The 144,179-nt window shown below is 44.5% G+C and overlaps 1 protein-coding gene across 1 annotated transcript; it reads left to right on the top strand.

The window, feature by feature from the left end:
* Window positions 1-134,534: 134,534 nt before the first annotated feature.
* LOC137361656 (probable G-protein coupled receptor 139) lies at window positions 134,535-137,224 on the top strand. The gene is made up of 2 exons (XM_068026365.1): window positions 134,535-134,601; window positions 136,329-137,224. The coding sequence occupies exons 1-2, from the start codon at window positions 134,535-134,537 to the stop codon at window positions 137,222-137,224; spliced, it is 963 nt and encodes a 320-aa protein (XP_067882466.1).
* Window positions 137,225-144,179: the final 6,955 nt, after the last annotated feature.

The following is a 144,179-nucleotide window of genomic DNA, read 5'->3' as shown; positions in this document are numbered from 1 at the left end:
CGCTTCCCGTAATATCCTTGGGTATATCCCGTCTGGCCCCGGGGACTTATCTATCCTCATGTCTTTCAAAATTTCCAGCACATCCTCCTTCTTACCATCAACCTGTTCGAGCATATCAGCCTGTTTCACGCTGTCCTCACAAACGACCAGGTCCCTCTCACGAGTGAACACTGAAGCAAATTATTCATTTAGGACCTTCCCTATCTCCTCTGTCTCCAGGCACAAGTTCCCTCCACTATCCCTGATCGGCCCTACCATCACTCTGGCCATCGTCATGTTCCTGACATAAGTGCAGAACGCCTTGGGACTTCCCTTAATCCTACCCGCCAAGACTTTACATGTCCCCTTCTAGCTGTCCTAAGTCCATTCTGCAGTTCCTTCCTGGCTTCCTTGTAACCCTCTAGAGCACTGTCTGATCCTTGCATCCTCAACCTTGAGTAAGCATTCTTCTTCCTCTTGACTAGCTGGTCCACATCTCTTGTCATCCCTTCCTTGCCTCATCGGGACAAATCTATCCAGCAGTCGCAGCAAGTGCTCCCTAAACAACCTCCACATTTCTGTCGTGCATTTCCCTGAGAACATCTGTCCCCAATTTAAGCTCCCCAGTTCCTGCCGAATAGCATTGCAATTCCCCCACCCCCAATTAAATATTTTCCCATCCCGTCTGCTCCTATCCCTCTCCATGACGATAGTAAAGGTCAGGTAGTTGTGATCACTGTCACCGAAATGCTCACACACCGAGAGATCTGCCACCTGGCCTGGTTCGTTGCCAAGCATCAAATCCAACATAACCTCCGCTCTAGTCGGCCTGTCTACATATTGAGTCAGGAAACCTTCCTGGACACACCTGACAAAATCTGCGGCATCCAAACTATTTGCACCAAGGAGGTTGCAATCAATATTAGGGAAGTTGAAGTCACCCATGACAACAACCATGTTAATTCTGCACCTTTCCAAAATCTGCATCCCAATCTGTTCCTCCGTGTCTCTGTTGCTATTGGGGGGTCTTTCGAAAACTCCCAACAGAATGACTGCTCCTTTCCTGTTTCTGACTTCCAGCCATAATGACTCAGTAGATAAACCCTCCTCGACGACCTCCCTTTCTGCAGCTGTGAAACTATCCTTGATTAGCAATGCCACTCCCCCACCTCTTTTACCTCCCTCCCTATTCCTTTTGAAACATCTAAACCCCGGAACATCCAACATCCATTCGTGCCCCTGTGATATCCAAGTCTCCGTAATTGCCACAACATCGTGACCTTGTTGATTCTTGGCGTTTCGATTGTAAATGTAACTGATCTGTTTGCAGTGGACACTGAATCCGGGGACAAAGCAATCCCCTTTCACTCTGTTCCTGCCTTTTCCCATTTAATATGTGAATTTTGAGGATCTGATTTGGGACCATGTTCAGGGTTACAGCCTCGAAACTACTGTGGGTCAAATTGGGGGACATGCACTGTTCACGGCCATTAGGGAGGCAGACACACAGTGATAATATCACTGGCTAAGTAACTAGAGACCCAATCTAATGCTCCGGCGACAAGGGTTCAAATCCCACCATGACAGCTGTATAAAATAGAATGAGCTACCTCTCTATGTATAAAGTGGAGGGAGCTCACCCTCGATGTATAAAGGGGAGGGAGCGCCCTCTCTATGTATAATGTGGAGGGAGCTCCATCTCTAGACATAAAGTGGAGGGATCTCCCTCTCTATGTATAAAGTGGTGTGAGCTCCCTCTCTGTGTATAAAGTGGAGGGAGCTCCCTCTCTGTGCATAAAGTGGAGTGAGCTCCCTCTCTGTGTCTTAAGTGGAGGGAGCACCCTCTCTCTGTATAAAGTGGAGGGCGCTCTCCCTCTCTGTATAAAGTGAAGGAAAGAGTAGAGAGGGTAATGAAAACAAATGGGGATATGTGGAGAGGGCCAAAGTGGAAGACAGTGAGATACAGAAGAGATAGCGAAATGAGACCTTGACAGAACCCCAGTAGCAACCCCCATTGTCTACCCAGTCAGGTATTAGGGGTTTCGTGTCAGTGTTTTAGCAATGAGTGTTGGATATTTTCAAACTGCATTGACATAGAGGAAGAGAGAGAGAAGGAGAGAGAGAGAGAGAGGGAGAGAGAGAGACAGAGGTAGAAGGAGAGATAGAAGGAGAGAGAGCGATAGAGGGACAGGGATATAGAAGGAGAGATAGAAGGAGAGAGGGAGAGAGGGAGAGAGATTGAGGGAGAGAGAGATAGAGGGAGAGAGAGAGAAAGAGGTAGAAGGAGAGATAGTGGGAGAGGGAGAGATAGAGGGAGAGGGAGATAGAGGGAGAGAGAGATAGAAGGAGAGAGAGAGATAGAAGGAGAGAGAGATAGAGGTAGAAGGAGAGATAGAGGGTGAGAGAGAGAGAGATAGAGGGAGAGGGAGATAGAGGGAGAGAGAGAGATGGGAGGAGAGAGAGAGATAGAGGGTGAGAGAGAGATAGAGGAAGAGAGAGACAGAGAGAGAGGGAGAGACAGAGTGATAGAGGGAGAGGCAGTGGCACAGAAAGAGAGGCTCAGAGAGAGAGAGACAGACAGAAACAGAGAGGCAGAGAGAGAGAGAGACAGGCAGAGAGAAAGGGAGAGATGGTGAAAGAGAGACACAAACCGTCATGACAGAGGCAGCGAAAGTGAGAGGGAGAGAAAGAGATAGAGACAGAGAGAGAGGGGGGAGAGGGAGACACAGTGAAAGAGAGATAGAGGGAGAGAGACGGAAAGTCAGAGAGGAAGGAAAAGACAGAGAGAGAGAGGGAGACTCAGTGGCCGAGAGAAGAGACGCAGTGAGAGAGCGAGAGAGTAAACACAGCCACACTTCCCAGTCTCTGGCTCTGTGTCAGGGGATGTGTTTTGAAGACGGGGAGTCACTGAGAGATTGTTTCATGTCAGTGAGTGAGAGAAAGATCCCTGGTTTCTTGCAGTGTTTTATTTCTGTTCAAAAATGCTTTACTTTGTTTGAATCAATTTTATTTCTCTTATTGCCAAGGAGAATCTTTTCGGAAGCTGCAGCTGTGATGATGCAGAGGTAGAATCTTTTGGCCACGCAGAATTCTCAGGTAAGAGCTTTAACCAGAGAGGAAAATAATAATAAATATGTATGCGTCATTGTCAAATTCATTTCTAGATACAGAAGGAGATACAGTTTTCGGGGCCGAGAGAAAAACAAAGTGCTGGAAATGCTCAGTATTTCCAACACGGTTTTCATTTCAGATTTCCAGCAGCCACGGTATTTTGATTTTGTGCTTTCGGGGGTCTGTGGATTTTTTACCACAAGGGAAGGTGCTCAGAAGGGAATAGTTTGGGAAGCGCTGCTCCTGAACAGTCAATGTAACCCCCTAGATCTCCATCTCTTGCTGCAACATGTTCCCTGCACCTTACTCCTTGTTCCGAGCTCTGTTTCTTCACATCTTTACATCCATACCCCTGTATCACTGATCATCCTTTCTTTCTCTGCCTCTCTCTAGACTTTCACAAGTTTCCATTTTCACTCTAATTTCTGCAACTCTCTGCATCGTTATCTGTCTCTCTGAGTCCATTTTGTCTCTCACTCACTTCCAAATCCCTGAATATTTCCATCTGTGCTCCTCCTTTCCTGCAAGATTATCTCTGCATTCACCCACATCCTCCCAACCCCCATCCCCCGTCCTGGGACACCCCTCTCTATTCTATAAACACATCTTACTTTGAATCTCTGCCCCTCCCCATCTTTCTGTCGCTGCATCTCTCTCTCTGTCTGGGATTTTTCTCAATATCGACATATCTTTGTGTATGTCTCCATTTCTCTCTCTCTCTCTCTCTCTGCCCTGATCGGTATTTCTGCCCTGTGTTCTCAGTTTCTCTCTCAGTGCTTTCGGACTCCCTGCATGTAATTCTCCATCTCCCTTTCCATTTATTTCTCTCTCTCTCTTTGTTCTGTCCTAATCCCGGGATCTGTTTTCTGTGTCTCTGTCCCTCTGTCTGGAGGTGGATTTGAACTCGCTGTCTTGGTGTTGTACAGGGTGATTGTTAACCGGGATCCTGTTTTCCATCTCTGCCCAGTTTAGCTACCATTGAGGTAAAAACAGGGGAGAGATGCTGAACGGGCAGCCGATTCACAATCACCCTCCTCCCCTCCATCCTGGTTTGCACCATTGGCACCAAGTCCGAGTTCAGCCCAGTGTTTCTTTGCCTCTCTGTGTATCTGTTCTGCGACTGTCTCCGCCTGTCTCCTTGTGGCTCAATGCGGGAAGGGACTGATCAGCCATGATCTAACATGGGTGGGACAGGACAAAGGGCTGAATAGCCTCCTCCCGTCCCTGTGCCAGTCAGAGTGTGCGTATTTGTGGTGTGTCTCCCTCTTTGATTTCCTGAAGCTGATGGGGAGAACATGTGAAACACCTTTCTACAGAGAGCGATGTGTCTGGGGCTGGGATCTTCCTGTGCGTTAAAGGCTCAGAATGCCAGTTAGCCTCTGGAGGTCCTTGCTCCATGTCCGGCCCTGTGTTTGGCCGCACATTAGTTAAAGGTGCCGAGGGTCTGGGAGCCAGTTGATGGAATTCCAGTGGCTTATCCAGTCCAGGAATTAAAGTGAATTAAAGATTGTGGGGAGACGGAGCCAAACCCAGGAAAGTGATGGAGGTTGGAATAACATAATAATAATGAGAGGTAGGTGCAGAGACAGAGATTGATACGACAGAGAGAGAGAGAGAGAGAGAGAGTAACAGAAAGAGACAGAGGAGATTGGATTAGAGTCAATGTTCCCACAAATCTGTGTGCAGCAACGTTGAAGGTATGACACAGTTAGAGATTGGGATTGCGAGGGTCCAGAGGGAGATAGAAATATAGAGAGAAGAGGAGAGAGATAAACAGAGAGAGAGTAATAGAGAGGGAAACTAGTGATTGAGCAAGAGAGAGGCGAAGACGGAAATGGAAAGAGGTTACCAATAAGATTAGCTCTCCACTTCTCTCTCCACGCCTATATCTCCCTTTATCACTGTTGCCCTCTCTCGATCTATAGTTCTCCCTATTTCCTGATGTTTCACACTCTATGTCTATTTCTTCTACGTCTGTTTACACAGGATTACATAAAATTATGATTGAATTTGACATTTGACATTTCGATCTAACCTAACAACTGACTGCCTCCATAATTATCTCTGCGTGTGTGAACGACGGGATCTTGGAGTGAATGTTCACTGATTCCTGAGGCTGACAGGACAAAAGTTGTCAGGTGGATAAGATGGTTAGGGAGGGATAAGGGAGAATTTCCTTTATTGGCTGATGTACAGTGTACAATCACGGGGTGGGGTGTGGGGGTGGGGGGGGGGAGGGGGTTATGCTAGAAACACTGGCAATACTCAGCCAGTCTGGCAATATCTGTGCACAGAGAAATAGAGTTAATGAATAAGATTGAAGGCCCGGGAAGGGAAGGGAGGGTGAGAGGGAGGGACAGAGAGAGACGGAGAGAGCAATTGGGGGAGACAGAGAGAGAGGGAGAGTCACACAGAGAGAGGGAGAGACAATGGGAGAGGAAGCGGGAGAGACAGAGGGAAGACACAAGAACACAAGAAATAGGAGCAGAAATAGGCCATATGGCCCAGCCAGCCTGCTTCGCCTTTCAATACGATCATGGCTGATCTTGGGCTTCAATTCCACTTTCTCGCCCGCTCCCCATATCTGTTGATTCCCTGAGAAACCAAAAATCAGTCCATCGCAGGCTTAAATGAATTCACTGATGGAGCATACACAACCCTCTGGGGTCGAGAATTTCAAAGATTCACAATCCTTGACGTGAACTAATTTCTCCTCCTCTCAGTCCTGAGTGATTTATGCCTTATCCCGAGACTGTGATGTTTTGCACTCCATGCGTCTCTCCCGTATGTCTGTGTTTACTGCAGTGAAGGATAACATCAAATTATTATGTTTTACATTTGCTCTTTCAATCTAACCAAACAATCTCTCTGTCTAGGCACAGAGGTGTTTGGAGTGAATGTTCACTGATTCTTTGTTTATTCATTCGTGGGATGTGGGCATCACTGGCTATGCCAACATTTATTGCCCATCCTTAATTGCCCTTGAGAAGGTGGTGGTAAGCTGCATTCTTGAACCGCTGCAGTCCATGTGAGGTAGGTACACCCAAAAGTGCTGTTTGGAAGGGAATTCCAGGATTTTGACCCAGCGACAGAGAAGGAACGGCGATATCGTTCCAAGTCAGGATGGTGTGTAATTTGTACTGGAACTTGCATGTGCTGATGTTCCCATGCATCTGCTGCTCTTGTCCTTCGAGGTGGTAGAATTCGCGTGTTTGGAATGTGCTGCCGAAGGAGCCTTGTTGCGTTGCTGCAGTGCATCTTGTAGATGGTACACACTGTTGCTACTGTGCGTCAGTGGTGGAGGGAGTGAATGTTGTGGATGGTGTGCTAATCAAGTGGGCTGCTATGTTGTGGATAGTGTCGAGCTTCTTGAGTGTTGTTGGAGCTGCACCCATCCAGGCAAGTGGAGAGTATTCCATCACACTCCAGACTTGTGACTTGTAGATGGTGGGCAGGTTTTGGGGGAGTCAGGAGGTGTGTTACTCGCCACAGGATTCCGACCCTCTGACCTGCTCTTACAGCCACTGTATCTATGTCACTGCTCCAGTTCAGTTTTTGGTCAATGGTAGCACCTAGCATGTGGATAGTGGGGGATTCAACGATCGAAATGCCATTGAATTTCGAGGGGAGATGGTTAGATTCTCTCGTGTTGGAGATGGTCATTGCCTGGCACTTGTGTGCTGCAAATGTTACTTGACCCTTATCAGCCCAAGCATGGATATTTTCCAGGATGTGCTGCATTTCTACACAGACTGCTTCTATATTTGAGGAGTTGTGAATGGTGCAGAACATTGTGCAATCATCAGCGAACATCCCCACTTCTGACCTTATGATTGAAGGAAGGTCATTGATGAAGCAGCTGAAGATGGTTCGGCCGAGGACACTGCCCTGAGGAACTCCTGCAGTGCTGTCCTGGAGCTCAGATGTTTGACCTTCAACAACCACAGCCATCTTCCTTTGTGCTAGGTATGACTCCAACCAGCAGAAACTTTTCCCCCTCATTCCCATTTACTCCAGTTTTGCTAGAGCTCCTTGAAGCCGTACTCAGTCAAATGCTGCCTTGATGTCAAGGGCAGTCACTCTCACCTCACCTCTTGAGTTCAGTCTTTTGTCCATGTTTGAACCAAGGCTGTAATGAGGTCAGGAGCTGACTGACCCTGGCAGAAGGAAACTGAGCATCACTGAGCAGGTTCTTGTTCAGCAAGAGCCACTTGATGGCACTGTTGATGACACCTTCCATCACTTTACTGATGATTGAGAGTAGACTGATGGATTGGCAATTGGCCGGGTTGGACTTGTCCTGATTTTTGTGCACAGGACATACCAAGGCAATTTTCCACATTGCTGGGTAGATGCCAGTGTTGCAGCTATACTGGAACAGTTTGGCTTGGGGTGCGGCACGTTCTGAGCACAGGTCTTCAGTTCTGTTGCTGGAAAATTGTCAGCGCCCTTGGCATTTGCAGCATCCAGTGCCTTCAGTCGTTTCTTGATATCACGCATAGTGAATCGAATTGGATGAAGTCTGGCATCTGTAATGCTGCGAACTTCAGGAGGGGGCCGAGTAGGATCATCAACTCAGCACTTCTGGCTGAAGATTGTTGTAAATGCTTCTGCCTTATCTTTCGCACTGATGTGCTGGGCTCCCGCATCATTGAGGATGGGGATGTTTGTGGAGCCACCTCCTCCAGTTAGTTGTTTAATTATCCACCGCCATTCACGACTGGATGTGGCAGAAGTGCAAAGCTTTGATCTGATCCGTTGGTTATGGGATCACTTAGCTCTGTTTATTGCATGCTGCTTATGCAGTTTGCCATGCAAGTAGTCCTGGGTTGTAGCTTCACCAGGTTGACAACTCATTTTGAGGTATGCCTGGTGCTGCTTCTGGCATGCCCTCCTGCACTCTTCATTGAACCAGGGTTGGTCTCCTGGCTTGATGGTAATGGTAGAGTTGGGAATATGCCTGGCCATGATGTTACAGATTGTGGTTGAGGACAATTGTGCTGCTGCTGATGGCCTACATCGCCTCATGGATGCCCAGTTTTGCATCGCTGGATCTGTTCAAAATCTATCCCATTTAGCACGGTGATAGTGCCACACAACACGATGGACGGTATCCTCAATGTGAAGGCGGGACTTCGTCTCCACAAGTACTGTGTGGTGGTCACTCCTACCAATACTGTCATGGACAGAAGCACCTGCTGCGGGCAGATTGGTACGAACGAGGTCAAGTATGTTTTTCCCTCGTGTTGGTTCCGCCATCACCTGCCACAGACCCTGTCTAGAAGCTAGGTCCTTTAGGATTCGGCCAGCTCGGCCAGTAGTGGTGCTACTGAGCCACTCTTGATGATGGACATTGAAGTCCCCCACCCGGAGTACATTTTGCGCCCTTGCCATCCTCAGTGGTTCCTCAAATGGTGTTCAACATGGTGGAGTACTGAGTCATCAGCTGATTGAGGGCGGTAGCAAGCAATCAGTAGGAGGTCATAGCGTCCGGAGTCGATATTGAGGATTCCCAGCGCAACTTCCTCCCTACTGTAGAGCACTGTCCTGCCACCTCCGCCTGTTCTGTCCTGCCGTTGGGGCAGGGCATACCCAGGGATAGTGATTGCTGTGTCTGGGACATTGTCTGTAATGTATGATACTGTGAGTATAACTATGTCAGGCTGTTGCCTAACTTATCCGAGGGACAGTTCTCCCAACTTTGGCACAAGCCCCCAGATGTTAGTACGGAGGACTCTGCTGGGTCGACAGGGCTGGCTTTGCCGTTGTCATTTCCGGTGCCGAGTTCGATGCCCGGTGGCCCGTCCAGTTTCATTCCTTTTCATTGACTTCATAGCGGTTAGGTACAACTGAGTGGCTTGCGAGGCCATTTCAGAGGGCATGTAAGAGTTAACCACATTGTGGTGGGTTTGAGTGCAACAGGAAAGATGGATAAGGTGGTTAAGAAGGCTTACGGAATACTTTTCGTTACTGGCCGATGTATCGAATATAAGGTCAGGGAGGTTATGCTTGAACTGTAAAAAAAACACTGTTTAGACCACAGCTATAATTCTAAGTACAGTTCTGGTCAGTACATTACAGGAAGGATGTGATCACACTAGACAGAGTACAGAGGAGATTTACCGAGGATGTTGTCAGGAATGGAGCATTTTAGCGATGAGGAACGATTTGATAGGCTGGAATTGTATTCTTTGGAACAGAGGAGGCTGCGAGGAGATTTAATTAAGGTGTATAAAATGATGATGGGCCGAGATAGAGTGGATAGGAATGACCCATTTCCCTTAGCAGAGGGGTCAATAACCAAGGGCATAGATTCCAAGATTTCCGCACCAATATCATGAGGGTGTGATGGCTCCCACAGTGGAATAGCTTGCTGACTGCTTACAATTGAGCTTTTTACTTCTGCATCATCAGAACCGGTCGCCTGGGCTCCAATCTCATCCATATTTCTCCCTCTCTACAAATATTTCACTCTACGAACCTATCTTTCTCTGTTTGTGCACATAGGCGAGAAGGATTATGTCAAATTAATATGTGTTACATTATCCCTTTCAATCCAGACCAACAATCTATCTCCCTCCATCGTTGTCCCTCTCTACAGCCCTCGCTCTCTCAGCCTGCATAGCTAACCTTCTCTCCATATGTCTCTGATATGTCTCGTGTCAGAGATAGCAGGAGGGAGAGATAGAGAGTGGAGGACGGAGAAAGACACAAAGAACAACCCCAGCTTCTTCAATCTATCCATGCAACTGAAGTCTCTCATCCCTGATCCTTTCTTGTGAATCTTTTCTGCACCATTTCTAATTCCCTCTCATCCTTCCTAAAGTGTGATGTGCATAATTGTGAAATACTCCAGTTGAGGTGTAACCAATGATTCACAAAGGACCATCATATATCCCTTGCTTTTGTATTCGATGTCTCTATTTAAAAATTCCCAGGGCTGACCCCTTATGCCTTTTCACCATTTTCTCAACCTGACTTGAGACCTTCAGTGATTGGTGCACAGACAACCCAGATCTGTCTGTTTCTGCAACCCCTGTTAGTATTGTATTCTTTTGTTTTTTTATTTGCCTCACCTCCTTCTTCCTGTCTGTGGAAGTGGAAGATGTGGGCATTGTTCAGAATGAATATATTGCATCTGTCGTCACAACCGAGGGGACGACACAGACATTGTAGTCAAGGAGGAGGAGTTTGAAATATTGGATGGGATAAACATATTGAGAGGAAATATTAAGGGGTTTAGCATCTTTGAAAGCTGATAATTCCCCAGGCTCAGATTGTTAAGAAGAGCAAGGGAGGAAATAGCAGAGGCTCTGACCATCATTGTCCAATCCTCTCTGGTTACAGACGTGGTGCCACAGGACTGGAGGACTGCTAACGTTGCACCATTGATTAAAAGGGAAGAACGGGATAGACTACGTAATTACAGGCCACACAGTCTGAGCTCAGGGGTGGGAAATTATCAGGAAATATTCTGATAAACAGTAGTATTGGTCATTTAGAAAGGTGCAGATTAATCAAGCACAGTCAGAGACAGAGAGGGAGGCAGACAGACAGTTAGAGATAGACAGAGGGGGAGAGAGATGGTGGGAAAGAGAAAGATAGGGAGGTCGGGAGAGAAAGAGGGAGGAAGGTGGGGAGAGAGAGGGAGCGAGGGAGGGAGAGAGAGAGAGGGAGAGGGCAGGAGCGAGGGAGAGAGAGGGAGAGGGATGGAGGGCGGTGGGGAGAGAGAAGGATGGAGGGAGGCAGAGATAGTGAGAGAGGGAGCGAGAAAGGGGGAGGGTGGAAGAAAGAGGGAGGGAGGAGAGAGATGGAAGGTGGGTGAGATAGGGCAGGAGGAAAAGAGAGGGTGGGAGGGAGAGCGGGGCAATGATAGAAATTCAGAGGGAGAAGAGAGGGAGAAAGAGAGAGAGAGAGAGAGAGAGAGAGAGAGAGAGAGAGAGAGAGAGAGAGAGAGAGAGAGAGAGAGGAAGGAAGGGAGAGAGAGGACGCGCAGAGAGAGAGAGATGGAGGGAGAGAGGGAGACAAAGAGGGAGGGAGAGAGACAGTGGGAAAGAGGTAGAGAGTCAGAGAAGGTGAGGGAGAAAGTGAAGGTGAGAGGGAGGGAGAAAGAGAGACTGAGAGAGGAAGTGAGGGAGAGCCAGAGAGTGGGAGAGAGGAAGGGAGGGAGAGAGAGATATGGAGAGGGAGGCGAGAGAGAAAGAGAGAGAGGGGGAAGAAGGAAAACAGAGAAGAAGGGAGTTAAATAGAGTTAGCGAGAGATGGAGGGAGAGAATGAGAGACAGGGAAAGAATGAGTGAGAGAGGAAGAAAGAAAGAGGGGATGGAGAGGCATAGAGGGAGAAACACAGACGGGAGATATATGGAGAGAGGAAGAGAGAATGGGAGGGAGAGAGACACAGAGGGGTGATGGAGAGAGAGGGTGGGGGAAAGAGAAGGAGGGAGCTCCATCTCCATATCTAAATTCGGGGGAGATACCCTTCGAAGTGTACAATTGGGGGAGATCCCTGTCTATGTAACAATTGGAGGGAGATGCCCCTTTATATATAAAATGCAGGGAGTTCCACCTGGACGTATAAAATTGAGTGGGATCCCAGCGACACATCACACAGTTTAAAACACTTTTTAACCATTTTTATACCAGAGTCATTGCTAAGTATAATACAAACAGAGGGGTTTCAACATGAAATCCTAACTGGTACAGTGGAGTGTGCGGGAGAGAGAGAGAAAGAGACGGGGCGAAAGAGAGAGATACACATTTAGGTGGGGCAGTATGCTGTGAGGAGGGCACAAAGAGGCTGCAATGGGAGATGGACGGCTTAGGTGAGTGGGCTAGAAAGTGGCAGCTGGAATATAGTGGAGAAATATGAGGTTCTTCACTTTGGCAGGCAGAATAGAAACACAGAACATTTTTCACATGGTAAGAAAATATTTAATGCTGGTGTTCAGAGGGATTTGGGAGTCCCTGTACACAAATCACAGAAAGTTAACACGCAGCTACAAACATCAATTAGTAAGGCAAATGGAATGTAGGCGTTTATTTCAAGTGGGTTAGGGTACAGGAGTGAGGAGTCTTGCTGTAATGGTACAGGGTTTGGTGAGACCACACCTGGAGTACTGTGTACAGTCCTGGCCTCAGTACTGAAGGAATAATTATAGCAGAGCAGACTTGAGGGGCCGAATGGCCTAGTCCTGTTATTTCTTATGTTTTTATGACAGGAACGGAGAAAAGAACAAAGTGGTGTTGAAAGAGGGAAAGACACAGCGAGTGAGGGGGAGAGGCAGAGGGTGAGGTGGAGAGGTAGTGAGATGGATCACACAGCTGAATAGCTCACTTGATGTTACACAGAATTCAGAGGCAGATCTCCAGTTTGCAGTCACTGGGATGGCGTGGAGATGGATTTAAACCCTTTATCCACTGATTCGCAACTGAAAATGTTACCACTGTGCAGAAGCATCCTTCCAGGCCATTGGTGCCAATAGACTGATGGCTTTCTGTTTGAAAAAAGGTTGACCAGGCCGGGGTTCTCTCTGGACCCCCCTAAACCCTCCTGCCAGCCTTGTAACAACTCATCGATTCATGTCTCATTTAACTGGTCAATCGTTCTGGTAGAATTTCTCTCTTTGCTGACGGGTTAATAAAGCAGATGGTATCCTGGGCTTTATAAACAGGTACAGAGTATAAAAGTCAGGATGTGATTCTGAACCATTATAAAATAATAGTTTGTCTTCAGCTGGAGTATTATGTCCAATTCTGGGACCACACTTTAGGAGAGACATGGAGGCTTTGGTGAATGTACAGAAGAGATTGACTGGAACGGTTCCAGGGATGAGATTATTACAGTTAAGCTGATAGACTGGAGAAGCTGGGCTTGTTCTCCTTCGAGCAGAGAAGATTACAAGGAGATTTGATCGAGGTGATTACACCATGAAAGATGGAGTGAAATAGAGTGAAACAGTTTCCAATGGCTGAAGCATCACTACACAGAGGGCACAGATTTAATGTGATTGGTTAAAGAACCAGAGGCGATATGAGGAAAAACATTTTTTTTTCAAATGTGACGAGTGTTTAGTGTTTGTCAAGCACTGTCTGAAAGGGCGGTGGATACAGATTCAATAGTAGCTTTTAAAAGGGAATTGAAGAAATAATTGAATGGGGAAAAATTACAGAGATGGGGGTAGGAGTGGGATGAACTGGATTGCTCTTCAAAAGAGGCAGTCGAGTCTCCATGGGCGAAATAGTCTCCTACTGCGCTGCATTATTCTATAATTTTATGGTCCTCTTCTGTTCACTGTTATTTACACCAACACTCACTTGCTCCGGTACAGTTTGAGATAAAAAAAACTAATTCCCCGCAAATCCTCCCAGCCTTTTCGCTCTGCCCTCTCCAGATGGAGTTGGCTGTAAGACAGCAAGAAACAAACTTGAAACATGGATTTCAGGAGAGAAAGATTTCACCTGATGTTCATGTCGGTGGATTCTCTGTCACGGGAGAGGTCGTCGTAGATCCTACGGAAAGAAACAACTCATTAATATCAGTCAAAGAATTCGAGTAAAAAAGAGACAAGACAGATGAAAGCGATTGAACTACAGGACTATATCCATGCAAGAAGCTGTCGCATTGCAAGTCTATGCTGCACTGAAATGGCTATTGTGCGACAAGTAAATTTTGGTTTGAAATAGCCTATTGCACTGGACGTGCTATTGCATAGCTTGTGAATTGACATTGTAAATGGCAATTGCACTGATAGAAGCTGTTCCTATGCATGTGGTGATTGCATTGCAAGGGATTACTGCATTCAGACAATCGACTAAGCTGCAAAAAGCTAGTGTAGAGTCAGGCTTCAGTATGCTTAAGTGGCTGCTTTATTGCAAAGTGCTATTGGATTGAAAGACACCATTGCATTGCTGTGGTGTATCTTGCTGAAAGGAATATTGCAGTTCAAGACACCATCGTTTTGCAAATAGCTAGAACATTGCAAGCAGATGTTGCAATCCATGTTGTTATTGCATTCTGAGGAGATATTGCATGACAACAAGCTATCGAACAGAGAATGGAAATCGAAATTGAGAGAGTAAGAGAGAGGGGAACAGAGAGACAAAGATGGAGAGAGATTCCCAGGGAAGTGTGGATGTGTTTACTCTCTCTTTCTCTCTCTCTCCCAGGTTTAGGCCCATCCTGCTGAGCCATCCCTCATAAGACAACCCCTTCATCCCAGGAATCAGCCGAGTGAATATCTCCCCTCCAATTTTTCTACACATCCCTTTAAGTCTGTAAACCCGCATCACTGGCCTCTCTGCTCACGTGAATAGACCCTTCACTTTCACTCGATCCTAGTCCCTCACGTTCCAATCAGATCTCTCCTCAGTCTTCTCTGTTCCAAGTAGAACAACCCCAGCCTATCCAATCTTTCCCCACAGCTGCATTTTTCCAGTCCTGGCAACATCCTCGTAAATCTACCGTGCACCCTCTCTCATGTGCAATTACATCCTTTCTGTAATGAGGTGACCAGAACTGCACACGGCTCTCAAGTTGTGGTCTAATCAATGGGTTATACAATTCCAGCATAATCTCCCTGCTCTTATATTCTGCACCTGCCTTGTTGGGAAGGTCACTGCAGTTTGAAAATATCAAACACTAATCCAACACTCACCCGTAAAACAGTCACTCTAAACTCCCAATACAGGACTGTGCAGATAATGAGGATTGTTAGTGATTGTTTCGTCTTGTCTCAACCTCTATCTGTCTCTCCCTCTCATGTCTGTCTGTTTCCATCTCTCTCTCTCTCCCTCTATCTCCTTCTCCATCTTTCTCCACCTCAGTCCATGACTGTGACTGTGCCTCTCTCACACCATGTTGCCCTCTCTGTTTCCTTGGACAGAATTGTTTTAATCCATTTCTTGGTTAATTTTGAACCTGCAATTCTTGCCCTTGCTGTGAACGTCACCGCAGTTTAAAAATATCGAACACTGATTAACACTCGCCCCTAAACTCTCACACTAAACACCCAAAAACGGACTGGACAGATAATGGAGATTGTTACTGAGGTTCTGTTAAGGTCCCCTCACGCGCTGTCTACCCTTTCCCCTAATTCTGAAATTTTTCAGCGTTTTATAATATTTTTAAATAATATTAAATGTCACTGCAGATTGAAAATAACAATCACTGATCCAATACTTGCCCGCAAAACACTCAGACTAAACCCCGAATGTTTCTTTTCAAATGTAGTTCTTGCACACAGCCAGATTCACTTTCTAATTTTACCTTTTTATTCAATATTATTCGATGTAACGTTTCTCCTATAGTCTCGCCCAGTCTCTCTCTCTGTCTGTCTGTTTCCCCCTCTGTCTCTCTCTCTCCCTCTCGCGCACTCTCTCCCTCTGTGTCTCTGTGCCTTTCTCCCTCTGCATCAGTCTCTCTCCCTCTACATCTGTCTCTCTCCCTCTGTATCTGTCTCCCTCGCTTTCTCCCTGTCTCTTTCCCTCTGCATGTGCCTGCCTCCCGCTCTGTCCACTCCCTCTGTCTCTGTTTCTCTCCTTTTCTCTCTCACTTTCGCTCTGACTCTTCCTCTGTCTCTGTCCCAATTTTTCTGTGTCTATCTCAGTCTGTGTCTCTCTCCCTCCACCTCTCCCTCCCTCTGGACAGAAATGCTTTGAGCCATTTTTTGGTTAATTTTGAACTTGTAGCTCTTGCCCATGCAGCTTGGAAGTATCAAACACTCATCCAACATTTATGCCTAAAACCCTCACAATAAACCCCCAATAACGGACTGGGTAGACAATGGGGGTTGTTACTGGACTGGGGTTCTGTCAAGGTCTCATTTGCTATCTCTTCTGTCTATCATTTTCTTCCACTTTTCCATCTCTCCATTTCCCCATTTGTTTCCATTTCCCTCTCTCCTCTTTCCTTCATCGCCCTCCATTTATAAATAGAGAGGGTGCACCCTCCACTTTATACATAGAGAGGGCGCTCCCTCCACGTTATACATAGAGGGGGCGCTCCCTCCAATTTATACATCGTGAGAGTGCTCCCTCCACTTTATACGCAGATGGGAGCTGCCTGTACTTTATACATAGATAGGTAGCTCACTCTACTTTGTACAGCTGTCATGGTGGGATTTGAACCCCTGTCGCCAGAGCATTAGATTGGACCTCTGGATTACTTGAACAGTGATATTATCACTGTGTGACTGCCGCCCCAATGGACATGAATAGTGTCTGGCCCCCATTTTTACCCACAGTAGTTTCTGGGCTGTAACGCTGAACATGGTCCCAAATCAGATCCTCAAAATTCACATTTTATCTGTGAAAAGGCAGGAACAGAGTGAAAAGGGATTGCTTTGGTCCCCGGATTCAGGGTCCACTGCAGACAGATCAGTTACATTTTCAACAGAAACGCAGGAGTGAAAAAGGTCAATACAATAATATGGAAAATGTAAATGACTCCACTCATAATTGCAGCATCCATCCAGTATGAGTACAGATTTCAGATTCCCGAGAGAGGTCTTACTCAGAAAATGTCATTGACAGCTAAATGATTGTGTTTTATTCACCACATTATCTACATCAGAGTCAAAGCTGATGATGTAATGTATTTGTTCAGGTGAGTGTAACTAATAACAATGATCAGGGGTAGAACAGTGTTAGTGGAGAGTTATCCCCTGTATAAATCAGGACCCATTGGAATGGATCCCCTCAGAGTGCCTGGTGGAGCTGTGGATTCCAGGCCAACAGAAGACTCTGCTTCTCACAGAAATGGGATATCCAGTAATGTATCAGATTGAAGACATTTACTATCCTGTACTTGCAGCAATTGGAGTTCCTTGTAAGCCAGTATCTCATCTGTTAATGGTGTAAATCGATGTTAACTGTGCTGCTGTACTCAGAATTAATTCTCACTGTGTGTGTTACACAGCCACCTGTTCTTTTCCAGCAATTTACTGATGGAATAACCTCATGGTCTACTCTTTCACTCTTGCAGAAGTTGTATTATGTCTTTAATGTTCACTAACCGTTGCATTGATACTGGATTATTATCATTTGAGTGAGATGTTTCAGTTAGGATCAACAATCAGGCCATCAGGAGTTTTAACAGTTTCATGATGTGGATCTAATTGGTCCTGGAATAATTTTTATGAATTTTTTTCAGTGATTGATAATGAGACATCTCACGGTCTCAATGTAACAATATCTTCCCTCCCCAATAAGATGGCTCAGGAGAACGGCGATTTCAATGTATTTATTGGTTATCACTGTTATCAAGTATTATTTTATTGTGTGTATGTCTGACACTGCTTCAGAGGTCTGCCTACTGAACTGAGTTTGCTGCTGACTCTTTCACATCTCCTTCTCTGCTTTACTGCGGAGCCTTCACTGTCACTGGACTACATTGTAAAATAGAAAGTATTGATGTGATGTTTTATTGGTTTACACTCTATCAGTTGGAATTAGCAGTATTTCCATTTATCTGTAGATTATCAGCTCCAGCGCTGATGTTGGTATTGTATGAATTAAACAATCCCACATTCTAATGGATTACTTTATAATTCCAGGAGAAAGAATTGCAATGATTGTGTGGGAGAAGCTTTCGAACCTGTTTATTCCATGCATTGTCGATGAAATGAAGAGAGTAGGTGACCAGGTGGAGATTTGAGTGTTCTTAAGATCGAGTAAATTGTGCACAGAGGTTTCACCATTGATCAAACTGACTCTGAGAATAGAATCCTTGAACCTGGGGCAGGTGAACAGAGCACAGGCGCAGAATTTTAGGAATATATCATATGTGAAAAGTAGCATCGAGGAACATTTTGCAAGGTATGAGTGCTCAAGAGAGATAATGAAGGAGAAAAGGAGCAGGGAGAACGAAACTGAGGGAAAGAGATAGGCAGCAGTAATGAGAAAGAGAAAGAAGCAGCAGTGTGAATAATTCACTATCATTGTTCGTGGGAATGAATCTGAAAGTATCACTCGAGATTCCGGTCTGCTCCAAACGTAAAACTGCTTATTGGTTTACACCGGCGGGGAGCAGGTCAATAGGCAATCCAGATTCCTCTCCACAGAACAAAGGAAAATCATCAATATTTATACAGTTTCAAACAGTTATTCAGCCCATTCTGGCTGGACACGGACCAATCATAGTGATTAGAGATTACATACATTGATTACTGGAACCAATGAAATTGGTTACTCGCCATTGGGGGACTGCGTGACCAGCACATGGACAGCTAGGGGGTTACTCATGAACTCATGATGTCTTCCAAACCCCCTTATCCACCTTCCTCGGGTCTTTTGTATACATAACATCTTATCTTAACCTTGTTACAGGCTGGTATCTTTGTCAGCATTCCATAAGGGTATCTGCTGGAGGCTGTTTGATTAGAGATATTCCGCTGAATGTGTCATTTTCTTTCTGAATCTGTGTGAATAAGCCCATACAAGGAATGTAGTCAAGTTAGTAAGCTAAGTCCCATGGTGCCTTGCAAACATTTCATTGCTAGCTAGAATTGTATGTCACTGGTTATTCGTATAATACTTATTGCAGATGCCTCTTCCCTGAGAATACACTTCAGCAATCATAAAGTGCGGGAATGTCCAGAACAATTAGTGAGAGAAACTGGGAGTTGAAGTTGTCTGTTGTCAGATTATGTTCATTTTCCTGTTGGACTTGATCCTCTGTGTTGATTTCTGTCAGCTCCTCATTTTTTTTGTAGAAAGTTTATGTTCCTTACTTAGTGACTGAATAAACAGAATAAAATCAGTTCTTCACTGATGGGAATTCATTATTTAATGCTGAATTCAATAAGGAGCGAGTTTGAGAACAGAAATATATTTAAATTTATATTTAATTTCCTGTGCAAACTAAATATATTGACTAAATTGTATAAACTGTTTTCCAATACCAATAACCACATGGATTATTGTTTGAATGTATTAATTCAGTTGTATTACTGGGATCTATAGATTAGATTTCATCTAACACTCTGCTGAAGTCTCTCCCTGTGAATCTCAGACTCTATCACTGTATAGAATCCTGAGTCTCCTCATCCATTGCTTCAGTTTATCCACTTTCCCAAACCATCTGCTCCTGTTTCCCCTCTTGCTCCAACATGTCCTTTTCCTTCTCTCCCTCCCAATCTCACTCACTGTCTCCACCTCCAGCTGCCTCGTCCAACCTGATAGGAATACAGGAACATAGGAGCAGAAAGAGGCCATTCAGTCCTTCGAGTCTGCTCCACCATTCTAGATCATGGCTAATACTCAAACACAGCGCTGCAGCTTTCAGTATTTTGCCATTTGGTAATAGTCTCTTTCAGTTCCCTGCCCTCAGAGAAACAAACCAGATACACATCCCGCTTTCCCCAAAACTTCACAATCAACAGTCTGGAGACAAATTCCCAATCAACCCATTGGATTTCATCTCTGTAAAACCCCTTGTCATTTCCCCACTGCATTGCATCCTCACTCAGTACTTCCAGTAGATCCGTTGCTGACTTTGATTCACTTTCTGTATCAATTTCCCAATTCATTCTTAATAATTGTGTTTTCAAACATTTCAATGTGGCAAAGCACTGCCCAGGTCAATGAATCAGTTTGCACTTTTCGATGCAGCGCCAAACCTGGAACTTTCAGCCCAGATCCTGTCAAACTTCTGCTTTGCTCCAGGTCTGATCAGTAATTTCTCTGCTTCCTTTTCTCTCTCTTCCAGTTAACTTGGTGGCGATTGTGATCCTGTGCCGAGGAAAGTGCGGTCTCTCCAAATGTATCACTGTCTACCTGGTGGGAATGGCAGTGTCTGATCTCCTGGTCGTTATCAGTGAACCCATATTGACTTGGATAGTTTCAATTTATTTCTCATATTCATTCCTGAGAATTACCACTGTATGTTCCCTCATTGGCGTTCTGATTTCTGCAGCCACAGTTGTTTCTGTCTGGCTCACAGTCACGTTCACCTTTGATCGATTTGTGACCATTTGTTGTGAGAAGCTGAAAACAAAATATTGCAGCGAGAAAATAACGGCTGTGGTTGTAGGAACAGTGAGTGTGCTGGGCTGTTTCGAGTCTCTCCCCTGGTACTTTACACAAGAACAATATTACATTATTGATAATGTTCCCATGGATTGTGTTTATAAACCGAGCTTCTATACTTCCCCCATATGGGTGACATTTGAATTGTTTGACCTCATTTTAACCCCTTGTGTCCCGGTATTTCTGATGTTGCTGCTCAATGTTCTGACTGTCAGACGGATTTTATTCTCCAGTAAAGTCCGCAGAGGATTCCGGCGCCACAGCAATGGAGAGAATCTCAAGGACCCAGAGATGGCGAATCGCAGGAAATCAATAATTTTACTCTTCGGTATATCTGGCAGTTTTGTACTGTTATGGGTGACCGGGGTTGTGTATAACATTTATAGGCGAATTGCAGATATTCAGTATCATTCCTCTGACACTGACCCTCTCTATATCACAGATCAAACATCACAGATGCTACAGGTTCTCAGTTCCTGCACCAACACATGTATTTACATTGTGACCCAGACTAAATTCAGACGGGAGCTGAAGAAGGCGATGAAATACCCTCTCCATCTCATTGTTAAATTAGTGAAATCTGAGAAAGAGCAGAAGGGTTTGAAACACTGGAACTAAATCTCATTCCGCCCTTCCGCAACCCTCCCCCACCCGACTTTGTGATAATTTGACCGGCGACATCTTTAGTCTTGGCAGCTGCCTGAACGTGGCAGACTATGACGTTTTCGTGGAACAGGCTGCATTTGCGCATGTGCCAGTACAGCGCCACCTATTGGTTGCGTTGTCAACAAAAGCAGCCCAAGGACAAAGCTGCAAATCACAGTGATTGTGAGGAGGTGAGAGGGGACAGTTACTGCAGTGAGACAGGGAAACCAGCAGATGGTGATAGTGAGCGGGATGCCAGTAACTACAGTGAGACACGGACACCAGCAGATAGTGGTAGTGAGACGGGGCAAGTAACTGTAGTGTGACATAGACACCAGTAGATAGAGATTGTGCGACGGACAAAAATTGTAGTGAGACATGGGCACCAGCAGATGGAGATGGTGAGAGGTGCAGTAACTGCAGTGAGACAGGGAAACCATTGTATAGATCTGGTGAGAGGGGGTCAGTAATTGCAGTGAGACAGGGACACCAGCAGATGGCGATAGTGAGCGGGAAGACATAACTGCGGTGAGACAGGGAGTCCAGCAGATGGAGATGGTGAGAGGCGGAACAGTAACTGCAGTGAGACAGGGACACCAGCAGATGGAGATGGTGAGAGAGGACTGTAACTGCAGTGAGACAGGGACACCAGCAGATAGATCTGGTGAGAGGGGGTCAGTAATTGCAGTGAGACAGATACACCAGCAGATGGCGATGGTGCGACGGGCAGAAACTTTAGTGAGACAGGGACACCAGCAGATGGAGATGGTGAGAGGGGCAGTAACTACAGTGAGCGAGGGACACCAACAGATGGAGATGGTGAGAGGGAGACAGTAACTGCAGTGAGACAGGGACACCAGCAGATGGAGATAGTGAGCGGGAAGACAGTAACTGCAGTGAGACAGGTACACCAGCAGACGGAGATGGTGAGAGGCGGGACAGTAACTGCAGTGAGACAGGGACACCAGCAGATGGAGATCGTGAGAGAGGACAATAACAGCAGTGAGGCAGGGACACCATCAGATGGAGATGGTGAGAGGGGGACAGAAACTGCAGTGTGACAGGGAAACCAGCAGATGGTGTTGATGAGAGGGGGACAGTAACAGCAGTGAGGCAGGGTGCCAGCAGATGGCGATGGTGAGAGGGGGCCAGTAACTGCAGTGAGACATGGACACCAGCAGATGGAGATGGTGAGAGGGGGACAGTAACTGCAGTTGGACAGGGACACCAGCAGAAGGAGATGGTGGGAGGGGGACAGTAACAGCAGTGAGACAGGGACACCGACAGTTGGAGATGGCGAGGGGGGGACAGTAACTGCATTGAGCCAGGGACACCAGCAGATAGAGATGGTGAGAGGGGGCAGAAACTGCAGTGAGATGGGGACACGAGCAGATGGAGATGGTGGGAAGGGCGGAAGGTGCAGTGAGGGAGGGAAACCAGCAGATGGAGATGGTGCGAGGGGCAGAAGCTGCAGTGAGACAGGAACACCAGCAAATGGAGATGGTGAGAGGGGCAGTAATTCCAGTGAGACAGGGACACCAGATGATGGAGAAGGTGAGAGGGGGACAGTAACTGCAGTGAGGCAGGGACACCAGCAGATGGAGATGGTGAGAGGGGGACAGTAACTGCAGTGAGACAGGAACAGCAGCAGATGGAGATTGTGAGAGGGGGCAATAACTGCAGTAGGGCAGGGTCACCAGCAGATGGCGATGGTGAGAGGGGACAGTAACTGCAGTGTGACTATGACACCAGCTGATGGAGCTGGTGAGCCATTGCTGATGGGAGATTCCATGTTGCTGAGAGGTTGAAAGTTTCCACAAGTTTGAGGAATTTGTTTTATGTAAACTTGAGAAGCTGATTAAAATAATTTCAGTGCCACTTATGTTGAATGGCTACTTTCCTATTATGTGAACACTTGTAACGTTAAACTCATTCCTGTATGGAAAATTATATTGTGTGATTAATGGAAATGCATAAATAAAACAACAGGATCAAATAAAACTCAAACAATCATTTATAAACAAAAGCACTCTGGATATGTGGTGTTGAGTTCTTCATCACAAACGTTATGACATCTCTTTGTCTCACTTCTCTTTCTATGCTGATATCTTCTTTATTATAACTCAGATTAATTGAAGTTTTGATCCAATTTTCTTTTGAACGTTAATATTGAATCCACTTTCAGAAACCTGTCAGACAGTGAAATTTCGATCAGACCTTTCCTCTCTCATGTCTCTCTTCATGTCTCGAAACTGAGGGAGCGATTTTGAATACAATTCATTTCTCCAGGACAGCAGCGGCAGTGGAGCTGAAACCTCGTGAATTTGGACAAGTGATGAACAGAAATCCCTCCGAACCCCCCAGGAGAGCAGAAGAATGGAACAGTCAGGAAGCAAATGGAAACAAGTGACACTTTATTTCAACAGCAAAAACTCTTTGTCAGAATGTGGAGGTCTTTATCGCTGAGCTTTATATAAACTGAAGCTGAAAGGGAGAAGATCCTTAATACAATGTGTGTTAAATGGCCGCTTTCCTGTTTGTTAAACTCTTGTTATAGTAAATGATAAATGTTAAGAAGGTTTTATCGAATAATTACAGGCTAGTACATAAATATAGCAGCATCAAATAAAGTACAAACAATCATTGACATATATGACTGTAAATATGGGTCAGAATCGTTGTGTGAAATGTTACCAGTTGTAAATGTTCGCTTGGCTGCATCCTTCACCGACAGGAGCTGAATTTGAAATTCTAGCATGCTATGATCACTTTTCCCTGGAGCATGATAGAATTTCAAATTCATTTTGATGGCGAGAAGCTGGAGTCCCACAAGAGCGTTCTTGGGTTAAAAAAAAGGTAATTGCACCGGCATGAGGACAAATTTGACCCTAGTGGATTGGGCAGGAAGACTACAAGGTTGGACAGTTGACAAACAGTGACAGAAGTTTCAGGAGATATGCAGTTTATCCCAATTAAAATATATTAAAGAGAGGAAGAAAGATTCAAGGAGGTGGAAAAAAACATCCAAATCATGGCACGGAAGTTAAGGATAACATAAAGACAAAAGCTAAAGCAAACCATATTGCAAAGGCTAGTGGCAGGTTGGAAGATTGGGAAACTTTTAAAGATCAACAAAGGGTCCCTAAAAAGGTAATACAAATTGCTCAGGTAAATTATGAAAGAAAACTAGCGCAAAATATAAAATAGATAGCAAAAGCTTCTAAATGCATATAAAAGTGAAAAGTAGCTAAAGTGAATGGTGGTCCGTTGGAGGATGAGACTGGGAGCTAATAGAAGGGAACAATGAAATGGCAGAGACATTAAATCAGTAGTTTGCTTCAGTTTTCACGGTGGAGGACACGAGTACCATCTCAGTTGTATCAGGTAATGCGGTGGTTATAGAACAAAGAACAGTACAGCACAGGAACAGGCCATTAGGCCCTCCCAGCCTGCAGCAATCTTGATGACTGTCTTAACTAAAACTTTCAGCACTTCCGTGGACCTCTGTTCCCATCCTATGCATGTCTTTGTCAAGATTTATCTTAAACGTCGCTATTGTACCTGCTTCCAACACCAGCCCGGCCGCAGGTTCCAGGCACTCACCACCCTCTGTGTAAAGAACTTGCCACGCAGATACCTTCTAAACTTTTCCCCTCTCACCTTAAACCTATGTCCCTAGTAACTGACTCTTCCACCCTGGGAAAAAGCGTCTGACCACCCACTCTGTCCATGCCACTCATAACTTTGTAAACCTCTATCATATCGCCCCTCCACTTCCGTCGTTCCAGTAAAAACTGAGGGAGGCAAGGGAAGAAATTGCTGGTTCCGAGTTTATCCCATCTTTCCTCATAGCTAATACCCTCCAGACCTGGCAACATCCTGGTAAACCTCCTCTGTACCCTCTCCAAAGCCTCCACATCATTCTGTATGTGTGGCGACCAGAATTGCACGTAATATTCTAAGTGTGGCAGAACCATGCTTCCATACAGCTGCAGCATGACTTGCCAATTTTTATACTCTATGCCCCGACCGATCAAGGCAAGTATGCCATATGCCTTCTTGACTAACTTATCCACCTGCGTTGCCACTTTCAGTGACCTGTGGACCTGTACGCCCAGATCTCGCTGCCTGTTAATAATCCAAAGGGTTCTGCCATTTACTGTATACTTCCCACCTGCATTAGACCTTCCAAAATGCATTACCTCACATTTGTCCGGATTAAACACCATCTGCCATTTCTCCACCCAAGTCTCCAACCGATCTGTATCCTGCGGTATCTTCTGACAATCCTGATCATTATCCGCAACTCCACCAACCTTTGGGTCGTCCGCAAACTTACTAATCAGACCAGCTACATTTTCCTCCAAATTATTTATATATACTACAAACAGCAAAGGTCCCAACACTGATCCCTGCGGAACACCACTAGTCACATCCCTCCATTCAGAAAAGCACCCTTCCACTGCTACCCTCTGACGTCTATGACCGAGCCAGTGCTGTATCCATCTTTCTTGCTCCCCTCTGATCCCATGTAACTTCACCTTTTGTATCAGTCTGCCATGAGGGACCTTGTTTCCAAATGGGAGTAAATCCTGTCCCGAAAATTCCACTCTTAATAATTTCCCTACCACTGACATAAGACTGACCGGCCTATAATTTCCTGGATTGCCCTTGCTACCCTTCTTAAACAAAGGAACAACATTGGCTATTCTCCAGTCCTCTGGGACAACATCGGTAATCAATGAGGATGCAAAGATTTCTGTCAAGGCCCCAGCAATTTCTTCCCTTGCCTCCCTCAGTATTCTGGGGTAGATCCCATCAGGCCCTGGGGACTTATCTACCTTAATGCTTTGCAAGACACCCAACACCTCCTCCTTTTTGATAATGAGATGACTGAGACTATCTACATTCCCTTCCCTTGGCTCATCCTCCACCAAGTCCTTCTCCTTGGTGAATACTGATACAAAGTACTCATTCAGTACCTCGCCCATTTCCTCTGGCTCCACACATAGATTCCCTTCTCTGTCCCTCCGTCTGTTCCCTTAGCTCCTGGTTGGAACTGTAATGACAACAGATCAGTCAAATGCTTTCGTTGATTCTTGCATAAGTATCTGAATTCATTGAGGAATAGATTTCCCCGTGTGGAAAAGGCATAGCAACTGTTAAAGACATTCCATTGGTTTAAACATTACTCTGTTGCACAAGAAACCTGGTTCTTTTCTCCCTTCTCCATTTATTGTTACCCCACGTACGTCATTAGCCATCCGTTTATCCCAGACCAGCCACAATTAAATATTTTACGACTGAGGTGGGAGGAGTGCACTGTTAAGTCAGTCCCACTTCTCCAAATGACACAAAATACTTTATAATGTGAAACAGTCAATCAGATAGACTAAATTCCCCAGAATAGAACACACTAACACGATTTCTTTGCTGAACAGCTAAATTAGCTACATTATAAAAAAAGTCTGAATTAATAATGAAATAAAGCAACATTAGAATTATAATTTTGACAAAGAATCCGACTGTAATATTAAAAGTCCCTTTTCTTCCATAACCAATAGTTAAAGTCGTTCCTTTTTATCTGAGAACCTTCACAATCATAAAGACACACACATGCACATGCCGTTTCACTATATATATATATATCAATCAATCTTTGGCCTCCTTCTCTCGAGAGACAAAGGGTAAGCGCCTGGAGGTGGTCAGTGGTGTGTGGAGCAGCGCTTGGATTGCCAATTCTAGAGCGACAGGCTCTCCCACAAGTGTTGCAGAAAAATCTGTTTGTCGGGGCTGTTACACAGTTGGCTCTCCCCTTGCGCCTCCGTCTTTTTTCCTACCAACTGCTAAGTCTCTTCGACTCGCCAAACTTTAACCCGCCTTTATGTATGTATATATATATATATACATATAATAATAAGGGATTTTTGGACCAGAACAATATTACATACAACAAAACACCGGGCAGATCAGTTGTCCACCGCTGAAGAAAAATATGAGATGACACACGCTGCATGAAACTGGCACACAGCCCAACCTCTGAGTACACGCAGACAGTTCACGAGAATCTTCCAGAAACAGTTCTTTTTAGGGGATGTTGATAATTATTTTAGCAGGCTTTCTTCAAATGCAGGAAACAAGATAAATCGACACAGTGGACTTCCCAGGGTCTTCTCTTGTGATTTTCCAAAAAGCGAGCTGGGTTGTATTCTTCTGTTCTTTTTCTGAAAGTTCACCAGCACGTGACTTTATCTCCTTCACGAAAGTGAAATATAAACACATTGAATGATAAGCAAAAAACGTGCCAGTTATTTTCCTCTGCTACTACTGGACTTGTCCAATTAAAGGAGCACTTTTCACTTCTCTGCCTTTGTTACCAGGTTTCCACTCCATCCCCAACCCAAGCCATGTGATAACCAGCAACACTGTTGCCAATCCGGCTCCCTCATTATCCTCTAATGGCTTCATAAAAAAAGTGCTTGCCCCAACGTTGAATCAGTTCAACCATACATTCCATTGAAAATATACTTTATTAAAAAAGAAAACAGAATCACTTTCATGACAGTTGTTTTGTTGTTTCCTAATGTGATGGTTGGGGCAGGAATTTCATCATCCAGGTTGACGGTTCCCTGATGTACTGGAACGCTGGCAAAGAGGCCTGGAGGCAACGCCCAGAGAATGTACCAAGACAGTAAGGAGTAGAAGGCATGCCCATTACGGTTAGCTTGCAGCTCATCATCAGGTGAGAATTGCTTCCTGAGCTTTTTAACTAAAATCTTTTACAAACGTGTCAGAACTTTTGAAGCGTTGAAATAATACTATAACCTTCCGAAGGCAGATAGGAAATAGTCTAAAAACCTTTTTTAAAAAAGCAGCCGTGCATTTGAAAGATTGTGTTCAGATTAACGAAGTGAAATTAGCAGTTAAAAATAAAAACAGTACAGACGAATGAATTCACTGTCTCGGGAAAAGCATGTATATACTTGCTGCCAAAAAAAGGAAAATAGCTGCGCAAAAGGCAGATGGGAGGAAAAAGTGTTTTAATTTTCCCATAAAAGTCTAATTACATTTCTCAATGAGGTGGACATGAAGCATCTCTGGCTTATCGATAGCGATAACTGTAGGGCACCCAGAAAGTGTAGCATGTTGTCAGCAGGCGGTCGTAGAGGCTTCTGACTGTTAACTGCTGTCTTGAACAGACCACAGAATGCTGTCACAAAACATTGAGGGTTTTGACACAATCTGCCAGACTTTGTAGAGTTCTTTGAAAAGTGTCCCTTTAAAGATTCTTGTCAGGTTACTGAAAAATAAAAAAGCTGGTTACGGGTGGGGTGTTCGGGGTCACATTATGTCAAATAGTTGTACAATTCAGTTGGCAATGGAGACGGACCACACTGAGTGCTTGTAAAATTATCTGTACCCCATAGTGTTGAGTTGTGAAATTGGTTTCAGCGCCTTTCTCTTAACTACCTGCTGCTGGGCATGCCTTTGTGTAAAATTTGGTTTGGAAGCCACAGATGACCCAAAAACGAGGATTGAAGCCACAGGCGTATTTCTATAGTAGTTTCTGAAGAGGCAGCAGTTTTAATATGATGATACATAAGCTAAGTACACAGAAAAGACATACGAACAGAACAGGTTGAATGGTTTACCAATCCGAGATTGCACGATGTGAGAGAACAGTGGTGACAGTCTTGCGGACAGGTGAGACAGGAGAGGTGTTGAAGGTCTCTTAGGTCCTCTGTCTTCTTGAGCAAGCCAAAGTGTTCGGCTGCAGATTAACACTCAGCTGAAGCTCAGCTTCGGTGCGAAATGCAAGAAATGGCTGTCTAATAACCTCACAAAACCTGATGAAAATTAACCCTATGGCATGGTTGAGCTCAGCTCCCCTTCTGTGCAAAGAAGACTGAAGATTTCCCTCCCGACCACTTGTTTATATACATAATTTCGAGGGGCTGATCAGTGTCTCTGGTCAATCATTTTTTTAATTCCAATTGTCCAATCACCAAGGGATAGGTAAACAAAGTAAATACACCTCTGCCCATCACTCTGCCCTGAACTCACCCTTCACCTTATCTTGTGTTTGGTACAGCGTGTAAATATCTGCCAGACAGTTGTGTAGAGAGAGTTTGAGTCTCCATCTGAACAGCTTTAGGAATGTCTTGTTCCAGATCCTGTGTTGGAGTTATGCCCTTGGCAGAGATAACATTCTTACATGGTCCTGTGTCTATCAGCCCTGCTGACTGCTGTAGAATCTTTCTTCATGAGATAGATGGATAGATAGACAGACAGACAGACATGGAAAGCTATTTCCAAAATAAAAATAGTTAATTTTCATCAGGTTTTGTGAGGTTATTAGACATCCATTTCTTGCATTTCGCTCAGGAACAGGGAAGATGCAGGGGGCCGTAGGGTGCCTTTCAATGTTTCCATTCGTGAGATTGACCCTCTGGCATGGTTGTGGGGGAGCGTGATACCGATGGTACGTTGAAGTAATGTCTGTGTTGTGTTATGTATTGATAATTTTTATCATTGAATGATTGTTGTGTTTTTTGAGCCTGTCATTGCAGTAGATCAGCATTAACCTTTTGTCATTCTGAACTATTCCAATTAATTTAATTAACATGAACCGTGAACTATCTTAATTTTACAACAGTTTATTTAGCATAAACTAGCTAATTAATACAAATTGTAATAGTCTGGCACTCAGCAGTTCAGATTTTCAACGTTCAGCAGGTAACTACCTAAAAAGCCATGCAATGAATTTCTGCTACAATAATAAAATGTCACTTGCTTCAATTTCTATCTGTCCTGTTCTGTCATATGATTTCCGGGAAGAGGGAAAGAGATTTTTCCATAATGAATACCCAATTGCATCAAGCTCCAGCTTCTCTCCATCTACCCTGAACAATGTTGAAGGAGCTTTAATCTGTACATAACCCCGTTTATTTTTTAATTAGTATCTAACCCAGTGCTGTACCTGCCCTGGGAGTGTATGCTGGGACAGTGCAGAGGGACCTTTACTCTGTATCTGACCCCCATTTTTTTTACTTTGTACAGAACCACGTTTTTTTTTGGTCGAGGGGGCCTTTAACTTCCAGGCTCCCTTCATTGACATTTTAAAATTCCTTTACTAAAGAAAATCTAAATGAAACAAAAAAACTCAAATTAAAATGCCATTCCCGGCATCGACGATGCACTCCAGCCCGTACGGTGCCCACCGGTCGCGGAAGGCCTCAAGTGTGCCGGTGGACGCCGCATGCTGCTTCTCCAGGGACACCCGGGCGCGAACTCACCCTCAGAAGAGGGGCAGACATTTAGGGTGAACGGACCCTCCGATGGCCCGCAGCTTGGACCTGTGAGTTGCCACCTTGGCCAGACCCTGGAGCAGTCTGACGAGGAGATCCTTCTCCTGGCCCACGCCCCTCCACATCAGGTACCCAAAGATCAGGAGCGTGGGGCTCAAGTGCAGACATAACTTGAGGAGCAGCCCTTTCAAATACTCAAAGAGGGGCTGCAACCTTGCACCTCCATATTACATGAGCAAAGGTTCGTCCAACCGCAGAAATTGCCAGCAGCCTGGGAGTCCACGTACCGACTTAAAGGTCTGGTGCACGGGATTGCCCTGTGCAGCACCCTCCGCCAGATCCAGGTCCCTGATGTAAAAGGGGAGGGCTCTCGCTTGGAGAATCATCCATCGGGGTTTCCCTTCGCTGCCAGATGGCAACATGGACCGCCAGGGCGTGTCCGGCTGGCATACGAGGGCGAAGTAGTGGAGAGTGTGCAGAAGCAGCTCGGAAAGGAAACCCCTCTGCGCTGATTGGAATGGCATGGAGGGTATTTCCAATAGGTGGCACAGGTTGTGCCGGACCGGGTCCCGAGGAGGGTTTCAGGACCTGGGTCCGATGAACAGTTCCCGCCGAGCGAGGGTCTGCTCATCCGCAGTGAGGGGTGTCCCGGGGGCTTTGGCTACTCCCCTACCCGCTGGTCCAACCCCGCAGTCGGCCACCCAGAGAGCCGAGGCGTTCTTCTTCGTCTGCGGATGAGTGCCCTGACTGGAGCCAACCATGTTAAAACTCGGAATAGATCCTGGTAAAAGACAGGCAACTGTCTCAGTGAGGCACGGCTTATGGTCTCCGTCGGGAGCTGCGTGTCGTCTTGAAGGCAGTGACACTGGTGGAAAAAAAGCTCACCAGTGTACACCATCTGGGAGGATGCTCAATGTTCAGGTGTCTCTGCATGGTCCGAAGGCGGAGGGTAACAGCCTGCGGAGGGTAACAGCCTGGGTGCAGAGGCACACCAGCGTCTGGCCACCCTCCTCGATCAGGAGACTCAAGACCGCAGCAGAGACCCAGTGCTTCCGCTTGCCCCAGAAGAAATCGACGGGTTTCTTCTGGATCTTGGTGACGAGTGCAGGAGCCGGGGCCAAAGTGACCAACTGGTACCACCGCATCGAGACCACGGGTTTATGACCAGCTCTCAGCCGTTGTCGGAAAGCACCCGGAGCAGCCCTGTCCAGTGCCCCAGCCGAGTGGTGACGTTCGCCTCCAACTGCTGCGAGTTTGCCAGCCAGGCTTCCTCAGCGGGATTCTGTTATGTGATTAACATTAAATTGATGTATGATAATTTTATAATCACCCCAACCCTCGAACATAGTTTTACACGAAGATACTGCAGATGTCAGAGGCAGGTTCTTTATACAAAGAGTGGTGGGTGCCTGGAATGCGCTGCCAGAGATGGTAGTAGAAAAAGATACATTAGAGGCATTTAAGCGACTCTTGGATAGGTACATGGATGATAATAGAATGAAGAATAGGTAGTTAGTTTGATCTTAGAGTAGGTTAAAGATTCGTCACAACATCGTGGGCCGAAGTGCATGTACTGTGCTGTACTGTTCTATGTTCTATGTTCGATGGAAAGGCTGATGTTCAAGGGTAGTACTTGTGGACGTTTCATTCTCCGATTTGAAATGGAAATGATAAATAGGGTGGTTGAAACTTTAAAGCAGAAAGGCAGGGCGACATCTGGCGAACTATCTGGTAATATACACCTGGATTGATGAATCACATGAAGAATCATCGGGTCCTGCTCTTCTTTGCAAAAATTGCTCATTCGTCAAAGATTATTCACGAAAGGAAAGATCACGCAGTGCATATCTTCTCCATCACAAATCTTCCTGCTGGACAATTCCCCTGCCTCATTCACCTTCAACTCCAAAAACAACTGAGAGGAGCTCGTGAACTTTTCTGTTGCAAAGTTCAAAAACATCCATTCAGTCGCCTCCACTGCTTCCCTTTCTTCCCCAACCCACCAGGCCTAACCTCCTATAAGTGTACGCCCCCCATGCCATCATCCTGAATTCGCATTGCTTGTTTCTCTCCTAGAGTCCTTCACGTTCTCTCTGGACTTATGCTGTCGATGAAATCCGCATCTTGCTGTTTACACCCTATTTCTACTAAATATGGAACTGCATGTTTCAATTCCTCAAATCAGATTTCTCGCCACACCACAGTACCAAAACAACTCTTATCAAAGTCACAATATGCATCCAAAGTGATTGTGACAAATGTAAACGACTCCTCTTCCTCCTTCTTGGCTTGTCTGCAGCTTTTGATATGGTTGATCATGGAATTCTGCTCCTAGTCCTCTCGAGTAACACCTGGCTGGGTGAAACTGCACTCTGCTGCTTCCAGTCTTATCTATTCAGTCATCGGCAGAAAGTTGCCTGTAATGGCTTCTGTTCCCGCTTCTGTAAAGTCACCAAAGGATCTATCCTTCGACACCTAATTTCTCATTTACATGCTACCTTTCAGTGATATCCAAAAAGACAGCCTTAGTTTCCACATGTATCTCATAGAACCCAACTATACCTCAAATCCAACACTCTTGATCCCACCACTACCTGGAAACTGTCAGAATTCCAGTCTCACATTCAGTACTGCATTAGCAGAAAATTCCTGCATTTCAGTATTGAAAAGATAGAAGTCATTGACTTCAGTCCCCATCGCATTTGTTCCCTTGCCACCAACTCAGTTCCTCCCCATGCCAACTGTCTGTGACTAAGCCAGACTGCTTGTAACCTTGGTATTATATTTAACTCCGCGTACATATCCTTACCATCACAAACACTGTCTATTTTTACCTCCATGATATCACCTGACTTTACCCTTATCTATTCTTACCATTGTTTTCTTCCTCTAGACTCGATGATTCGAATGTACTCGTGGCTGTCTTCCCTAGTTACAAACTCTGCAAACTCTGCTGTCTCGACCAAGTGCCAGTCAGCCATCTGGCCTGTGCCCACTGACCAACATTGCCCAGCAATGCGCGATTTTAAAATTCTCATCCTTGTTTTCAAATCCCTTCCTGGCCTCACATCTCCTTTCTTTGCAATCGGCTCCAGTCTGACAGCTCCCAGTTCTGGCTCCTTGAGCATTCCTGATTTTAATTGCGCACCATTGGTGGCCGTGTCTTCAGCAGCGAAGGTCACATGCTCCAGAATTACTTCCTTAAATTTATCTGCCTGTCAACCTATCTTTCCTGCTTTAAGACGCTCCATAAAAACTAACTCTTTGACTTAGCTTTTGGTCATCTGACTTAATATATTCTTCGGTGCTCCGTGTCAAACTTCCTTTGATATCACTCCTGTATAGCGTCTTGGGATGTTTTATTACGTTGATGGCGCTAGATAAATGCAAGTCATCAAGTATTCAAGATAAAGGAAATAGGAGATGGCAGTAAATGTCGGAACCAAGATAATAAATAAGGGTAACATACATAGACAAGGAACAGATACAGTTTCTAACATGAGCATAAATGGACGGTTAAACGTGTGAGCGATTGCCTGTACTACAACGTACACAAGGTTTGAAGCATAAAAGGGGGACTGGAGGCCAGAGCCTGTCAGGGCCAGATGTTGCAGGATATCTGAAACATTTCTGTGCTTTACATTACATGTAATAGGTATGTGTAGACAGATATTATGTTGTATAGTTTCATTTACCTGTTACATGTGAATTTAGAATGTTTATTTTTAGCTGGTGATGGTACAATGAGTTGGATTGAGTGATGAGGTGAATGCCTATTCTGATTAGAATTCTCCTATATTGTTGTCCAACAGACCATTTGCAGTTAGGTTTGCCCGATGGTGGGAGCCCATGTACTGGCCGAGTGCAGATATATTACAATGAGACATGGGGCTCAGTTTGTGATGACTCCTGGGATCTGGTGGAGGCTAACTTGGTTTGGAAGCAGTTGGGTTGTGGAAGAGCATTCGACATGGCACTTCCTGCTTCTTGTGAACCAGGCTCAGGGCCAGTTTGGTTGGATGAACTGAACTGTTTCGGTAACAAAACATTTCTCTGGGAATGTCCTCCAGCATCGTGGGGTAACAACGACTGTTCTCATAAAGAAGATGTGAGGATCATGTGTTCAGGTAAGGGTGCTATGAATATACTCATTTTCTTTGGTGGTTAAAAGGGTATTCACACAGAAGTATTGATATAGAATTGCATGGAATATGTCGTGGACTTGTATCTTTCTCTCCTCCGGATTTAAAACAGTGTGCACCATTAAGACTGCTAAAAATAGAGCACCTTTAAGGGAGAGAACGTTCTGGAATTTCTAAGGCACAGTGTGCCAGAAGTTGCATTCTTGTTACCTGGGCGGCAACAGGAGAGAAAGGTCACATGGTGTAATGTTGCTACTTAACTGTGTGTAAAACTGGAAAAAAAAGCAGCTGAAAGCAGACTCACCAGCGAAACGTACTGAAGAGAAAAGAGCTGTTTAATTCTGTCTCGGCAAAAATTCAGTAGAGAGCTCCAGCCGAATTAATTGCCTAAAGAAGAAATGCCTTCTTTTTTCAAGAAATTGTATTGCTGAAGGAACTGTTGTTGCCGACCGCAGCCGAAAAGTTTAACGCCTGTTAAGAATAAACCACTGCATCCAATCCTCATGAAGGCTTCGAGTGGCCTTTAACTATTTTTACATAATAATGCCTCATCCACCAGGAATGTAATCCACAGGCTTCCTTATTTCATTCCTACTTGAGAAGCAGCTGAATTTCAAACGCACTAATTTTAAAACTAGTTAAGTCCTGCTCGTTTAGAATGCTTTTGTGCGAATGTGGGGAGTGCGTTTAAAATAAAAAGGTCTTTCGTCATAGGTTTATCTTAATAGTGTTTAAGATTTTTTTTAAATAAATAGTTAATTTGTTGGTGTCTAAAGGTGTTTGGCTTGGTCTCTGTTATTCGGGGATTACCAGGGTATTTATTTTGGCTGTTTTCCAATTGGGTGTGAAAGCTTAATAATGGGCTGCGACCTGTGGAGTGACGGGACTAAACTGATAGTGCTGCCAGACCTGCTGATTATTTCCAGCACTTTTTGTTTTTATTTCAGGTTTCTAGCATTTAGCAGTATTTTGGTTTTATTTTGGGCTGGTATCTATACCTGAAGGGTGAACCCAATTTTGTATGGACTGCAGAAAAATCAATGAGGTAATGATGGCAGACTCCTACCCAATTCCGCGTTCAGAAGACTGTATTGAAAGGGTCGGCAGTACTAGATGTACTCCCAAGATCGACATGTTAAAAGAATACGATCAAGTTTATTTCTCTCCTCGAGACAGAGCTATCAGCTTTTCTAACACCTGACGGTCTTTATCAGGCCACTTGATGTCATTCAGGCGAAAAGAACTCCCCAGCCACTTTTCAATATTTAATGATTCAGGTGTTCCCGACTATGTAGTGTATCTCAATGATGTACGAATATACAGCAACACTTGGCAAGAGCACTTAAACCATCCAGAAATTATGTTTCAAAAGTTACAAGCCATGGACCAAGTGATAAATCTGGTAAAAATCGAACTGGGAAAAATAAGAGTAACTTAGCTCAGACAAATAGCGGGGCAAGGACAGTTATTGCCGATACGGCAAAGGTACAAGCCTTATTCGAGTTACCTGTCGCTAAATCTAGGCGGGAAATAATGAGATTTTTAGGGATGTGCCGTTTTTACAGAAAATATCCAGACTCTTAGTACTGTGGCTGCTCCATTAACCAATTTACTGCAAAAAAGGTAAAACAATGTAGTATGCTCAAATGGATGCCACACAGCTTTTGAAAAGCTGAAGGAAATCTTGACATAGAGTCAGAGTTAGCTGCTCCGAACTCTGCTAAACCCTTTAAAATACTAATTGTTGCTAGCGACATGGGGGCTGCTGCAGTACTATTGCAGGATGACGATTCAGGCATAGAGAAGCCAGTAGGGTTCTTTTCAAGAAAAATAAATTGTCACCAAAGAATGTATTCCACTGTGGAAGAAGAAACATTAAGACTTTTGCTGGCTCTCAAACATTTTGAAATATATGTCTGCTAAGACTATAAATAAATACTAATATGTAATATCTTTATAAATGACCTGGAAGAGGGTGTAGAAGGGTGGGTTAGTAAATTTGCGGATGACACTAAGGTCGGTGGAGTTGTGGATAGTGCCGAAGGATGTTGTAGGGTACAGAGGGACATAGTTAGGCTGCAGAGCTGGGCTGAGAGATGGCAAATGGAGTTTAATGCTGAAAAGTGCGAGGTGATCCACTTTGGAAGGAGTAACAGGAATGCAGAGTACTGGGCTAATGGGAAGATTCTTGGTAGTGTAGATGAACAGAGAGATCTTGGTGTCCAGGTGCATAAATCCCTGAAGGCTGCTACCCAGGTTAATAAGGCTGTTAAGAAGGCATATAGTGTGTTAGCTTTTATTAGTAGGGGGATCGAGTTTCGGAGCCACGAGGTCATGCTGCAGCTGTACAAAACTCTGGTGAGACCGCACCTGGAGTATTGCGTGCAGTTCTGGTCACCGCATTATAGGAAGGATGTGGAAGCTATGGAAAGGGTGCAGAGGAGATTTACTAGGATGTTGCCTGGTATGGAGGGAAGGTCTTACGAGGAAAGGCTGAGGGACTTGAGGTTCTTTTCGTTGGAGAGAAGGAGGATGAGAGGTGACCTAATAGAGACATTTAACATAATCAGAGGGTTAGATAGGGTGGATAGTGAGAGTCCTTTTCCTCGGATGGTGATGGCAAACACGAGGGGACATAGCTTCAAGTTGATGGGTGATAGATATAGGACAGATGTCAGAGGTAGTTTCTTTCCTCAGAGAGTAGTAGGGGCGTGGAACGCCCTGCCTGCAGCAGTAGTAGACTCGCCAACTTTAAGGGCATTTAAGTGGTCGTTGGATAGACATATGGATGAAAATGGAATAGTGTAGGTCAGATGGTTTCACAGGTCGGCGCAACATCGAGGGCCGAAGGACCTGCACTGCGCTGGAATGTTCTAATTCTAATTATAATTCTAATGACCATAATACATTAACATTCGTGTAAACAAAAACGAAATGTTAGAATATTTAGATGGAGTTTGTTATTACAGCCTAATCATCTAAACATTTTACATATATCGAGGAAAAATAATGCTATCGTTGACACCTTGTCCCTAATTTGACCATATTAAATTATATGGATTGTGATGGTAAAAAGAGAATTCTGTAAGTTATCAGCAGAATTAATTGTGTTTCAATACGGCAGAAAATGTTACTTTTATCCCAGTTTCGAATATCTTTTAGTTTTTGCATTGTAATCAATGCATTGCAGGAATGACATTTCATTTCACCATACGGGAAGGTGTTGTTTTTACGTCGGATTAACAACGGTGTGTGCCTTTATGACTCTGTTGAAAATAGTGCCATAGGGATAGAAAGTTCTGGAATTCTGTGCCAGCAATTGCATTTTCGTTACAAAGGCAACAGCAGGAGATAAAGGTTACATGGTATGATGTTTCTAGTTAATTGTGTAAAGTTGGCATATCTGGCTTGAAACCAAACTCTCCAGCGAGGCACACTGACGAGAAAGAAGCTGTTTATTCTCTCGCAGCAAAGATTCAAGAGGGAACTACGGGCCTAAAGAAGAAAAGCCTCCTTTTTTCCCAATAAACCGATTGTATTGCTGACAGAACTGTTGTTGCCTATTAAGAATGGACTACTGCATCAATTCCTTGAGAAGACTTGTAGTAGTCTTTGACTAATTCCCTATTCGAATATCTCATCCATCAGGAACGTAATCCACAAAGACTTGCTTATTTCATTTATTCTTAAGAAGCAACTAATTTTTAACAACATGACTATTAAAACCAATTAACTACAGTTACTTTTGAATGTATGCGTGTGCATGGGGAGTTAGAATGAAATTTGGAGTTATACTGTCTTTAGACACAGGTTTGTCTTCATAGTGTTTAAAATTTGTTGTTGTCTAAAGATACCTGGTTTGGCCTGTTGCATTTCTGGGGTTACCAGTTTGTTTAATTTCGCTGTTATCCAATTGGGTGTGAAAGCATAATAATATGTTGCAACCTGTGGACTGAGGGGACTGAATTAAAGTGCGTTGTTCCGGTCGTGGCCACAATAAATGTACAGCACAGAATCAGGACATTCGGCACAACTGGCCTATGTGGTACTTATGCTGCACACGAGTATCACCCCAAATTACTGCATCCAACCCTCTTTGCATGTCCTCCAATTTCTTTGTCCCTCATGTCCTTATCTACCTTCACTTTAAACACATCTGTGCTATTCGCCTCAACTATTGCATGCCGTCCAAGTTCCACATTCGATTCACACCCTCTGTACAAAACGATTCTGCAAAATTTCAGATTTAGTTTTTTGATGACTCTCTTCTCGTTATGACCTCTAGCGTTGGTCTCTGACACGTTATAAGCAATTAGTTTCTCCGTATCCCTAGATCTCTTTGCTCCTAAATATCATTCTCACTCTTATTTTCCAGGTTTGTGCAGGTATCACAATGAACCTGTCAATGTGCGAGTGTCATTCCAAACATTGATGTCTGATACAGTCAGCATGTTTCTTTTCTCCACACAAGCAAAAGTAGCTGTGGAGCAGACCCACAGATCAAAGGACCACATTTGAGAATATGGTTGTAAACGTGCACTTTCAACAGGTACTACATCCTCTTTATTGTACAAACATTTTTTCTATTCATTCCTGACATGTGGACGTTGCTGGCTAGTCCAGCATTTATTTCCCATCCCGAATTGCGCTTGAGAAGGTGATGGTGAGCTGCCTTCTTGAACGGCTGCAGTCCAGGTGATATAGGTACACCCACAGTGCTTTCAGGAACTATCTGACATGTGCTCCTGTCTGATACTACATCAATAATAATCATTAATTCCCTTTGACAGATTCGGAACAATGGTTGCGCCTGTTTGGAGGTAACAACAACTGCTCTGGGAGAGTGAAGATATCGTGCAATAACAGCTGAGGCGCGGTGTGTGATTACTCCTGGGATATGGTTGATGCCAATGTTGTCTGCAGACAGCTGGGTTGTGTCCACGCTCTACTAGCCCCAGGAGGTGTTACTTTTTCCAGCGTTATATGGCTGGATCAGGTGAAATGCACCGGAAGCGAATCTTCTCTGGCCGACTGTCCTTCCTCCTCGCTGGGTCAATCTGACTGCGATCGCAAGGAAGATGCCAGTGTGATTTGTTCCGGTGAGGGTGGCAGGATTTGGAGAGCGGGGTTAGGGTTCTTTGTTTTGTTTAAATTGAGTCGTTCGGGACGTTAAGAACAGTATTTATCCTTTTAATGTAAAGTGCTGAAATTTCATCTTCCTGAACCTTTTGTACAATATCGTCCACAAGGTTCGATGTGCCTCCAATTGCTTTCCCGTCCACATCTGCAGGTACTTACCATTATTAGTATTCCAGCTAGCGTTAAGGTTTGTATTAGTTTATTTAGTATATTTGCCATTTTCGGAAGATAATATGATACACGTTCTCACTGACTGACTGGAGCATATTTTCCTAACTGCATATTTCCAAGCGTCTGGTTGGAGCTCCATTAACCCCAGTTTCTGGCTGTACCTGAACTGTCCTGTACTCAGCAGAAACATGGGGCCACTGTCTCTGTAATATAGACTGGCTCACGCGTTCCTCTGGTGCAATGTGCACCACACATACTAGGGAATGTTCAGCTTGACTCATTGTTCTGAAGCAGTGTATATAATTATTAAATACTTATGGCAAATATGTTATCATGCAAGATGGATTGTGTCTCTGTTAAACCTTTCTGTATTGTTTGCATAAAGAACAGGGATATAAAACTACTTCCATCCTAGTTGCGGTCTGCTTCGGAGTCCTGCTAGTCTGTGAGTTGATCTCACTGATGGTGGTTATACAGGAAAAGTCATTCAGAAGAGGTGAGCCTTGTACCTTACCGCAGAACCAACTAAGGATCCCAGATAGTGTGGCATATCCTTGCAAAACTCTAGTTCACTGCAGCATAGAAAGGAATGTCAAGTGGGCTTATTAGAAATAAAGCGTAATCGTTTTTGCTGATTTGCTCTATTCAATGTGCTCTGGAATTCGTAAATTCCGACATTTAAAATATTATCTTCCTTCATCCATTGGTTATAATTCGAGCCATTCAGATTCTATCTATGGCCATCCATTCTCGAACTGTCTAATCGGTTTCCACATTCCAAAACAAAGCTTCCGCTCATATTTCACCCATCCAACTCACTCCCGAATTATTACAAGAAATGGGACTCTTAATAATTGACACCTCTAATAATATATATATAGCTAGAACTAGTGGCAGCACAGTGGCGCAGTGGTTAGCACCGCAGCCTCACAGCTCTAGCAACCCGGGTTGAATTCTGGGTGCTGCCTGTGTGGAGTTTGCAAGTTCTCCCTGTGTCTGCGTGGGTTTCCTCCAGGTGATGCGGTTTCCTCCCACATGCCCAAGACTTGCAGGTTGATCGGTAAATTGGCCAATATAAAATTGCCCCTAGTGTAGGTGGTAGTGAAATATCGGGACAGGTGGGGATGTGGTAGGAATATGGGATTAGTACAAATGGGTGGTTGATGGTCGGCACAGACTCGGTGGGTCGCAGGGCCTGTTTCAGTGCTGTAACACAAACGAACATAGGCTTTTTATCTCTGCCAACGAAAGAACCAGCACAGGCTCTGAAATAATACATTCTTAAAGCTGATAAGATGGATCCTAGTATCCTCACTGGAGAAGTGCCTAGCAGAAGTTTACAGACGATACCAAGCACGAGATAAGGTGAAAGGTTACGTTGGGGAGCATATTCATGGACAAGGGGGAGGATAAATGTGAGGATATCCACTTTGGCGGAAAAAACGGGAAGGCAGATTATTAACTGAATGGCTATGAACTGAGAGAGGGGAATATGCAACGGGACCTATACAAGTCACTGAAAATAAGTATGCAGGTGAAACAGGAGGTAAAAGGCAAATGGCATGTTGGCCTTCATAGCGAAAGGGTTCGAGTACAGGAGCAGGGATGTCTTTCTGCAAGTATACAGGGCCTTGGTGAGACCACACCTGGAATATTATGCGCAGTTTTGGTCTCTTTACCAGAGGAAGGATGTTGTTGCTATTGAGGGGGTGCAGCGAAAATTTACCAGACTGATTCCTGGAATGGCGAGACGGGCGTATGAAGAGATATTGGGTCGGTTAGGATTATGTTCGCTGGAGTTCAGAAGAGTGAGGGGGGATCTCATACAATTCTAACAGGACTTGCCAGGGTAGATGCAGGAAGGATGTTCCCGATGGTGGGGGAGTCGAGAACCAGGGGTCATAGTCTAAGGATACGGGGTAAACTTTTCAGGACTGAGAGGAGGAGAAATTACTTCACCCACAGAGTTATGAGTCTGTGGAATTCGCTACCGAAGAAAGCAGTTGAGGCCAAAGCATTGCATGTTTTCAAGAAGGAGATTGATATAGCGAAAGGGTTCAAAGGATCTGGGACAATAGCGGGAACAGGCTACTGAGTTGGATGATCAGCCGTGTTCAGAATGAATGGCGGAACAGTGCCGAATGTCCTCCTCCTGCTCCTATTTTCTATGTATCTATGTTTCTATGATGTCGGTATTATGCAATTTGCTCGAACATCCTTTTCAATCTCTCCAATAACCATCCATGTTTGTGTTTAACAGTTACTGATTCCATTGAGTCCCTCAGTCAGATTGAATATTATACCAGTCACAGTTAGTGTGACACGGATCCTGGATCAGAAAATCCTGAAGGGAACTCTTCCAGTATTCAGGGTGGGTACATCTTTACTTAATACCATCACTTTTTTAATCCATCACACTGTCTGCTATCTAAAATCAACAACTGAATATATCAGAACTTAAAATGATGCTGCTGAAAACATGGAGATTTTCAGAGTGATTTTTGCTTTTAAAAATGGAGAAATAATTAGGATTTCCAAAACATCATCCTGATTGCACGCAGTACTATAACGGAATGAAACAGTCAATTATTATGTTTTCTGACACTTGTCTGGGTGGTGAAATGTGAAATTTGTGTGCATGTTGGATGGGTGATTCAATGGGATGCATGTGACTTTAAAACGGAGGGCAGAATGTTGTCACACCGTGGCGACAGTCTGGGAGGCAAAATGCTGGTGGATAGCAGTGTGAAGGAATCCCAACGTGTTTTGCTGCTGGGTGATATTCCCAGAGTCGCCCGAGCTGGTGGGTCAAGGCCGCACTTCAAGACGACGGGCTGGTAACTGAGCCTATACAACAGGAAATGCAAGGTAATTTTCTAAGCTATTCACAATTTAGTGAAATTCGCGCGAAGAAAATGGCGTTTCAGCGTCTGGTCATCTGTAAGGAGGGGGAAGCTCAGTGGAAGGTCAGTTTTCGATGCAAGAATCATCGTGGCAGTATAGGGAGGGTGAGAGATACTGAATCGTGGTCTGGACTATCTGGAGGCTGTCCAATCTTGGCGAGCACATGGGAGATATTCAGGTTGAGTTTCCACTCCCGCTTGCAACTTAAGTATAAAGAGTAAAAAGAATGGAGGACTTGCGAAATGAGGGCAACAATTTACAATAGGTCTCATCGACTCCAGTTTTGAGGCCTTCCATTGTGGAGGAAGATCCGAGATGGAGAGAGCTGCTGTCCCCAGGAATTCGGCTGTAGCAACCAGAGAGGGAAAAGGATCCTGTGGCTGCAAGAGTGTGTGGATGACCAGGGCGCATATAGCATACAACCAGTGTCTTGAGTGACGAAGATGCTACCGACCAGAGAGGGTTTACCATTGGAGGTTCTGCTTCCTGCACAAATCAGAGCAGCAGTGTCAGTGAATGTTGTGCCTCTCCAGAGAGGCGGCCACTGAGGTGTGTCCTATGCTGGACGAGGATCTGAACCCAATGAGAAGTGGTAGGCACCCATTTCCTGCGACACTGATACTCACAGTGGCACTGAATTATTACACCTCAGGATCATCACAGAGATCCTCGATAAACATTTGCGGGATTTCCCTGTCTGTGGCACATCAGTGCATCAAGATGGCCACAAATGCCATGTTCAGGAAGGCGAGCCAATACATGCACTTTCACACTAATCTGGACAGCCAGAGTCATATTGTTGTGGTAGTTGGGGAAATCGTTACATGCAGGGTGCCATCGACTTCATGCATGTGGCCATCAAGACTTCCATAGTCCAGACAGCAACAGGATGGGCTTCTACTCTCTGTGCACATGGTTTGGGAACATTGTAAGTTCTTCTTATGTGTCTGTGTAAAGTTCCCTGGAAGCTATCACGATGCATTTATTCTAAGGCAATCTGAGGTGCACGAGAATTTCAGCCCTCCCATGAGAATTCAAGGTTGGATAATGGGTGCGAAGGGCTACCCACTGAAGACATGCCTCATATGCCTGCGCAAAGTCCCAGCGCAAATGCAAAGGAGAGTTGCAACAGCTGTCATGCAACAATTCCAATGATATTTGAGCAGTCCATAAGGCTGCCTCTGCTTCGATTTGATCTGTGAGAGAGAGAGGGCGAGAGGAATGCTGAGAGGGTGCTGCATACATTCTTTGACTACTCATTCTCTGGAGCTGCTGGAGGCCAATGATGACCACATCAACGCTATGCTTATTGCTCACCAGCATTTGTTTTTCCCTCATCCATTAGGACACACACTACCTGGTGCTTCCGCATACAGCTCACCATCTGTGCCATAGGCTGCTCTGCCTCCAGGCCTCCTCGCTCCACAGCCTCTTCGTCCATTGGCATCAGGACTATGAGGTATGGAACGCCACCTCCAGTCCTTCTTCTTTCGTGCACATTACGAACTCAGTTCCCCTACAAGCACACAGATTAACATTGGCATTTACTCGTCATAGACACGCACCATACCTTTGTTAGTGGAAGCCTCACTGTCCATCATGGCACCTCAACGATGACTGCTGCATGCAGCCATTCAGTGTTGGAGGTGCAGGGCTCAGCTGTGACTGTCCAGTGTCCTGCACATAGAGGTTAATATACCTCTGGCAGCCAATGCTGCTGCCTGGTCATTGTTGCAGACTCAGTGGGGAGACCCCTTCTCCAGTTTCATTTTCATTTTTCTCTGGCATTTAAGGCTGCCAGCTAATGTTCAGTACCTCACTCACCTTGCCTAAGTACATCATGCCATTGATCCTATTCCTGCACTGCAGCCTCTTACATGGGACCACCTCACGGCTGCTCACCTCCTGCTCAATCTCCCGCCATGCCCTCCCTGCCTGCCTAGCTGGTCTCCTCCACCTGTCCCAAGCGCAAAGCGCTTCCCTCCTTGCCTTTACTGCCTGGATGAGCAGTTGCAGCGTGGCAGGAGAAAACCTGGGCGCCACCCTTGATCTGGCTGCTGCCATCTGCCAAGCACACCAGTTGTCAGTCCTCCCACCCAATGTCCTTCGGAGCTCCTGCCGTTCAATCGATTGCTGTCTGTCTTTTAAACACGTCACTGGCCTAGGAAGACTCAACTACCGCCACATGACATGATCATACCATTCGCTCTCTTCTAATCTTGCTGCAGCTGAAGATCACAATCTACCCTGGCCGGCCCAAATAGATTAACATTTAAAAATATCATTCTAAGTATTCAGTGTTACCATTTGATTTCTGTGAAAATCATTATTTCCTCTCAGGTCTGGTTCCGGGCGATTATGATGATATTGAGACTGGAGCCATTGACACTCCGGATGGTCACTTGTTGCTGGACAGTGGTCCTGATGATCTCTTCACACTGACAAGTGCCGGCGGTGATCTCTCCACTCTCGGTGAGTTAAACTCCCACTGTCACCAGCTCTCTGTTACTACTTTGAATTTCATTCCAATCGGCGATCTCACTGACCGCTGCTTGATTTAAATTCATGTTGTGATTAAAGGAAATTAGAATAAACAAAGCTTGACTTATTTTAGAAAAGACATCCTGATGCGATTCTGTGTGTGATATCTCTCTTATTAACACTCCCACTGCAAATCCTTCAAGTGCTCACACTGAACACCCTGATTCAATCAAAGCAGATCCACTTCATCTGCTATCACCCAGTGGAAATATAACAACACGGTGAATGAAGCTTGAAAACATTCAAAGGCCAACAAATTCCAGTCCCCTTTATGTTACTGACACATATATCGATGACCCGCGCTGAACCCGCTTTCAGTCCAATCATTAATCCGTATTTCTTTCTCTCCACAGTATACAGCTCTCAGACACGCAACTGATCCGCTTTCAGTCCAATCATTAATTCTTATTTTTTCTCTCTCCACAATACACAGCTTTGAGACCAGCACTGAACCCACTTTCAGTCCAATCATTAATCCATAAACTTTCTCACCACAGAATACAGCTCTCAGATCCGCACTGAACCCGCTTTCAGTCCATTGATTAAACCATAATCTTTGTCTCCACAGTATACAGCTCTCAGAACCACACTGAACCCGCTTTGAGACCATTCATTAATCCATAATCTTTCTCTCCACAGTATACAGCTTTCAGACCCGCACTGAACTCGCTTTCAGTCCAATCATTAATGCATAATCTTTCTCTCCACAGTATACAGCTCTCAGACCCGCACTGATCCCGGTAAACACTGGTTCCCTCCATTCCTGAAAACAATGAGGAAGTTCACTGTGACACGTTCACAACAGCAGACATTCCACCAACGATGGACAGTGACTGTATCGGTCAATATCTTACATCTCCATCACCCAGGTAAGACCAATGCTTCATTATTTGTTACATGTATTTGTGCTGACAATGTGCAGTCCCGGCTGTTACCGATATTAGTATGATAACTAATGGTGTTTTCAACGGTCATTGATTCCAAAATATAAGAGAGAACATTTGCTGTATTTACTGAGGAAATAGGAGGCTTATTGAAGCAGGAATATTCTGAGGAAATCATACACTGCATTTGATGTGTTTGTTTGATGGTTAGCATTGCTGCAAAACTTTCAAGTAATTTTCTTTTTCTTTTAAGGGAAAATTCAGTCTCAAATCCTGCATATGATGTTTGCAGGCGGTGGACCACAGACTGGTGGAAAATATTCCGTGTTAAACCTGAGAGAATGGCATGAACTTTCCTAACAGTGTGAACATGATGAATGTGATTTGCTTTACTATATAAACATCACTTCGTTTTAAACAACCGTCATTTTACTTTGTGTTGAAATAACTAGATTTGTTTTTTTCTCTATATTTTGTCTGACAGTGTGTGTTTTCTGTTTAATTACAATTCCAAACAGAATTGATTTCGGACCATTTCTCTGTCGATACAAATACTGAGATATATTACTCCACATGCAATCACCAACACTGTTGCAGAGATTAAAACCATTGTTTATTAATGAAGAGTTTATGCAAAGGTCCTTTTGTAACCGCCTCATATTTTCATCTCCGATTAAAGAAGGTTTAGAATACATCGGGTGACCAATAACAAATCTGTCTCTTTAATCTGCATTTCTTGTAACTGCTTCCGCCACTGCCATATAGTTAATGTGGACAAATTGCTACAGTATATAATGTATGAGTTGATGTACAATGGAAATAACGTAAAATAATAATAACACATTTATTCAATGTTTTAGCTGGAATTTGTGCCTTTGTCAATATTAATGCCTGCATTGTATTTCAAGTACTAAATATGCACCAATTCCTCGATACAATATATTGTTGTTTTACTGTGCCACACTATCCCTGTGGATTCCGGAATATGTTGGGAGAGCAGGAGAATCTGATCAGAAATTAAAGTGTTTTTGCACTTTAATTCTAAATATTTCAGTTATTCATCAGCAGAGCATAATCGTTACTCAGTCGGGAGAACGACATGGAGAGCGGACCTGCGTGAGAAGGGCAGCGGCGGTGAGAGATAAAAAGCGGCGGCAGAGAATCCCTTCCACCTCTCTCCACCTGTCAGAGCCGAGGTGTGACATCTCAGGAAAACAGGTAGGTGATTGGTGGGTATCTTGACGGTGTCTCTTTTGATTAGTCAAGTGGTTTAAATCAAGAAATTATTACAGCTGAAGAGTACAGGTAAGAAATTCACTTTTATAATATTTAACATCCAAATTAATTAATTAAATAAAATAGAAATGGCTGGGAAGGCAATGTGTTGCTGTTGCAGCTGTAGTATGTGGGAGTTGGTGGACGCTGGTGCGATCCACGGTGACCACATCTGCAGCAAGTGTTAGCTGCTCGAGGTACTTCCGACTCAGATTTGATGAGCTGGACTCCGAGCTGCGGACTGTGCGACCCATCAGGGAGGGGCAGAGTTACCTGGACACAGTATTTCAGGAGACAGTCACACTCTTAGATTAATTAACTCAAACTTGGACCGTGGTCAGGGACATGAGGGTGTGACTGCGATTGAGGTAGGTATGGTGATCCCGAGTTTAGCTTTGGAGGAGACTTAGCCAGTCCCCTGTTTCAATAGGTAAGAGGTTCTTGTTCCCAGTGTGGACGCGGGCACAGACTGCAGGGAGGATGAATGAACTGAGCACATCACAGTTGTTCAGAGCGCCATTCAAGTGAGGCGTGAGAAGAGAAATATAGTAGTAATAGGGGATAGCATTGTTAGGTTAATAGATATGGTTCTCTGCAGCAAAGACAATGAGTCCTGAAGGCGGCGTTGTCTACCTGGTTCCAATGTTAAGGACATCTCTTCTGGGCTAGAGAGGAACTTGGAGTGGGAGGGGAAGGATCCAGTTGTTGCAATCCAGATAGGTACCGACGACATAGGTAGGCCTAGGAAAGAGGTTCTACTAATGGACTATGTGCATCTCGGGGCTAAATTAAGAAACAGAACCACAAAGGTAATAATACCCGGATTACTACCTGAGCCACATGCACATTGGTATTATGAAAATAAGATTAGAGAGGTAAACACGTGGCTCCAAGATTGCTGTGGGAGAAATAGGTTCTGATTCATGTGACAATGGCACCAGTACTGGGTAAGGTGAGAGGTGTTCCGTTAGGATAGGCTTAATTTGAACCAAGCTGGGAACAGTGTCCTGGCGAATCGTATAACTCGGATTGTAGATCGGACTTTAAAATTATTAGTTGGGGGGCGGTGGGGGGGGGGGAGGTGGAGGGCGGGGAGGGTAGTGGTAGGGTTCAATTGAAGGGAAGTTTAAATAAGTCAAGGAAGAAGCGAGAGAGAAGAGCTGCAGGGTCATGAGGAAGCGATAAGTAATCAAAGTATGAGAGGAAGGGGCAGAAAATATAAGCTGAAGCGTTAAGCGGAAATTAGAACCAGGATGAATAATAATGGTAAAACGTCAAAGCTTAAGGCTTTTTATCTGAATGCAAACAGCATTTATATAAAGATAGATGATTTGATGGCACATATATAAATAAATGAATATGACTTGATAGCTATTATAGAGACGTGGTTGTAGGGTGACCAAGACTAGGAACTCAATATTCACGAGCATTTGACGTTCTGGAAACATCAGCAAAACGGAAAAGGAGGTGGAGTAGCTTTGTTAAAAAAAGAAGCTAATAGTACGGTGGTGAGCAGTGATATAGATGCAATTTTGGGTGGAAACAAGGAATAGCAAGGGTAAGACTTCACTCGTGGGGGTCGTCTATCGGCCCTTGAAGAGATGACTCACTGGAGGACAAATTTTAATTCGGACACAATGGAGGCGTGTAAGAAGGGCGCTACAATTATCATGGGTGATTTTAATCTGCAGACTAACTGGACAAATCAGATTGGCAGAGGTAAGATAGAGGACGAATTTATAGAGTGCATCAGGGATTGCTACTGAGAGCAATACGTTGCAGAATTTACCTGGGAATAGGCTATTTAAATCTAATAATGTGTAATGAGGTAGGGTTAATAAGAGATATCATAGTTAAGGATCATCCGGGGGTAATGAGCACAACATGGAAGAATTTCAAAATCAGTTTGAAGGCGAGCAACTCGGGTCTCAAACTAGTGACCTCAACTTAAAAAAAGACAATTATGGAGGTAATGAAGATAGAGTTGTCTAAAGAGGGCTGGGAAAAAAAGACGAAGGGGAGGGTCAGTGGATGTGCAGTGGCAGACATTTAAACAGATATTTCATAATGCTCAGCAAAAAAAATTATCCAGGTCAAAAAGAAAGACTTGATGAGAAGGATGAACGGCCGGTGGTCAACAAAGGCATCAAGGAGAGCAGCCAATCAAAAACGAAGGCATACAAAGCAGCAAAGACTAATGATAGGCCGGAAGATTTGAAATATTTTAGCAACAAGCAGTGGATGACTAAGAAGCTGATAAAGAAGCAGAAAATCCATTATGAAAACAAATTGGCAGGAAATATAAAAACAAACAGCAAGAGCTTCCACGGTTATCTAAAAAGAAAGAGAGTAGCTAAAGTGTGTGTGGGATCCTTGGAGGATGCGACTGGAGAGTTGATAACAGAGAACAGGGAAATGGCAGATAATTTAAACCAATATTTTGCATCGGTCTTCACGTTGGAGGACACTATAAGCATCCCACAGATGTCGGATAAGCAAGGAGCTCATGGGAAGAAAGAATCACAAGGACCCAGAGATGGAGAATCGCAGAAAAACAATTATTTTACTCTTCAGTAGACCTGGCAGTTTTATAATGTTTTGAATCACACTGGTTGTGTTTATCACTTACAGCCGAATTGCAGATATTCAGTACTTTTCCTCCAACATTGACCCTCACTTTATCACAAATAAAACATCAATGGTTCTGCAGATTCTCAGTTCCTGCACCAACACATGTATTTACGCAGTGACCCAGACTAAATTCAGACAGGGGCTGAAGAACGTAGTGAATTACTTTCTCAATCTCATTGTTAAATTAGTGAAATCATAGAAAGAGCTGAAGGTTTCGTAGATTGGAACTAAATCCCATTCATATTCCATCCCCTACCCTCCACACATGACCAAAAGCATATTTTATATTCACAGCAATGAGCCCTGAAATGATTTAAATATGATTCTGAGAGTATATTTTATTAATAAACTGACCTATTGAGGTGGGACTTCACACAAAGGCATCACTGAAAATCTCAGCTGGATTCAACCAAACCCAGCCTGGACGCAGAGCAAAATGGACATCGCGACAAATCACAGTGATTTTGAGATGATGAAAGGAACAGAAGTTGCAGTGAGACAGGGACACCAGTAGATGGAGATGGTGAGAGTGGGGCAGAAACTGCAGTGAGGCAGGGACTCCAGCAGACGTGGATGGTGAGAAAGACAGTAAGTGCACTGAGGCACGGCCACCAGCGGATGGAGATGCTGAGCAATTGCTGATGGGAAATTCTGTGTTCATGAGTTTGGAAGTTTCCTCTAGTTTGAGGTATTTACTTTATTTAAACCTGAGATGCTGAATAAAAGAATTGCAATACAATTTGCGTTAAATGGCTATTTTCCCACTATGTAAACACTGAACATTAAACTGGCTGATGTTTGTGAAATTATTTTGATTGATTAAAGGTAATGTATAAATAAAGCAACATCATTAAATAAAGCTCATGCAATCATTCACACAAAAACACTCTCTAAATAGGTTGTGTTGAGTTCTTCATCAATAAAATTATGCCATCGGTCTCTCTCACCTATCTTTCCATGCTGGTATCTTTTCTACTATATCTAAGAGTAATTGAAGTTTTGATCCTGTTGGCTTTTGAAAGTTAATATTTAATCTGCTTTGAGAAACCCATCAGACAGTGAATTCCAGAAAATAACAACTCCCTGCCTATTAGCTTCTCCCCTCTGTTATGTAAAAAGGTTTTCCTCATCTCTCCAAACAGAGGGAAACATTTTAAATACAGTTGATTTCTCCAGGACAGCAGCTGCAGAGGAGCTGGAACCTCCTGAATTTGGACAAGCGATGAACAAAAATCCCTCTGAATCCCCCAGCAGAGCTGAGGAAAGAAACAGTCAGGGAGCAAATGGAAACAAGTGACACTTTATCGCAGCAGTAAAAACTCTTTGCCCGAATGTGGAGGTCGTTATCGCTGAGCTTAAAAAGTGAGGAGAAAAGTGGAAGATTGGAAATAAAATTTGTGTTAAATGTCCATTTTCCAGCTTGATAAACCCTTGTAACATTAAAGTGGTAAATGAGAAGGAAGTTTTCCTTTTCCAATGATTACAGGCTAATGTTTAAATTCAGAGACCCGATAAGCAAGACCAGAGCGGCGTCAGCGAGAGCGGCAACAGGGGCGAGGACACGGGGATAAAAAAAATGAAACAGTGGCTCTGTACTGTGGACCTGCTTGACCAAAAGAATCGAAGTGTGACGCCACAGGAGAGCTGGTAATTGACGGGTGGGTATTTCCTCCGTGTCTCTATTTTTGTTTCAAATCATTACACGTTGAGTGTTCACTGAAATAATTATTTTTTAAATACTATGATGCAAATTAATTAATTAAATAGAATAGAGATGGCTGGGCAGATGATGTGTTGCAGCTGCAGTATGTGGGATCTGGTGGACGCCGGTGCGATCCACGGTGATCACATCTGCAGCAAGTGTTGGCCGCTCAAGGGCCTTCGGCTCAGAGTTGATGAGCTGGAGTCCCAGCTGCGGACACTGCGACACATCAGAAATCGGGGGAGTTACCTGGACACTGTTTTCAGGAGACAGTCACACCAATTAGATTAATTACATCAAAATTAGACCGTCGGCAGGGACAGGAGTGTGTGACTGCGAGTGACGCAGGTATGGAGATCCACAATTTATCTTTGGAGGAGCCTCAGCCAGTCTTTTTTTTTATTCATTCATGGGATGTGGGCGACGCTGGCCAGGCCAGCATTTATTGCCCATCCCCAATTTCCCTTGAGAAGGTGGTGGTGAGCTGCCTTCTTGAACCGCTGCAGTCCATTTGGTGCAGGTAGACCCACAGTGCTGTTAGGAAGGGAGTTCCAGGATTTTGACTGCGAGAATGAAGGAACGGCGATATAGTTCCAATGAAGATAGTGTGTGACTTGGAGGGGGACTTTCAGGTGGTGGTGTTCCCATGTATTTGCTGCCCTTGTCCTTCTAGTTGGTAGAGGTCATGTGCTTGGAAGGTGCTGTCTAAGGAGCCTTGGTGCATTGCTGCAGTGCATTTTGAAGATGGTACGCACTGCTGCCAGTGTGCGTCGGTGGTGGAGGGAGTGAATGTTTGTCGATGGTGTGCCAATCAAGCGGGCTGCTTCGTCCTGGATGGTGTTGAGTTTCTTGAGTGTTGTTGGAGCTGCACCCATCCAGGCAAGTGGAGAGTATTCCATCACACTCCTGACTTGTGCATTGTCGATGGTGGAAAGGCGTTGGGGAGTCAGGAGGTGAGTTACTCGCATGATGATTCCAAGCCTCTGACCTGCTCCTGTAGCCACCGTATTTATATGGCTACTCCAGTTCAGTTTCTGGTCAATGATAGCCCCTTGGATGTTGATAGTGGGGGATTCAGCGATGGTAATGTCATTGAATGTCAAGGGGAGATCGTTATATTCTCCCTTGTTGGAGATTGTCCTTGCCTGGAACTTGTGTGGCGCGAATGTTACTTGCTACTTATCAGCCCAAGACTGGATATTGTCCCGGTCTTGCTGCGTTTCTACACGGACTGCTTCAGTATCTGAGGAGTCACGAATGGTGCTGAACATTGTGCAATCATCAGCGAACATCCCCACTTCTGACCTTATGATTGAAGGAAGGTCATTGATGAAGCAGCTGAAGATGGTTGGGCCGAGGCCACTACCCTGAGGAACTCTGCAGTGATCTCCTGGAGCTGAGATGATTGACCTCCAACAACCACAACCATCTTCCTTTGCACTCGGTATGACTCCAGCCACCGGAGGGATTTCCCCCTGATTCCCAATTGACCGCAGTTTTGCTAGGGATCCTTGATTCCATAATCGCTCAAATGCTGTCTTGATGTCAAGGGCAGTCACTCCCACCTCACCTCTTGAGTTCAGCTCTTTTGTCTATGTTTGAACAAAGGCTGTAATGAGGTAAGGAGCTGAGTGACCTTTGCGGAACCCAAACTGAGCGTCACTGAGCAGGTTATTGCCTAGCACGTGCTGTTGATGACACCTTCCATCACTTTACTGATGATTGAGAGTAGGCTGATGGGGCGGTAATTGGCCGGGTTGGACCTGTCATGCTGTTTGTGTACAGGTCAGACCTGGGCAGTTTTCCACATTGCAGAGTAGATACCTGTGTTGTAGCTGTACTGGAACAGCTTGGCTAGGTGTGCGGCAAGTTCTGAAGCACAGGTTTTCAGTCCTGTTGCCGGAATATTGTCAGGGCCCATAGCTTTTGCAATATCCAGTGCCTTCAGTCATTTCTTGATATCACGCAGAGTGAATCGAATAGGCTGAAGTATGGAATCTGTGATGTTGGGGACTTCAGGAGGAGGCCGAGATCGATCATCAGCTCGGCACTTCTGGCTGAACATTGTTGCAAATGCTTCAGCCTTATCTTTCACACTGATGTACTGGGCTCCCCCATCACTGAGCATGGGGATATTTGTGGAGCCACCTCCTCAAGTTAGTTGTTTAATTGTCCAACTCCATTCACGGCTGCATGTGACAGGACTGCAGAGCTTAGATCTAATCCGTTGGTTATGGGATCGCTTAGCTCTGTCTATCACATGCTGCATACGCAGTTTGGCATGCAGATAGTCCTGTGTTGTAACTTCACCAGGTTGACACCTCATTTTGAAATATGCCTGGTGCTGCTCCTGGCATGCCCTCCTGCACGCTTCATTGATCCAGGGTTGGTCTCCTGGCTTGATGGTAATGGTAGAGTGGGGGCTATGCCGGGCCATGAGGTTACAGATTGTGCTGCTGCTGATGGCCCACACCGCCTCATTGATGCCCAGTTTTGCATTGTTAGAACTGTTGGAAATCTATCCCATTTAGCACGGTGATAGTGCCACACAACACGATGGACGGTCTCCTCAATGTGAAGGCGTGACTTCGTCTCCATAAGGACTGTGCTGTGGTCACTCCGACCAATACAAACATGGACAGAAGCATCTGCCGCAGGCAGATTGGTGAGGACAAGGTCAAGCATGTGTTTCCCTCGTGTTGGTTCCCCCACCACCTGCCGCAGATCCAGTCTAGCAGTTATGCCCTTTACAACTCGTCCAGATCTGTCAGTAGTGGTGCTGCAGAGCCACGCTTGGTGATGGACATTGAAATCCCCCACCCAGAGTACATTTTCTGCCCTTGCCACCTTCAGTGCCCTTGCCACCTCCAACTGGTGTCCAACATGGTGGAGTGCTGAGCCATCAGCTGAGGGAGGGCGGTACGTGGAAATCAGTAGGAGGTTACCTTGCCCATGTTTGATCTGATGCCATGAGAATTCATGGTGTCCGCAGTCGATGTTGAGGACTCCCAGGGAAACTCCCTCCCAACTGTATACCACTGTCCCGCCACCTCTGGTTCAGTGCGCCATTCAAGTGGGAGGAGAACAGAGAAATGTAGCTGTAATCGGGGATAGCATAGTTAGGGGAATAGATGCAATTCTCTGCAGCAAAATAGAAAATTCCAAAGGCTGTGTTACCTGCCTGGTGCCAAGGTTAAGGACATCTCTTCTGGGCTCGAGAAGAACTTGGAGTGCAAGTGAAGGATCCAGGTGTCATGGTCCACATAGCTATCAACAATATAGGAAGGAGATTCTCCTGAGGGACTATGAGCAGCTCAGGCTAAATTAGAAAGCAGAACCACAAAGCTTCCAGATTACTACTTGATCCACGTGCAAGTTGGCATTGGGGAAATAAGATTAGAGAGGTAGATGTATGGCTCAAAGATTGGTGTGGGAGAAATGGGCCCCGATTATGGGACACTGGCACCATTACTGGGGAAAGAGAGAGCTGTTCCATTGGGATGGGCTTCACTTGAACCATGCTGGGAGCAGTATCCTGGAGAATCGTATAAGTAGGTTTCTAGAAAAGACTTCTAAGTAAATAGTGGGAGGGAGGGTCCGATAGAAGGGAAGTTTAAAACGTCGAAACGTAACGAGACAGCAGAGGTGCAGGGTAGTGAAAGGGCATACATTAATCGGAATGTGACAGGAAGGGACACAGAATACAAGCATAAGAGTACAGCAGAAATTAGAACCAGAGTACGTAAAAATGGTTTAAAAAAAAAGTCAAAGCTTAAGGATCTTTATCTGAATGCATGTAACATTTGTGACAAGATGGATGAGCTGATGGCACAAATAGAAATAAATTAATATGATTTGATAGCTATCACAGAGATGTGGTGGCAGGATAACCAAGACCGGAACCTCAATGTTCAAGGATATTCGACGTTCTGGAAGAATGCGCAGAAAGTAAAAGTAGGTGGGGTAGCTTTGCTATTAAAGGAAGTGATCAGTGCAGGTTTGAGTAAGGATATAGGTGCAGTAGATCGTGATGTAGAAACAGTTTGGGTAGAAATAAGGAATAGCAAGGAAAGAAATCACGGGTGGCAGTGGTCTATAGGTCTCCAATGAGTTGCCTCTCTGTAGGACAAAGTATTAATCAGGAAATGATGGAGGCGTGTGAGAAAAGCACTCCAATTATCATGGGTGATTTTAATCTGCATTTCGACTGGACAAATCAAATTGGCAAGGAAGACGAATTTGTAGAATGCATCAGGGATTGTTTCTTAGAACTATACATTGCAGAATCTACCCGGGAACAGACTATTTTAGATTTAGTAATGTGCAATGAGGTAGGATTAAGAAGATATCTCGTAGCTAAAAATCGTCTCGGGGGATGTGTTCATAACATGGTACAATTTCAAATGCAGTTGGAGGGTGAGCAACTCGGGTCTCAAACCAGTGTCTTCAACTTAAACAAGTACATTTACAGAGGTATGAAGAAAGAGTTTTCTAATGCGGACTGGTAACATAGACCACAAGGAAAGACAGCAGATGAACAGTGGCAGACTTTAAAGCAGATATTTCATAACACGCAGCAAACATTTATTCTGGTCAGAAGGAAGGACCCAATGTAAACGATGGACAACAAAAAGGACGTTGAGGAAAGTATCAATTCAAAAACAAAGGCGTACAAAGTGGCGAAAGTTAGTGGCAGGGCAGAGGATTGGGATTTTTTTTTCAAAATCAGCGGATGACTTAAAGACTAATGAAGAGGGGGAAAATTGATTAAGAGTAAATTGGCAAGAAATATAAAAACAAGCACAAAGAGCTTCTACGGTTATCTAAAAAGGAAGAGAGGAGCTAAAGTAAGTGTGGGACCCTTATTGGTTGAAACTGGGGAATTAATAACAGGGAATAGGGAAATGGCAGCTAATTTAAATCAATATTTTGTATTGGCCTTGACGGTGGAGGACACTCTCAACATCCCAACAATAATAGATGACCAACGTGTAAATGGGAGGGAGGAACTTGTAACAATCTCTATCACGAGGGAAAAGGTTCTAGACAAACTTATGGGAATAAAGGCAGTCACGTCGCCAGCACTTGATGGCCTGTATCCAAAGGTTTTTAAAGAAGTGGCTACAGAGATAGTAAATGCATTGGTCATAACATACCAAAACTCACTGGATTGCGTAGGGTACCAGCGGTTTGGAAAACCGCTAATGTGACTCCCCGATTCAATAAAGGAGGGATACAGAAAGCAGAAATATATAGACCAGTTAGCTTAACATGGGAAAATGTTCGAGTCCATTATTAAGGAAGAAATAGCAGGTCATTTAGAAAAACATAATGCAAACAGAGACAGAGAGTAGCAGTAGAAGGGAGTTTCTCAAAATGGAGACGTGTGACCAGTGGTGTTCCACAGGGATCCGTGCTGGGACCACTGTTATTTGTGATATACATTAATGATTTGGAGGAAAGTATAGGTGGACTGATTAGCAAATTTGCAGACGACACTAAGATTGGTGGAGTAGCAGATAGTGAAGGGGACTGTCAGAGAATACAGCAGAATATAGATAGATTGGAGAGTTGGGCAGAGAAATGGCAGATGGAGTTCAATCAGGGCAAATGCGAGGTGATGCATTTTGGAAGATCCAATTCAAGAGTGAACTATACAGTAAATGGAAAAGTCCTGGGGAAAATTGATGTCCAGAGAGATTTGGGTGTTCAGGTCCACTGTTTCCCTGAAGGTGGCAACGCAGGTAAATAGAGTGGTCAAGAAGGCATACGGCATGCTTTCCTTCATCGGACGGGGCATTGAGTACAAGAGTTGGCAGGTCATGTTACAGTTGTATAGGACTTTGGTTCGGCCACATTTGGAATACTGCGTACAGTTCTGGTCGCCACATTATCAAAAGGATGTGGATGCTTTGGAGAGGGTGCAGAGGAGGTTCACCAGGATGTTGCCTGGTATGGAGGGCGCTAGCTATGAAGAGAGGTTGAGCAGATTAGGATTATTTTCATTAGAAAGACGGAGGTTGAGGGGGGACCTGGTTGAGGTGTACAAAATCATGAGAGGTATAGACAGGGTGGATAGCAAGAGGCTTTTTCCCAGAGTGGGGGTTTCAATTACTAGAGGACACGAGTTCAAAGTGAAAGGGGAAAAGTTTAGGGGGGATATGCGTGGAAAGTTCTTTACGCAGAGGGTGGTGGGCACCTGGAACGCATTGCCAGCGGAGGTGGTAGATGCGGGCACGATGGAGTCTTTTAAGATGTATCTAGACAGATACATGAATGGGCAGGAAGAAAAGAGATACAGAACCTTAGAAAATAGGCGACATGTTTAGAGAGAGGATCTGGATCGGCGCAGGCTTGGTGGGCCGAAGGGCCTGTTCCTGTGCTGTAATTATCTTTGTTCTTTGTTCTTAAACCCACACAGTCAAAATAGTTTTATGAAAGGCAAATCATGTTCGACTAATTTGTTACAGTTCTTTGAGGATATAACCAGCAGAGTGGATAAAGGGGAACTGGTAGATGTTGTGTATTTGGATTTTCAGAAGGCTTTCAATAAGGTGCCGCATAAAAGGTTATTGCTGAGGGGATGGGGGTAATGTGTTAGCATGGATCGAGGATTGTCTAGCACATGGAATGCAGAGAGTCAGGATTAATGTGTCTTCTTCTGGTTGGAAAGCCAAAACTAGTGGGATGCCCCAAGCATCGGTCCTGGGGCCTCAACTATTTACTATCTATATTAATAACTTGGAGGAAGGGACAGAGTGTAGTGTAGCCAAATGTGCTGATGATACAAATTTAGGTGAGAAGGCATGCTGTGATGATGACAGAAATAAGCTGCAAAGGGATATAGATATGTTCAGTTAGTGGACAAAAAATTGGCAGATGGTGTTCATTGTGGGAAAGTGTGAGATCATCCAATTTGGTTGGAAGAGTAAAAAGGCAGATTATCATTGAGATGGATAAAGACTACAAAATACTGCAGTACAGATGGATCTGGGTGTTCTTGTACATTAAACACAAAACAGTTATCATACAGGTTTACAGCGAGTAATTAGGAAGGTAAGTGGAATTTTGGCCTTTAGTGCTGGGGGGTTAGAGTTTAAAAGTATGGAAGTCTTGTTACAACTGTGCAGGAGGTTGGCAATGCCACACCTGGAGTACTGCACACAGTGTTGGTCCTCATATTTAAGGAATGATATGCCAGCATTAGAGGCAGCGCAAAAAATAATTATTACGCTGTTTCCTGGGATGAAGCCTTGTCTTTATCAAGAACAGCGAAACAGATTAGCCCTTTTTTCATTGGAATTAGAATAATTCTTCACCTCCAGGGTTCTGTTCATTTGCCTTCCAATTGATTCAAGGCCACGTTATAAATGGGTTTTTATGATAAAGGAGGAACAGTTTGGATCTTGTTGCGCTGAACCAACTTGCCAAAACGGCACATTTCAATCGTCATTCGCAACTCTGTCGTCCGTCACTCATATACATCAAAATATTATACAGAAGTGCCAATTATCAGCAATTCATTTCCTGAGCTTAGCATCACCTGTGGCAGAAGGTTCCTCAGGAACATTTCGTGAACAATCCATTCGCTGTCATTTCGCACGTAGGCCTAGCTTTGCTTGTGTGTCACACAGCACAGAAGGCAGTGCATCGTGAAAAATGGGTCTTTTTCAGATTGGAAAGCCGTAACTAGTCGGGTGCCACAAGGATCGGTCCGAGGACATCAACTATTTACTATCTAAATCAATGACTTGGAGGAAGGGACAGAGTGTTGCGCATCTAAATTTGCTGATGATTCAAAAATAGGTGGGAAGGCATGTTGTGATGAGGACACAGAATCTGCAAAGGGATATAGATAGGTCAAGTGAGTGGGGGGAGAAAAGAAAACTTGGCAGATGGAGTTCAATGTGGGAAAGTGTGAGGTCATCCACTTTGGTGGGAAGAATAAAAAGACAGATTATTATTTAGATGGAGAAGGCTACAAAATACTGCAGTGCAGAGGGATCTGGGTGCTCTTGTACATTAAACACAAAATGTTTGCATGCAGCTGCAGCAAGTAATTAGAAAGGCAAATGGAAAGTTGGCCTTTATTGCCAGGGGCTTAGAGTTTAAAATCGGTAAGTCTTGTTACAGGGTATTGGTGTGGCCACATCTGGAGCACTGTGTACTATTTTGGTCCCCATATTTCATGAAGGATATACTAGCATTGGAGACTGTTCAGAAAAGGTTCACCAGGCTCATTCCTGGGATGAAGGGGTTGTCTTGTCATGAACTGCTCAACAGGTTCGGGCTTCATTTATTGGAGTTTAGAAGAATAAGAGGTGACCTTCTTGAAACATATAAGATTTTGAGGGGGCTTTACAGGATAGATGTTAAGACTATATCTCCACGTGTGGGGGAATCTCGAACCCGGGGTCACTATTACAGAATAAGGGGGCACAAATTTTAAACTGAGATGCAAAGGAATTTCTTCTCTTCGAGCGTTGTGATTTTCAGGGATTCTGCACCTCAGAGAGTTGTGGAGGCTAGGCCACTAAATATATTTAAGGAGGACGCAGATAGATTTTTGAAATCTTGTGGAGTGGAGGGGTATGCGGAGCTGACTGAAAAGAAGAGTTGGGACCTGGGGAAGCTCATCCATGATCTTATTGAATGGCGGGCAGGCTTGAGGTGCTGAATGGCCTAATCCTGCTCCTATTTCTTATTTTCTTATGTGAACCGTCTGGCAGATCAAAATTTCTCAACTGAATTCACAGCAAAAATGTGTATTAGTGTGAATGGGAGGTGTGCTCCATCACCCCCAGGAACAGCGGGCAAGAAGAGCATATTTAATGGAGTATGTATTGCAAATGAATATTATATAAGGCAATGTTGCAGGCACGAAATGGAATGAGGAAAGCAAAAGGTGAACATTGATTGTGGAAGGAAGAGAAAAACCGACATACCACGAAACACAATACGCTTACCAACAGCAGCAAGAACGAGAACACGTAATATCCGATTAGCAATATTGTCCTGCGCACATTTCCATGCTCCACCAGATATAAAGCTATTTCTTCTATCTGGGCGAGTCATTTCTCCTGACGACGGGCAGTGTACGCTGCCTGAAACGTTAAGGCTACCCATTCTTCTCAGAAGTTCTCTCTTTTAAAGTCACACATGTTCCTTTCCGAATCCAAAATGCGCATTGAGGAGCTACATGGGGAAACAATTTTTATCAGCGTGTTGTTGTGGGTTGATGGCACTAGATAAATGCTGTTAATTTCATATTGAATATTAACATTCAAAAGAGAATTGCATAAATACCGTAAGGGAAATAAAATTCAGGGTAACAGTAAAGAACGGAGCATGGATATTAATTGAGTTCATTTTCCAAAGAGTCGAAACAGGATCCAAGTACTCAATACGTATTGTGCTCAATACTTCTTTGAGTCCCCCCCATCGTTTTTGACTAGTTCATGCATAGCTAATTTTTCTCACTGCTTGGGGAGATGGTGGCGGAGTAGTGTTGGCACTGAGCTAGCAATCCAGATTTCCAGGATAATGCCTTGGGTACACAAGTTCAAAATCCGCCAGGGCAGCTGGTGGAATTTACATTCAATTAATCAATACAAAAATCCAAAGTCAAAGTAAAATCTGGAACTGAAAGCTGGTGTCAGTAATGGTGCCATGAAACTATCATTAACTGCAGTAATAACCCAGCTAATGTCCTTTAGGGAAGGAAATCTGGCGTCCTTACAAGGTCTGGCATACATGTCACTCCAGACCCACAGAAACGTGGTTGACTTTTAACTTCCCTGTGGAACGGCCTAGCAAACTCTTGGTTGTTAAGGGAAATTATGCTTGGGCAACAAATGCTGGCCCTGCCAGTGAAAGAATAATCTCGGCTTTAAATACCCAACTTTAAACTCATTCACACATGCCCACCTCAATTAAGTATTTAGTTAAATTGTTAGATGAGGTAAAAGGGAATGTTGATGATGAGAATGCAATGGAGGTTGCTGCTGTGGATTTCAAGAAAGTGTTAAAAAAAGTCTTAGGCAGTCTCTTGGGAATGAGGATGACTTTCCCCCACTCCAGCTGGGACAGGTTGTGTTTGGTGAGGTGAGTGAATGAGATGCTCGAATTTCCAAATGTTCCATCCGCTGTTTGCACCTGGTCAGTGTCTGAGTATGTCAACGTTTTTCGAAGTGGCTGGCACCTTCACGGATGCTTCCTCTCCATTTAGGGCAGGCTGGGGCAAGATATTTCCACGTAACAGTGCAGAGTTAATATTTTGTCACGGAGGCTTTGAAGACAATGTAGCATTTCCTCTGCTCTCCTGATCGCCTCTTGCCGTGCCAAAGCGCAGAGTAGAAAGCTTGTTTTGGGAGTCCTGTGTCAGGCCTGTTATATTTGTGGCACGCCCAACATAACTGAGTGACTATGAACAGTGTCTGGACACTGGGGACGTTGGCCTGAGAGGGGGCACAGATATTGGAGCGGCTGTCCTGCCACTGAATTTGCAGGAGCTTGTGCCAGCACACTGGTGATATCTCTCCCAAGCTGACTCCTGACAACGCAGGAATCTGCAAAGGTCATCAGATGCTCCAAGCTGCGCAAATGCACAACAAACGTCTTGCAAGGGCCAGGACCAAGTGGTGCATGCGTATGATGTCATTTCGGATCCACTGATGAAGGTTCACTTACCTGAGACGTTAACTGTGCTGCTTCCTCCAGAGATTCTGCCAGACCTACTGAATACTTCCAGCATTTATTGGTTTATATCAGATTTCAAATATCTGCAGTATTTTTCTGTTATTTAATTTATTATCATCAGCTATCGGCACGTGGGCTATTCTCGAGCATGCGCCTGGCCTTCGCGCATGCGCAGTAACGTGTCATTGGTTCTCCAGTCCCCCAATTCGTCTGGAGGGAGCGGCTGAATTGGAGACTTTGAGGCTGGACTTCGATCCCCGTCACTCGTTCCATCCCCACTAGCCGCTATCCTCCCTTCCTGGCAAGTCCCTTCTGGCCTCAACACTTCCTCCTCTCGACCGCTCGCTCCTAAATCGCCCCGTATCACCTCACGGCCTGCTTTTCTTCTTCGGGCGGCGTGTGGTGAACCAGCAAACCTGAGGCCTATTGGCCGAGAAGAAAGAAGCTGTGTGGCCCACAGCTAGCGGCAGTAACGGGGGTCATGGGAAGCGGGGTGGCTCGAAGCGAGGAGCAATCGGGCAGGGGAGTGAAGGGGAGCAGCAAGGTCAGGAGCGAACGGCTGAGGGCGTGGGGGATGGAAGCTGCCTGTATGCAGGAGGGGAGAAAGCGAGTTGCAGAGGAGGAGAGCGGCTAAATATTCGCTGCAATTGGGTGAAATCAAATCCTGGTCACTCATATAATCGAATCACAATAACGAATTGGCAGCAGAGTTTATACTCTGTCCGATTTTCTTCTCCATCGAACGGGGTGCCAATTCACTATCTCCCAAAAGTATCAGAACATGTGAATTCAATCATGATTTTCTTTAGCTTAATAGGGTTACTGGAATATTATATGTATCTGAGGTTTACACTTAGTATCCTATAACTACATAGTAACATATTACTGGGCTTCCATCCAACTTAATGTAAGGTTAGTTTGTTAGAACTATCTAGCTATAAGCATTTTCTGTGATAAATTGAGCAGCACCATCTTTAATCCGGGCAACTGCCTGAATGTCTCAGATACAGACGTTCCAGCTGAAGAGACTGGATTTGCCCATGTGCAAGTGCTGCGCCACCTCGTGGTTACGTTTTCAGCAAACGCTGCCGACCTCTCCAGGGTTTTGAGATGTCTGCTGCACACCATGGATCCGAGGGAATCCGTGTCACAGCAGCCCTCGTTTAACAGGGTGCCCACGGCTGTTTGAGGGTAAACCAACATCTGACATGTGGGAGTCTTTCAAATGTCAGTTGTTTAGAATTCAGGACCAGCATGTTCCAGTGAGGAAGAAGGATAAGTTTGGCCCGTTTCGGGAACCTTGGAAAACGCGGGATATTGTGAGCCTGGTCAAAAAGAAAAAGGAAGCATTCATAAGGGCTGGAAGGCTAGAAACCGAAGAATCCCTTGAGGAATATAAAGACAGTAGTAAGTAGCTTAAGCAAAGAGTCAGGTGGGCTAATAGGGGTCATGAAAAGTCATTGGCAAACAGGATTAAGGAAAATCCCAAGGATTGTTATTCGTAAAGAAAGAGCAAGAGGGTAACTCGGGAAAGGGTTGGCACACTCTAGGACAGAGAAGGGAATCTAAGTGTGGAGCCAGAGGAAATGGGTGAAGTACTAAATGAGTACTTTGCATCAGTATTCACCAAAGAGTTGACTTGGTGGATGATGAGCGTGGGCAGGGGAGTGCAGATAGTCTCAGTCATCTCATTATCGAAAAGGGGGAGGTGTTGGGTGTATGGAATAGCATTAAGGTTGATAACTCCCCAGAGCCTGATGGGATTTACCCCAGAATACTGAGGGAGGCAAGGGAAGAAATTGCTAGGGCCTTGACAGAAATCTTTGCATCCTCATTGGCTACAGGTGAGGTCCCAGAGGACTGGATAATAGCCAATGTTATTCCTTTGTTTAAAAAGGGTAGCAAGGATAATCCAGGAAATTATAGGCTGGTGAGCCTTACGTCAGTGGTAGGGAAATTATTAGAGAGGATTCTTCGGGACAGGATTTACTCCCATTTGGAAACAAACGAACCTATTAGCGAGAGACAGCATGTTTTTCTGAAGGGGAGGTCGTATCTCACTAATTTGATTGAGTTTTATGAGGAAGTGACGAAGATGGTTGATGAAGAAAGGGCAGTAAATGTTACCTATATGGACTTCAGTAAAGCCTTTGACAAGGTCCCTCGTGGCAGACTGATACAAAACGTGAAGTCACACGGGATCAGAGGTGAGCTGGCAAGATGGATACAGAACTGGCTCGGTCATAGAAGACAGAGGGTCGCAGTGGAAGGGTGCTTTTCTGAATGGAGGGATGTGACTAGTGGGGTCAGGAATCCGTGCTGGGTCCTTTGCTCTTTGTAGTATGTAGAAATGATTTGGAGGAAAATGTAGCTGGTCTGATTAGTCAGTTTCCGGACGCCACAAAGGTTGGCGGAGTTGCAGACGGTGATGAGGATTGTCAGAGGATACAGCAGGATATAGTTCGGTTGGAGACTTGGGCAGAGAACTGGCAGATGAAGCATAATCCGGACAAATGTGAGGTAATGCATTTTGGACGTTCTAATTCAGGTGGGAAGTATACAGTAAATGGCAGCATCCTTAGGAGTATTGACAAGCAGAGAGATCTGGGCGTACAGGTCCACAGGTGTGGCAATGCAGGTGGATAAGGTAGTCAAGTTGGTATACGGCATGCTTGCCTTCATCAGTCGGGGCATAGAGTATAAAAATTGGCAAGTCATGCTGCAGCTGTACAGAACTTTTTTTCGGCTACACTTAGAATATTGCGTGCAATTCTGGTCGCAACACTACCAGAAGGACGTGGAGGCTTTGCAGAGGGTACAAAAGAGGTTTACCAGGATGTAGCCTGGTCTGGAGGGCATTAGCTATGAGGAGAGGTTGGATAAACTCGGATTGTTTTCAGTGAAACGACGGAGGTGGAGGGGCGACATGATAGAGGTTTACAAAGTTGTGAGCGGCATGGACAGAGTGGATAGTCAGAAGCTTTTTCCCAGGGTGGAAGAGTCAGTTTTTAGGGAACATAGGCTTAACGTGAGAGGGGCAAAGTTTAGAGGGGATGTGCGAGGCAAGTTCTTTACACAGAGGGTGGTGAGTGCCTGGAACTTGCTGCCGGGGGAGGTGGTGGAAGCAGGTACGATAGCGACGTTTCAGAGGCATCTTGACAAATCCATGAATAGGATGGGAATAGAGAGATATGGTCCCCGGAAGTTCAGAAAGTTTTAGTTTAGGCAGGCATCAATATCGGCGCAGGCTTGGGAGTCCGAATGGCCTGTTGCTGTGCTGTATTGTTCATTGTTCTTTGTTGTTCTCTGAAAAGGCTGGTTGACAACGTTGAGATTCACAAAATCGGAGGCTCATTATCCAATTGTATTAGCAGGGTTAGAGGAGGTCGTGAGGGTTTGGAAATGCATTGTAAAGAAAAATTAACTCGAGGCTTCGGGGTCCTCCATTAAATGTAGATCAGTAAAGAGAGCAATGATTGGTGAGGCAACCTGTTGGCTGGGCTGGGGAATTGGCTTGGAGCAAGGCAACAGATTAATTTCAAAGGCTATGTGCTGAAATTGTCAGGATATTATTATTGTTGTCTCCCAGTGATCTGAAACTTAGTATGACATAGGATAAAGGCAACAATGTTTTGGATCAATAAGTGAAAGAAAGGTGGAGCATGGGAGGTCAGTCTGGTGTCCATTCGTTCAGTCGAGTCTGAATGTGACAAAGACATAGACGAGGGTTTCAATATCTGTTGGGCTGAGACAAGAGTGGAGCCGCAGGTGCTGCTGAGTTGGAAGGAAGTGATCTCTTTAACGGAGGGACACATGTGTATGGAGCATAATTTGGGGCCAATTCGTGCACTGAGTGGAACTCGGAGCCAGAAGCCATCATGTATATTGAAATTTGTGGCTGGGATAGACAGTTTGTGACTGGGATGAAAGGTGATGGATTTAGTCCTGTCGATGTTTGATAGGAGAAAATTGTGACCATCCAAAACAGTATGTTGCATAAATAGTCTGATAACACAGAGACATTAGGGGCAGCTTTGAGAGAGAGAGATGTATGTCATCAGTGTAGAAGTAATATCATGGCCCACACCTGCCGGTGAATGCTCACTGGAAATTTATCATTGAGGCTGAATTGAAACATCAAAGGTAATGCTGATGTGGGATGAGGGGAGGTTCCACTACTGGAGATTCTGATCAGATAGATAACTGTGAAAATAAGGAAAGAAGTCCCACAGAGAGGCGAGTTTCAGAGGAATGAGGAGGTGGCAGATTGTCCTGGAGGAGGTAGAGTTGACCAATATATGTTTTATCAGTGGCTGAAGGGCTCAGACAGGGCTCGAGACCGTCATTTTAGGGAGGCAGATGTAGGCATCCTTTATTTTTGAAGGGATCTGAGATCGGAAGCTCAGATCGGAAGGACGAATAGGGTAAATGTTACAAAACATCATTTGCTGCCTGATACAAAAACTACGAAGGGGATGAGGTCGGTGGAGTTTGTGGGAGGGCAAAAGATGATTGATTTGGTGTTATGTACGTAGGGCGGCACAGTGGCACAGTGGCTAGCACCGCAGCCTCACAACTCCAGCGACCCGGGTTCAATTCCAGATACTGCCTGTGTGGAGTTTGCAAGTTCTCCATGTGTCTGCGTGGGTTTCCTCCGGGTACTCCGGTTTCGTTCCACATGCCAAAGGTAAATTGGCCATTAGAAAATGCCCCTAGTATAGGTCGGTGGTAGGGGAATATCGGGACAGGTAGGGATGTGGTAGGAATATGGGATTAGTGTACGATTGGTATAAATGGGTGGTTGATGGTCGGCACAGACTCGGTGGGCTGAAGGGCCTGTTTCAGTGCTGTATCTCTAAACTAAACTAAACCAAACTGGAGAAAATTGCAGCTCACACAAAACTGACAGTTGTTGTCTGATCACACAAAGGCAGTGGAGGGTCGAGAATGATGGTGGAGAGCTGGAGCTGTGTGTTGTCAGCACTGATGCAAAAGATGACCCCATGTCTGTCGTTGTTGCTGCCGTCCCCATGTCTGTCGTTGTTGTTGCCGTTGGAAAGAGTGCAGAAGTGGAAGAGGAGGATGCAAAAACCGTAAGTTCAGGGACTGGTGATTGAACAGTGTTGTTATTGGGAGGAATAGCCATTGCTGGAGATTCTCTGGCTATGATCAGGCCAGTGAGATACGAACCAAGCAAGGGCAGTCCTCCCATAAGTGTCCAATGTCGGACGTGTGGAGCGATCACGGGTGAGTTTTGATGCAGTTTTACAGGAGTACAGATGATGATGGCTTAGGTCATGACGGGATCTTCACTGGGAATAATAATTTCAAATGTAAGTTGTTGGGCAGATTGAGATCAAATCAGTGTCAGTGAATGCGACAGTGTTGGGCGAGCTGGACTTGTTGAGGGATGGATTTGTACAGCACAGTGTAGGAAGGAAGGAAGTTTTAGATCCTGTTGACAGTCAGGAGTGAACCAGAGGGATATTGTCCGGCAGTGGCACAGTTCTATTTTTACAGAAGCCACAGTAGAACAAACCGCTAAATAGGTGCAATACAAATAACAGAGAGAGCAGTATCATTCTCCTCGTGACACCTGCACTAAGTTATCAGCTGCAATCCCACACATGGGTTCAACTGTTTTCTTGTAAAGTTCCTCATTTTAACTGCTTATGTCCTTGGATTCAGTGTATACTGAGGAGAAATCGGTGACATTTATAAATGAATCGTTACGAATGAATATTATCATTCTTTCTTTCTTTCTTTTGGGCCTCCTTATCTCGAGAGACAATGGATACGCGCCTGGAGGTGGTCAGTGGTTTGTGAAGCAGCGCCTGGAGTGGCTATAAAGGCCAATTCTGGAGTGACAGGCTCTTCCACAGGTGCTGCAGAGAAATTTGTTTGTTGGGGCTGTTGCACAGTTGGCTCTCCCCTTGCGCCTCTGTCTTTTTTCCTGCCAACTACTAAGTCTCTTCGACTCGCCACAATTTAGCCCTGTCTTTATGGCTGCCCGCCAGCTCTGGCGAATGCTGGCAACTGACTCCCACGACTTGTGATCAATGTCACACGATTTCATGTCGCGTTTGCAGACGTCTTTATAACGGAGACATGGACGGCCGGTGGGTCTGATACCAGTGGCGAGCTCGCTGTACAATGTGTCTTTGGGGATCCTGCCATCTTCCATGCGGCTCACATGGCCAAGCCATCTCAAGCGCCGCTGACTCAGTAGTGTGTATAAGCTGGGGATGTTGGCCGCTTCAAGGACTTCTGTGTTGGAGATATAGTCCTGCCACCTGATGCCAAGTATTCTCCGAAGGCAGCGAAGATGGAATGAATTGAGACGTCGCTCTTGGCTGGCATACGTTGTCCAGGCCTCGCTGCCGTAGAGCAAGGTACTGAGGACACAGGCCTGATACACTCGGACTTTTGTGTTCCGTGTCAGTGCGCCATTTTCCCACACTCTCTTGGCCAGTCTGGACATAGCAGTGGAAGCCTTACCCATGCGCTTGTTGATTTCTGCATCTAGAGACAGGTTACTGGTGATAGTTGAGCCTAGGTAGGTGAACTCTTGAACCACTTCCAGAGCGTGGTCGCCAATATTGATGGATGGAGCATTTCTGACATCCTGCCCCATGATGTTCGTTTTCTTGAGGCTGATGGTTAGGCCAAATTCATTGCAGGCAGACGCAAACCTGTCGATGAGACTCTGCAGGCATTCTTCAGTGTGAGATGTTAAAGCAGCATCGTCAGCAAAGAGGAGTTCTCTGATGAGGACTTTCCGTACTTTGGACTTCGCTCTTAGACGGGCAAGGTTGAACAACCTGCCCCCTGATCTTGTGTGGAGGAAAATTCCTTCTTCAGAGGATTTGAACGCATGTGAAAGCAGCAGGGAGAAGAAAATCCCAAAAAGTGTGGGTGCGAGAACACAGCCCTGTTTCACACCACTCAGGATAGGAAAGGGCTCTGATGAGGAGCCACCATGTTGAATTGTGCCTTTCATATTGTCATGGAATGAGGTGATGGCTACTGGCAACACCTATGCAGTCATATTCAGCTGGCCTCAGACACCGGAAACATCAGAGGAATGTATGATGGCATGAAGAGAGCTCTTGGGCCAACCATCAAGAAGATCACCCCCCTCAAATATAAATCGGGGGACATAATCACTGACCAACGCAAACAGATGGACCGCTGGGTTGAGCACTACCTAGAACTGTACTCCAGGGAGAATGCTGTCACTGAGACTGCCCTCAATGCAGCCCAGCCTCTACCAGTCATGATGAGCTGGACATACAGCCAACCAAATCGGAACTCAGTGATGCCATTGATTCCCTAGCCAGCGGAAAAGCCCCTGGGAAGGACAGCATTACCCCTGAAATAATCAAGAGTGCCAAGCCTGCTATACTCTCAGCACTACATGAACTGCTATGCCTGTGCTGGGACGAGGGAGCAGTACCCCAGGACATGCGCGATGCCAACATCATCACCCTCTATAAAAACAAAGGTGACCGCGGTGACTGCAACAACTACCGTGGAATCTCCCTGCTCAGCATAGTGGGGAAAGTCTTTGCTCGAGTCGCTCTGAACAGGCTCCAGAAGCTGGCCGAGCGCGTCTACCCTGAGGCACAGTGTGGCTTTCGTGCAGAGAGATCGACTATTGACATACTGTTCTCCCTTCGTCAGATACAGGAGAAATGCCGTGAACAACAGATGCCCCTCTACATTGCTTTCATTGATCTCACCAAAGCCTTTGACCTCGTCAGCAGACGTGGTCTCTTCAGACTACTAGAAAAGATCGGATGTCCACCAAAGCTACTAAGTATCATCACCTCATTCCATGACAATATGAAAGGCACAATTCAATATTATGATTGCAATTATTGTAAACCAGTAAACTCTGCTGTGCATTATTGTAGAATCAATCTTGTATGATTACCGTTTTCAGTCTTATCCCCGGCAGAGGTCTGATGAAGATAATTTGCTGGATTTTGAGATGTTTGTTTGGATGCACCATTTTATTTACAATGCTGTCAAAGTTGCTGATCCAATATGTTTGTTCAATTGACTGCCACTAATAGCAATGATCAGGGGTATAGCCCATGACAGTGGAGACTTATCCCCTGTATAAATTACTGTCTGTTAGAATGGACCAGAGCTCTGATTCTCAGACCAACACAGGTCAATGCTTTGCAAATAAGCTAAATATCCAGTAATGCATAAGATAGGACGTATTTGCTATCCAATTCTTTCAGCCTTTGGAGTTTCCGGTAAGCCACTTTTTCTCCAGTTGTTAATGGCGTAAATTAGCATTATTTGATTGCTGTATCTGAAAGTGCTTTACTCGCTGTATGTTTGACACAGCCGTCTTTTCACTTTGATCATTTGAATGACGGATTGTCATAAGTCTCTGTTCATTTGGTCCTCTAGCAGCTGCATAATAACTTTGATCACTGTTAGTCAATTCCTTGCATTATTACTGGTTTATTCTCTTTACTGGATGTGTTGTTGGATGATGGAATATCCTCAGATTTTAGATGTTCGGGCTTGTATGAGTTTCTTTATGTCTGTCATGATTTTGTTAATCAAACCCGAGAGTTTAATTTGGTTAATGTCAAAACTAATTGTACTGGAATCAGATGCAAGGATTATGTATGCAAGAATATAAGCAATAGGAGAAGGCGTAGGCCATTCGGCCCCTCGAGTTTCTTCGGCTTTCTATAGGATCATTCCTGATCTGATCTTGGCCTCAAATTCTCTTTCCTGTTTCTTCGTCATCACCACAGAATCCACGAGAGTTCAAATTCTCTCCATCATAGACTGAATGGAATCAATGGCTCAGCCTCCACAGCTCTCTGGGCTCGAGAATTCCAACGATTCATCACCCTTTTCGAAAACAAATTCCTCCTCATCTCCTTCTGAAATGCTCGACTTATTTCGCCTATTTCTGGATTCCCCCTCGAGGGAAATGTTCCTCTTACCATCCGCCAGTCAAGTTCCCTCACACTTTAGCATGTTTCAATACTTCTCTCATACTTCTAAACTCAAAAGAGCATCGGCCTAACCTGTTCAACCTTTCCCAACAAGAGAGCCCCGTCACCCCAGGAGTCGAATCGTGATCCTTCTCTGAACTGCCCTCAATGCATGCGTACTCTCCTTAAGGAGACCAAAACTAGACACTGTAAGATAGATGTAGTCCAAACAATGTTTAAGAACAATTACCAGACTATCAGGAGTTGTTAAAAGTTTCACTTTGTGGAACAAACCTGTCTTGGAATATTACTACATAAAACTAATTTTGGTGATTTATAATAACACAGTTCTCAGTGTTACAAGGAGGCAGTAGTTTCTGCCTTTCCCAACATCATGTCTCACCTGGATTTCAGTATTTCTATTGGTCATCACTGTTGTTGTATTATTTCTTTGTGTGAACAGAAAGCTGCTGCAAAGTTCTGGCAGGTGAACAGAATTTGCTGCTGACACTTTATCATCTCCTTCTCTGATTCACTGCGGATGCATTTATGTACTTCACCTGACTTAAATTTAATAGTAAAATTGTTCATTTTCTGTTGTGCATTGTATTTGTTGGGATCCAAAGCCCCTCTCGTTATTTGCAGATTATGAAACGCAGCGTTGTTGCGTTTCTTTGTTGACCCAGCACACAGACTAACTCTGAACTTCAAAGTTACAACAGAAAGCTTTTCAATTACTGTTAAATAAAAACAGAAGTGCTGGGAAATACTCAACAGGTCAGGCAGCATCTGCAGACAGAGAAGCAGAATTAACGTTTCAGGTCTGTGACCCTTCATGAGAACTGGCAAGCCTTGGAAAGGAATTAGATTTTATAGCAAGAGAAGGAGCAGGGGTGGCTTGGTGCAGAAGCGATAAAAAGGGAATGTGTGTGATACGGCAGAGGTCAGGAGAGATAAAATAAGAAGTCGTCCTGAGGCAACAGCGAAGAGGGTGTTAATGCTTCCATTGAAAGACAAAGCATTGGTCCAAAGACAGTGTTAATAGCAAAGTTATGAGCAACTCTGTCCGCACGACGAACAGGCACATGGTTAAAAAATACAATACAATAAAAAAATATTTAAAAAATATAAAGGCAACAAAGGCCAGACATGCTCTAAAATTATTTAACTCAGTGTTCAGCCCGCAAAGCTGTAGAGTGCCTAACTAAAAGATCAGGTGCTGCTCCTCGAGCTTGCATTGATGTTAACTGGAACACTGCAGCAGGCCAAGGATCTAAATGTGGGCATGAGAGCCGGTGTGGGGTGCTGAAATGGCAAGCGACCAGAACCTCAGCATCATGTTTTTGGAATGACCGGAAGTGCTCCATAAAGCAATCAACCAATCTCCATTCGGTCACCCAATATAGAGAAAGCACCACAGCGTAGGGCAGGCTATGGTATAGTGCTATTGTCGATAAACTAGTGACACACGCACCCAGGAGCTGCTGCTTTGGGGATGTAGGTTCAAATCTCCCCTCAGGAGGAAGTGGAATTTGATTTCACAGAGTAAATTTGGAATGGAAAGCTGATTTAATAATGGCCATGAAACCATCATCGATTGTTATAAATGCCCATTTGATTCATTTATTGCTTTAGGGATTGAAATCTGCTAACATGTGACTCCAGACCCACGGCAATATAGTTGACTCTGAAATAGCCTGGCAAGTCACTAAGTAGTATAAAACCGCTAAGAAGTTAACAAGAATAATACTGGATGGAGGCAATGACCATCTCCAACAAGAGAGAATCTAGCAATCTACGCTTGACGTTCAATGGCATTACCAGTGCTGAATCCCCCATGATCACCATCCTGGGGGTTACCATTGACCAGGAACTGAAGTGGAGTAGTTATAATGTGATATGTTTCAATACATCTTACCTTTAAAGTATCCCAGCTCAACCAGTCCATACAAAGCTGCCCCTTTACCCTGGAAATCAGCCCAATAAACCTTCTCCTAACTGCCTTCAATGTGTGTATATTGCTCCTGAAGTAAGAGGACTACAATTGGAAACAGTACTCAAGGTGTGGCGCCACCAACGTTCTAAGAACATTTTCACCCTGTGGAACGAGCCTGTTCTGTAGTCGTACTTTATAAATCTAATTTTAGTGACTCAAAATGACACAGCTCAGAGTCTGGCAGGCACGGATGATGGGGAAGGAGGGTGGGTAATGAATGTAGGAAGGCGGGCTTTTCGAAGGGGTGGGCTGTTCTCTGATGGGGCACTTTGTGTGCCACAGATTGCCCACGGAGGAAGACAGCCACGCCTATAGGGAGGACACTCATTTTACTGATCTTAATTCCACCAGCGGCAGGAATAGGCCCTTAAGCAGGTAATAATAGGCCTCTTAGGGCCCTCAATTGGCCTCTGGCCGGGGAAGCCTTTTTCCACTCCCAATTTGTAGCAGTGCAATTGAAAGATGACGGTCCCTTCCTCCCCTTCCAGACATCGCACATCTATGGGACACACACTTCCTATTCTATCTCGAAGAGTGGGGTGGCATTACATCCAGGCCTAGTAGTCATCACACTTCCTCATTGGGAAAAGGAATGCCTTACTGCAGTAAGGGCTTCGTTGAAACGGTTAGAAAATACAATACGATCTTGATACTGTGAACATTTTTTTTTTACAAGTAACTTATTGTGTACTGCAGAGGTGACATGCAATCATAAAACACATACTATATTTTACTAATACTCTATACTATTTCGCTGACAGTAGCTGCTCGCCTCATCAAAGTTCAACTGCACTCTGGTGGGGGCTTCAAATTTGGCCTAGATGGAAAACTCTTTAGCCTCAGTCGCCTCTGTGCCAAACTTAAACTTAGACAGACATGGTCGACAGTTTGTGGATGACTGCAGTGTCATTGCCCATACTGCTCCAGATTTCAAAGTCACTCTCGATCTCTTCAATTCTACACGGAAGGGACTTGAATGTCCTGTAATGTTGCCAAAAAAAACAGTTATATCAATCTATTTGTGGTTATCCAAATATTCGATATCCGATATATGTTGAAAGAGAGACCCTGGAATGCGTTGAAAACTTCCCATAACTTGGCAGCCACCTCTCTCAAAAGGCCGCCATTGATGGGGAAATCCAACACTAGATCAGCTATGCCAGCTCAGCCATCTGCAAACTACAGCAGAGAGTGTTTGCCGGTATAGACTTCTGCAAGTTAGACAAAGTGCTATTGTCCAAACAGTTGTCATCACCGTACTCCTGTTCTGCAGTGAGACCTGAACTGTGTATCAGCGACACATAAAAGCGCCAGAGAAATTTCATCAGCTATGACTCTGCTGCATCCTCCAGATTAACGGGAAGAACCATCGAAAACACACTAGTTTCATTTTTTAAACCAGCTCCACAAGCATTCACGCAAATTTCCTTGAGAAAAACAAGATACTCCATTTGGATGCTCGAAAATCGTATGCCCCGCCAGGTCCTGTTTTCCCATTTCTCAAATGTCCTCCAGGGAGGACAAAAAAAATGCTTCAAAGACACTCAGAAGCTCTCTCTGAAGTGTGGCAGCTTTGATATTGATGACTTGGAGGAATTTGCTACCAACCGTTCAAAATGGTGACAACTTGTCAATCATGCTTTGAATCCAATCGCCTAAATGATGAGGCAGAGTGGCGTCAGAGCAGGAAAGAAAAGGAATCAAATCCCACACTCGGGATCCCACTACCTCGTGTGAAGTCCTGTCCCACGTGCCCAAAAATCTGTGGGTCGAGAATTGGTCTATTCAGTCACATGATGACCCATGGCAGCTAATTGTGAACCTGTGTAAACGTCGTCCTCGAATCAAGGGACAGCCGACAATTTTACTAAATTTACCAATAACAAATGTAAGATTACTAGAATTCAGACAAGTCAAAATTCTCACAATTCAGACCTTTCCTTCAGACTTGCCTCTCTTCGAACTCTGGTCAGAGCATTTGCAATGACATTGCTTTTCTCTGCAAGATGTACAGTTTCATGTGCAAATGCCTGTAACAAAATTCTTCTTGAAACAACCTGGCTTTCTTTGTTCTGGTTTATCTGCAGAGAAGCGAGTGGTTTGTGATCGGTGTAAAGCAATATTTACCAGTGACTAGTGGTCATATCTGCATGAAGAGTGTTGTAAAGCCCGTACAAGATGACAACACTGGTTCAAATCCCAAAACCGGAACTGGTGCAAATTTATTTCAATACAATTAATTAATAACATTATTTAACTAATAAAAGACAATTCGTAATTGAAGGCTATTTTCAGTAATGGTGCCATGAAAACTGACATAGGGTGTCGCAAACACCCGCCTAGTTGACCTTCAGGGAAGGAAATATGCATGTCTGCTTTTCATGTGACTCCAGACCCACATCCATATTGTTAACTCTTAACTGGCTTCTGAAATGGCCCAGCAAGCCATTCAGCTGTCAAGGGCAATTAGGGATGGGCAGTAAATGTTGGTTGTGCCAGGGTCACCCACTTCCCATTGCGGCAACATCAATTATTATGCATTGGGAAAAGTCTACTTTGTTCTAGTCACGTCAGTGATAATCTGAAGGAGATGAATACACTTCCAAAGATTTCCCTTTAAAAAGGGTCTCCAGGAGCTTGTCTAAGATGATTTCGGCGACTCCATATTGTGACAATAGCTCAAATTGCACAATGTAAACTTCTACTCCCTCTTCACTAATTTTACATTTTCAGGTTCGCCATACTTCGCCAAGTCAGAGCTACGAGGAATTTCCCCTTGGTCAATCTCATCCTTCATCTCCAAATCACGACCTCCAGCTTTGAGTCTTCCATTCTCAATTCAAGATTTAATGCAAATTAAACATGAACAACAATTAAATCACATTCTATGTTTGTATATCTAAAAAATTACAGGTCAATTAGTTTATATGATAACAATATTCCGTACTAATCCTCTGAAGAGGATAATCAACACGATGGTGCCAAACAGTTCCACAGTGTAAGAAAATCACGAATTTTCTCCAATAGTTTTCCACGTCCTCACCTCCAAGATGCAGATATGGAAGCAGTGATTGAGTGTTTCAGTGCCAGATGGACTAAGACAGTGCGAGTGGCTAGCGATGTTAGGGAGGTGCAAATGGGTATAGTTTATGATCGAAGGCTTATGAGATCTGAGGTTCAGATCAGGGACCAACAGAATAAACGTTAAAAAACATCGTACTGAGCCTGGCACAATAGCTAGGATGGGGAATGGTGTCAGTGAAATGAGTATGGACTCTGTGAGAGAGAGATATGATTGCTCTGGTATTTCATATATTTAGTTGGAGAAAACTGAAGCTCCAGCTAAACAGACATTTGTAGTATGGTCACACAGAGGCAGTGGAAGGTCGAGAGAGTTGGCAGAGAGCTGAACAATGGTGTTGCCCGCACACATATGGAAGCTGACCTCATGTCTGTCGGTGCTGTTGGCATTGGATAACATGTCGATGTGGAGAAGGAGGAGGCAAAATAGGAAGGTCAGGCACAGGCTGGTGGGTGGAGGGAATCCATTGCGGGGGAAGTTGTGGCTTTTATTGTATCGGTAAGACATGAACCAAGAAATGGCAGTCCCACCAAAAGTGACCAATGTCAGAGATATGGAGAGATCACGGGCGAGGTCTGATGCAGGTTTGGAAGAGAGGGTGGAGATAGTGAATTTGGAGACCGCGACCAGGTTTTAAGATGAGGACCAGAATTTTAAATGTAAGCTGTTGAGCAATTTGAGATGTAATGTAGGTCAGTGAAAATCATTGTGTTGTGTGAGCTGCTGGACCTTTTGGGGGATGGAGATGTACGGTAGAGTTTTGGATAGAAGGAAGGTGGATGTTGGGGCCCCAGTGAGGAGTGAACTGGAGGAATAGTGTCAGGAGATGGCCCACTTCTAATTTTACTCGTCTTTAGCTACTGTTTTATTTACAATTATTTTATTTGCATGAAACAGCAGCGAGAGGGTTGTCAATGGAGCACACTCAGAGTCTGCCCCTACTATCACCCATAATAAGTTCTCAGCTGCAACCCTGAGCATGTATCTGACTGCCGTCGTGTCAAAGTTCACATTTAACTGCTTGTGTCCCTGGATTCAGTATATACTCTGGAAAACTCTGTATCATTTATTCATGAATCATTAGGAGTGAACATTGTCATTACAATTGCATGAAGCCTGCATGTGAAGCCGCTTATTATTGTGGGATCTGTCTTGTATGCTTACATGTATCGGCCTTATCCCCAAGAGAGGTCTGATTAAGATATTTTGCTGGACTTTAAGATATTCATGTTCTATGTACCATTTTATTAACATCGCAGACAAAGCTGCCGATGTAATGTGTTTGTTCCAGTGTCTGTCACTAATAGCAATGATCAGGGGAATAACCATGTCAGTCGAGACTTATCCCCTATATAAATCAGGGACTGTGAATATGTATCAGCTCAGAATGACGACCAGAGCTCTGGATTTCAGAACAACATCAGTTGGTGCTTCTCACAGAAATGGGATATCCAGGAATACACCAGATTGAAGATATTTACTATCCATTTCTTGCAACCATTGGAGTTCCCGGTCAGCTGCTATCTCCAGCTGTTATTGTAGCAAATCAATGTTAAATCGACTGTTGTATTTGATAATGTCTTACTTGCTGAATGTTTTACGTAATTGTCTGTTCTGTTGAATGATGGGCTGTCCGATGGCTCTGAACATTTGGTGTTATAGCAGAAGCATATTGACTGTGATGATCTATGTTCAACAAATCCTTGCATTAGTATTGGACTATTCACTGTGATAAATGTTTTGCCCGTTGATAGAATTCCTCATATTCTAAATGCTCGGGCTTGTATGACATCCTTTAAGTGTAATGATTTATGTTGTTCCATCCCTGAGAATGTGCTCAGATTAATATCTCAAGTTAATGTATTGGAATCAGGTGCTCGGGATAAGTGTGTAAGAATATAAGCAATAGGAACCAGCGTAGGCCATTTGGCCCCTCGATCCTGCTCCACAATACATTAAGATCATTTGTCATTTGATCTCTGCCTGAAAACTATTTTCTCCCTTATTCTCCACAATTCTTGAATAGCCTGTAGTTCAAAAATCTCTCTACCTTCTCCTTGAATATAATCAATGACTCAGCCTCTGCAGCTCTCTGGGGTCCAGAATTCCAAAGATTCATGACTCTCACAGAAAATGAATTCCTCCTCAGCTCCACCTGAAATGTGCACCTTTTGCGCCCACCCCCCCTCCCAAGTTCTTGATTCCCCCTCAAGGGGCAACATCGTCTCACCATTCTTCCTCAGAATTTCGCATTTCAATATGTCTCCCATACTTCTAAACTCTGAAGTATATAGGCTGAAACTCTTCAACCTTTCCTCGCAAGATAGCCCATTTTAACACACATCAGAGTCATCGGAGTGAGGCTGCTCTGAACCTCCCTCAATTTATGTGTATTCGTCCTTAAATAAGGGGAACAAAACTGTACACAGTAGTCTAGGTGTGTTCCCATCAAGGTTGGACGAGCAGTTATCAGACCATCAGGAGCTGTGGAACTAACCTGGCCTGAGATATTATTTCACGATTCTAATTTCGGTAATTTACAATGAGGCAGCTTCGTGTCCTCTTTCCCCAACATCAACGGCTGGATTGTAAAAGGTTCACCAACGCTGGTACCGGTGGCGGGGGTGGAGGGAGGGGAGGGGAGGGGGTAAGGGAACATGAAAGACACAGCGGGGTTAGGCCCGTAACCGACCCAGCTGCTGGCAGGGCCCGTCCTGACCTCAGCGGCGGATGAGACCTTGTAAAGGGCAGGAATAATGTGTAATGCCATTGGGGGTGGTGGGAGAGTCATTTTTGTTTTCATGAAATTTTATAAACGTTAAAATAAGCGTGTCTCTAAAAATGTAAACAATCATTTAGGGATATAATCCCATTAAAAACGACGTCGGCAACTGAGCATTGGTGCTGAAAGCCCTTGCCAGGGACGGAGGGACGTCTCGCCTCTCCCTCCACGTTATCATTAGTTCGGGAACAGCCGCCTGGGCCATGTTAATAAGCCACGAATTTAGAATCACAGATGCTCTGCGACTTAGTGACGTGTGTGAGGGTCACAACATTTTCCACCCGTCACCTATTTTGGCCCCATGAGTGGGTTTCACTGGAATTTCAATATTTTATTGGTTATCACTTTGATGAAGTATTTCCTTATGGGGATCTGACGCTGCTTCAGAGGTCTCGCAACTGAACTGAATTTGCTGATCACCCTTTAACAGCCCCTGCTCTGATTCACTGCAGTTCAATGCATTTACTGTCAGAGGGATTCGTTGTAAATGTTGTATCAGTTTGGACTGGATTTCTTGGAATCACGAGCCATTCTCGTTAATTGCAGATTATAAATCGCAGTGTTGATGGTGTCGTTTTGTTGATTGAACAAATCCACAATCTAACTCTGGACTTTAAAATTACAAGAGATGAAATTTCAAATAGCGTGGGTTCCGGTCTGAAAAAGGTACACAATTATATTTGTTCTATGTATTGTAGATAGATTGAACAGTGCCAGTTGTGGGAATGAGTGTCCACCTTACCTGTGTATATGAATATCCTGGGTTATTTGTGTGATGTGTAGTTAAGGACCGAATTCTATACCGTTACATGCGCTTCTTGTGTACTTTGGTGTTTAAAGTAAATATTTGAATTGAAGTAAGAAAGCAATCCAATACAGAATGTGATGATTGGTGCCACCCAGTGATCTGGACTGAGGGCACAGCTTTTCACTACATTGCCACATAATTTGAATTAAGGAAGCGAGGGCCATCCATCTAGGTTTGCTGACGACTGCAAGTTAAGTGACTCAGTAAATAGTGCAGATGAAAAGAAAATAGTACAAAAGGGTTGTCGATAGTTTAAATGATTTGATAAACTGTGGGATATGGAGTTCAATATGGGGAGGTTTGAGGTAATTCACTGCGCACCAAAGAATGATAAATCGAGCAGATGGGAAAGGCGTCGAACGTTCCCTCTCAGCCTTCACCTGATCTTAACGTAACAGGGTTTAATTCTAAACACACCGTGTTTAAAGCTCCCCCTTGATGAATCCCTTTTCACTGCTTTCCAATTTTAAGGCAAGGAAACCATCCCAAAACATGTTATCTTAGGTTTAAAGAATAAAGGTTGAAATTCGACTAAACTTAACGCATAGGGATACAAGATGCACCCACGCTTGCATGCATACGCAACACACACATGCAGCAGAGACAGAAAAGAGCCGAAACAATGAAGTGGAATAGTTTGAGGCAGTATCTGAAGACGGATTTTTGTTATGGTTCTTTGAGCTCGCTGCAGAGTCCCTGATTGTAGTTAGACCTAGCTTTTCGTTAGGGCCCAGTATTATTTTTAAACCTTTCTTTGTGTAGGGGACATTTCTCTCTTGGGGTTCATGTGTCTTCAGTGGAGTTGGAGATCCATGAGAAAGGGAGGGAGAGCCAGTCAGGAGATGTCTTTTCAGTCCAGGAGCATTCAATCTCTCTGATTTCAAACCTTTTGTACAATTCAGAAAACCCAGGTTGCCAAGCAGGTTAGTCATGAGACTAGCTGGCTTGGCCACGTCTGTTTGTGTATTCGGCCATCTTAGCAGTCAACTTGGAATGTCCTTTACACGCCTTTAATTTGGTGCTCAAAGTTCATTTTAGGATAAATGGATCTGGGAAGCAACCCTTTTGTCCCTCCAAGCGCAATCAGTCAGTCTGCAAATAATTCTTCAGGCAAGCGTCTGGTTATTTGCTTCAACAAGTCCTTTTTTCACTCCAGTAACAGTTTTAAAATCAATATTCATATGATAAATTTAATCTGCCCGATTCTTAGCAGTTGTGGATCTGCATGATGGTAGATTCTTAATCGTGAGAAGCTCAGAGCTGGGGACAAGCTGAGAGGTTTGCAGGTCAAATGCATATATCATTAGGGGACAAATTAAAATTGGAAAACTGAGGTTGATAGACTTTTTGAGGTAATCATACAAAGAATTAAGGATACAACGCAAGGGAATAAATTAATAGGCATAAATGGATGTTTTGTTGTTTGAAATGCAAGGAAGGAAAAAATAAACTGGAGGTGTTGGGATTCTCCATGCAATACAAGTCAGTAAATAGAGCAGTGTTTCTTGAGAGGAACGGGTGTGGGATAGGATAACGTTTTGGTTGTCAGTCACTGTGTTTGTAATATAAATATGTATATTTAATTTGATCGATGTGATATTGTTTTAATTTATTGCTAATTATGAATTGCTCTATCATAAACAGTTAATTTTGATGTTCAGTAAAGAAACATGGTTAGTACATTCTATTGTGGGGAAGATAATTGACTGGGTCCGTAATTGAGACCATTTTAATAATATGTTGTGACCGGTGGAAAGGTGGGAGTGAATGAACAGTACACACCTCCAAACTCGGTCGTAACATGAGCATGAAGCATAACCTGGGGTCATATAGTGTTCTGAGGGTCATTCAAAGACAGCAGCCATCATGTGGATTAGAATGAATATCTGGGATACAGTTTCTGGATTGGAATAAAGATGATGGATTCAGTCCAGCCAATATTAGATAAACGACAATTATGACCGATCCATAGATATTTTGTTGGATAAGTAAATAAAAGCGAAGTATTGCAGATGTTGGAAATCTAAGATAAAAACAATAAGTGTTGTAGATGTCCAATGGGTCTGTCAGCATCTGAGGAGTGAGAAAGAAAGTTAACATTTCAGGTCCGTGACCTTTGATCAGAACTTTCTGGATTGTGGAGGGTGATTTACCTGAGTTATCATGTTGAGTGAAAATGTGGAGTCTTGGATAATCTGGAGAAGCGATTGGACAGAGTACAAGCTGTGGATAGAGAGAGAAGTTAAGTGAGAGAGAGCAAGCGAGAATGAACAGGGAAAATGAAATGGAGGGAGAGAGAGAAAGGCAGAGGGAGAAAGAAGGAAGACGGAGAAAGAGAGGGAGAGAAGCCACAGTGTGAATAATTCATGAATATGAACTGTTAAATTTTACGTAACTACTATAGTGAACCTGTGAGTTGAAGGTATGATTAGGATTTTGCTAGATTGGGTGAGATTTAATGCTGGACTCACTCCCTGTGTGTTAGTTCCATCATATCCTCAACCTGTTTTAATGAATATTCCTTTTAATTATTTCTGAACTGAGTAAATAACTTAATGGAAGCAGTTATTTACCGAATGAATTGGTGCTTCACTTTGTTCGCTTTCCAAAGCTTTCAGGAGCTGCCTCCTCCCCAGTTCCCAAATGTCATTTTCTTTGTCTTCCTCCAATCCACTCACTGGCTCAGCCTCCATCGGCCCCTTCCCCTGATCTGAAGTCTAAAGCTCACCACAACGGCTCTCGACATTTTCACTTTTCGGGTCAGCCCATGTTAGCTCTCTTAACCAGTTAGTAAAAAACAGCTTCCCTGCTCCTCACTTACTCGGCCATTGGTCTGGAGGCTAAACTGGATTTAAACCATTGGATTCCTTCTTTGAAAAACCCTTCGCCCTTCCACCCTGTCAGCGCGCCCTCACCTGGACCTTCCACTGTATCCAATGATCATTTTATTTCACCCTTATTTTTACAAATCAATTACTGATAAATGTGTTCAAAAAATATTCTGACCGAAATGCTGGATGCTGCAACATAGCTGTCAATTTAATACCAGAGCATGTCAAACTGCTGTTTTAATTTGAGGTCTGGTCAGTAATTTCACTGCATCCCTTTCTATCTCTTTCAGTTAACCTGGTGGCGATTCTGATCCTGTCCCGAGGAAAGTGCGGTCTCTCCAAATGTATCACTCGCTACCTGGTGGGAATGGCAGTGGCCGATCTGCTCGTCGTTATCACAGATCCTATTTTGACGTGGATTCCAGTTATTTATTTCATAGATTCATTCCTGTTCATTACTCCCATCTGTAGGTCAATTTATTTCCTGATTTTTGCAACCACAATGATTTCTGTCTGGTTGACAGTCGCTTTCACATTTGATCGATTTGTGACCATTTGTTGTGAGAAACTAAAGAGTAAATATTGCACTGAGAAAACAGCAGCTGTGGTTATCGGAACAGTAAGTGTGCTGTGCTCTTTCGAAAGTCTTCCCTGGTACTTTACAATCGAACCTTTATATATAATTGATAATGTTCCCTGGTACTGTATCTACCAGCAAATATTCAATATTTCCCCCGCATGGAGCGCGTTTGAGTTGTTTCATCGCGTTTTAACTCCTTGTGTCCCGTTCTTTCTGATTTTGCTGCTCAATGCTCTGATTGTGAGACGTATTTTAGTGGCCAGTAGAGGTCGCAGGGGACTCCGGGGCCTCAGCAGTGGACAGAATGACAATGACTCAGAGATGGAGAATCGAAAGAAATCCATCATTTTACTGTTTAGTATACCTGGCAGTTTTATACTGTTGTGGGTGACGCAGGTTGTATTTTACATCTATCAGCGAATTACAAAACAATATCCTTCCTCCGCCAATGACCCTCTTTATATCACAGAATGCACAGCAGGAATGCTGCAGCTTCTCAGTTCCTGCACCAACACATGTATTTACGCTGTGACCCAGACTAAATTCCGAGAAGAGCTGAAAAAGATCCTGAAATACCCACTTAATCTAATTGTTAAGTCAGTTAAATCATAGAAAAAGTGAATATTTCGTGTTTTAGCATGAAGATCCGCTCCAGACTCCACAATCTAAGCTCAATACAGGGTTATAAATTTTCTATTCACAGTCCAGAGCCCGAATATGATTGTACACTTGATTTTGTAATACTTTATGAAACATTGGACCTACTGAGAGCGGTTATCTTTTCAGAAGGCACAAGAATGGTTTCTCAAAAATGACGGTGCTAAATAGCACAGCTGACCATTAATTGAAGCAGCTCTCAATCAAAGGGGCTTCCATTGGATTGATGACAGAGAGAGAAGGTAGTGTACTGATAATATTACTGAGCTACTAATCCAGAGGCCCATGTTAATTACTTGGGAATCCAGGCACACCTCACTGCATTGCTGCTGGTGGAATTCAGATTCAATTAATTAATAAAAATCTGGAATTGAAAGGTGTTCTGAGTAATAGTGCCATGAAATAAAAAGCTTAATAGTCCAACAATGTTCTTATGGAAGATGCGCCGGCAGTGGTTAGCACCGCAGCCTCACAGCTCTAGCGGCCCAGGTTCAATTCTGGGTACTATCTGTGTGGAGTTTGCAAGTTCGCCCAGTGTCTGCGTGGGTTTTCTCCGGGTGCTCCGGTTTCCTCCCACAAGCCAAAAGACTTGCAGGTTGGGAGGTAAATTGGCCATTACGAATTGCCCCTAGTATCGGTAGGTGGTCGGGAAATAATAGGTACAGGTGGGGATGTGGTAGGAATATGGGATTAGTGTAGGATTAATATAACTGGGTGGTTGATGGTCTGCACAGACTCGGTGGGCCGAAGGGCCTGTTTCAGTGTTGTATCTCTAAACTAAATGCCTGGGTTACATGTAATTCTACTCACGCATGTTAACAGAGAGAGACAGAGGGAGAGATGGTGTGAGGGAGAGAGAGATGGAGAGAGAGACAAAAGGAGGGACAGAGTGAGATGTAGATACTGAAACGTGGAGAGCAAAAGAGAGATTGAAAGATATAGATATAGACAGAGGGAGCTGGATATGTACATACATGACAAAGGGAGAGACAGAGGGAGGATGACACAAGTTGCAACAATCAGTAACAATCCCCATTCTCTGCCCAGTCATGTGTTCAGGTTTAGCGCATATGTTTTAGGGGCGAGTGTTGGAAATGTCTTCTGCAAATGCCTATTGTTGCTAAATCAGTTGTTCCATTTTAAATCTAAGATGGACCTTATTGAATGCATTTCGGAAATTGAAACATTCTTCTGTCACTTTCTGTCCCTTGGTCCGTGTGTGTGTGTGTGTGCGTGCGTGTGTGTGTGTGTGTGTGTGTGCGTGCGTGTGTGTGTGTGTGTGTGTATGTGTGTGTGTGTGTGTGTGTATGTGTGTGTGTGTGTGTGTGTGTGTGTGTGTGTGTGTGTGTGTGTGTGTGTGTGTGTGTGTGTGAATGCCAGTCTCTCCCTCATCTCTCGGAACCTCAGTAAAACACCGCATACTTCTGTTAGTCATTTTATGTTGGCTGCTTTTGGTGAGACCACAACTGCAGTGGGTGCCCCTCTTATGCAGGCTGGTCAGACACCCATATCCCGCTATTTAATGGCATAGTCTCTATGCTTTAAACACTTTAATTAATTAATTCATAACAATTGATCAAATCTGACATCAATTACTGCTTGACGGTTTCTCGGTTTACTTTCCTCCCAGGCTTATTACAAACACTGATCTTAGCGTGGAGAGAAGTTCGATTTTACCTCAGTGTTTTGAAAATCTCAATCCCTGATTCCACACCCAGCAAAGCATATTATATGGCGCGAGGCTGCAAATGTTGTTACACTCAGGATGCACAGTACTTTCATGTTGTAATAAGTTGTTATAATGTCTGTTCAAACAACTGTCATCCCACACGGGCAAAATTTCACTGGGTCGACATTCTCAGCAAACACGAAAGCATTCCAGAAAGAGAGGCTCACAAATTTAACAAAAGTTTCATTTTCTGAGTCTCGCTGACCTGTTTTGATTTTCTGATGGGTGGCATTAGCTCGGTTTCGTGCTCTGACCTGACCCCACAATATCATGTGTGCGGGGCAAGATTACTACCCACTGAGTCACAGCTGGTTCCAATGATCCCAGAAAGTTTCGTTCCTATGTGCAGCCAGATTTGTTTTTGTCCCATGCGTGGTCCCTTCAACGTTTCAAGGAATCTTTGCAGACGTGTGTATTTTTCTCACGGAGCAGGACCTGTGTGGTACCTTCCAGGCTGCCGCACACAGTTTTGTGAGAACACTCTCCATCCCAATCTCTTCCTTTTTCTCCCTGGTTCTCTTAACTCATTTCTGTCCTTTCCTCTCTCTGTCATTCTCTCTCCATCTCTATCCCTGTCTTTCTCAGTTACTCTCTCCATCTGGATGGAGGAGGAGAAAGCGAGGCAGATATTGAAGATGCTTTCCTCTATATCTAACCCACACTGTACCTGCCATGGGAGTGTTTGATAGAACAGAGAAGACAGAGATTTACTCTGCAGCTGCTTCTGTTCCTAAATCTCTCCATCTCACTATCTCTCTTTCCTCTTTGAAGACGCTCCCTCAATCCAACCTCTCTGTCCAGGTTTTTGGTCGTCTAGGCTAATGGTTCCTTAGGTGGGTTGGTGCCATTATTTTAGTCATTCGTGGGATGTGCGTGTCGCTGGCAATGGTAGCATTGATTGCCCATCCCTAATTTCCCTTTGAGAGGTTGGGGGTAAGACACTTTTTTGAACAAGTGCAGTCCATGTGGGGTAGGAGCACCCACTGTGCTGTTATGAAGAGCTTTCCAGGACTTTGACCCAGCGACAATGAAGGGACGGAGACATAGTTCCAAGTTAGGATGGTGTGCGACTTTAGTTGCTGTCTGCAGACAATATTTTCAGTGCACAGGCTCTATAAATTTTTAATTAATATTTTTAACATGGTTAATTGTTAAGTTTCTCCTACATTCTGTCTGTCTCTCCCCGTCTCCCCTTTCTCTTTCTACCCGTCTCTTTCTCCCTCTTTCTGCCCATCTCGCCCTCGCACTCTCTCCTTGTCTCTCTGATTAAGTCCAAGATCACATACATTTTGCTAATTACTCTCTTGAAATGTCCTGCAGAGTTGAAAGAAGACTGCAGGTGAGCCTCCAGGCCCCTCTGTACGTGTGCAGTCTTGAGACATGTGCTATAGTAGATTCAAACTCATAACATGGTTTCACGAAAAGTAAATTGTGTATTTTGAGGATGTAACTGGTAGACCAGTTAAAGATTATCCAGTAGTTGTTTTAAACTTAGTTTTCGAAAGGCGCCACACAAAAGATTAAAATGAAAAATAAGTACACATGGAGTTAGGGGTGCTATATTAGCATGAATGAAGAACTGGTTAATGAACAGGTATCAAAGAATAGGGATAAACAGGACATTTTTAATTTGACAAACTGGGACTCCTGGAGTGCTGCTCGGGCCTCATCTATTTGTTCTGAACATATTTGTTCCGAACCCTCACTGACTCTCCCTGCCTCTCTCGGTCCCTCCGCCATTCTTTGTCACTTTATCTATCATGTTCTCTCTCTGAATGCCTGTCTAAATCCTCACTCAGAACCTCAATAACAAAACACAGTCACAACATTAGCCATTCATTCATTTAACGTTCGTTTACTAACATCCAACAGCCATTTTAGGTTTGTTCACGATGGCGCTGTTGTGTTACCACAGGACGGGGAAATTTATTTCCGAGACTGACTCCACACTAATGTAAGGTTAATGCTTAAAAAAGTGATGGTCCAGACACATGGTGACGCTGAGACACACAGTAGTAGACAGGAGTGAATTATTTCTTGTACCCAGCTGTACCATATGTGTACAGGAGCTGACTCTGTATTAAATTCAGTCACGGGATATGCGAATCACTGGAAAGAACGGCATTTATTGCCGAATTTCCCTTGGAAGGTGGTGATGAGCAGCTAGCCTTATCGAACCTCCTTGTTACCCCGCGAAAGAATCAATTAAGTTAGTCTGACATGATCTTCACTCAACAAATACACGCCGACTGTGCTTGTTTAATCTGCACCTTTTTAAATGACGATTCATATTGTTCACCAGAATGTTTCCCAATACTTTGCCCTCCACTGGGTTTAGGCTGGGTGGCTTGTAATTACTCAGTCTATCCCTTGCTCATTTTAAAAATCAATTTGCAGTCTTCCAGGCCTCTGGCATCATGCCCGCAAGCAGAGATGATAGGAAAATAATGGTCAGAGCCTTCGATATTTCCTCCCTTGCACCTCTTAACAGTCTGATGCAGTTCAATTATCAGCTTTCAAATATACAAGACCGTTTAACATTTCCTCTCTCACTGTTTATCCCATTCGAAATTTCAAACATCTCCTCCTTGACTACAATATCAGCATTGCGCCCTCTTTTGTGAAGACTGATGTAAAATATTCACGAAGAACTATGCCGACATCTTGGAAGCTCCTCAGGTAAATAGAATGAGGAGAGGCATTATAAACTAGAGGATACAATTATAAAGGAGGTGACGGGGCAAAGAGATCTGGGGGACACGTGCAAACATCATCGAAGGTGGCAGGGAAGGTTGGCGAAAGTGGTTCAAAAGTCATATGGACCCTGGGTTTATAAATAGAGGGAGGCGTGGAGTACAAAAGCAAGCAGATTGTGATGAGCCGCTGTAAAACACTGGGTCGGCCTCAACTGGAGTTCTGGGTCCAATTCTAGGCACCACAAGTTGGGAAGAATGTGAAGACTGCAGAGAGTGTGCAGAAAAGATTGACGAGAATGTTTTCATAAATCGAGGATTTCAGTTAAGTGTTTAGATAGAGATGCTGGGTTTGTTTTCCTCAGAGAAGAGGTTAAGGTGTTTTCATTGAGGATTCATCCTTCTTAGCTGAAACGATTCCATGATATGAGAAAAATGTTGTATTTCTATTATTCCCGCCAAAGTGAACACACAGACTTTTCTCCACAGGATATTCCATCAGCAACTTTCTTGCCCACTCAGTGAACCTGCCCATATCCTATCTGTGGCCTCCTCACAGCTTACTGTACCACCCGAATTAGCGTTATCAGCTAGCTGGATACATTACACTCCATCCCTTCATCCAACAATCAATTAGCCCCACGATTGTCTTCATCTGTTTAAGATCAACAACGTGTTTCAGTTATTACTGCACTACATCCTGCCTCTGTTCTTAAACACTAGACCCTACCTCCGTTGGTACTGCACCAGACTGCATCTTGACTTGTTCCACTGCATCTTGACTTGTTCCACTGCGCCAGGTATTTGCTAATGCTGCGTTTCACCCTGTCTCAGTTTACACTGCACAAGACCATTTCTCTGTTTATAATACAATAGGGCTTGTCTCTACTCTTTATCTAACCCCATGCTGCCTCTGCCCTGGGAGTGTGAGATTAGACAGTGCAGATGGAAATTTACTTTGTGTCTAACACGACACTGTGCTTGGCTTGGGAGCGTTTAATGGGACTGTGTAGATGGAGATTTACTATGTATCCCTGGAATTTGGGAGGTTAAGGAGTGATTTAATTAACGTTTGCAAGTTCATAATGGAAGCTGATAGAGTAAACGGAGAGAAACCATTCCCATAGAATGTGGAGTCTAAGAAATGGAGGCATAGTCCAAAAATCGAAACATATTCTAAATGCTTTTCAGGAGTGAAATGGAGAAACACTTCTACACACCGGGTTCAGTATCAGTTTGAATCTCTCTTCCACAAACGGCAATTGATGCTGAGCCACATGTTTACATTTACATTAAATCTAATGTTGTTGAAAAATATCAGTAACAACTGACACACTTTAGAGGCAGAGCGAAGAGAAGACAGAGTGCGAGGGGAACTTGACAGAACCTCAGTAACAATCCCCATCGTTTGCCCAGAACTGCGTTGGGGGCTTAGTGTAAGTGTTTTTAGGGGTGAGTGTTGAATCAGTGTTTGATACTTTCAAAATGTAGTGACATTTCCAGCAAGGGCAAGAGTTAAAGGTTCAAAATTACCAAAGAAATGGTTGGAATCTTTGATGTCCTGGGGAAGACAGAGAGGGATAGAGAGATGCCAAGACTGGAATGGGTGAGATGGTGTGAGAGAGAGACAAGCAGTCATGGAAAGAGGCAGAGACAGGAAGAGAAGGAGAGACATGGAAAGAGGGAGAGATAGAGACAGACAGAGAGAGAGAGACAGACAGACAGACAGGGAAGGGCGAGACAATGGCAGAGGGAGAAGAAGCAACAGAGAGAGGGAGAGTCAGAGACAGACGGAGAGAGGGAGAGATATAGACAGTGATCAGGAAAGACAGTGAGAGACACAAAGATGGTGGAGAGACAGAGACAATCGAGAGACAGAGGGACGGGTTGTGTTCAAATAAATGGAGAAGGAAATTAAGTTCTGTATAACTCTCATTCTTTAAATATCGTCAGGGACCCCTGGGGTTACATTATGTAACAGTGAATCTGGGCACATATAGACACACACACACACACACACACATCACTTGCAAACACACACACACTTTACAAGTCACATCATCTTTCACACATGCAACTGAGAAAGCGTAACTTCACTGGTAAATGCACGTGTCTTGATTCTTGCAGTTCCATGTGCTACAAGATTGACCTTATCGGCAACCTTGTAAATTGGGCCCAAGCCTTTTGCTCACCATGTAAGCTTGATGCTGAAAGAGGGTGAATCAAAGGCATCCTGCGTGACAATGGCTACTCTGATCAAATCATTTCTCACTGTGTAACGCATAAACTTATAAACGGGCCTAAGGCCCTCATTTTCTGCCCTAAAATGTGCATGGTCTACCTCGGATTCGCCTGGAATGGTAATGTATCCCAACAATTTGAGCAAGAGGTGAAGCTGGCTGTTTCACGCTGCTACTGTGCATTAGCAACTCGTGTGATATTCACAACTAACAGGATGCTGCTGTGAAGCCAAAAACGACATTCTGCCAATCACACAATAAGTAATGTGATATTTGAATTTCAATGCCAGTGTGATGCTCAGTACATCGGCCGCACATCCCAAGGACTGACAGATCGTATTAAACAACATGTCCCTTCTGCTATTCGCAATGGGTTAGGTACAGCACATATCCAAACAACCCGTGCTTGCAAAACTCAAAACACAATGTCCAACTTCCGATGTGATTCCACGATTGGGTAACACTTGTTGAATTATTCTCAGCGTGCTAGGAATTATGCTGACAACTAATTTAAGATTGTCAGTCAGGCCGCAGCGTGACATATTAAAGCGCTCTGGAAGCTGCACATAATAAATCACAGATCCTTGTACTATGCAGACTGAAGGAACATGTGCACATATTGCGCTTGTTTCAAAATAAGTGACAGCCATTTGCTGGTTCATTCCTCAGGGCAATGCCTTGACTGTCAATCACCATAAACTGGTGTATTCTCCATGACAGCACCTCTATCAATGCCAAACATTCAGCAGTCTCTTCCCATACTGTATTAGATTAGATTCGAGATACAGCACTGAAACAGGCCCACCGAGTCTGTGCCGACCATCAACCACCCAGTTATACTAATCCTACATTAATCCCATATTCCTACCAAACATCCCCACCTGTCCCTGTATTTCCCTACCACCTACCTATACTAGTGACAATTTATAATGGCCAATTTACCTACCAACCTGCAAGTCTTTTGGCTTGTGGGAGGAATCCGGAGTACCCGGAGAAAACCCACGCAGACACAGGGAGAACTTGCAAACTGGCAGTACCCAGAATCGATACCGGGTCCCTGGAGCTGTGAGGCTGCGGTGCTAACCACTGCGCCACTGTGTCGCCCTATTAATTTATTGGTTTCCCTTACATTGGTATTCTCGCGATTTGTCCTGAATAGTGCAAGAAGAAAATAGTTGACAAAATGTCTCCATTTTCAGCAATGCTCTATTTCTGTGCTACCAAGCGTTTATAATTAAATGATTCACAGGTACAGATGTGATCCAGTTTGCATTGTTGTTAAATGCTTCACGTTTACCAGATTAGGTCCAGTTTGCCTTATTAGCAAATCGTTCACAAATATTAGATGTGCTTCAGTGTGTATTATTATTAAATGCTTCCCATTTACTAGATGTTGTCCAATCTTTATGAAATTCTTCACTATTACCAGATGTGCTTCAGTCTGCATTATTATTCAATGGTTCACATTTACCAGATGACGTCCGGTTTGCATTATTATTAAGTGCTTCATGTTTATCTTATGAGGGCAAGAGTGAATTATTATACTGACTAAGCAAGTATGATCCAATATCCATGATCATGAAAATCTTCACATTTGCCGTATACAGCTCTGTGTGAAATGGGAAATGTTGGCTTTGTGGTAATATAAATTAGTTAATTATCCAGAACCCAGGCTAATACCCTGGGATCACCGAGTCAAATGCCATCATAGTTGCTGGTGAAACTTAGATTCAATTAACTACCAAAAATTTGGAATTGAAAGCTCGCCTCACAATGGTGCTGTGAAACTATCCTTACTTGTTCCAGCATACATGTTACTCCAGACCCACTGCAATGTGGTTGACTGTTAATTGTCCTCTGAAATGGCCTAGCAAGTCAGTCAGTTGTCAAGGGAAATTAGGCACAGGACACAAATGCTGGCCTCGACAGTGATGCCCACATTCGATGAAAGAATTAAAAAAGTCTTAACAATTCATATTTTCCAGGTATGCTCCAGTTGGCATTCTTATTGAACACAATGTGCACTATTGTAAAACAGTTCATATTTACCACGTATGGTCTATTGTGCTTTATTATTAAATGCTTCATATTTCCAAGATATCGTCCAGTGTGCATTATTAAACATTGGACATTTACCAGATGTCGCACAGTGTACATTATTATTAAACCATTTACTTAACCAGATGTGGTACTGTGTGCAATAGTATTTAATGCTTCACATGTACCTGATGTGGTCCAGTGTGCATTGATATTAAATCTTTCACATTTATCAGAAGTAATCTAGTGACCATTACTTTTACATGCTTCAAATTTACAAGATGTGGTCCAATTTGCATTATTACTGATTGCTTCACATTCACCAGATTACGTCAAGTCTGCATTATTTAACGCCTCACACTTACCAGATGTGGTCCACTGTGCATTAATATTAAATGATTCACATTTACCCGATGTGGTCAATCTGCATTATGATTAAATGCTTCACATTTACCGGATGTTGTAAAATGTGCATTATTATTCAATTATACAATGTGTTACGTTTACCAGATGTGATGCAATGTGAATTATTTTTAAATGCTTCACATTTACCAGATTTGGCAACGTGCAGGTTATCATTACATGTTTCCATTTTTACCAGATGTGGCCAGTGCGTATTCTAATTAAATAAATCATATTTCCCAGATGTGTCCAGTGTGCATTATCATTAAATGCTTCACATTTACCAAATGTAGTCATGTTTGCTTTGGCATTAAATGCCTCACACTTACTAGATGTGGTACAGTGAGCAATATTTTTTATTGACTCGCATTTACCAGATGTGGTCAGTGTACACCATTATTAAATGCTTCATTTTTAGCAGATGCGGTCGAGTGATGAATATTATTAAATGATTCACGTTTACGAGATGTGGTCCAGTGCAAGTATTATAAATTATGTACTTCACCAGAATTGGTTCAGTGTGCAATAAAATCAAATGCTTCACATTCACCTGATTTGGTACACTGTGCAATATTATCAAATGCTTCACATTCACCTGATGTGGTCCAGTGTGCATTATTATTCCATGCTTCACATTTACAAAATGCGGTCCAGTTTGCAGTTTTATTGAGGATTAAACACTTACCCCACATGACGCAATATGCATTATCATTAAACTTTTCGCATCTTCCACAGTTAGGTCTGTGTGCAATGCAAGGTGGTGGTGTAGTGCTGATGTCACTAAGTTATTTATGTCGAGACGCAGTTGGATTCTCTGCGGCTATGGTTTCAAATGCCACCATAGCAGTTAGTGGATTTTTAATTTCAGTTAATTCATAAGAATCCAGAATTGAAAGCGAGCTCAATGCTGCAGCCATGAAACTTTATTTGATGATGTAATCACCCATCTTGTGCACTAATGTCCTTTGGGGAAGAAATTCTGCAGTCCTTAACTGGTCTGTCCTATTGTGAGTCCGGAGCCACAGCAATGTGTTTGGCTCTTAACTACCCTCTGAAGAGGCCCATCCAGCCACCCAGTTGTCAAGAGCTATTAAGGATGGGCAGAAAATGCTGTCCTTTCCAGCGATGCCCACACCCCATGAAATACTGAAATACTTAAAAATTACTGAACAATTCAGATTTTCCACGTGTGTTCCAATTTCCATTATTTTTGAACAGTTGATATTTACCACGTATGGATTATTTACCAGTGTGCATTATTTACATTTATCAAATTCTGATCCATTTGAATTATTATTAAATGATTCACATTTACCAGAATTGGCACAGAGTGCATTATTATAATATTTTTTCATAATAACTAAATGTGGTCCAGTGTGCCTTATTATTAAATGGTTCACATTTATTAGAAGTGGTGCAGTGTGCATATCACTAAAGTTATCAGATTTACGAGAGGTGGTCCAGTCTGCATTACTAATATATTCATCATGTTAATCACATGTGGTCGCGTGTGCAGATTATTCAATGTTTCACATTTACCAGGTATGTCCCAGACTATATTATTATTAAATGTTTTGTAACAATTAGCTGAGGTCCAGTGTGCAATATTATTAAATGTTTCACATTTACTAGATGTCGGGCTGTCTGTATTACTAATATATTCATCACATTTACCATGTGTGGTCCAATGTGCATTATTGTTAAATGGTTCACATTTATCACTCGTGGTGCTGTGTGCATTATTATTAAATGGTTCACATTTGCCAGGTAAGTCCCAGAGTGTATTATTATTAACTGTTTTGTAACAATTAGCTGTGATCCTGTGTGCAATATTATTAAATGTTTCACATTTACTAGATGTCGCGCTGTCTATATTCCTAATATATTCATCACATTTACCACTCGTGGTTCTGTGTGCATTATTATTAAATGCAGACAGAAATGAAAATTGAAGGCAGAAAATTCAGAAATGAAAATGGAAGGCAGCAAATTACTGGATGAGTCTGGAAGACAGAGCAAACGACAGTTCGACAATAATAAAAGATTTTGGTAGTGCTCAAGGGTATCTATTTCAATACAGGTAGTATCGAAAATAAAGCAGATGAGCTGAGGGCACAGATAGACACGTGGCAGTATGATATCATAGCTATTATAGAAGCATGGCGTAAGGAGGGAAAGGAATGGCAGCTCAACGTTCCTGGTTGCAGGGATTTCAGATGCGCAGGGAGGAGGATAGGAAAGGAGGGAGAGTGGCAATTTTGGTCATGAAAACTATTGCAGCTGCGAAGAGGGATAATATTTTGGAAAGTTCATCAAATCACGCCATATGGATTTAGCTAAGGAACAAAAAAGGTGCAATCCCACTGCTGGGAGTGTACTATAGTCATCCCAAACAGTCAGATGGAGATAGAAGAGCAGCTTTGTAAGAAATCTCTGAGAAGTGCAAGAGCAATAGGGCATTAATAGTAGGGGACATTAACTGCACCAATATTAACTGGGATAGTTTTAGTGTGAAAGGAATTGAGCGAGCAGAATTATTGAGGTGCATTCAGAAGAAACGTTTTGCCCAACTTGCAGCAAGTCCATAAAGAGAGAGAGCAGTTTTAGACTTAGTTTTAGGAAATGAAGATGGGCAGGTGGAAAGGGTGGCAGTGGGAGAGCATTTTGGTGGTAGTGATCACAATTCAGTCACTTTTAACCTAACTATGGAAAAGGACAGCGACAGAACAGGAGTTAGAGTTCTCAACTGGGGTAAGGCCATTTTGCTAAACTGAGAAGTGATTTAGCGAAAGTGGACTGGAAACAGCTACGTGAAGGTAAATCAGTGTCAGAACAGTGGGAGGCATTCAAAGGGGAGATTCAAGGGGTTCAGCATAAACATGTACCCACAAATAAAATGGGTGAGACGGCCAAACCTTACCGCCCACCCCCCCACCCCCCCCCCCATTGGATGTCAAGGAGCCCAGAGCTAAGGTGGAAAAGAAAAGCTTATGTCCGACGCCGAGAACCCAAAACTACAGAAAGGCGAGGGGAGTACAGAAAGTGGAGGAATTAAATCAAAATGGAAATAAGGAAAGTAAAGAATGGGCATGAAAGAATATTGGCAAGCAGATTAAGATCAACCCAAATATGTTTTATCGATACATTAAGAGGAAGAAGATAATGAAGGAGAGAATGGTGCCCACAAAAGACCAAAAAGATAACCTCTGTTCAGGAGCAGAAGATCGTGGTATGGTTCTTAATATATACGTTGCGTCTCCCTTCACAAAAGAGGGGGACAATGCAGGTATTGTAGTTAAGGAGGAGGAGTGTGAATTATTGGATGTGATAAACATAGGGAGAGAGGAAGTATTAATGGGATTAGTATCCTTGAAAGTTGATGAATCATCAGGGCCGGATGAAATGTCCCCCAGGCTGTTAAAAGAAGCAAGATAGGAAATAGTGATGGTCTGACTATCATTCCCCAGTCCTCACTGGATACAGTTGTGGTGCCTGAGGATTGGAGAATTTGTAATGTTGTACCTCTGTTTAAAAATGGAGCGAAGGCTACACCGAATAATTACAGGCCAGTAATTCTAATCTCAATAGTGGGCAAATTACTGGTATCTATTGTGAGAGACAGGATAAACTGTCATTGGAAAGGCATAGGTTAATCAAGGATAGTCAGCATGGATTTGTTAAGGGAAGATCTTGTTTCAGCAAATTGATCGAAATTTTTGAAGATGTAACAAGAAAAGTAGATGAGGTTAGTGCAGTTCATGTGGTCCACACGGATTTTCGGCAAGGCTTAAGACAAGTTCCCACATGGCAGACAGGTTAAAAAAGTAAAATCCCATGGGATGCAGGGTAATGCAGCAATGTGGATACAAATGTGGCTCAGCGGCAGGAAACAAAGGATAATTGTTGACGGTTGTTTTAACGACTGGAGGGCTGTGTCCAGTTCCAGTGCCGTTCTGCAGGGCTAAGTTCCGGGTCCCCTGCTTTTGTGGTATATATTAACGATTTGGACGTAAATGTCGGGGGCATGATCAAAACGTTTGCGGACGACACAATGGCTGGCCGTTTGGTAGATAGCGAGAAGGACAGCTGTCGGCTACAGGAAGATATTGATGGTCTGGTCAGATGGGCAGAAAAATACAACTTGGAGAAGTGTGAGGTGATGGATTTGGGGAGGTCAAAGGAATACAGAATGAATGGCAAAATACTGACAAGTGTGGAGGAAGTGAAGGACCTTGGGGTGAATGTCCACAGACCCCTGAAGGTCGCTGAACAGGTCGATAAGCTGGTTACGAAGGCATATGTGATCCTTTCCTTTGTCAGACGAGGTATAGAATACAAGAGCAGCGAGTTTTTTCTGGAAGTATCTGACTCATTGGTTAGGCCACGCCTTTAGTACAGTGTGCAGTTCTGGTCTCCTCATTACAGGAAGGTTGTAATTGCACTGAAGAGGGTACAGAGGAGGTTTGCGAGGATGTTGCCAGGACTTGAAAAATGCAGCGATGAGGAAATATTGGATCGGCTGGAGTTGTTCTCCTTGAAGCAGAGCAGTCTGAGGGGAGATCTGATGAAATTTGCAAAATGGTGTCGGGCATGGATAGATTGGAGGTGAAGGGTTTATTCACCTTAGCAGAGAGGTCAGTGACTAGCAGGCATAGATTTAACGTGATTGGTACAAACATTAGTGGGGAGATGAGGGAAAGCCTTTTTCACCCAGAGGGTGGTGGTTGTCTGGATCTCACTGCCTGAAAGGATAGTTGAGGCAGATACACTCAACGTATTCAAAAGGTGTCTGGATATTCATCTCAAGTGCCATAATCTGCAGGGCCACGGACCGCGTACCAGATGGTGGGATTAGAATAGGTGGATCTTTTTTACCCAGCAAAGACAGGATGAACCAAGTGGCCTCTTTCTGTCCTTGAACTTTATATGATTCTATGATTCACATATAACAGATATGATCCAGTATGCATTGTTGTTCATGGCTTCATATTTAACCGATCTGGTCCAGTGTGCATTATATTTGTACACTTGACATTTACAAGATCGGGTTGGATCGAAATTATTATTGCCTGCTCTAAAGTGACCAGAAGATTTTCCATTCTTTTTATTCCTTTTTTTCTGAATTCGTCATTTTTGTTGTATTTGCCTTACCTGCGTTCTTTCTTTCTATTTTATTTTTTAAGTGCGGGGGCAGACCCAATGCAGCTGCACTCTGCTTCTGAGCTGGTTTATTGGCCATCTCTCACTCTCAAGAGAGTCAGCCTGTTTCCTCCCATCACCTGCCAGCGTGGTGTTATGGAATATATATGGTAATGAACTTTTATAGTCTGGATTGCATTTTACACAGCCTGGTGCAACTTTCTGATGAAATGTTTGCTTTTTCACAATCTCCGATTCATTGTAACCCTATGTGTCATTCCATTCTTCAACTCTTCCCTGAACATTCTTGCTGTCAGTCCACAGATACATGTGTTGCTACAACAGCTGACAAGCTGCAGCATGCATCCCATTTGCTTGGTGATGTATGTTGGGTTACTGTAGTATTGTTTGTATAATTGTGGCCCCCCCACCCCCACCACCTCAGGCAATGCACAACACATATTACCCAGTGAATAACGGAATTGCCAGACATAGTAAAGAGCAAGATCATTGATCTCTTCCAGTTCTTGCTGTCTGGATCATTTTGATCATCCATGCTGCGTAGCAGTCCCATGCCGGAATATATTGGACGTTATAATATGTTGGACAGTAAGAGCATTGAACAACGGGATGAAAACGTTCGGCTGTAAATGGGTTAAAATTCTATCAAACCACCCGTTCGCCACCCATAAATATGCCTCTGATCTCTCCCTCTCTGACGCCGAACGTTCTGTACTCAGCAAAGGACATAACGTTGAGCTCTTCTTCCATCGTCTGCGTCTCGGAGCTCACGTCTTTGAGCAGGCATCCCACCACCACCACCCCCCATCGATCAGCAGACCCATTCACCCACCTCCAGCATTCTCCTTCTACTTGGACCACTCCCCCTGGTCTCTTACCCACTCTTGATCTTTTCATTGAAAACTGTTGGCGAGGCATTGGTCATCGCAATTTCTCTGCCCCCCTGAATCACTCTAACCTGTCCTCCTCTGAACTTGAGGCACTCCGTTCTCTCAGGTCTAACCTCGACATTGTCATCAAACCTGAAGACAAGGGTGGTGCTGTTGTTGTATGGCGTACCGAACTCTGCCTTGTAGAGGCTCAGCGCCAACTTGCAGATGCTTCTTCCTACCTGCCTCTGGACCATGACCCCATCACAGAACATCAAGCGACTGTTCACAAGACAATCACTGACATCTTCCAACCTCATCATCCCGCAATCCTGGACAGCCCACTTCTACCTCCTTCCCAAGATCCACAAGCAGGAATGTTCCAGCATACCCATTGTGTCAGGTTGCTCCTGCCCCACTGAGCACATTTCTTCCTATCTTGCCTCTATCCATTCTCTGCTGTTCCAGTCTCTTCCTACCTGCATCTGTGACTCTTCTGACGCCCTATGTCATTTTCACAATTTCCAGTTTCCTGAACCCAACCGCCTCCTCTTCACTGTGGACGTTCAATCTCTCTACATTTCACCCCAGAAGGGCGATTTGATGACTCTCCGTTTCTTCCTTGAACAGGGGCCCAACCAATCCCCATCCACCGCCACCTTCTTCCATATGGCTGAAATTGATCTCACATTGAACAACTTCTCCTTCAACTCCACTCACTTCTTTCAAGTAAAAGGTGTTGCTGTGGGGAACCGCATGGATCCTAGTTATGCCTGCCTTTTTGTGGGATGTGTCGAACATTGATTGCTCCAGTCCGACTCAGGCTCCCTCTCTCAAGTCTTTTTCCGGTACTTTGATGACTGTATCGGTGCCGTTTCCTGTTCTCGGCCTGAACTGGATAACTTTATCAACTTTGCTTCTCTCAGGTTGACATGGTCCATCTCTGACACTTCCCTTCCTCGACTTCTCTATCTCCATCTCTGGAGATAGGCTGTCTCTTAATATATGGTCGAAGCCCACCGACCCCCACAGCTACCCCGACTACACTTCTTCACACTCTGCCTCCTGTAAGGATACTATTTCATTCTCCCAGTTTCTCCATCTCCGACGCATCTGCTCCGATGATGTTACCTTCCATGACAGCGCTTCTGATATGTCTTCCTTTTTCCTCAACCGAGGATTCTCCCCCTCTCCCACTGTGGTTGACAAGGTCCTCAACCGTGTCTGGCCCATATTCCGTAACCTACCTTCGTCCTTTCCCCTCCCTTTCGGAACTGCGACAGTGTTCCCCTTGTCCTCACTTTCCACCCATCAGCCTCCATATCCAAAGGATCATCCTCTTCCATTTCTGCCACCTTTGATGTGATGCCACTGCCAAACGCAACTTCCCCTCCCTTCCCCTGTCAGCATTCTGAAAGGGTTCGCTCTCTCTGCGACAGCCTGGTCCACTCCTCCATTACCCACACCACCTCCTCCCATTACCACGGCAATTTCCTGTGATTGCACAGGAGGTATAATACCTGTCCATTTTCCTCCTCTCTCCTCACTATCCCAGGCCGCAAACACTCCTTTCAGGTGAAGCAGCGATTTACTTGTACTTCTTTCAACGTAGTATACTGTATTCGCTGCTCACAATGTGGTCTCCTCTAAATTAAGGAAACCAAACGCAGACTGGGTGACCGCTTTGTGGAACACCTCCGCTCAGTCCGAAAGCATGACCCTGTGTTTCCAGTTGCTTGCCATTGCACCACATCCCTTTGCTCTCATGCTCACATCTCTGTCCTGGGCTTGCTGCCGTGTTCCAGTGAACATCAACGCAAGCTTGAGGAACAGCATCTCATTTACCGATTAGGCACACTACAGCCTGCTGGAGTGAACAGTGAGTTCAATAATTTCAGAGCATGACTGGCCCCCATTTTAACTTTAGTTTAGTTTAGTTTAGAGATACAGCACTGAAACAGGCCCTTCGGCCCACCGAGTCTATGCCGACCATCAACCACCCATTTACACTAATCCTACACTGATTCCATATTCCTACCACATCCCCACCTGTCCCTATATTTCCCTACCACCTACCTATACTAGGGGCAATTTTATAAAGGCCAATTAACCTATCAACCTGCAAGTCATTTGGCATGTGGGAGGAAACCGGAGCACCGGGAGGAAACCCACGCAGACACAGGGAGAACTTACAAACCCAGAATTGAACCCGGGTCGCTGGAGCTGTGAGGCTGCGGTGCTAACCACTGCGCCACTGTGCCGCCCGAATTTTTAATTACTTTTTTCTTCTTTCTTTTTAAAATATTTTTTGTCTTTATTTTATTTTATTTTATTTTACCTTAGTTTGTTCAGTTTTCCTACCTACTGCTTTGCTTTAAATATATGTGCTTGTGGCTGTTCAGTTTTAATACCATTAACTGTACTAATGCTTTGTCTTTCAACACACTGTTAACATACTTTTTGCCTTTGTTCCATGACCTTCTGGTCAGTTATTCTCTGTGACCTTGTCCTATCTACACCTTCGCCTTTGCTATCTTTCGCCCCACCCCCGCTTTACTTGCTTAAAACCTTTCACATTTCTAATATATGCTAATTCTGAAGAAGGGTCACTGACTTGAAAGGTTAACTTTGCTTCTATTTCCACAGATGCTGTCAAGCCTGTTGAGTATTTCCAGCATTTCTTTTTTTATTGCTGCAAATTTTAAGACAAGTCTCATGGCGCCTATAGAAGTGATGAAAAATACATTTATCAGTAAGTAAGTATTGTTAATTCACTTCAGTTTGATTTCAATGATCGCAACCATTAGGTGCACCACTGTCGGGGCCACCAAATAATGAGTGCCATACTTGGTGAGACGGCACTTCCCTCTGGACAGGATCACAATCCCCAGCATGTTCACTCCATGAGAGAGAAAAAGCAAATTAACAATAAACCAACCCAAGAACCAGCCGTAGACCCTGCTGCTTGGCATTAATTCCAGGCTTGATATTGCCTTTGCTGATTGTAAAGAGTTCTGCATACAAAACTCATCTGGTATTGCAATGAGGGCAAGTCAAATGAACAAATCACCGTGAATGAATTGAATTTTACAGAAATTGAGTTAAATAAGCGATTGAGGAAATAACTAAGAATGTGGAAAATTCTGATAAAGCAATGTTAAAGGGAGTTATACCAGCAAACTATTGCATTAAGGAGGAACTGAACAAGGCAAGAGTAATGTGAGAATCCAGATGGGTGTGACTGTTCTTAACCTGTTCCATTCTTACCGATCCAATCACAGCCTGAGAATTGTCTGCAGTGGTTTCTCTTCCTGCTCCAACACCGTTACCACTGGTGTCCCCCATGGATCTATACTTTACCCACTTATATTTCTCATTGGCATGCTGCACCTCAGCGACATCATCCACAGTATAGCATCAGTTTCCACATTTCTGTCGACTACACCCGGTTCTACATTTCCATATGCATCTCTCTCAACTCCTCCACAGCCTCTAATTTCTCAGACTGCATGTCTGACATCCATAATGGAGAGATATTTCCTCCAGTCATATATTGGGAAGAGTGACAGTTGTGTTCTTCCCTTGGCACAAACATCGTCCCCTGGCCATCAAATCCAACCCCCTCCATGGAAACTGTCTGAGGTTGAACAAGACTGTGCGCAACATCAATGTCACATTTGACCTTGAGATGATGTTTGGAGCACATAACTGCACCATCATTAAGACCACCTATTTCAACCTCTGTCTGTTACCCAACTCTGCCCCTTCCTCAACTCATCTGCTGCTGCAATCTTCTTCCCTGCTTATGTTACCTGCAGACTTGAATATTCCAATGCAGCCCTGACTGGCCTCCCACATTCTTCCTTCCATAAACCTGAATCATCCAAATATCTGGGGCCTTTGTCTGAACTGATACTGAGCCCCGTTCTCCTATCACCGTGGTGAACGCTGGCCTACATTGGTTCTCTGAAAAGCAACGCCTCGATGGTAAAAATGTCATCTTCATTTTCAATTCCTTCCATTGTCTAGCCCCTCTCTAACTCTGTAACCTCCTGCAGCTCTAAAATCTTCCAAGATATACTAACTTGCTTGAGTTTTTTGAGGAAGTGATGAAGATGATTGATGAAGGAAGGGTAGTGAATGTTGTCTATATGGACTTCAGTAAAGCCTTTGGCAAGGTCCCTCATGGCAGACTGGTACAAAAGCTAAAGTCACAAAAGTGGAATAGTGCTTTTCCGAATGGAGGGCTGTGACGAGTGGTATTCCGCAGGGATCAGTGCTGGGACCTTTGCTGTTTGTAGTATATATAAATGAATTGGAGGAAAATGCAGCTGGTCTGATTGGTACGTTTGCAGACGACACAAAGGTTGGTGGAGTTGCGGATAGTGATGAGGATTGTCAGATGATACATCAGGATATAGATCGGTTGGAGACTTGGACGGAGAAATGGCAGATGGAGTTTAAACCGGACAAATGTGAGGTAATATATTTTGGAAGATCTAATGCAGGTGGAAATTATACAGTAAATGGCAGACCCTTAGGAGTATTGACAGGTAGAGAGATCTGGGCGTACATGTCCACAGGTCACTGAAAGTGGCAACACATGTGAATCAGGTAATCAAGAAGGCATACAGCATGCTTGCCTTCATCGGTCCAGGCATAGAGTATAAAAATTGGCAAATCATGCTGCAGCTGTACAGACCTTTAGTGAGGCCACACTTAGAATATTGCGTGCAATGCTGGTCACCACTCTATCAGAAGGACGTGGAGGCTTTGGAGAGGGTACAGAAGAGGTTTATTCGGGTGTTGTCTGGTCTGGAGGGTATTAGCTACGATGAGATGCTGGATAAACTCGGATTGTTTTCACTGGAACGACGGAGGTGGAGGGGCAACATGATAGAGGTTTACAACGTTATGAGTGGCATGGTCAGAGTGGATAGTCAGAAGCTTTTCCCAGGGTGGAAGAGTCAGTTACACGTGGACATAGGTTTAAGGTGCGAGGGGCAAAGTGCAGAGGGGATGTGCGAGGCAAGTTTTTTACAAAGAGTGTGGTGAGTGCCTGGAACTTGCTGCTGGGGGAGGTGGGGGTAGCAGGTACGATAATGCCGTTTAAGAGGCATCTTGACAAATACATGAATAGGATGGGAATAGAGGGATACGGTCCCCGGAAGTGCAGAAGTTTTTAGTTTAAGCATGCATCAAGATCGGCACATGCTTGGAGGGCCGAATGGCCTGTTCCTGTGCTGTACTGTTCTTTGTTGCTTGTTCTTTGTACCGCAGGCTTCATGATGCAGGCACATCGGGGCCGGTCTGCTCTCCCCCAGGATCGGTGATGCAGACACAGTGGGGCCGTTCCGCTCTCCCCTAGGCTCAGTGATAAAGATACAGTGGGTCCAGGCTACTCTCCACCAGGGTCAGTGAGGCAGACAAAGTGCAGTACCGCTGCTCTCCCCCAGGCTCAGTGACACGGTCATAGGAAAGCCTGTCTGTTCTCCCTCAAGCTTCGTCATGTAGACCGAGTGAGGCCGGTCTTATCTCCACCAGGCTCAGTGATATTGATACAGTCGGGCCAGTCTGCTCTCCCCTGGCTAAGTGGAGCAGGTCTTCTCTCCCCCTGGATCAGTAATACAGACACAGTGCCACAGTCACATCTTTCCACAGGCTCAGTGATACAGACACAGTGGGGCCAGTCTGCTCTCACCCAGTCTAAATGGTACTGTCACCGCGGGGAACGTCTGCTGTACCTCAGGACCAGTGATACAGACACAGTGGGGCCGGTCTGCTTTCCCCCAGGCTCAGTGATGCAGACATAGTGCGGATAGTCTGCTCTCCCCCAGGCTCACAGATAGAGACACAGTGAGGCCGGTCTACTCGCACCCAGGGTCAGTGATGCAGGCAAATACTCAGTGATATAGACACAGTGGGACGGGTCTTCTTTTCGTCAGGCTCAATGATGCAGACACAGTGGGGTCGGATCCTCTCCTGCAGTTTCACTGCTACAGACACAATGGGGCCAGTCTGCTCGACCCAAGACTCACTGATTCAGACACGTTCCGGCCGGTCTTTTCTCCCCAAATCTTAGTCCGACAGACACAGTGGAGCCTCTCTGCCCTCTCCCTGGCTCAGTGATACAAACACTGTGGGGCCGTTCTGCTCTGCCACAGGATCAGTGATGCAGACAAAGATGAGCTGGTTTGCTCTACCCCAGGCTCGGTGATATAGACATAGTGAGGTCATTCTGTTCTCCACCAGGCTCAGTGATGCAGACACAGTGGGGCCATTCTGTTCTCCACCAGGCTCAGTGATGCAGACACAGTGGGGCCAGTCTGCTCTACCCCACGATCAGTGATACAGTCACAGTGGGGCCAGTCCTCTCTCCCCCAGGCTCAATGTTAAATGTACAGTGGCTCTCCCCCAGGATCAGTGAGGCAGACAGAGTGGGGGCACGCTGCTCTCCCCAGGCACAGTGACATAGACATAGTAAAGCCGGTCAGGTCTCCCACAGCTCAGTGATACAGACACAGCGGGAACAATCTGCTCTCCCACAGGCTCAGTAATAATGTCACAGTTGAGCCGATCTGCTCACCCCAAGGCTCAGTGATGCAAAAACCGTGAAGTCGGTCTGCTCCCCTTCAAGCTCACTCCGGTCTCCCCCAATCTCAGTGATACAGACCCAGTGGAGTTGATCTGCTCTTCCCCAAGATCAGACACACAGACACAGTGGCGCCAGTCTGCGCCCCCCCCCCCCTCCCCCGGCTCAGTAACGCGGATACTGATGGGCTGGTCCACTCACCCCCAGGCTCAGTGGCACAGACACAATGGGGCCAGTCTGCTCTCGCCAAGACTCACTGATACAGACACGTTGGGGCCGGTCTACTCTCCCCCAATCTCAGTCATGCAGCCACAGTGGTGTCTGTCTGCTCTCCCAGTGACACAAGCACGTAGGGGACTCTGCTCTCACCCCATCTCAGTGTTGTAGACACAGTGCGGCCAGTCTGCTCTCTCCCAGGCTCAGTGATACAGCCACAGTGGGGCCAGTCTGCCCTCCATCTGGGCTCAGTAATGCAGGCTCGGATGGGCCGGTCCACTCTCCCCCCAGGCTCAGTGACACAGAGTGGGGCACGTCTTCTATCCGTCAGGCCCAGTGATAAAGGCACAGTGGGGCCAGTCTGCCATCCTCCCAGGCTCAGTGATGCAGACGTTGATGGGCCGATCTGCTTTCCCCAGGCTCAGTGACACAGTCACAGCAGGGTCAATCTGCTTTCCCCAGGCTCAGTGACACAGAGTGGGGCGGGTCTTTTCTCCATCAGGCTCAGTGATACCGACACAGTGGGGATGGTCTGCTCTATCCAGGCTCAGTGATACAGACACAGAGGGGGCCTGTCTGCTCTCCCCCAAGCTCCCTCCTACTAACACAGGGAGCCCGGTCTGCTGTGCCCCAGTCTCAGTGATGCAGAAACAGTGGGGCTGGCCTTCTCTCCCCCAGGTTCAGTGGTACACACACAATGGGGCCGGTCTACTCTACCCAAGACTCATTGAAACAGACACGTTGGGGCTAGTCTGGTCTCCCCCAATCTCAGTGATGCAGACCCAGTAGAGTTGGTCTGCTCTCCCCAGGCTCCGTGATACAGACACCGTGGAGTTGGCCTGCTCTCCCCAGGCTCCGTGATACAGACACAGTAGGGCCGCTCTGCGCTCACCAAGGCTCAGTGATACAGTCACAGTGGAGCCCGTCTGCTCTCCCCCATGTTCAGTGATGCAGACAAAGTGGGGCCAGTCTGCTCTCCCTCAGACTCAGTCATATAGATGCAGTGCACCAGTCTCCTCTCCTCCAGGCTAAGTGATACAGAAAATGTTGGGCAAGTCTTCTCTCCGTCAGTCTTACTGATACGGACACAATGGAACGGGTCTTCTCTCCATCAGGCTGCGGAATACAGCCCCAGTGGGGCCAGCCTGCTCTACCCCAGGCTCAGTGATACAGACACAGTGGGGACGGTCCGCTCTCACCCAGTCTAAATGGTCCTGTCACTGCGGGGAAGGTCTGCTATACCTCAGGACCAGTGATACAGCCACAGTGGAGCCAGCCTGCTCTACCCCAAGCTCAGTGATACAGACACAGTGGGGACGGTCTGCTCTTACCCAGGCTTAGTGATGCAGACACAGTGGGGCCTGTCTGCTCTGACCCAGTCTAAATGGTACTGTCACCGCGGGGAAGGTCTGCTATACCTCAGGACCAGTGAGACAGACACAGTGGGGCCGGTCTGCTCTCCCCCAGGCTCAGCGATGCAGACACATTGCGGACAGTCTGCTTTCCCCCAAGCTCAGTGATGCAGACACAGTGCGGACAGTCTGCTCTCCCCCAGGCTCACAGATAGAGACACAGTGAGGCCGGTCTACTCCCACCCAGGGTCAGTGATGCAGGCAAATACTCAGTGATATAGACACAGTGGGACGGGTCTTCTTTTCGACAGGCTCAATGATACAGGCACAGTGGGGCCGGATCCTCTCCTGCAGTTTCACTGCTACAGACACAATGGGGCCAGTCTGCTCGACCCAAGACTCACTGATTCAGACACGTTCCGGCTGGTCTTTTCTCCCCAAATCTCAGTCCGACAGACACAGTGGAGCCTCTCTGCCCTCTCCCTGGCTCAGTGATACAGACACTGTGGGGCCGTTCTGCTCTGCCACAGGATCAGTGATGCAGACAAAGATGAGCTGGTTTGCTCTACCCAGGCTCAGTGATACAGACACAGTGGGGCCAGCCTGCTCTGCCCCAGGCTCAGTGATACAGACACAGTGGGGCTAGCCTGCTCTCCCCCAGGCTCAGTGATACAGACACAGTGGAGCCAGCCTGCTCTCCCCCAGGGTCAGTGATACAGACACAGTGGCGCCAGCCTGCTCTTCCCGAGGCTCAGTGATACAGACACAGTGGGGCCGGTCTGCTCTTACCCAGGCTCAATGATACAGAGACAGTGGGGCCTGACTGCTCTGACGCAGTCTCTGTGATACAGACGCAGTGGAGCCTGTCTGCTCTACCCCAGGATCAGTGATGCAGACGCAGTGCTTCCAATCTGCTCTTCCCCAGGCTCAGTGATACAGACACAGAGGGGGCCTGTCTGCTCTCCCCCAAGCTCCCTCCTACTAACACAGGGAGCCCGGTCTGCTGTGCCCCAGTCTCAGTGATGCAGAAACAGTGGGGCTGGCCTTCTCTCCCCCAGGTTCAGTGGTACACACACAATGGGGCCGGTCTACTCTACCCAAGACTCATTGAAACAGACACGTTGGGGCTAGTCTGGTCTCCCCCAATCTCAGTGATGCAGACCCAGTAGAGTTGGTCTGCTCTCCCCAGGCTCCGTGATACAGACACCGTGGAGTTGGCCTGCTCTCCCCAGGCTCCGTGATACAGACACAGTAGGGCCGCTCTGCGCTCACCAAGGCTCAGTGATACAGTCACAGTGGAGCCCGTCTGCTCTCCCCCATGTTCAGTGATGCAGACAAAGTGGGGCCAGTCTGCTCTCCCTCAGACTCAGTCATATAGATGCAGTGCACCAGTCTCCTCTCCTCCAGGCTAAGTGATACAGAAAATGTTGGGCAAGTCTTCTCTCCGTCAGTCTTACTGATACGGACACAATGGAACGGGTCTTCTCTCCATCAGGCTGCGGAATACAGCCCCAGTGGGGCCAGCCTGCTCTACCCCAGGCTCAGTGATACAGACACAGTGGGGACGGTCCGCTCTCACCCAGTCTAAATGGTCCTGTCACTGCGGGGAAGGTCTGCTATACCTCAGGACCAGTGATACAGCCACAGTGGAGCCAGCCTGCTCTACCCCAAGCTCAGTGATACAGACACAGTGGGGACGGTCTGCTCTTACCCAGGCTTAGTGATGCAGACACAGTGGGGCCTGTCTGCTCTGACCCAGTCTAAATGGTACTGTCACCGCGGGGAAGGTCTGCTATACCTCAGGACCAGTGAGACAGACACAGTGGGGCCGGTCTGCTCTCCCCCAGGCTCAGCGATGCAGACACATTGCGGACAGTCTGCTTTCCCCCAAGCTCAGTGATGCAGACACAGTGCGGACAGTCTGCTCTCCCCCAGGCTCACAGATAGAGACACAGTGAGGCCGGTCTACTCCCACCCAGGGTCAGTGATGCAGGCAAATACTCAGTGATATAGACACAGTGGGACGGGTCTTCTTTTCGACAGGCTCAATGATACAGGCACAGTGGGGCCGGATCCTCTCCTGCAGTTTCACTGCTACAGACACAATGGGGCCAGTCTGCTCGACCCAAGACTCACTGATTCAGACACGTTCCGGCTGGTCTTTTCTCCCCAAATCTCAGTCCGACAGACACAGTGGAGCCTCTCTGCCCTCTCCCTGGCTCAGTGATACAGACACTGTGGGGCCGTTCTGCTCTGCCACAGGATCAGTGATGCAGACAAAGATGAGCTGGTTTGCTCTACCCAGGCTCAGTGATACAGACACAGTGGGGCCAGCCTGCTCTGCCCCAGGCTCAGTGATACAGACACAGTGGGGCTAGCCTGCTCTCCCCCAGGCTCAGTGATACAGACACAGTGGAGCCAGCCTGCTCTCCCCCAGGGTCAGTGATACAGACACAGTGGCGCCAGCCTGCTCTTCCCGAGGCTCAGTGATACAGACACAGTGGGGCCGGTCTGCTCTTACCCAGGCTCAATGATACAGAGACAGTGGGGCCTGACTGCTCTGACGCAGTCTCTGTGATACAGACGCAGTGGAGCCTGTCTGCTCTACCCCAGGATCAGTGATGCAGACGCAGTGCTTCCAATCTGCTCTTCCCCAGGCTCAGTGATACAGACACAGAGGGGGCCTGTCTGCTCTCCCCCAAGCTCCCTCCTACTAACACAGGGAGCCCGGTCTGCTGTGCCCCAGTCTCAGTGATGCAGAAACAGTGGGGCTGGCCTTCTCTCCCCCAGGTTCAGTGGTACACACACAATGGGGCCGGTCTACTCTACCCAAGACTCATTGAAACAGACACGTTGGGGCTAGTCTGGTCTCCCCCAATCTCAGTGATGCAGACCCAGTAGAGTTGGTCTGCTCTCCCCAGGCTCCGTGATACAGACACCGTGGAGTTGGCCTGCTCTCCCCAGGCTCCGTGATACAGACACAGTAGGGCCGCTCTGCGCTCACCAAGGCTCAGTGATACAGTCACAGTGGAGCCCGTCTGCTCTCCCCCATGTTCAGTGATGCAGACAAAGTGGGGCCAGTCTGCTCTCCCTCAGACTCAGTCATATAGATGCAGTGCACCAGTCTCCTCTCCTCCAGGCTAAGTGATACAGAAAATGTTGGGCAAGTCTTCTCTCCGTCAGTCTTACTGATACGGACACAATGGAACGGGTCTTCTCTCCATCAGGCTGCGGAATACAGCCCCAGTGGGGCCAGCCTGCTCTACCCCAGGCTCAGTGATACAGACACAGTGGGGACGGTCCGCTCTCACCCAGTCTAAATGGTCCTGTCACTGCGGGGAAGGTCTGCTATACCTCAGGACCAGTGATACAGCCACAGTGGAGCCAGCCTGCTCTACCCCAAGGTCAGTGATACAGACACAGTGGGGACGGTCTGCTCTTACCCAGGCTTAGTGATGCAGACACAGTGGGGCCTGTCTGCTCTGACCCAGTCTAAATGGTACTGTCACCGCGGGGAAGGTCTGCTATACCTCAGGACCAGTGAGACAGACACAGTGGGGCCGGTCTGCTCTCCCCCAGGCTCAGCGATGCAGACACATTGCGGACAGTCTGCTTTCCCCCAAGCTCAGTGATGCAGACACAGTGCGGACAGTCTGCTCTCCCCCAGGCTCACAGATAGAGACACAGTGAGGCCGGTCTACTCCCACCCAGGGTCAGTGATGCAGGCAAATACTCAGTGATATAGACACAGTGGGACGGGTCTTCTTTTCGACAGGCTCAATGATACAGGCACAGTGGGGCCGGATCCTCTCCTGCAGTTTCACTGCTACAGACACAATGGGGCCAGTCTGCTCGACCCAAGACTCACTGATTCAGACACGTTCCGGCTGGTCTTTTCTCCCCAAATCTCAGTCCGACAGACACAGTGGAGCCTCTCTGCCCTCTCCCTGGCTCAGTGATACAGACACTGTGGGGCCGTTCTGCTCTGCCACAGGATCAGTGATGCAGACAAAGATGAGCTGGTTTGCTCTACCCAGGCTCAGTGATACAGACACAGTGGGGCCAGCCTGCTCTGCCCCAGGCTCAGTGATACAGACACAGTGGGGCTAGCCTGCTCTCCCCCAGGCTCAGTGATACAGACACAGTAGAGCCAGCCTGCTCTCCCCCAGGGTCAGTGATACAGACACAGTGGCGCCAGCCTGCTCTTCCCGAGGCTCAGTGATACAGACACAGTGGGGCCGGTCTGCTCTTACCCAGGCTCAATGATACAGAGACAGTGGGGCCTGACTGCTCTGACGCAGTCTCTGTGATACAGACGCAGTGGAGCCTGTCTGCTCTACCCCAGGATCAGTGATGCAGACGCAGTGCTTCCAATCTGCTCTTCCCCAGGCTCAGTGACACAGACACAGTGGAGCCCATCACCTCTACCACAGGCTCACTGATACAGACACAGTGGGGCGGGTCTTCTCTTCGTCAAGCTCAGTGATACAAACACAGTAGGGCTGGTCTGCTCTCCCACAGGCTCAGTGATACAGATGCAGTGCACCAGTCTCCTCTCCTCCAGGTTCAGTGATACAGATATGGTGGGGCAAGTCTTCTCTCCATCAGTCTTACTGATACAGGCACATTGGAACGGGTCTTCTCTCCATCAGGCTGCGGGATACAGCCACAGTGGGGCCAGTCTACTTTGCACCAGGCTCAGTGATACAGACACAGTGGGGCTGGTCTGCTTTCCCTAGGCTCTGTGATACAGACACAGGGGTGCCGCTCTGCTCTCACCCAGGCTTAGTGATGCAGACACAGTGGGGCCTGCCTGCGCTACCCCAGGATCAGTGGTGCAGACACAGTCCTTCCAGTCTGCTCTACCTCAGGCTCAGTGACACAGACACAGTGGAGCCCATCACCTCGACCACAGACTCAGTGATGCAGACACAATGGGGCCAGTCTGCTCACCACCAGGCTCAGTCATATGCACACATCATGACCGATCTTGTCTGGCCTGTGTTATGACCTCATAGAGAATGTTGTTTTGAATCAACAAGTATGAATTTTCCATTGACCATTTAAAGAATATTACGGCAAGATTCCATGTTTTCAGACTTTTGCTGCAACAATCAATCTGAAAATCAACATTATGTAAACAGTATTCAATTAGCAGCTAAAACATCAGATTATAGATGAAGCTATTTCCCATTAATTTATTTCTACACTCGAAAACCCCACACCACATTGATACATTGTATAGTTTTGTCACCGAAAAGGTAATTAATATGGTTCCAGAATTAACAGGCCTCGAGCAGAGCAGTGTTGTCACATCTAGTAGACTGGAAGCAACTGTCAGAAGTGTTCTGGTGCGTCAAATCACAATAGACACTTGTGGAGGAATGCCAGTCACTAAATAAATCCTTGTTGAACTTTATGGGAGTTAAAAAAATAAACCATCCCTATTTTCAACTGGACCCCCTGTCAGGTTGTAATTAAGGTATTTTTTACTTGGTAAATGTCTTTGTCCTTTTGAGGCCTTTACCTTTCCTTAGCTGTCTGTGAGTGTGCTTTGTGAACTTAACCACCTCCCGAGTTCAAGAATGTGCGTTAATAAACTCTACTGTTTTGACTTAACTTTAAGAACAGTGTTATGACAGTTTGTTCCAAGTCAGGCTTCACAAGCTGAGGGAGTGGAGAAATGCGCCATCAGGGTTTTTTTAAAGAAAAGGAAAACAATTAAATCACAATCCACTTATAGACAGGTTGTTGAAACGATGACAGCAATGGATATCAGTTAAAATTGCAACAATAAATGCAACATAAGAAGGACGCAGAAAATATCACGTAAAATGATCCCAAAAAAAGAAAGAAAATACAGAAAATGGGCATGGCAAATATAAATTAAAGTGAAAAAAGCAAATAACTCTTCGAAAGGACATCGCAAATGTATCTTGAAATGGCCACAACAAATACCACATAAGCTGCAAATCGCAACTGACGCTTAGAGTGGTCCTGGCAATTATGTTTCCAACTGGTCACAGAAAATATCACTTAAAATGGTCAGCACAAATATCACATGAACTGAGCTGCGCTAATATCACTCAATATGTTCACAGCAATTATCTCTTAAAATGGTCCGATGAAAGATAATGAAAGCAGGAACACGTGTAAGCCTTTATGTTTAAAAAGGCAAGCCCATAGTTTATTTGACCCACGAATTGCAAGTAAACAAATAGATCGTTTTCAGTGATCACAGATTAGAAATGATTCATCTAAAATTAATATGGTTGCAAAATTAACATTGGAAAAAGGGAAAAGAAAATAATAATGAAAGAAAAAACATCTTATTGCTCCACTTCCAGAAAATGAATGCCTCAGCAACAGCGAAGATAAGAATGCTCAATTACTTATTTTTATGTAGAGATACAGCACAGAAACAGGCTCTTCGGCCCACCGAGTCTGTGCCAACCAACAACCACCCATTTATACTAATCCTACATTAATCCCATCCCCTACGCATCCCCACCCTTCTCCTACCACCTACCTACAGAAGCGCAATTTACAATGACCAATTTACCTCTCAGCCTGCAAGTCTTTAGCTATGGAAGGAAACCAGACCACCCAGTGGAAACCCACGCAGTCACAGTGAGAACGTGCAAACTCTGCACAGGCAGTACCCGGAACTGAACCGGGGTCCCTAAAGCTGTGAAGCTGCGGTGCTAACCTCTGCGCCGCCCTAATTATGTAATTGTTGTTAACTATGTGATCACACAAAGTGGTCAGTTCCAGTTGTTCAAACATTTTTCTCCTAATGATCAATAATGCTCTCTCACCAATATTCTTCTGTCGATCCGCCGTAGTTTCTTACCCTCGAATTTAGTGAAGATGTATTCAACTGCTTATATCCCTTTTCAGCGGATTGATTTGGGCAAGTCACAGCATACCATGAAGTTTCCTTTGAAAGAACAATACCCAATTAAATTCTGCAGATTTTCTTTAAACCATGGGGTTTGTACCGGCTCAGGAAGCATGAAATCTTTTTTCCACTTTGTTTTGTTATTTGCAACCACGTGAAGTCGCTTGCAGTCAAGATTCCAGAAAAGATCTTTGTATTTTTCTGGAATACCATGTCCCATATTATTTAAGCTGTATAGTCTTCCAATGCCTATTTTTCATAAATCCAAATAGCAATGCCTCTTTCTTGCCAGCACAATGCACTCATCAGAACAATCTGCAGGTATACCAATGTAAGGAAAAACAACATCTGTATACTGAAACAAACACAGAAAGAGCTTGAAACAAAACTCAGTTGGTCTGGCAGCATCTGTGGAGAGAGAAGTAAAGTTAACGTTTCAGGTCTGTGTTCTGATAAAATGTCACAGTCTTGAAACGTTATCTTTGCTTCTCTCTCCACAGATGCTGCCAGACCTGCTGAGTTTTTCCAGCACATTTTGTTTTTTGTTTTGACTATCCAGCATCGCGGTATTTTACTTTTATAAAAACTGTATACTGTGAGGAGAAGAGAGTATGATTGGTTGGAAAGTGAACTCTGATTGATCGAAGCGTTCCCATGGAGAATGTACCAGTTTATGGTGACTGACAGTTAACTGCCAAAAAATGTTGAAAGTTGAATGAGACAGATTGATTCTGATTGGTTAAGGCATTGCTCTGAGGAATGAACACGCAAATGGTTGTCACTTATTTTCTTTCAGTCAAGCAGGTTCATTGGTTTTTTAGATTAGATTAGAGAGATACAGCACTGAAACAGGCCCTTCGGCCCACCGAGTCCGTGCCGAACATCAACCACCCACCTATACTAATCCTACACTAATCCCATATTCCTACCAAACATCCCCACCTGTCCCTATATTTCCCGACCACCTACCTATACTAGTGACAATTTATAATGGCCAATTTACCTATCAACCTGCAAGTCTTTTGGCTTGTGGGAGGAAACCGGAGCACCCGGAGAAAACCCACACAGACACAGGGAGAACTTGCAAACTCCACACAGGCAGTACCCGGAATCGAACCCAGGTCCCTGGAGCTGTGAGGCTGCGGTGCTAACCACTGCGCCACTGTGCCGCCCATATCCATTCTGTCTGCAAAGAACATGGCCCTTTATATTCATAAATGTTGGATGCTGTACGAGCAAATGCAACACACTGCGAGCCCTGCTGGCAAAGTAAATTGGTTGCCAGTGTAATTCTTAGCACACTGAGGATTATTTAGCAAATTTTGTTCCAATTGGTGAGTCAGATCTAATGTTGGACGTTGTGTTTTGAGTTGTGTAAGCACGGCATGTTTAGGTACAGCATTCACCTTGTTCGTTGCAAAGAGTGGAAGAGACATGTTGTTTGAACGATCTGCCAGTCTTTTAAACATAAGTCCTCGATAGCTATCATTACACTGGTACGGACATTCAGTGATCAAATTATTCATTTGTGTGATACGCAGAACCTCTTTTTGGCTTGATGGCAGCATCCTGTTCGTAGCAAACACCACAAGTATTGCGACTGCATCGCAGCAGCATTCAACAGAGCTTTACCTGTTGCTCAAGTATTTGGCATACATTACCCTTGCAGGATAATCTGAGATAGACTGGGGACCTTTCAGGGCCGAAAATCACAGCCTTAACCGGTTTATAATTTTGTGCTTTGTACAATAATAAGTTATCTGATCAGGACAGCCATTGGCACGCAGGATGTCTGTTATTCGCCCTATTTCAGCATCAAGATTGCATGGCATGAGTCGGGACCTATTTACAAACTTGCTGAAAATGCCAATATTATAGCGTGTGGAACTGTAAGAATCCCAATTCATGGATTGACCAGTGAAGGTAGGTTTGCAGTAGACTGTGGTAGAGAACCCATCAACAGATTTCTCAAATAGTACGTCAAGGAAATGGAAAACATTTCTGCTCCATTTTAAAAGTGAATTTGAGCGCAGGATGGAGCCCATTAAGACGTGAAAGGAAATTATTGAATGCAAATGCTGATTCAAATAAATGAAACGTGTCATCTACGTATCAGAAATACGCAAGAGGTGGGACGTTAGGTGTTATTCCCTTGAAGACACGATTGTCATGGAACACAACAAAGATGTTTGTGAGAGCTGAGTCTGGAGGGTATCCCATGGAAACACCATCTGTTCGGGCATAAATGGTGTTGTCATTCTCTCATTCACACTTAAAAGTTTTCTGAATTCTGGAGGTGTACTCATGGTTTTCCAGGATTTTCTCTTTCAGAAGCTTCAGAGGACCCCAGACCACATTCATTTAGAAGGTTTCAGCTAACTGGACCTCTGGCTCATCCAGCTGGTGCACTGATTCCCTCTCACCTAATCAGGCCTGTCTGGCTTGGGACCGAGTTACTATGCAATCATAGAAGATCTCTGGATTTTCCTCCTGTCGTTCAATTGCTCTGGTTTTGGGGCTGGGCTGGTCTAATATTATAAAGGTTGGTATTACCTTGCTGCCAGCCAAGTCATTCCCCAGTAGGAAGTCAATCCCTGCCACTGGTAACTCTGGGACAATTCCTATAGTTATGAGGCCCGAAACTAGGTCGCACTGTAGGTGGACTTGATGAAGAGGAACAGACAGGTAACCTCCCACCAAGCCGCTTCTCAGGGCCTTGGTTTTCATGGATATTACTGGAGAAAGACTTAGGCTGTCTTCTAACATTAAGGACTGAGTGTCTTCCGTATCCCTGAACAGTGCAATGGACTAGCGCACCTTCTGGGAAGGGCAGGGGGTATGTTTCCTGCAAAAATAATACTCCAATAACTCTTGGGGATTTTGACTGGTTCAAAAAGGCTTAGGGCAATACGCTCCGAGGATCTAGATTCTTAAGAGAGGTCCGCTGTTGTCGTGATGCACCCTGTATTGTACTATCCTCCTTTGGACCACCGTTGAAGAGACCTATTGAAGCTGACAGCTTTCCTTTCAAGCATTCGAATCTGGAATGATCGACTTTCTTGCAGGGGGAGCACACGGATCACTGGGGTTCATCTTTGATTGTTTGGGGTGGACTCCTCGCACCCTCCCTTGTACTCCACTTTCCGGGTGTGGCTTCCTTTGTATCCCACGCTCTCCTCTTATCCATCGAGTGATTTGTGGAGTGGTTTTGACAGGGCCTGTCGTGGTTTCCAGAATGATGTGTGAGGTCATAGTTCTCAGCAGTGACTGCAGACTCTCTAGCTTTGTGGAATCTCTGCTCCTCTAAGTGCACTCTCAGGTTGGTGAGTAATCATTTTTTGAATTCCTCCAGCTGCATTTGCTCGATTAATTCATCATAGCTTTGCTGTACTTTTACAGATCGTATCCACCAGTCGAAAACGATTTGCGTTCGCCTTTTGAACCCCAGATAGCTCTGCATGGGTTCGTTCAAGCATTCCTGAATTGCTGATGATATGCTTCTGGGACCATCTCATATGCACTAAGGATGGCAGCTTTGGTGTGCTCATAATTAGAGGACATTTCATGGGTCTGGATGCAATAGACCTCTTGAACCTTCCCTACTAACTGACCCTGAATCATGAGGGTCCATATTTCTTGTGGCCATCATAACTATCAGGCTACCTTGGCAAAAGTGGCAAAAAGAATTCCACCGCACCCTCTTCAAATTTTCGTACGAATTAGACATACATCAGAGCCTCAAAACCGGATTCTAGGTTCGGCAGATGTGGACAGTGACCGGATGAAGAGGGACTTTCCCCTAGCTGCCTTCATCTGTCTCGCATCTCTCTCTGCTTTAGCATTCAGCTCAATTTCCAATTCGTTTAACTGGACAACCCTTTTTGTCTCTCTCTCCCTGCCTCCACCCCCTGTCTCTCTCTCTCTTTCTCTTTCCTGAAACTGCAGTCGCATCCTGAATTGTTTCCAGTTCCATTCTGGCAATGGGAGATGGTTCAGTTTCAGGAATAAATTCCTCATCTACCTGTTCTGGAATGGGACTGTGCCCTAGGTTTTCAGGGCCTCAATCCGTTTCACCTTCCTGGGCAGTTGCACTTGCCTCTCCATGTCTATACCTTTTAACTGGCCCTTCCTCAAGTTTGCCAACGTTTCAGCTGTTACATCACATTGCTCCCAAAAAAAATATTTGAATCAAAATTTGACATTTTGTAATGTTCGAGTAAGAGGGTTTGCTGTGGTCGTTTATTTGATTAAACAATTTGTTTCAGCTACCAGATTTCCTACTTTGGCTTCCAGTCCGTTCATTTTAATTTCTGTGTCTTCGTATTTTCTTTTAACCTCATGGTTTTATCCACCGAGCCCCTAATTTCTGTTGCAAATGGGTAGTTAATTTTGAAAACAAACTTTTCCCTATTTTCAACAACCTGTCCATAAGCCAATTGTGATGTAAATGCGTCCTTTTTAAGAACAAGAGAAAACATGATGGCATATTTCTCCACTCCCTCAGTTTGTGAACGGTGACTTTTTGAAGGACAGCAACAACACTGTCGTTAATGTTAAAACAAATATCTAGGGTTTATTTTCACACAGTATTATACACAGAAGGGGTAGAACTTCGCAACACACGTTCACAAACATATAAAGAAAAATGGGGAGGCATTAGCTTGATATTAGTGTCACTCCACAAAGCAATCCAGAAACTCAGGCTAAAGCTTTGGGGATATGGGTACAAATCGCACCATGGCAAATAGTGAGATTCGAATTCAATTAATAAAAATTTGGAATTAAACGCCTGTTCATTGGTGAAACTAACTTCGATTGTTGTTGACACCCATCTGCTTCACTAATGTCTTTTAGGGAAGAAAATCTGTTATCCTTCCCTACATGTGACTCTAGATCCACAGCAATGTCATTGACCCTTAAACGCCACTCAATTCAAGGGATGGACAATAAATTCTGGCCTAGCCAGCGACACCCACAGCCCATGAACAGTGGATCTGTGAAGATGATGATGACCACATCCGTGATGATGATGTTAAGTTAGCACTGGAGACCGATTTGCACAGGGACCTCGCACAGTGGCGCAATGGTTAACGCTGCGACCTCACAGCTCTAACAAGATGAGTTCAGTGCTGTGTACTGCCTTTGCAGAGTTTGTCAGTTCTCCCTATGGCCACGTGGGTTTACGCTGGTTCTCCGGTTTTCTCCCACAGCCAAAGACTGGCAGGTTTATAACTAAATTGGCCATTGTAAATTACCCCAAGTGTAGGTAGGTGGTGGAGATGTGGCAGGGAATATGGGATTAATGTAGGATTAGTGTCAATGGGTGGTTGTTAGTCGGCACAGACTCGGTTGGCTGAAGGGTCTGCTTCAGTGCTGTATCATGAAATAAATAGAATCCTTTTTTAACTAAGATAAAGTTCAAAGCTGCAACTAACTTACTGGAAATACCGATTGGAATAGGAATAGCAGGAATTCCCATCTCTTAAACTTTCCTCTTCTTGCAATTTCAAAGATAAGCTGAGGCAGCTTAGGTTCTGACTACCTGTTTTTTTACGAAGAGAAACTGGCAGTGAGCAGAGAAATTTCTTGCTGCTTTGCAGACGGTGGCTTCTTTGCTTCCTTTTGTAGATAGGCCCCAGAGATGTTGATTTGCAGCTTCAAGGCTGACAAAGCAGACAGTTTAAAAAAGGATGGCTTCTAGGTCATGTGACCGGACCCCTTCAACGAGCTGTCCCACTTCCTGTTGGTGAAATGATCTCCCCCTCCACTCCAATTTAAACATGTTGAACATAGATGCAAATAAAACTTGCAATGCTGTGTATGACGGGAGCTGACAATAACACCCACGTGCACAAAAATACTGTAACTAACACTTGGTTTTCATCCATTAGTGACAGTGCAAGTGAAGTTTGTGACGTCCAGTTCAAGTGATATTAGCTGTGTTCTGCTAAAGGTATATTTGCTGTGACATTTTAACTAACATTTGCTGTTGCTTCTGCAGTTTACCTGATATCTGCTGTGACCATGTCAAGCAATATTTGCTGTTCCCACATTAAATTATATTTAAGTGATGCTTGTTGTGGTCATTTTACGTGCTATTTGCTGTGTTAAGTTTCAGTACTATTTGCTGTGACCGTTTCAATCATATTTGGTTCTTTGAGTTTAGCTGATATTTGCTGTATCCCTTTTAAGTGATATTTGCTGTGTCCATGTTAACTGAAATTTGCTGTGAAAATTTTATGTGACATTTCTAGTGCCAAGTTTAAGTGTTGTTTTCTGTTTCCAGTTTAAGTGGCATTTTCTATGGTCATTTTCAGTAATATTTGCTGTGACCAGTTGAAGTAATCTTTTCTGTGTACTGTTGAGATAATATACTCTTGGATTAGCTCAGGTAACATCTGCTGTATCTAATATGAGCAATATTTGCTGTAGTTATCTTCAATGGTATTTTCCGTGGCAAATGTGAGTATTTGGTGCTGTGATTAGGAGCAATTTACAATGGCCAATTTATCTACCAACCTGCACGTCTATGGCTGAGGGAGGAAACCGCAACACCCGGCGAAAGCCTACACTCTCATAGGGAGAACTTGCAAACTCCACCCTGAATCGAACCCGGGACCCTGTAGCTGTGAGGCTGCAGTGCTAATCACTGCGCGACTGTGACGCCCACATGACACTGTGCTCGCTTTAATAACAATTAAGCCATTTTAAGATTAACATTTGTCTTTTCAGCCGTTTCATACTCTGCATTTTCTATTCTGTTTTATCTACATGCATTGATTCTGCATAAAGTACTAGCCATTCATGATTATAAAAGTAATGAAACATGATTAAGTTATAATGAGGACATTGATGAATAGGATATATATATTAGAAAGTCTGTCTATTTATTTAAAGTCTTAATTAATAACATCTGTTTAAGTTGAAAGTTTCTGTAAAGTTCAATTTCTTATGAAATTGGAATCTTTCTGAACTCTGATAAGTTACTGTAAGAGTCTAGCTGATGAATATCGAGTTGCTTAGCATGAGATTGAAACCGATAGGGTTAAGAAAACATCGTTCTCCATGGATAACACATTGCTGCCGATACAAACCTGGTGCAATCAACTGGAAGATGCAATTAAGAACCAACTAAGTTTACCAAACAACAGCTAGTATTAAACATTAAGTCATCAATACGCTAACTGTGACATGCATGATAGTTATCAAAGGGATAACAACGAGGGTTCCAGCAGGTTTCTGTGTTGGACAGACTCTGAACTTTCCAGAACATGCATCACATTTTATTCCTGCAAGCTGGTTCGATATCAAGAGCAGAGACCTGAGAGCTTGAAGGTGATCTATACTTCAACAGACCATGAAACTGCCTAAAGCTGGAAATGTCATGATCCTATCTTTATGAATTATGTCTTTGCTTTCCTAAAATTTCTTATATTTACTATCCAAAGATTCCTGTTACTGTCTTATTTGTTTAATTCTCTTTTGAACAAAAGTACATTTATTAGGTCAATTAACATTGCTAGCAAATTGGAATAACTGAAATTTATCAGGCAACGAATTAAGCGAAACACAAAATATCAGAGTGAAACAAAGTACATGGGATCATAAATCTCCATTTTCTTGTCCTTTCCTTTGATTCAGGGATTTAAGCATTTCCCAGAATCACTGAAACAGAATAGAGAGAATGGTATTAGACCTAGCGACCATTCTTTCACGCCCTGCCTCCTGTAAGAACTCCATTTCATTCTCACAGCTTCTCCTTCTCCGATGCATCTGCTCTGATGATGCAACCTTCCACAAGAGCGCCTCTATTATATTTTCGTTTTTCCTCAACCGAGGACATCTTTCAATTTAGTATACTCTGCGGTCTCCTCTCCGCTGGGGAGATGAAACGCGGATTAGGTGACAACTTTTCCAAACCTCCACTCAGTCCGGAAACATAACCCCGATCTTCCTGTCGCTTGCCATTTCAACACACACCCCTGTTGTCATTCCCACATCTCTGACTTGGGCTTACTGCATTGTTCCAGTGAACATCAACGCAAACTGGAGAACAGCAACTCATTTACTGATACGGCAAGCTACAGGCAACTGGACTGAACATTGAGTTCAATATTTTCAGAGCATGACTAGCCACCATTGATTTTATTTTTTGTCTTACCTTTTATTTTTAAATTATGTTACATTACTTTGTTACATCATTCATTTTTTTCATCATGTGCCTGGCCAATGTTTTTATTCACGTTTGTGCTTTTGGCTAGAGCTTTCATTATTCAGTCATTTAACACCGTCTCTGCACTAACGTGTTGTCTTTCACCACACCATTAGCGCATCTTCGTTGCCTTTGCCTTTGCCGCATGACGTACTTGTCAGTTATTCTCTGTGACCCTCTGGCCTATCAATACCTTCCATTTTGTTCTCTTTTGCCCTACTCCAGCTTTACTTGCTTAAACGCTATTACATTCCTAACCTTTGCCAATTCTGATGAAAGCTCACTGACCGGAAACTTTCACTCTGCTACTCTTTTCACAGATGCTGCCAGACCTTCTGAGTATTTCTAGCACTTTTTGTTGTTATTTTATAACACTTTCTTTAATCGACTTCCAAACTCAGTTTCCACCCCAAGCTCTTTCCTTTTCTTGTTGCCTCCTTAATTTGTGCCTATCTTTTCCAGAACTCCACGATTGAAGTCCTCCAATCAGACATCCGTCACTGTCACAGTATCATGTCAGCTCTTATCAAAATCACAAATGGCATCCTGTGTGACTGAAATAAACATTAACTTTTCCTCCTCAAGTTCTCTTCCTCTCCGCAGCAATGGACTGAGTTGATCACTCAATCCTCCAACTCTCTCCACCATGTCTGGAACTGCAATCATCTGTTTCCATTCTTATCATTATAATCATTGCCAGAATATCACCATCAGTAGGTTCTATTCCAATTTCTGCAGCAGTGTCTCTGTTTATCCCGAAGGGTCTATTTCTCAGTTACATTCTGTCTTCCAGTGACATCACCCGGAAACCAAATGTCAGTTTCAATATTGGTGCGGAAGACACCAAACTCTACCTCACCCTCACATCTCTCGTTCCTCAGTTGTCTCTGGATTGTCACACGGCTTGTCAGAAATCTGGTATTGGGTGAACAGCAATGTCCTTTAATTAAATATTGGGAAGGCTGAATCCATTTACTTTCTTCCTTGCCTCATACTTTACTCTCCAGCCAGAATTCCTTTTCCTGGAAACTGTCTGAGACTGAACCATATTTTTTGCAACCTAAGCTCGGCATGAGCTTACAACCACAATCCTGCACCATCTCAATGACACATTCCACTTACCCACTTTCACCTCAAATGCTGCTGTGCCTTTGCCAGCTCCAGAGTTGCATGCTCAAACACACTCCTGGCAGACCTCCCACATTCTATGCTCGTATTTTTTCTTTTATTTATCTGGAGGAATCATACTCACTGTGTCCGCTGTCAGAACCAGCTACTGCCCACGTTTATTGAAGCTTATGAATGGTAACCAGGGATGAAATCTAATCACAAAGCCAGGAGCCAATCAAACAGCAGCCAGCATAAATTACTCAACTTCGAGTAAGACAGGGTCACATGACCAGGCTTTGTTCCTGGTCAATTTTATTCTCCCTGTCTCCGAATCCAATTTTTGTCTGCCCACGACCAAATCAGGAGCACAGCCTAAACATCAGGTATGCCGAATGCCACAGCTTAAATCCAGACCAGGAATAAGACCCCAATCCCCGTCCAGCACCGTTCCACCAAGTTCTCCTTGTCTTCATTGCTCCACTGAAATAATTTGAAGAATCGTGGACGAACATATCAATCTTGCTGCAGCTGACACCCTGTCAATCACAACAATCTGCCAAGCTATAAATCGCTGTGAACTTTGTCAACTCCTCCCTTGTCATCAGTTGTCGAACAGTATTTGTTATGCACCAATGTTTTTGCTGCTCCATCAGCAGGTTTTTCGCCAATAAACTTTACCCAGGGCATCGTAAATTCCAGCTCTACACCATTTGAACCCTCTTCTTGCCTTCAAAACACGTCTGGAAGTCAACATCTCTCACAACGTGCTCTTCAATGTCGCACTCTCTATACTTTTCCACTCGTGCTTGATGTCACGCTGTTTTAGCCTGCTCTATTATGTCTTCTAAGATGTCTGGATGTGTGTCGTGCTTTGTTCATGTAAGTTGCCATGGTTGTGCAGGTCACCATTTTCTGGCCACTCCACACTCTACGGTCTGGCTTAACCTGCTTATTTCCCCATTGCAGTGGAAAGTATGTTGGCAAAGTACATACCTAAAGAAATAGAGGAACCATCAGAAGTCCATTGATACTGGGCAGCTTTCCTATAATTGCTGAAGCCTGCTTAGATCAGAGAACCTGTGCAATGGGATTTGTGTCATATATCTTATTAAAATATATTTTAGCACTAATATGATTTGACACAATTACTTTAATAATATTGCCATGCCCAGTAGAACCATGTCAAATTCATATCTTTTAATATAGAATTTCACTAAGTGTGTAGCATTTTGCAAGTGACTTTTCTTTTAAAATGGACCTGACGAGCCGCAAATAATGGCCACCAAAGGTCATCTGCCCTGATCAGTGAATTTCTAAACAGCCATACAGTCTCGCAAGAACAAAGTGATGTATTCCAGACTCAGAAGTGGCAAGTCCACGTATCCTGAGACAATCCAAGAGGCAATCCTTAACTGAATGGGTCTTTCTGAAACAAAGTCAGTAATCAAGCAATAAGCCAGATAATGAATAATCACACTAATCCCCACATCATACTTGCGAAAGGGAAATGTGATAGTGCACATGATTAACTAGCCATGTTGGTTTCGTTTTATTCTTTAACTGCTTTCTGAAGAAAGTCACAACAGCAACAACAAAAAGGGCAGAAAAATCTATGCCGAATTAATTGGAGGCTGTAGCATGAGGTCTCCAAACCTGTTCTATTTCGAATCCACTGGTGCTGCAAACTGACCTCGTGGTAGCGAGACTACAAGCAAACAAGTTTGTGGCCTGCAGAAATTCTATTTCTTCAAGAGAATCCTGACAGCCACTTCAGCACGTGACTCTGGCTGTTGAACTTAGCAAAGCTAAACTTCAGGAGTGAAGGCGTATTTTTCATAAGGTCTGCAACGTGTCTTTTCGGGAACGAGCCATGTGACTTATGAACTATTATTTTGAATATAAGCTGCAAAAGTGCACTATTCCTTTCAACTGTACTGTCCTTAAGTGTGTTTGTTTATGTCGTTGTGTGAGTGTGTGCCACAGCGTTAGATTCCACGGTGAGTTTTGAATGACAATCCAGAGGTTGTGCATTCATGCAATGCAGGATATGTGAAGAGCAGTTATGGTTTTCAAACAGGAGCTGAAATGCTCACATGTAGCTTGTATATTCGAACAGGAATCACAAGAAAAATAATAATGTACAATGGACACATTCATGGACTGATCGCAAAATGCTGCTAATGAGCCAATGTTGCAAATGATTTGTCAATTGAGTATGTATTGCTGCTTGTTCTAATAGTGATTAAGAGCAGCTGATACTAATTGTGGAAAGATAAGGGTACTTTTGGATGCACAAGTTTAAACCTGGAAAGGGGTACAGGGAGCTGGACTCTCGAAGGGAAATGTAGTCTGCACTTATGCTGCATGGATTATTGTGAATAAACCTATGTGGAAGTAAGACCAGCCGGTGATTTACCCTTTGACAGATGCACTTTTACCAAATTAACATAATGGTCCTGCATTTTGCACCTTCCCAGGATCAGATCTTGTAATTGTGATGTTTCATGCTCCTTTGTTGATCTCTGTCAGGGCGAGGGATTTGCCTGACTTCAGGACGCGCAGGGCAGGTGAACTAAATATTCTATTAGGCTATGAGTCTCTCCTTCAGGGTAATTCAAACCAACAAGGAACCTACTCACCGCAAAGTAAAAATCTTCAATAATTGTACTTCATGTGTGGGATCGGCAGAAGGACGTGGGGATGCTTTTGCTGGAAGATTTGCCTTGAAGATATTTTGGAGGCTTTGTTGAATGCCAAGTTCGTAAGTGTAGAACTGATCCATCCTGATATTGTGAGAAATCGAACATAAAATCACATAAATATTTGGGAACAGCATACAAAATGAGGAGGGAAAATAGACCTTCTCGCGAAAGGAAGAGAAATTATTGAAACAGGAAGATGTTTGTACTGACACTGGATTGAATCTGATTCACCAGTGAATCCACGTCTTTGGTTTCTGTTTGTCATAAATGTGAAATCTGCGACAGCTTTGCCATTACAGCCAACTGACATAGTCCCCGGGGTTAGAAGTTTCTTGATGCTGTGTTTAGGTAACCCAGAAGATACAATGATATCTGGGGCCGAAATTGTGTCACTTACTTTCCGTGGAAATCTATAATCTGTTGTCAATCATTTCCAAAACTCTGAGTAAGAGCTGTGCTGCTAACAGCTTCCTCCATTAGCTACCAACTGGACACTCGAGCGACAGTTGCATCAACAAGACGGCAAGGTTACCCCTCCCATTAGCCCGATCCCCTGCACACCCATTCTGCATTCCCCCCTGTTTCTAGGATGTCTCTGCATGTAGTGGGAATAGATGGTTCATCTAATTCTCAAGATTAAGCCTTGAATGCCACAAGGTTCGATACACAGCAACATAACTATCCATATTGTGCCGTCCCCTTTAAAACATGTAACTAAGCATTGATCAGGAATTGAAGAGCCTGGATCAGATCCAATGACCCTTCCTCTTGTCCATATATGATTCAACTCTGTCTATTTTCCTTGTTCTCCTGATCATTAAAATGTATCTATTCGAAATTATCAGAGTCAATCATGAAGCTCGTGGCTTGTTTCAACAAATAGACCAACAATTTGTTATACTTCCCCCAACTACACTGTGATTTGCCTCTTACAATTATTCGTTCAAAGATTGAGGCCAGGATGAGATGAAATTTCCTTTGGATGAATGGCGGACAAACTGAAACTGTCTTCTTTCACTCCCGCAAAAAAAAAACAAATTTTTTGCATTGTTTGCATCAGATTTGGGCTGATGAAAGGCAACTAAAAATCGCAATACATAGATGCCATGAAAAGGCCTCGTTCAACGAGAGAGAATCTAACCACCTCCCTTTGATATTCACTATCGTGGTCAGCCCCAATTACCACATTATTAATTTCATAGGCGTTACCTTTGATCAGAAATTTAACTGTGCCTGCCAAATAAATATTGTTGCTCCAGAGAAGATCAGATGCTGGGATGTATGCAACAAATAACTCACTGACTTTTACATCCGCAATCTACAAGGCATAAGTCAGGAATAATGGAATACACTCCACTTTCCTGGATCTGTGCCGCCGCCAACAAAACTCAAGCACCTCAGGAGGATCCAAGCAAATGGGCTTGCTTGATGTGCCTCCGATGCACCATACTAACACGTAACACCTTCCACCACCAGCACACAGTGGCTGCCGTGTGCACCATACATAACATCACACCGCAGGAAGTTACGAAATTTATTTCGACTGCTCCTTTCAAGCACGAGACCGCTAACACCTAAAAGGATAAGGGCGGCAGATGCGTGGAAACATGAACACCTGAATGCTCCCTCCAAGACACAGACATCCTGAGTTGGAACGACATCGTCATTTCTTCATTATTGCTGGGTCAAAATCCTGGAACTTTCTTTCTAATTGTACTGCGGGTGTACCTAAAGCAGATGGTGTCCAGCGTTTCAGGAAGGCGGCTCTCCACCAAGTTCTCAAGAGATGCTAAAGATGGTTAACACATCGCAGCCTCGCCAGCAATGCCCACATCCAAGGAAGAAAGAAGGAACTGCCTTCACCTTGCTACCTCAGTCGAAGTCCAGATGTGTGTTACATTGATGCCGGTTCCGGTCCTGAGCTCAGCACATTCTCTACCGTTTATGAATAAGCGGTCTCCCAATTAACATGGTGATGAGGAGGAATTTCTTCTCTTGAAAGTGCCATCACATTTAGAATTCACTCACCCAGAAGTCAGTCGAGTGTGGGTCATTGAATATATTTAAGATGGCTTAGACTGACTTTTCATTTACGAGGGAGTGAAGACTTACTGTTGTATGGCAGCAAATTGGAATTACAGCCATGTTCAGATCAGCCATTATGGTATTGAATGGCAGAACATGATCGATGGGCTGAATGGCCTACTCCCACTTTTATTTCTAATGACCTTATCATCATATGTGAAACGAAATCTGTTGCAACTCTTGCACTTTCATGGAAAGGAGCTGCGGGCAAGCAAACCACATCTTCGATGTGATGGAAGCATGAATACAAATATTTTATCGCGATTTTAGTATGCATTGGCGAAAATGGAGGAGGATGATGTGTTGAAGATGGAGGCGGTTGGAATGGAAAGTGAGAATAAGTGAATTAATATCATTGTTTTGGAAGGTCGGGAAGGAGGTGAGGACAGTCACTCGGGTGATGGAACAGATAAAGCTGAGGCTACTGCAAAACCTATGTGAGGAATGCACGGTTAATGTGAAATGAAGAGTCTGCGGAAGCTCTGGTATGAAAGATGGCATCGTTTAAACAAACAAAAGGCGATGAGGAAACTGAGAGAATGGAAGTTATTATTTATGCAAAGTGGAGTTGGAGGAATTGTGGTCATGATAACTGTGAAAGTTGGTGGATTACGGTAAATATTGATGCAATGTCTGTCCACTTATATTGAGGGAGGAAATTCGTGGAAGAGAAGTGAGGAGTGACAGATGGACCGTTTTCAGGCGAGGGAGGTACAGATAGTTAAATGCAAATTTGATTAAATCTTCGAGCTCGATGTGAACAAGTGTTTGTCACATCCACAATCATTGATGTATCGGATAAAGAGGTTGAAAAGGGAAACGGAGCAGCTCGGACCGTGTGAGGGAGAGAACAATATTGACAATCCTGCCATTGTGTCCAGTTCAAGGCACCACACTTTGAGGAACAATGTTCCTTTATAGGGGTGTAGAAAATGTTCAAGAGAAAATTCCAGGGTGAAGAACAAAGAAGAAATAAAATTACAGCACAGGAACAGGCCCTTCGGCCCTCCAAGACTGCGCCGATCCAGATCCTCTATCTAAACATGTCGCCTATTTTCCAAGGGTCTGTATCTCTTTTCTTCCTGCCCATTCATGTATCTGTCTAGATACATCTTAAAAGACGCCATCGTGCCCGCATCTACCACCTCCGCTGGCAATGCATTCCAGGAACCCACCACCCTTTGCGTAAATAACTTTCCACGCATATCCCCCCTAAACTTTTCCCCTTTCACTTTGAACTCGTGTCCTCTAGTAATTGAATCCCCCACTCTGGGAAAAAGCCTCTTGCTATCCACCCTGTCTATACATCTCATGATTTTGTACACCTCAATCAGGTCCCCCCTCAACCTCCGTCTTTCTAATGAAAATAATCCTAATCTACTCAACCTCTCTTCATAGCTAGCGCCCTCCATACCAGGCAACATCCTGGTGAACCTCCTCTGCACCCTCTCCAAAGCATCCACATCCTTTTGGTAATGTGGCGACCAGAACTGTACGCAGTATTCCAAATGTGGCCGAACCAAAGTCCTATACAACTGGAACATGACCTGCCAACTCTTGTACTCAATACCCCGTCCGATGAAGGAAGGCATGCCGTATGACTTCTTGACCACTCTATTTACCTGCGTTGCCACCTTCAGGGAACAGTGGACCTGAACACCCAAATCTCTCTGGACATCAATTTTCCCCAGTACTTTTCCATTTACTGTCTAGTTCACTCTTGAGTTGGATCTTCCAAAATGCATCACCTCGCATTTGCCCTGATTGAACTCCATCTGCCATTTCTCTGCCCAACTCTCGAATCTATCTATATTCTGCTGTATTCTCTGACAGTCCCCTTCACTATCTGCTACTCCACCAATCTTAGTGTCGTCTGCAAACTTGCTAATCAGTCCACCTATACTTTCCTCCAAATCATTAACATAATTCACAAACAACAGTGGTCCCAGCACGGATCCCTGTGGAACACCACTGGTCACACGTCTCCATTTTGAGAAACTCCCTTCCACTGCTACTCTCTGTCTCCTGTTGCCCAGCCAGTTCTTTATCCATCTAGCTAGTACACCTTGGACCCCATGCGCCTTCACTTTCTCCACAGCCTGCCATGGGGAACCTTATCAAACGCCTTACTGAAGTCCATGTATATGACATCGACAGCCCTTCCCTCATCAATCAACTTTGTCACTTCCTCAAAGAATTCTATTAAGTTGGTAAGACATGACCTTCCCTTCACAAAACCATGTTGACTATCACCGATAAGCCCATTTTCTTCCAAATGGGAATAGATCCTATCCCTCAGTATCTTCTCCAGCAGCTTCCCTACCACTGACGTCAGGCTCACCGGTCTATAATTACCTGGATTATCCCTGCTACCCTTCTTAAACAAGGGGACAACATTAGCAATTCTCCAGTCCTCCGGGACCTCACCCGTGTTTAAGGATGCTGCAAATATATCTGTTAAGGCCCCAGCTATTTCCTCTCTCGCTTCCCTCAGTAACCTGGGATAGATCCCATCCGGACCTGGGGACTTGTCCACCTTAATGCCCTTTAGAATACCCAACACTTCCTCCCTCCTTATGCCGACTTGACCTAGAGTAATCAAACATCTGTTCCTCACCTCAACATCCGTCATGTCCCTCTCCTCGGTGAATACCGATGCAAAGTACTCGTTTAGAATCTCACCCATTTTCTATGACTCCAAGCATAACATTCCTCCTTTGTCCTTTAGTGGGCCAATCCTTTCTCTAGTTACCCTCTTTCTCCTTATATATGAATAAAAAGCTTTGGGATTTTCTTTAACCCTGTTTGCTAAAGATATTTCATGACCCCTTTTAGCCCTCTTAATTCCTCGTTTCAGATTGGTCCTACATTCCCGATATTCTTTCAAAGCTTCGTCTTTCATCAGCCGCCTAGACCTTATGTATGCTTCCTTTTTCCTCTTAGCTCGTCTCACATTTTCACCTGTCATCCATGGTTCCCTAATCTTGGCATTTCTATCCCTCATTTTCACAGGAACATGTCTCTCCTGCGCGCTAATCAACCTCTCTTTAAAAGCCTCCCACATATCACATGTGGATTTACCTTCAAACAGCTGCTCCCAATCAACATTCCCCAGCTCCTACTGAATTTTTGTATAGTTCGCCTTCCCCCAATTTAGCACTCTTCCTTTAGGACCACTCTCGTCTTTGTCCATGAGTATTTTAAAGCTTACTGAATTGTGATCACTATTCCCAAAGTAGTCTCCTACCGAAACTGCAACCACCTGGCCGGGCTCATTCACCAACACCAGGTCCAGTATGGCCCCTTCCCGAGTTGGACTATTTACATACTGCTCTAGAAAACCCTCCTGGATGCTCCTTACAAATTCTGCTCCATCTGGACCTCTAACACTAAGTGAATCCCAGTCAATGTTGGGAAAATTAAAATCTCCGATCACCACCACCCTGTTGCTCCTACATATTTCCATAATCTGTTTACATATTTGTACCTCTATCTCACGCTCGCTGTTGGGAGGCCTGTAGTACAGCCCCAACATTGTTACCGCACCCTTCCTATTTCTGAGTTCTGTCCATATTGCCTCACTGCTCGAGTCCTCCATAGTGCCCTCCTTCAGCACAGCTGTGACATCCTCTTTGACGAGTAATGCAACTGCTCCACCCCTTTTACCTCCCTCTCTATCCCGCCTGAAGCATCGATATCCTGGGATATTTAGTTGCCAATCATGCCCTTCCCTCAACCAAGTCTCAGTAATAGCAGTAACATCATACTCCCAGGTACTAATCCAAGCCCTAAGTTCATCTGCCTTACCAATACACTTCTTGCATTGAAACAATTGCACCTCAGACCACCAGTCCCATTACATTCATCATCTGCTCCCTGCCTGATCTTCCCCTTAGTCACACTGACTTCATTATCTCGTTTCTTACAGGCTTTTGTTACTACCTCCTTACTGTCAACTGACCTCCTCAATTGGTTCCCATCCCCCTGCCACATTAGTTTAAACCCTCCCCAACAGCGTTAGCAAAAGCACCCCCAAGGACATTGATTCCAGTCCGGCCCAGGTGTAGACCATCCAATTTTTAATAGTCCCGCCTCCCCCAGAACAGGTCCCAATGTCCCAAAAATCTGAACCACTCCCTCCTGCACCATCTCTCAAGCCACGCATTCATCCTGACTATTCTTTCATTTTTACTCTGACTATCACGTGGCACTGGTAGCAATCCTGAGATTACTACCTCTGAGGTCCTACTTTTTAACTTGGCTCCTAACTCCCTAAACTTTGCTTGTCGGACCTCATCCCGTTTTTTACCTATATCATTGGTGCCTATGTGCACAACGACAACTGGCTGTTCACCCTCCCCCTTCAGAATGTTCTGCAGCCGATCTGAGACATCCCTGACCCGTGCACCTGGGAGGCAACATACCATTCGGGAGCCTCTTTTTCGACCACAGAACCGCCTATCTGCTTCCCTGAAAATCGAATCCCCTACGACTATAGCCCTTCCACTCTTTTTCCCGCCCTTCTGAACAGCAGAGCCAGCCTTGGTGCCATGAACCTGGCTACTGCTGCCTTCCCCTGGTGAGCCATCTCCCTCAACAGTATCCAAAACGGTATACTTGTTTTGGAGGGAGATGACCGCAGGAGACTCCTGCGCTGCCTTCCTGCTCTTTCTCTGCCTTTTGGTCACCCATTCCCTTTCTCCCTCAGCAATCCTAATCTGTGGTGTGACCAATTCACTAAACGTGCTATCCACGACCTCCTCAGCATCGCGCATGCTCCAAAGTGAGTCCATCTGCAGTTCGAGAGCCGTCATGCGGTCTAACAAGAGCTGCAGCTGGGCACACTTCCTGCACGTGAAGGAGTCAGGGACATCAGCCGTGTCCCTGAGCTCTCACATTGAGCAAGAGGAGCATGACACGGGTCTGAGATCTCCTGCCATTTTGAATCTTAAGCTTAACTTAGTTAAATGAAAAAGGAACGAAAAGTTTTTACCAATCACGATAAAGCCAGAGAAATAGAAAAAGCCTTACGTTATATACACCCCACCGAGTCCTTTTTTTGGTTAGAGGAGGAGGGCGGGTGGGAGGCACTACAAGTGTGGTGTCTCGGGTTCAGAAACCGCCCAAATATACAGTGTTTTACTTACCCAGCAGCCCCCTGGCCTCCGCCGAAAACAAAAGGAAATTAAGTTTCCTTTCAAACTGACCTTCCCAGCTGCTCACTCGCTCGCACTCTGCTCCCGAAAAAGCTGCTGCAATGAAAGGAAAGTTATTTTAAACCGCCCAAATATATAGTGTTTTACTTACCCAGCAGCCCCCTGGCCTCCGCCGAAAACAAAAGGAAATTAAGTTTACTTTCAAACTGACCTTCCCAGCTGCTCACTCGCTCGCACTCTGCTCGCGAAAAAGCTGCTGCAATGAAAGGGCAGATGTTTTATGCCGATCAATTGGAGAATCGGGGTTGTTCTCCTCAAAGAGGAAATTGAGAGAGAGTTTGATAAAGTTGTTCCAAACCATGGGCTGTTTAAACAGAGCAGATAGAGAGAAACTGCTCTCATTGGAAAACCTGGCCAAAACCAAATGACACAGGTTTAAGGGACTGGCAAAAGAATCAATGGCGACATGAGGGAAAACGTATGTTTCCAAAGCACGTGTTTCGGCTCTGAAATGAACTGCCTGAGAGTGTGGTGAAGCCAGAATCAATCAGAAGCGAACTGAATGAACAACTGAAGAGAAAAACAATGCAGGGCAGTGAGGAGGAGATGTAGGAGTGAGATGAGCTGAGCTGCCCGTGCAGAGAGCCGACATGGTCAAGCCAGACCAAATGGCCAACTGTTGTGTTGCAACCATTCTGCACTCCTTTTTATTTGAATATATGAATTTTTGAACGGAATTGCACAGATAAAGAGAGCATCCAAAGTATAGACGAACATCCGTTACAGGCTTCTCTGACGTTAGGAATTAAATTTCTGAATAGTCATGCAGACTGGAGACCATCACGAAAAGAACATGACATCCACAGATGGAACTCATGATTTTTTTTGGTCTTCCTTTAATTTTGTTTAACCCAGCTTCCAGTAATGATTAGTTGCTTATTGTGATCAGATTTGTCCAGTCTAGGGGGTGGAGGTGGGGATGGGGATGGGTCCAATTCAATTTTTGTGGAAAATATATTCCATCAACAGGGAATTAACACAGCTGTCGTAATCTGTTTGTTCAAAGATTACGAAAAACTGTTTGAACAATTTTGCAACCTCAGTATTCCCATAGAGATCTGGAGTGTGTAAAGTTAATGCACTGGGAATGTGTCACCTCAGAACTTATTTCAGAGATATTACCTGCAGCCCGAACAGACCGATCACTCCAAGCAAAAAATGCACGGACCAATTCAATGGGTCAGGAACATATTCTGTGTGATCCTTGCTGTAATTGGCGTTCCTGGTAAGTATCTATAACCAATGAGGTTTTGTAAATCTGTGTATGAGCTGGTTTCTTCCATTACCATGGGAATAATAATATTACATGCGATCGAACGGAAACAGTTACACAGACACACACTCACTAATATAATTGCGTTAATTTCCTGAATTATCTGTGCAGTTTTAATCTGTTGTCTCAACTGTTTCTAGCTCAAGACACTCTGCATTGTAAATTTATTGAATTATGTGGAATGTTGTGTTCTGTAGAATCACAGCTCAAAGCAGGAAAATCTCAGAGGGGAAGGATTACTGCAATTATCTCTTAATGTAGAACTGTAGTGTGTGTGTGCAATAAATGGAGTGGAGCACCTGACCTCAGCGATCATGTCTAACTGGGAGTCTCTGTCACTCTGGAATTGCACTGATTGTGGCTGACCAACTGGTGTGGACAATGTAACACGAGGGACCATGTAATTCCTGGAGTATCTGTCATTGTATTCAGTGCGGGTCCCCATCTTACTCTAATTCTAAGTAGAGTTGTTGACAGCACCATCACGTGCTGCTTAATTTCCTTCCCGAGCCCAGTCCTGAGAAGCGTTTGGTCACAAGTGCAACGCAATAATAAATAATCCTCTTCAATATTACGAAAAACATGATGACTATGACATGTTAATAGACAACTTATTGATTTTACAACACAGAATCTGTGCATTCGGTACAACTAGATTAGGACTGTCTTCCTGCTCTGCACGAGCCTCTCTTCATTCCAGCTCATCTCATCCTCTCAGCATGTCATTGCAATCCTGTCTCCATCATGTACTAACCTCGCTTCTTCTTATTTTTTCTTCCATTGTAACTACTCCAAGAGGTCTCAATACCACGTTCTCAGCAGTACAAGTAAATCTGTCTCTCTTGACTTCCATCGCGCATTTATTGATGACCATCTTATTTTGAGGAAATGCCGAACTGGTCACAAGCAAAGGTGGGAATATCAGGTCCACGTTTTCCCTCTCTAACCATTTTTTAATTTTAAAGGCCTCTATTAGTTCAACAATCATCCTTCTCTTATCGACATAATAGAGCCACAACATATCCCAATAATTATAATCTCCCAGTTATGGGATTATTTCTGTGAAAAATACGTGCACCTGCTGGTTACCCTGGATAATTTTATCATGTGTAGTCCAGATGAGTACACATTATTCACGTGTTCATTCACCACCTTTCTAATACGTTATTATGACACTTTTCTTTTAATGATATTCCTGTAGAAATGAAAGCCCATGCTCTGATCACATTTGCATTGACTCAGGAAATTCCGTTTTCAATTTAACTCATTTAGACATCAGAGGACGTGGTCAAAGACGTATGAATGTCTCCTATCCGAGGGACTGGTTCGAATCAGGGAGGAATTTCTTCGACCCCAGGGAGTGATTCGAGTCCGGGATGGGTTCCTACACCGGGAGTGGTTGGAGACGCGGTGCATTTCTCCAGTCTACCCATTCCTGGGCTCGTCATTGTTATATTTAACTAGTTTACCAGCGTCCGGTGAGCGGGGTGCTGTCCCTCCCCGTTCAGGATTTGTTAAATCTGTAAGTGCTGGGATTGGAGGCAGGTTAATGTTATGGACCCGATCTGACCCGATCCAAATCCACACGGTTTCGGTGGTAAAATCCTTCCTGCCAGGGTTGTGGAGCAGAGAATGTTTTTCAGTAATTTACAGCCACTTTTCCCTTCTCTCCTTTCCAGTTAATTTGGTCTCAATTGTGATCCTGTCCAAGGGAAATTGTGGACTCTCCAGCTGCACCACCCGTTACCTTGTGGCCATGTCAACGGCGGATCTCCTGGTCATTATCACTGAGATCATACTCCGGAGAATCAATGATTATTATTTCCCATTAAATTTCCTGGATCTCACCTTTGTGTGTCGCTCTCTCTATGTCCTGATCCGTGCAGCCATTGACTGTTCGGTTTGGTTCACCATCGCTTTCACATTTGATCGATCTGTCGCCATTTGTTGCCAGAAACTGCAATCGAAATATTGCACCAGGAAAACTGCGATTGTGGTTCCAGCAACAATCAGCATTTTGCTCTGTATAAAAAATACTCCCACCTACTTTCGATATAAACCTGGATGGAAAACCGACAATGTAGAATGGCGTTGCTCTAATAAGATAAGTTATTTTACTGACCCTCGATGGATTGGATTTAGAATGTTTGAAAAAGCTTTAACACCATTGTTGCCATTCATTTTAATTCTGTTGCTGAACGCTCTGACGTTCAGACACATTTTAGTGACCAGTCGCGTTCGTCAGAGACTGAGGGTTCAGAGCAAGAAAGATAACCATTGTGACTCTGAAATGGAGAGAAGAAGGAAGTCTATAATTTTACTCTTCACCATATCTGGCAGCTTCATATTTCTGTGGTTGGTGTATGTGTTATATATTTTTCGTTTTGATCATTTCTTAGATGATGATTCTTATTATATCTTTGAAAATGTCGCATATATGCTGCGAAATTTAAGTTGCTGTCCGAACACATTTATCTATGTGGCCATTCAGTCCGAGTTCAGAGAGCAGTTAAAGAGCGCAGTGAAATATCCAGTTACATCAATTATTAAATTAATTAATAAGCAAAGCAACTGAGACCAGCTTAAAGATCCAGTAGTTTATGGACAAGAGGTGACCGCTGGAGGTCCAGACGAAAATGGCCTATAGGAGTAAAGACAAACACTGGAGCTGTTCGTGACGGGAAGTGGAGGTCGAGAGCAAGAGGATCGTAAGTAAATTAGCAGGAACCAAAAAAAGATAACGAGCAGTGAGAAAAGGGAAATTGATGACCTCTGTAACGGGGTCAGGAGGAGAGTGATTGCTCTCCATAAAGGAACTGATGTGAAAGAAGCTTGAACTGGTTATGACACCTGTCATTAAACAAGAACCTTGCAGTTTAATAAGTATGCTAACTGACTTGATCAATTAAATATATCTGTAGAAGAAAACATTTATATTTAAAAACAACATTGCTTCCTGATATTCCACGAGGCACATTTATTCTTAATTGCTTTGGCATCTTGGGAATGTTGAGGTGAATTGTATACGATAGTTGGCATTGTTGATAAGAAGATGAAACATTGATTGTCCAACTGCTTTGTATCTGCAAGGATGTGTTATTTGTTCACACAGTGAAATGCTCACTCTAGGAGCCTAGTAAATAAGAGATGGACATGCTCTTAGCGTACTCCACTCTAATTACAGAAGTGCAGTGATGGCAGTTGAACCACACGGTAAACTAATGGAAGAGGTAATTCAAAGGAATCGGAAGCGCAAAAGATGGAAACTCAGAATCTTTGCTGGTACAGTTTACAATGGTGTCTGTGCTGTAATTATTCTGAAACACAGTTCAACGTAATGTCAATTCAGTGACAGCAGAACAAAGGCATCGCCTGTGCTGGCAACATTCAAGGAATCCTGGTCTTGAAGGATAAGAAACGTCCATGTTGTCGTCAGTGCCTTTTTGTTAAGTATTTATAACATATTGCTTAATTAATTATACTGGGTTCACAACTAGCCATTATTTGTAACATGCTCAGTCAGGCACAATTGAGAACACCGTTGTAATAAATTGAAAATTAAAAAGAACTGAGAATTTTTAAATAGAAGTGTTTAAGCTTCAAAACCCCAAAAGCTACAATGGTGAACCTTGTGGCCAGACGTTGGAAAGGCGGAAACGAAATGACTGGTTGTGTCGTTGAGTGGAATCTTGCTCTGATTAGTCTGACCAACTTGTTTCATTCAAGGGAGGGAATCCTTAAGGGGAACAACCAGACATAGATCCGCAAGACCTGTGAATAAGATATCATTTGAATTATGAGGTAAAAAATTGGCCAAAAACATAGAACGAATATCAGTGCAAAAGAGGAACAATTTAGCATTTTAAGCTGCCAAGAATCATAGACTCATAGAAACGTAAAATGTTTAAGGCACAGAAAGATGCCTCTTTGACCCATCGTGTCTGTGCCAGCTGGGAAAGGATCCACCTATTCCAATCCCACCTTCCAGCATTTGGCACTTAGTTCTGAAGATTATGGCAGTTAAGGTGCATATCCAGACTCCCCTTCAATGAGTTGAGTGTCTCTGCCTCATCTTCCCTTTTGGACAGTGAGATCCAGATCCCCACTACCCTCTGGGTGACAAACGTTTTTCCTCATCTCCCCACTAATTTTCCATCAATCAGTTTGAAGCTTTGCCCCCTCGTCACTGACCTCTCTGATAAGGCAAATCGATCATTCGCCTCCACTCTATCCAGGCTGCTCAAGATGTTGTACATTTCAGTCAGATCTCCCCTCAGCCTGCTCTGTTACAAGGAGAATAACCCCAACTTATCGAATTTTTCCTCCGACTTGCATTTTTCCAGACTTATCAACATCATCGTAAATCTCCTCTGTACCCTCTCCAGTGCAGAGAGAACTGCTCACAGTACTCAAGTTGTGGCCTAGCCAATCAGTTAGTACTTTCCAGCATAACCTCGCTGTTCTTATATTCCATACCACAGTTAATAAAAGAAAAGATCCCCGATGCTGTCTGAACCACCTTATCGACCTGCCCAGATACCTTCAAGGATCTGTGGAAATTGTCTCCAAGTTCCTCACTTCCTCTACACTTCTCAGTATTTTCTCATTTATCTTGTAATCCTTTGCCTTGTTTGACCTCCCAAAATGCATCAGCTCGCATTTCTCTCGCTGGAATTCCATTTGTCACTTTTGTGCCCATCTGGCCAGGACATCAATATCTTCCCGCAGCCGACTGCTATCCTCCTTGCTATCTACCAAACAGATAATCTTCGTCTGGTCTGCAAGCTTCTTGATCATGCCCCCTACATTTCCGTCCAAATCGTTTAGATATACCACAAAACGCAGGGGACCCAGTACTGAACTTCACTGAATACCACTGGAAACAGCCCTCCAGTCATTAAGACATCCTTCAACAATTACGCTTTGTTTCCTGCCACTTAGCAAATTTAGTATCCACCTTGCTGCATTTCTCCGTATCCCATGGGGATTTTTTTTCCAGTCTGCCATGTGGAACCTTGTCAAAAGCCTTGCTAAATTCAGCTGTTCTCCCCTCATCTAGCTTCTTTGTTACTGCTTCAAAAATGTGATCAAGTTGCTCAAACAAGATCTTCCCTTAACAGATCGAAACTGACTATCCTTGATTTACCTGTGCCTATTTAAGTGACAGTTTATCCTGTCTCTCGGAATAGATTGCAATAATTTGCCCTCTACTGAGGTTAGGCATGTCTGGCCTGTAATTCAGTTTACCCTTCACTCCCATTTTAATCAGAGATACAACGTTAGCAATTCTCCAATCCTCAAGCACCGCACCCCTGTATCCAGTGGAGACTACGGTGCTGAGGACGCCGTGGATAGCATGTTTAGCGAACAAATGGCTGCATCCGCAGAAAAGAGATGTCTTTCCACCAGGAGGAGTATTAAGCGAAGGCAGGCAGAACTGGAGTCCCCTGTAGACATCCCCTTCTCAAACTGATACACCGCATTCGATACTGTTGGGGGTGGGTGTGGAGTTGGTGAGAAGGGTGTGGGGAGGGGATGGCCACATAGGGGAAAGCAGCAACAGCCAAGGTCGTGGCACCACAGATGGTTCTGCTGTGCAGCAGGGCAGGAAAAAGACTGGGAAATCCACAGTGACAGGCTAGTAAATTGTAAGGGGAGCAGACAGGCGTTTCTGTGGCCGCAAACGAGGCTCCAGAATAGTGTGTTGCCTCCGTGGTGCACGGGTCAAGGATGTCTCTGACTGGCTTTTTCAAGGAAAAATCATGTGATCCCTTAAGCATTCTCCCTCGTTCAAAAATGGTTTGAATTGGGTTGAACATGTTTTTATTTGTCCTTTGCTTTGAAAAAGAGAACTGGATGTCACTACATCCAGAGAACGTTTGCTTCACAACTGTAAAACTAGTAGAGTTGACCCTTTCTGCGAGCAACATAACAATCTGTTGAATGGTATTTTGTGTGTATATATATATATATATATGTGTGTATATAGTCATTTAGAAACAGTAATTACTGTTTCTAAATTACCACATATATGTACTGAATGAAATCATCTGGCTCCAAGCCGAATGGACCTTGTGTTCCTTGTTTCTCGAAATAGGTGGACCATTTGGTCACAGAGATCAATCAACTCCAGCATCTTAAACATTTGCAACATTTATGACAGCATGGTAATATTGTGATCTGAAGGCTTGGCCTTTCATAAAAAGTCAGGAATTGGCATTAATTTATTCACACATTTGTTTCTATTTGTTATCTTTCTGGAGAAAGTATTTGTAATTATTTTCAGACATCTTCCATAACAACTGTAGACAGTACTTTCTCTGAGAAATTCATCTGAAACCACGGAACATGGAAATAATTGTTTATGACATTTGAATCAATAATAAATAAATTAATATAGTTGCTATTCCAAGCACTCAAAAGGAAATTTACCTGAGATTAAAGAGATATAAACATAAATAATTTTTAGGAAAGTTAATGGAAACACTGTCTTGGTGGTTGCTGAGTATTGAGGAAAACCTTTTTTTAAGATAAATAAATGAAAGATATTGTCAACTGACGACACCATTATTTGAATTTGGGAAACTTAGATTTTTTTAAAAATCAGTACAATTCGGTGCATTTCCTATCAACAGTAATGGGGTATCTGAGGTAAATAATAAGCCAGCGTGCAGAATCTGTTGTTTTAATTGTATGTACTTACATGATAATAGTTTAGGAATTAACAGCACTCCTGTGAAAGGATAATGACTGTCATCGAGTGAGGTGATCTGCAGGTGTGGTGACAGTCTTCAATCTGAGGAGTGTCAATGAAGTTTTAACAGATAATAACATTCTTCATCATCAGTAGTCATTTGGGGTTATGATATTTTAGAAGGGAAGAAAATGTAAAATTTGTGCAGATCGCACCATTCATGAGCTAGAGAATAGAAAGAGTGGTCAACAACAAGAATGAGATTAAGGCGGAGGCAGATTTCGTCCTGTGGGGAATTGGAGGTTCTTGGAATGGTGTTTTGATATGACTAACGTTATTTAATCCTCATAATAATTAATGAGTGGACTCATTAAGAAAGGAATCAGTCAATTTCATACTTTATGAATGACAACATAATTTGTAAATGTTTTGTAACTTTTCCTTGGATTCACAATTAAACATCCATCTACAATATAAATGTGCTAGGGATCGGGTAAAATCAGTTGACCTGCATTTATCTTTAAATAGGCAACTATTTTGTAGCAACTTGCAATAAGTCATTCGAATTATAAGAGAATCCAGTTTCTGTTTTAACATTGCTTATATCAAGCAGATAGGAGAGAAACTATTTGAGTATCACCACTGGGAATTAGAAGTGCAACAACAGCTGAGACAACGACAAATCAATGATTATTGGAGGAATGAAATGAACACAACATGGTAAGGAATGTTGTTTCTTGAAACAAAAAAAAGCATTTTAAATATTGTACTGGATAATAAAGTTTCTTCAATGCTCAACAGTTGGTGAGTAACAGTTGTTAGAGAATAACTCCAAATAGCTGGGTTGGTAACTAAAGGTAAAGGGAAAGGTCTACAGTTTTTTTTATATAGTCGGATGTTTTGTTCAGGGACTCAAGATCCTTAGTTAATATAATATATGTTTTGGGTAATTTAAGGGGATAAATAAAGAGGAGGTCATGACAGAGCAGCTCGGCAACGTGGTGTGCTCCTCCTGTGCAATTTGTGATGTAAGGGACACTTGCAGTGCCCAGGGAGAACACGTGTGCAGGAAGTGTTTCCAGCTGCAGCGACTCGAAATCGGCGTTTCGGATCTGGAGCAGCGGCTGGGGACACAGTGGAGCATCCGGTAGGCTGAGGTCATCGTGGATAGCACGTACAGGGAGGTGGTCACACCGCAGGTAAAGACTGCTCATGAAGAAAGGACATCGGTGGCCACCAGGCGGAGTAGAAGAACTAGGCAGGTTGTACAGGAGTCCCTTTGTTCCATCTCCATATCTATATTCCGCTTTGGACACTGTTGGAGGCGATAGTTCCTCAGAGGAACGCGGCAAGAGTCAAGTCTGTGACACCACGGGTGGCTCAACTTCACTGGAGGGGAGGAAATGGAGTGCGGGAACTATAGTGATAGGGGATTTTATCGGAAGGGGTATAGACAGGCGTCAATGTGGCCGCAAACGTGATTCCAGAATAGGTATGTTGCCTGCCTGGTGCGAGGGTCAAGGATATAATGGAACGGTTGCAGGACATTCTGAAAGGGAGGGTGAACATTCAGAGGTTGTGGTGCACATTCGGAACAATGACATAGGTAGAAAGAGGGTTGACGTCCTGCAACACGTGCTTCGGGTGCTAGGCAGAAGATTAAAAAGCAAGACTTCAAACGTTCGATTCTCTGGATTACTCCTGGTGCAACGCGCGAGTGAGTAGAGGAATAGGAGGATAGTATGGATGAGGAGATGGTGCAGGAGGGAGGGCTTTAGTTTCCTTGATCACTGGGTCTGTTTCTGGCATTGGTGGGACCTGTAAGGCTGATGAATGAGGGCGCTGTTTCGCACATATTATTGCTATCACTGTAGTTCTGAGGTTGCTTTGTCTCTTTCTCCACATTTTTAGTTTAGTTTAGTTTAGACATACAGCACTGAAACAGGCCCTTCGGCCACCGAGTCTGTGCCGACCATCAACCACCCATTTATACCAATCGTACACTAATCCCATATTCCTACCACCTACCTATATTAGGGGCAATTTATAATGGCCAATTTACCTACCAACCTGCAAGTCATTTGGCTTGAGGGAGGAAACCAGAGCACATTCTTTCCCTGTGTCGCTATCTGCCCCATGCTTTCTCTTCTCTGCCTCTGTTTCACACTCGCCTTCTCCATTTAAACCTTTAATAAATAAAAAAAAAAATGCCACACACAGCAATATGATTTTTCGTTATTTGAAATGGTGAGGCAGATTTAGCCGTTTGTTCTCAGTTTAAAGAGGGAGTTTCGCCTTTTGGGGGACTGAAGTCTGGCTGTTTTCACATTGCTGCTTATGGGAACTTGCTGTATATCAAGTGCTCTGCAGCATTTACTGCATGACAACAATGAGGAAACTTTAAAATTCAGCTTCCTGAGCGTCTGAGTGTGGATTTCGTTTTTTTCCAAGAATTTTACAACAATTACAAGAGCTGAATGTAAAGCTGTATAAAGGCTTGTATACGTTTAAAGATGGATTTTGCCATTTTCTGAGGACTGTGATGGGATATCTGGCCATTATCACATTGTGGGATCATCCTGTGCTTACAATCGCTGCATCATTCCTACATTACAGATGAGGCGGAAACAGATGGAGAGAAAAAGAGGGAGAGTGAGAAACTGGAGGTGGCAGGTTAAACGCAGAGAGAGAGACAGGCGGAGGTGGTGGGGTGAAGGAGGGAAGGCAGAGAAAGATGAAGAAAGACAGAGAGCGAGAGATAGAGAAATAAATCAACACTTAAAACCTTGGTCAACTGAATTTTGAAGTGTCACCATTGCTGGGATCTTGCTGTGCT

The sequence above is a fragment of the Heterodontus francisci genome, unplaced genomic scaffold, assembly GCF_036365525.1.
Source record: "Heterodontus francisci isolate sHetFra1 unplaced genomic scaffold, sHetFra1.hap1 HAP1_SCAFFOLD_66, whole genome shotgun sequence".
NCBI lineage: Eukaryota > Metazoa > Chordata > Chondrichthyes > Heterodontiformes > Heterodontidae > Heterodontus > Heterodontus francisci.
The sequence above is the reverse complement of the archived record's forward strand: the minus strand, read 5'-3'. Positions and strand labels throughout refer to the sequence as shown.

Excerpts from the sequence above, each read along its gene's own strand:
- LOC137361656 (XM_068026365.1), top strand. The coding sequence starts at position 134,535 with ATGCACGGACCAATTCAATGGGTCAGGAACATATTCTGTGTGATCCTT. Across the intron at positions 134,602-136,328 it reads TGCTGTAATTGGCGTTCCTG|TTAATTTGGTCTCAATTGTG; the intron begins GTAAGTATCTAT and ends TCTCCTTTCCAG.